At 40.5% G+C, this 144,179-nt stretch overlaps 1 protein-coding gene across 2 annotated transcripts; it reads right to left on the bottom strand.

The window, feature by feature from the left end:
• Positions 1-37,196: 37,196 nt before the first annotated feature.
• On the bottom strand, positions 37,197-138,209 carry LOC127653166 (noelin-2-like). 2 transcript variants are annotated; one of them, XM_052139734.1, is made up of 6 exons: positions 137,731-138,209; positions 55,977-56,126; positions 46,975-47,130; positions 44,578-44,797; positions 43,452-43,558; positions 37,197-38,146 (listed from the first exon to the last, which is right to left on the bottom strand). In XM_052139734.1, exons 1-6 carry the CDS (start codon positions 137,785-137,787, stop codon positions 37,472-37,474), a joined length of 1,365 nt encoding a protein of 454 aa, XP_051995694.1. In that variant the 5' UTR covers positions 137,788-138,209; the 3' UTR covers positions 37,197-37,471. The 2 variants fall into 2 exon arrangements, with proteins under 2 accessions (XP_051995694.1, XP_051995692.1); XM_052139732.1 differs by lacking the exon at positions 137,731-138,209 and adding an exon at positions 76,911-77,300.
• Positions 138,210-144,179: the final 5,970 nt, after the last annotated feature.

The following is a 144,179-nucleotide window of genomic DNA, read 5'->3' as shown; positions in this document are numbered from 1 at the left end:
TTACACCTGCACTCGTCTCGTCACCTGTCATTGTCTACACCTGCACTCGCCCCTATAAATACACTATCCCTCCGTTTGAATCCGTTGGTTATTGTATTTAGTTCCCGTATCGTTGCCCTGCTAGTCTCGTCTAGTTTTGACCACCCCTCTGTTTGATTACCTCTTAGCTTGCCAACTCCCTTTTCCTCTCGTTTCCCTGTCTTTGTTCCCGCTAGTCTCGTCTAGTTCATCGCCCTACTTGTTAACTGTTTTCCCGCTATCGTTCACCTCCCTCATTGGATCTTCCCCTTGTTATATCTTTGATTCCCGGCTTTTGACCCTACGCTTCCCACGACTACTCTTCATTGGATTTGCCCCTTGTTTGTACTTTTGTCTGGACTGCCTTTTATTAATAAAGCAGTTTTCATCCAACATTGTGACTGTCTCATCTTGTGTGGGTGTGTTAGCTACAGAATAACCAACCTCACCGTTGACAGTCACAATGCCTCAGCTAAGGATTCGGCGGCTCAATAGAGCGGAGGAACACGTCACATTCAGCCGAGGAGCTACGGTGTGGAAGCGTGATCGCGCTCACAGCCCAGGGCCAGCAGGTGCGTCGCGATTTTTGATTTTTGTCACCCTCGTCACCTGTGTCTGCCCCTGAGCCCGTTTATGCTTCCCATGCGTTTTTGAGCCTTAAGCTCTCCACCCCGGAGAGGTTTTACGGCTCTTCAGGCGCTGACCAAGGGGTTTTTATGCGAGGCAGCGGTTGTGTAACCCATAACCCGCCCTCGGCATTATGGACCCAGCGGCCCAACTCGTGGGTTTGCGTCAGGGAGCCAAACCGTGGAGGCTTATATTATGGATTTTTGTGTCCTAGCGTACCAGGTGAATTTTAATGAGGTGGCTCTGAAGACCATTTTTCAATGTGGTCTGAATGAGCCAACCTCATCATTAATGCCTGGTGGTCGCTGCCCCTTAACCTGGCTCAGTTTATTGACCTCGCCCTACTGTACTCTGGTTCCTCGTTCACTGTGGGGAGGCAGACACTGAACCAGCGCTCCACACCACGGCCCCGTCTCGAAGCCGACCACGGCCCCGTCTCGAAGCCTGTCACGGCCCCGTCTCGAAGCCTGTCACGGCCCCGTCTCGAAGCCTGTCACGGCCCCGTCTCGAAGCCTGACACGGCCCCGTCTCGAGCCTGACACGGCCCCAGTCCCTAAGCCTGACACGGCCCCAGTCCCTAAGCCTGACACGGCCCCAGTCACGAGGCCTGTCACGGCCCCAGCCTCGAGCCTGGCACGACCAGTGAGCCAGCGCCCATGCCCGCCACGACCAACGAGCCAGCGCCCATGCCCGCCACGACCAGCGAGCCAGCACCCATGCCCGCCACGACCAGCGAGCCAGCGCCCATGTCTGCCACGGTCAGCGAGCCAGGGCCTGTAGCCTCGACCGTCCCCATGGCCACGTCCCCTGTTGGCCGAAGACGTAGAGAAGGAAGAGGGCCCTTCTCCCCAGTCTCGTCTTGTGCTCAAGACCGCAGAGGGTCCCGCAGAGTCTCCCACGGCTCTGCAGACCTCTGCTCCGCCCTCAGGGTCTCCCACGGCTCTGCCGGGTTCTGCTCCGCCCTCAGAGTCTCCCACGGCTCTGCCGGGTTCTGCTCGCCCCTCTGAGCCCTCCCGGGCTCCGCCTCACGCAGTCTCCAAGGGCCCCTCACGAGCCTCCTAGGGCTCCTCCTCACGAGCCTCCCAGGGCTCCACCCCTCAAGCCTCTCACGGCCGCCTCTCGAGTCTCTCAGGGCTCCATCCCTCGAGTCTTTCATGGCTCCACCCCTCAAGCCTCTCACGGCTCGCCTCTCGAGTCTCTCAGGGCTCCATCCCTAGAGTCTTTCATGGCTCCACCCCTCAAGCCTCTCACGGCTCAGCCTCTCGAGTCTCTCAGGGCAGTCTTTCATGGCTCCACCCCTCAAGCCTCTCACGGCCGCCTCTCGAGTCTCTCAAGGCTCCATCCCTCGAGTCTTTCATGGCTCCACCCCTCAAGCCTCTCACGGCTTCACCTCTCGAGTCTCTCAAGGCTCCATCCCTCGAGTCTTTCATGGCTCCACCCCTCAAGCCTCTCACGGCTTCGCCTCTCGAGTCTCTCAAGGCTCCATCCCTCGAGTCTTTCATGGCTCCACCCCTCAAGCCTCTCACGGCTCGCCTCTCGAGTCTCTCAAGGCTCCATCCCTCGAGTCTTTCATGGCTCCACCCCTCAAGCCTCTCACGGCTCGCCTCTCGAGTCTCTCAGGGCTCCTCCGCCTCTCAGGCGTCCCCTCTCGAGTCTTTCATGGCTCCACCCCTCAAGCCTCTCACGGCTTCGCCCCTCGAGTCTCTCAGGGCTCCTCCCCCTCTCAAGCCTCTCAGGGCTCCCCCTCTCGAGTCTTTCATGGCTCCACCCCTCAAGCCTCTCACGGCTTCGCCCCTCGAGTCTTTCAAGGCTCCCCCCCTCAAGCCTCTCGAGCCTCCCAGGGCTCTGCCTCCCGAGCCTCCTATGGCTCTGCCTCCCGAGCCTCCTATGGCTCTGCCTCCCGAGCCTCCTACGGCTCCCCCTCAAGAGCCTCCTACGGCTCCACCTCCCGAGCCTCCCAGGGCTCGGCCACTAGAGGCTCCTATGGCTCTGCCTCCCGAGCCTCCTACGGCTCCCCCTCCAGAGCCTCCTACGGCTCCACCTCCCGAGCCTCTCATGGCTCTGCTCCCAAAGACTCCAGAGCTTCCTAGGGCTCCGCCTCTCGAGCCTTCCACGGCTCCGCCACCCGAGCCTCCTACGGCTCTGCTCCCTAAGACTCCAGAGCCTTCTAGAGATTCGCCTCCCGAGGCCTTCTACTGAGCCACCTCCCACAGCGTCACCTCCCCGGCTCTGCCTCCAGAGCCTACCAGGGCTTCACTCCTGGAGCCTTCTCTGGCGCCACCTCCCACGGCGTCACCTCCCTCGGCTCTGCCTCTAGAGCCTACCAGGGCTTCACTCATGGAGCCTTCTACGGCGCCACCTCCCACGGCGTCACCTCCCTCGGCTCTGCCTCCAGAGCCTTCCAGGGCTTCACCTCTGGAGCCTCCTACGGCGCCACTTCCATGGGCTCCACTTCCTGAGCCTTCCAGGCCTTCAGCCCCTAAAGCCCCCTTGGCTCCACCTCCAGAGCCTTCCAGGCCTTAGCCCCTAAAGCCTCCTTCGGCTCCACCTCCAGAGCCTTCCAGGCCTTAGCCCCTAAAGCCTCCTTCGGCTCCACCTCCAGAGCCTTCCAGGCCTTCGCCCCTAAAGCCTCCGTCGGCTCCACTTCCAGAGCCTTCCAGGCCTTAGCCCCTAAAGCCTCCGTCGGCTCCACCTCCGGAGCCTTCCAGGACCCCACCTCCAGAGCCACCTCACGGTGCCACCTCTGATGGCTCCGCCTTTCACGGCTCAGCCCGGACTTCCTGACCCTCTACCTGTCCTGTGGCCTCTTCCCTGGCCTCCGGACCCTATTCCTGTCCGGTGGTCACCTTCCAGACCCCGGACCCAGTCCCTGTCCTCCAGTCGCCTTCCAGACCTCCTGACCCAGTCTCTGCCCTATGGCTGCCCCCTAGACCTCCCGACCACCCGCCTGTCCACTATGTTCCCCTGACCTTGTCTTGAACTGCCCATTGACCCCCATGGACTGTTTCATTTCCCTTTTGTGCCTTCTGCCCCCTTGAGCTCACACGCTCGTTCTGTTCCCCGCGAGATCACACTCTCGTTCTGTTCCCCGCGAGATCACACTCTCGTTCTGTTCCCCGCGAGCTCACACTCTCGTTCTGTTCCCCGCGAGCTCACACGCTCGTTCTGTTCCCCTCGAGCTCACACGCTCGTTCTGTCCCCTCGAGCTCACACGCTCGTTCTGTCCCCTTGCGCTCCTCGCAGCCGAGCGGCCGTCAGGAGCCGTCCTATTCAGAGGGGAGTACTGTCACGAACCCCATTCCTCTGCCCCATCTCCGCTTCCTCACACACGCACACTATCTCCCTTCTCACACACGCGCACTCCCTTGTGCTTACTCGCTCGTTCCGCCCCTTCGAGTTCGGACGCTCGCATTGCTCGCTCGAGCCCTCACGCCCACTATGCTTCCCGGGCTCTCTTGTTCAGTAAAATATCTCCTCCCTCTGGCGCACTTCGCCTCAATCAGCCTGAACATTATGACCACTTGCACTCACGCGCTTCCTATCTTCACACATTGTTTACACCTGCACTCACGCGCTTCTTGTCCCCACACATTAGTTACACCTGCACTCGTCTCGTCACCTGTCATTGTCTACACCTGCACTCGCCCCTATAAATACACTATCCCTCCGTTTGAATCCCGTTGGTTATTGTATTTAGTTCCCGTATCGTTGCCCTGCTAGTCTCGTCTAGTTTTGACCACCCCTCTGTTTGATTACCTCTTAGCTTGCCAACTCCCTTTTCCTCTCGTTTCCCTGTCTTTGTTCCCGCTAGTCTCGTCTAGTTCATCGCCCTACTTGTTAACTGTTTTCCCCGCTATCGTTCACCTCCCTCATTGGATCTTCCCCCTTGTTATATCTTTGATTCCCCGGCTTTTGACCCTACGCTTCCCACGACTACTCTTCATTGGATTTGCCCCTTGTTTGTACTTTTGTCTGGACTGCCTTTTATTAATAAAGCAGTTTTCATCCAACATTGTGACTGTCTCATCTTGTGTGGGTGTGTTCGCTACAGGAACAATGCGAAAAGTGTTTATGAACTGATATGCTGCCATTTTTCCTTGTGATAAAAGTTGTTGTTGTACTGCCTCTAGTGTTCATTTCACCAGGAAACTGCCATGATATGTATAATCCATGCAAAAATCATTTTACAAAAAATTAGAAATGTTATACGATCCTATGAGTCAGATTCATGGATTATCTAAATGAATTGCTCAAAAAAGAAAAAAAGTTCCCCCTGTACTGAATTTTCAGGTCTTTTTTTAATCGCAAAATATCTAGTTCAATGATACTGTTTAACATTATGTTGCGTGTCAAAAAATAAGGCTCTAATTAAATGCTAAATTATATCATTTGCAAAGATGTTTCCCCATTATGCAGCTTCAATGCAGTTTGCTGCTTTAGTATGTTGTAGAGTAATTAACTTGACAATCTACAGATTCAAAGTAGCCTCCCCAACACTGCAATGCTATAATCAATGGTTTAAATCGCTTAAACAGGAAATTAAGATGGTTTCAATCGCTGAAACAGGAAATTAAGATTTTCCAGACAGCTGCTAATCTCCCCACCCCCTCCCCCCACCACCACCCACCCCAACCTAGTCCAGCTCTCTTCCTCCTCATTTCTCCTTCAATGCAGGAGAAAAAAGGTCACAATGGAGAGACAAGTGTAAAGCCTTTGAATGCAGCAGAGTCGTGTGTCCTTTCAGAGATTCGATTGAGAGGCCATACATCTCCCTCTGTCAGCGGAAATAGTGCTGACCCCCTCCACCTCTGCAAACTGTTCTCAGAACAGCCCTCAGCTCAGCCTGTACAGCACCTGTGCGGACAGATAAGAGAGGGCACGGAAAGAAAGCCTGTCTGTTTGAAATCCATGCCAAGATGATGCACTGTTTGATATAAAAGTAACTACAGTGATACCAGATAACCTTAAAAGGAATAATTCCACCAAAATGAAATTTGTTATTTCCAGTAAGTCATTCACTCTTTGAGGCTATTGACGGGTAGCCATTTTGGATTTGTGTGCTGTTTACATCAATGTTTTGATTTGATTCAAAAGTTCTGTTCATCATACAAAGTGATCTTCAGAAGACTTGGAATATGATGCACAAGTTGCATGGTCTACTTCAATGACACTTTTAAAGGCTTTTTAAGATTTAAAGTGACACTGTCTGTTAAAATATAGTTTGCAAATACTGTATGTCCTTTTGTGTTCTGCGGAAGAAAGAATGTCAGACAGGTTCGAAACTACACGAGTAAATGATGACAGAACTGTCATTTTTTGGGTGAACAGTTCCTATAAGTCATTTAATGTTGGCTGCTCAATGCATCTGAATATTGAAAATTGGTTCTTCTTGTTTCTCCAACATCTGATCCTCTCTGTTTGATTCTTCCCTAAATTCTCTGCCCCCAAGCAAAATGTTTCTCTTTATTCATCCCTCTCAACCTCTCTATTCTTCCTGTGCACTGTTGCCTGTATACTTTCAATGACCTTTCACGGATTTCATATTTCCTTCTCCGTTCTCTCTCTCAGCGGTCCCTCGTGCCCGTTGGCCTCTAGCATAGGAGTGTAAACATTGAGTGTGTAACTGCTCCTTTTGGCCTTCTGTTTTTCTAGTAATTGCTCTAACGATTGTAAACTTTGTCTCAAATCAGCAGCTACTGTCCAAGGTCATCTAAAGACAGGATTCATTATAGCCATGTTCAGGGCCTTAGCTAATGGGGTGAAAGGTGGTAACGATTCTAGGGGCCCACAGGTCCAGGGGGGGCCCACAACACATTTTAAACTCAAATTTTTTATATGCAAGGGGCCCAGACCAATATACACTCACAGGGCCCAGACTTTATTGCAACGGCCTTGGCCATGTTTGACAAACAGCATTGTTTACAAGGAAGCCCTGCTGATTAAGCTAGTTATAATGCCTATTAGGGACACTAGCACACTAGTCTTGTGTAACTGGAGATTTGACTATTGAGATACTTTCTGGTCCACTTTGCAGATTATTCTGGCCATGAACTGCCCATGTAGACAGGAACTTGTAGTTCATACAAGTCTTCTTTTTGGCTGTTCCAAGATGGCAGTGAACTTAAAGTATCCTGACCAGCTGAATGCAGTTTTTGTGTATGAATATATGTGATTGTAGCAGCCTGATAACCTTGTATACATGACTGTCTTTCCAGACAGACTGGTAAACAAACTAAAATCAGGACAGCCATAGTTATCAAAGCCAGGCAATCAGATTCGAGCTTGCAAGATCAAGAAATTGCACATGAGAATTGCAGAAGCGGGTCTAGTTGTGTTTTCGTAATTCCAATTTTCTGTATTCCCATACACCTAATTTTCTGTAATCTGATTTCTAAATGACACAACTATTTCCACATGCTCAAAACAGAGCGTGTGTCTTCAAATCTGTCAAATGCTCCGTCTTAGCTTTTTCTAGTGTGTAGACTCCCTGAGGCTGAGACTTCTAGCACTCCAGCATCTCAGACTGATCACCAACATCCAAAACACAACCTGCTGCTGACCACCCATGCTTTCATTTTCAGCAGGGAGACCAATTACAAAGCGAAAATTACAAAGTGCACCAGTCCCACTACCAAACCTGTTGCTTTAAATGATGTTTAATCTTTCTCGAAATTGCTTTGAATGCACTCTGACACACTTTTATCATTCTATTGATGGTAAAGACCCTGGGAAATGGGCTCTCGGAGACAGAAATGCACCGTCCCTCGGCGAAGTCCGTAAAATAACTGTCGGAGAGTGGCTGAGAGCGAGACTTAAGTGGAATGTGGATGACTCAGAGAGATGGTGCACACGCTGGAGTGATGACTGTAGTGTGTGTGTGAATGTTAGGATGTGATGACAGGCTGGAGACTGCAATGTGCCTTCCTGCCAGTCTCTCCCAGTGACACCGGCGAGCTGTGATGAATGCAAAATTGAGGTTCATTGAAATGCACAGACAAGAGGAATATCCACTGACTAGTTTAGCTGCACCAGCAGCTTATTTCGAGGAAATTAATTTAATAACAAGATCAGTAAGGTGTTGCGATTGTGGCCTCGCCTCAATTTCCATATTAATGAATCAGTGTGTGTGTGTGTGAGGCATTTTAGGGGAGAAGAGGAGTCACCTATTACCTTTCTCACCCCTGGTGCTGTGTTTTGTTTGTTCAGCTAGAACCCAAAGTGTCATGCATCAGATTTTTGAGCCAAATATGTTATGAAAGCAACTTCCAAAAAAGTGTTTGTCTTTGCTAATTAAGTGGCAAAAAAGTCAAACTATGTGCAAGAAATCACCGTTCACATGTCTAAATTTTATTATTAAATAGAGTAAGACCAGGGCTAGTTGTCACACTTTTTTACTCAAGTGAATATTTCTCAGGATATGTTTATTTTTGAAAGTCAATTTCTGCAGACAAAAAAGCTATTGAAAATGTTTAACAGTATTGCCCAGGAAAAAAGATGTTGAACTTTTGTTAAAACTTGCCCCAAAAGCAGGGCATGTTGTCACGCTAATGGGGGAAGTTGTCACAATAGAATTTGCCATAAAACCAGTGTTGTGCATTTCATGTGAACATTGGAGGGGATGCGTGTCCCAGTCACAACCACCAGATCAAATTCTACACATCTTTTAACTCTATTTTTTCATTAAACAGCCTATTAAGGTTTTTCAGGTAAGCATAAGAAGTAAAACTATTTTGAGACAAAAAAAATAAAAAATAGAGTAAACAACAAAAATGGAAATGGTCTGACTTTCATAAAAAATACCTTTTGTCCTAAGAACACATTTAAATATTACAGTAAAAATCTGCCTTCATAATATAGTTAATCCTTGCCTTAATGTATGCCAGTGTGGTTTGATTATGTTACACTAGAACAAAAATATAATTATAGTGAATATTTTCTGTGTAGGGAAGAATTCATAGGGTGTTGAACATGGTGTTTGAAACTAACATACAGGTGCACAAACACTCTGCTACAGAAAACACATTTGTATAATTGGACTATTGACCCCATTTCCACCTGGTATTAAAATGCGTTTTGGATGATCCGATCACATGTGGTCAGCCCTAAATAAAGGTTCAAACAGGGTCTAAAACATTTTGTGATCGGATCACAAAAACCACATATGAATGTTGTTAAAAACGCATGTGACCACATCACATTTTAGGTGTAAAAGCTAATCCGTCCTGTATGCGTCCGGGCAGTAGTGACATGCCACCCCTCACCTGTCAATCAACCGCTGTGCTAAAACAAGAGTTTAAACTTGAAAAGGAAATCGCTGTCCAATAGGAAAATTAAACAAAGCAGCTACTTACACAATCAGGAGAGCTTCACAGATCGTCTTAAGTGTGTCTGATATCAACACAGATGGGAAGCATGAATACACGATGCTCTTTTAATACATCTACTAAAATAATGGATAATTCTGCTTGACATTTTAAGTTTGTGATTTGATTAATTCTCAGCCGCATCTGGTAGAAACCGTGTGCTGTTTTTTTAGCTCTTTTCTTTTCTGACTCTGTTGCGCTTTATTATCATGCAGTAACACACTGACAAAGTGATTGATGTATGTCATCATGAATCAGAGTCTCTTCCTCCAAATCTGAACACAAGTGGTCACAGGAGACACATTAAACGACCAGGTGTAAACAGTGACGTGTCTATCCTGACCACATGTGATCGGATCACCCGAGACACATCTTAATAGCAGGTGGAAATAGGGTCATGACAACTCTTTTTTTAAAATCAGAATAAAGCTACTTCCCTTGCACATTTAAAAAAAAAGTACCAATAAAATTAGTTTTTGTTTTTCGTCATGTATACCAGTACTGCTATTTGTGCCCACTAAAACAAATAGGATCACGACGCCCCTGACGGCCCCGATGCACTGGATGAGTAATAGTGGGAAACACTATTCATGTAGCAAATCTTCATGTGACTGCACAGTACAGCACAGCACAACACAGTAACTGCATTGTAAGCATAATCAAATCTCTACGTACTAACTAGATAATATGGCTGTATACTTTGAAATTCTAAGAAGAGCTTATAAATCTGCCTGTTTTGAATGAACTGTATATCCTGATGTATTATGTATGGTGGTGAATTGACATTTTGAGTCCATAGACATAATAAAGATTTATGTGATGGCTAGAAGGGAATCATTATCAGTAAGCCTGCATTATACAGCAGAAATGCAAAAGGAATACTGTATGATTTCAGTGGTTGTGCAGATCTGAAGAGACGGCCCTTGAGAGCAGCCTCTCTGAAATCACCTCTCACTGAAAACACAAATTAGTTGTTTAATTTTGAAGCATTATCTTGCTCTTCTTTTCCTTCTGAAGTATTCTCACTCCCTTCCAGTGTTGGGGAGTGACTAACTAAAAGTAACAACACTACTAACTTAACTACATATTTGTAACGGTTATCAGTGTAGCGTGACAAAATTATCTGTTTTTGAAACATTGTGTGCAACCTTGAGGCCAAAACGTACTCTACGCATGTATGTGTATGCATATGCATATGCGAGCGCTTGACCACAGCATAGCCAGTGGGCAGTCCGGTTGAAGATGCTTAACGTGCGTTCTTGCGTTACTGTGGTGGGAACAAACCTCAGTACTCAAGGGGGCGATAGAGTTGCCTTCAAATGTCTGTGCCATTAAACTGGATGTGTTATTATTCAGGTATGTGGCTATAAATATACTGACTTTAACCTACTTGTTCAACAATATTCTCTTAGAACTGTTGCTCAGTCAGTAGTTGAATTGAAAGAGAAAACACAGTAGAAGTGAACAGTTCACACTTATCTTGCTCTAGCGCCACTAGCAGCAACATTGAGAATGCAACACGTAGTTTCGCTAAGTTATGAATTGAGGTCTGAGACATTTTGAATTTTCAGCGTGAGAAATTGCGCTTGCATTGCGAAATGCATCTGAGTGTAGCTTAGTGTAGCTGAGTGTGGCTTTTACAGCTGAGTGAACTTATAATATCGAGTAATAATCAAGAAGGGTCTGCCTGTGTCCTGCAAGGCTAGTATAAGACATACCCACAACAAGGCACGCCACCTACAAGTTATGCTCCCTTCAAATAACCAGCGAAATGATTGAGTCTTGGAACAATTGGATGTCACATTCATACACTGCTTATGAACAACCCTACACCTATCTCTACCCCTACTCCTAAACCTAACCCTAACCACAAAGATTCTCAAAGGAAAGTTTGTAAAATTATTACATATACAGCAATTTAAAAGTTTTTTTTTAAAGTTTACAATAATTACGCCATATCACTAGGTGGCGACTGTGAGAAGAAATGTGATGAAATGAAGGGGGGAAGAAGCCAGCTGTATACTAAGCTAATAGGCAAATAGGCTTTGACCATTTATATCTATGGTTTAATAATGTATGTGACATATAATTTAAAAGTTATTCTCTGTTATATTTAGAAAGTTAAGAAAACATTAATCATAGAGTGATTGCATAGTATCAGAGTCTATTTGGCAGAAACGGGCCATTGCTATTAAAACAAATGGGGAAATTGGAATACCAAACGGTGAACAGATGTAGAGAGGAAGCCCCGCCTTACAGGTAAAAGAGCCAATCACCTTTTAAATACAGACATCACCTGTCAGTCAACTTGAGAGCGTGAATCCGCATCAGCTGTACAAGCAGGATCAATGTAGATTTTTTGTGTAATCTGAGGTGAAGAAACACAATTTATGATTCCAGAGTTGTCAGATTAATATTTTTTTATTTACTTTTTTTCAGTCTACTTTCCCATTTCAAGTAGATTGTCGGTGCACTTTCATGACTGGAAATAGCTTCCAGTGAGTGTTCCAAAAATGGCCGCCAGTGGACTGACTGGCTAGAATGACATTTTGATAGTATTCTAATAGTCCTTTCAGTAAATAGAATATCTTTATGATTCAAGGGGAGCGTTACTTGGAATGGGAATGTCGTGTTGTGGGTTTCCCTGTCATCTTGTGGGACGCAGACAGATACACTTGGAATAATCACAAATCCTTGCCTTAAAAGGTTCACTCTCTCTCAAATGAAAAATGGGGAAGTCTGATATATTTTAAAGAATAATTCAGATGAACCAGTTAAAAAAACACATGATAAATACTGTTCTTATTGCAATAATAATAACAAATAGTCAAAATAAAAAAGTAATGTATAGTAATATATAAATACACACTTATATTAGAAATATATAACTTATATACTTTATTATTAGCTTGTACTGTAGTATAGCTGCTCCCTTTTAACTCTCATCTTCTCTATTCATCTCTGCCTGTGGCAGCGGTAGTCTGACTGTCTTTGTTCTGATTTGCTCTCCTACAGGTCTCTCATTTATCTCAGGGCTGGTGTGAGAGAGAAGACTATCTTGGCTGAACTGTGTCTGCACCAGATCCTCAGGCATATCGAACAGATCAATCACACTGAAAAACTGAGACCTTTTACAAAGGCCATTTATTTCAGAGCTCCAGATCTTTCTGCAGACACTAAAACTGATGGGATACAACTCCATTTAAAGTGTACTTAGAGATCCTAGATTTTGGGTTGAATCAAATGTGTCATTTACAAAATTTGAAACATACCACACATCTTGTGTGTATGTTTTTAACATTTTTAATAACATAATAATATGTAATATGTAATAATAACCCCCCCTCCATGCTATTTATCGCTCCATTTCTTCATGTCATCTACACACTCAGATAAGGCAAATATTTTTGACATCTTCTACAAACGTAATACTTAACCTGCTAAGAATAAACATTGATGGGGGTGAAAACACTGGAGACTTGAAATTGAAAACAGGTGAACATTGGAACACTTCCATGTTCAGGAAAAAGGTGGATAGTACTTGTGCAATCAGGGGTCTGTTCTTACTGAAATTTGAACCACTGCCCCCAGTGGCCAAAGCTAGAAGTGTTGTTAAACATATAGGCACGTGTTAGCTCCAGTTTACATTTGAAATGTCCACAGAGTGGCGCCAAAAGCGAGTTGTAAAGCGAGTTGTTTTTCTGATGTAAATAATATAAAACAGTCAACAGGAATGCATATTTTATTAGCCATATGCCCAAACCCTAAACTAAATTTCTTGGAAAGATATATTTTTTCAATGTTTCATCTGCAGAACGATCTAAAAACACTTTAAACAACTGTACAACCCATTGAAGAGACTGTATGTCTATCCCTCACAGCCTTGTTGTAATTCCCATCGAAATCCCCGGCTCTACTGTGAATTAGGTCTATGCAACACATATTAACATATAAACATGAAGCAGCGTTTGCAGCCCATTAACTTCTGTTATGTGACACATTTCCTAGTGAAACATGATAAGAAAAAAAATGTAGAGTGGGGCTTGATTGTATCCATCGAGAATTGATTGGATTCTGTAAAGTAGTTTCAATATGATTGGAGGGAATGGGATGAAAAATGAGAGGAAGACATATTCAGAGGCAGAGCAAGTTATTACATTTTGATAAATGATTACCAAGACAAACATTTTTTATTCTTTAAAATGAAGTGCACCAATAAATAATTCACAAAATAACAGTGACGTGTATTAAGAACACAAATTCGGTCCATTGGGATTTTCATGTTGACATTAAAATAAATTTTTACAACAAAATCAGTGCAGACCATGAAAAAACAGTCTGAAGATTCTGTCTGGGCCTGACTATGGAGACTGTTTCCCCTGGTGTTGGTTAATCTGTTGAAATTGTAATGTTTGGTCCTGCTGTTGTTGTGGGTTAGTTTGTGCCTTTCTGTCCAGCCCCCGCACACCTACGCAAACTCCCACAGCAACACGAGCACAGATGGCACACTCAAGAGGTTCTGCGAAAAAACAGTCAGTCCATCAGAAAACAGATCTCCCACAGAGAGAAAGAGAGAGAGAGGGAGAGTATGGGAAATTCAATATTTGACGGTATGAAGTCTGCTCCCGAATATAATGCAGCTGTTAGGCTGACTTGAATATGAGTGTGTGTAAGTGTGAAAAAGAGAGGTAATACTCTCTGAGACAGGCATGGAAGGATTATGAAGTCTCAGTGAGCATCAGTCTTACAATGTGCACTTGGCGTTTATACTATTGAACCACAGTTATGTTTTTATTGCCTCAGTGGAGAGTGCCTTGTCCGAACAGAAGGGTTATAAAGACAAATCACCAGTGGTTTCACAGCAACATATTTCTGCTTTATTGTCTTTTACAAATCAGCACATAATGAAAATAAAGCTAGCAGTACGAGTCAATGAGAGTTTTAAAAATATAATACAATTACTAGGCCGATTACCATGCGGTGTCTCGTGGGAGATAAGATTTACATGTGCATATAAAATGGTTAGAAATAGCATTTTAGCTGAACGTAAAGCTGACAATTTACACAAGGTTTATTTCTATTTCTTCTGCTCCAAACTTACTTCAAACTTACTTCTCTGTCTGCTCGTATGAATGTAAATACTGAAATACTGTTTCTTCCCAAAAAATTTAGCATGAGTAGAAGTAGCTGTCCTAAAAACTACTTAATTAATAGTAAAAGAATAGCTCAATTAAAAGTACTCATGAGTAGTAAAGTATTTAGTACCGAGTTGCAAAACATATGCCCCATTATATTGAACACTGTATGCCAACTTTTAAAATACATCACTTATCTATGATAAACACTACATGAATCTGATTCCAAAAAATAAAAGGGAGACATGATAACAGAAATGAAAAGTTTAAAAAGTTATTTTCAATACACTGATCACCATTTTAAATAGTAATGTGTGAAACAATTACATTAAAATCAGTTTAGGTGTAGGGTCTAAATTTCCCATAATGCTGACAAAGGATTATTGTTGTGCATAAAACATGTTCAAACAATGCAAGAATGCAAAAAATACTAAATAAGCAGGATCACTTGGCACATCATGTCCTGCACAATTGAGGAGGAAGAGCAGGCATGGGGAAAGTTGTTTGATACAGGGGCTATATCATGATTAAAAATGAATAATATAAATTATAATTCTCTCATCATTTACTCACCCTCATGCCATCCTGGATGTGTATGAATTTCTTTCTTCTGAAGAACACAAATTAAGCGTTTTTGGTCCATACAATGAAAGTGAATCGGTGCCAAAATATTAACATAAATTAGCATAAATATACTGTCAATCAGAGTTTAGCGTCAGACCCTACACTCCTGGTCTAGATTGAAAACATAGGCTAAATATAGAAAACTACTATATATATATATTGATATATATCGAGGACATATCGAGGACATACCGATAAACATCAAGATCATTTTATTGCCCAGCCCTACTGATAACTTTGCATTAATCTCTCACAGCAGCACAATAATCTCAGTGATAGATAGTTAATTTACAGGCTACGTTATAGACACACAGAATCTAGTAAGCAGAAATATGAAATTTACCTCGATATGTTTCTTCAAGTTAGAGGCAGGATTAATGCTGACATCTGGCTTGAGCAAGTTAAACTCACATGACACGATCATGCAATTGGCCTTTTTCACTGCAAGAAGCCCTTTCAGTTGCTGCTGTGATGTTCGGGTGTTGAACTGTGCTTGGGCCATTCTCCACAGTTGGCGCCATATCTACAGCTGCCGTTCAAGTGTGTGATTTTATTTGACGGGAGTCACGAGACTCTCCCTAGCAATCATGATGATAGATCTAAATAAAATCAGGATGGGGAAGTAGCGAACACAGACGGTGGGAAAATAGCCCAGTAAATGTACAGTTACAGAACTTAAAATGAACTCAAGAAAAAGTAAAATTATACAAATTTTAAACTACTTAAAAAAGTAAAATTCTTGGGAAAAAGTAGTTAATTACAGTAACGGGAGTATTTGTAATTCGTTACTTTACACCCCTGGTAACACATCATAAGAAAGTGTTTCACTGATGTTCAAATGCACTTTGGATTGCATCATTTATATGTATAAATGTTTTACAGCAAGTCACACACACACACACACACACACACATATATATATATATATATATATATATATATATATATATATATATATATATATATATATACATGGTTTTTCCTGCATAGAGAATTACTTGGCGGCCTATGGAAGACTAAACATGCAAAAATAGTAAATAAATACATAAATAAATAAATGTAATAATAAGAAAATAAATAAAGGATAAATGTCTTGATAAAATATTTTTGTATGACTTTTTTTTCCTTTATTTATTATTTTCTCTTTTTATTTATTATTTTCTCTTTTTATTTTTATTCTTTAAAAAACAAATTATTCTTTCATTTGTTTTTGTTTTTTTTATTATTTATTTATACATTCATTTATTTTATATTTATTTATTCCCACATGTATTTATTTCTATATTTAAATATTCCCACATTAATTTATTTTTGTATTTATTCTTACATTTCTGTCTCTTGTATGATAATGATGTGGGCGTGTCCTGCTCACCATTGGTTTATTGTAGATTGAAGGGTGTGCTCAATTACTCTTGACTTGTTTTGATGTGACGTTAGGTCATAGCCATATTGTGTAAACTATGGCCCTGTCCCAAATGGCGCACTTCATGCGGACTTTCGGTCTCGTGGACTTAAATTGCGCGTGCTCGCTGAGTCTACGAGTCCGTAGGCCGTCCCATTTAGCATTTTAACGCTCTGAAGTGTGCTCAGCAGTGCCCCCTTTGTACCCTTGAAGTGGTCTTCTGCGAAGCCCGCATAGATCCAGGCTTCACGCACTTCAAGTACCCAGGAGTCCTTGCGAAAGGCCAATCAGACAACTGGTGTGAAGAGCGCTTTCGCTCACGGACACAGACAATTGATAACATGGCTGAGAAGAAAATATTTAAGTGTAAGTATCATTATGGTTTTTATGACTGTGTACATTTTACCAGTTGTTACCTACAGTTTATACAAACATTATGGTCATCGACCAGTGGTTGATGTCTCAAACATAGTAATAGCGCGCTGAATAATAGGCTGATCGCATAATGATTCATTATATAGAACCGAATGGCTTTACTGAGTCATAAGTGAAGTATGGATATTTAAACCTGTAAATTACAAACGACATAAAAAAACAAGGTACACATAAAAATATAAAATACATATATATATATATATATATATATATATATATATATATATATATATGTAAAGAAAAAAGAAAATTAAACAGTAAATCAAATAATAATGACTTAATGCATTAACGACTTTTGACAAGTTATATGTTTATCTACAAAGTCAATAACATTTACTTGCTTACCCTTTCCTCCGTGCATAACATCAGCATTTGTATGCATGAAAAATAATCTTGTCTTCTACGACGTCGGAGCGTATAAATGTGATTTCTCTGCATGGCAAGCCATCTCGCAAACACAATAGTAAAAACAACAACAATAGGCAACATATTTCCCCGAACCGAACCTGCAGCTCCTGTCCAACAATAACCACGCTTCACGATCGAGTCTGTCCCAAAAATACTTCTCAATGCACCCTTGTGGACTTGCGCGAGGGGCCCTATAAGTCTGCACTACATGACGTCACCGAAGTGTGGACTCTGAGGAAGTCCACAAGTCCGGAGTGTGCCCATGGGACAGGGCCTATAGCTATTTGTGGGGCTAAAAACATAAGAGCTTAAGTCAATCCAAGATGTATTGGTTATACTACAATCACAAAATAAATGGGGAGCTGTTTCTTCAACAAAACCACAAAATGAGAAAGTTTCATACATGATATGATTTAACCTTGTCCTTTTCTTTTTTTTCTGTGTATATAACTTCATATTTTGATGTCTGCAAATCCATAATATTGTTTTCTGTTGTTATGATTGTTCATTGTAAAAGATACAACCACGCTTCATTTCCCTGATCGTTTATGTATGTATACATCTGCAATAAAAAAACTATAGCTGACTCTTCACATATATCTAGAGAGTTGCGCGACATGCGAATTAAGTCGATAACAACGCATCAAATGACTGTTTCATTTAAAGTAGAGGTGCTTGTTGATGTTTTAGGAGAGCTGTATGCCGGTATGAATGTAGAAGCACATCCTGGATTGTTAAACTCTCTGCAAAATGTTTCCCTGGATATTCAAAATCTGTGCGAGTCAGAGGGTGCTAAGGTGGGATGTCCATCTGCTTCCGATAAGTACTATTGAGCTCTTAACCAATGATGCACTGGAGCTACGCAAGGATCACCTCCAGAAAAGTAAAAATAAATACATGTATAAATAAATAAATATATATGGGAATATATAAATATGGAAATAAATATATGTGGGAATAAATAAATATAAAAAAATAAATTAACACATAAATAAAAAAATATGCAAAATAAATGAAAAAATAATTAAAAGCTAAAAAGAATAAAAATAAAATTAAAAATAAATATAGAAAATAATAAAGGAATAAAGTCATACAATAATAAATTCAGGAATAAATGTAATTAAAAACTAATTATATTTGTTTTATCAAGACATTTATTCCTTTATTTATTTTTGTATTATTACATTTATTCATTTATTATTTATGCATGTTTAGTCCTCCATAGGCGACCACCTTTGTCAAATTTCTGGTGAGTGTCTTCATGAAAAACACTAACAAGTGTTGCACTCTGTGGATTGTCATTTCTAATGGCAAATCTCAGCAATAATAATAAAAAATTCTGTTGCCAAATTGCTTGATGTCATTTAACATAACACGAGATCATATAAAACTATTGATGACACGTGAGACAAGAGGAGCACTGCAGCTTGTGTGTCTGATAGAAACACAGATCACAGCTTGGCGATATATCTTTATTTCATCCTTAATTAAAGTTCATATTATATGGGAGAAAAAGAAGCACAAACTCCAAAACTGTCATTCTCTGTGTGGTCAGAGGTGCTTCAACCAGTCACGGAAGTGACCCAATCTGAGCGGGAGTCGAGACCGGGAGAGATTTAAAGTTCCGCCGGCTGATGCGTACTCTAAAGCTTCATTCACACTGCCAGCGTTACGCAGTGACAAAACAACCTCATCTCATTCATTTTCAATGAGAGCTGGCGACTTCCGGCAACATGAGCGATGACAACCGTTGGCGACCGGATGTGGGCATTTCCAGCGAAGTGACAAAGTTGAGAAATGTTTAACTTACTATGCAAATGAAGAGCGACATTTGGGAGCGACAGCCACTACGAGAGAAGATGGTAGAGCTCACGTGATCCTAATATTATAATAATAATAATAATAATTGTAAAGAAACAGTGCTGTTTAGACTCTCCATAAACACCACTATCGACCTAACTGCCAGCCACTGGTGACATGCAGCGACAAAGTAGCTGGCAGTGTGAACGCAGCTTAAAACGGAGACGCTTGTCTCTCACCCCCGCTGTCTGCAGCTTGCAACGTATTGCATCATTGATGAGATCATCATGGTAAGATCAATCTTATGTGAAAATAACACTAAAATGACAACAACAATAAAATGTGTGTGTGAGTATATATATATATATATATATATATGTGTATTCAGTTGGCAGGTAATTAGGAGTGTATTAACGCAAAGCCAACATTTACTTGTTTTTAACGTCACTTTTTTGATCAGTATGGTACCACTTCCTGCCAGGAAAAACCCTATATATATATATATATATATATATATATATATATATATATATATCAGAGGCGTAGGTTTGATTTTGAGATTGGTGGGGACATCCCCGGAGGATTCGATTCAGGAAATGAAATGAATGGGACAATGTATTAAGGTTATATTAAGGTTTCACAGACCACATTTCAAAAACTGCAAGATCTTGTAGATTTACACTCTACAATATCAGGAAGATAAGACCCTTCCTCTCTGTACATGCCACACAACTGCTCGTTCAGTCCCTTGTCATAACTAGACTGGACTACTGTAACGCTCTCATTGCAGGCCTTCCTGCATGTGCTATTAGACCTCTCCAAATGATCCAGAATGCAGCAGCACGTCTGGTCTTTAATGAACCTAAGAGAGCACATGTTACACCACTCTTTGTCTCTCTCCACTGGCTGCCGGTTCATGCACGTTTTAAATTCAAGGCCCTGATGCTGGCATATAAAACAGTCACTGGGTCTGCTCCAGCATACCTAAAAACATTTATGCAGAGCTACGTTCCCACCAGAAGCCTGCGGTCGGCTAAGGAACGTCGCCTTGTCGTACCAAAACAAAGAGGCACCAAAACACTTTCCCGGACTTTCAGTTTCATCATACCACGGTGGTGGAATGACCTTCCCAACTCAATCCGGGAAGCTAACTCACTCTCTATCTTCAAAAAACGGCTAAAAACACATCTTTTCCAAAAGCACTTAACCGGTCACTAAAAAAAAAAAAATATTTACATTTCTTGTTGCACTTAAATCTGTTTTGTATACTATTATGATGATAGTGAAACTTTGTAATATGGCACTTTTTGTACCACTGTCTCCCTAAGATGATTCGCTGATGTTCTTCCTCTTTTGTAAGTCGCTTTGGATAAAAGCATCTGCCAAATGAATAAATGTAAATGTAAATGTATTATTTTACATTGACCTTAATGTGTTAATTAATGAATTCTGCAATGTTACAGGTTTAACAAATAATGACAAGGAGGCAGTTTAACAGACTTATTAACTTTAATCTGCTCACAGTGTAATGCGATAATGAATTCTGTAATGTTACAGGCAACAAATAATGACAAGGAGGCAGTTTGACAGAGACTTAACTTTGTGTCTACTGTCTTATTTACTATTTGAAGAAGCCAAACACATGCCTACGTCTGTCATTAACAGAAATGAACTGTTGGCATATTTGTTTGACATCAACTTTGTCCAGTTTGTCCTGGTGGACATGGCACACAGCAATACTGTTAAGTCTCACTTGTGCCATTGTTGATCTGAGCCATGTTTTCAGTCTCCTAAGAGCACTGAAACTTCTTTCAGCCTCAGCTGATGAGACAGGGATGACTAAAAGCAGCCTAACAAGCGTTTCAACTTGATCAAACAAGCCTCTCACTTCAATAGCCATTCCTCTCATGATATTAGCCACTTCAGTACTTGATTTGAAAGTATTATTAGTCTGAAACATGGCTAACTGGACTGTTAGATTATCCCTATTCAGTTCTGGATACTGATCAACAATGTCATTTACCTTTCCAGTCAGTAGTGTTTCCTCTAGCTTCTGCAAGACATCTAGATCTGGTTGGTTGAAGAACCTGTCCTGAAGCTGAGCATCAATACAAGCTATCATTTTATAGAACTCTGTTCTATAATGCTCCTCAGCTGACTTGGGAGTGTGCTGGCTCGCCCCACCAGTGTAACGTTTTGGTGGCTGTCTTTGGTGAGGAATCTGAATAGACTCAATCCCAAGGGAGTCAACCATTGCCACTGCTTTCTGAAAAACCTCCTGAAAGCTGTCCTCATTTCTTTTGCCTTTTAGAGTAGATCTGACACACTCTATTGACCTTCTCATTCCTGCAATTGTTTCTGTCCGTTTTTGCAGGGACTTGTTCAGAAACTTTAACTCATCAATCCCTTCTAATGCCAAAAAAAGTCCAAGCACAGTTTTCTCCTTTTCAAATCTCTCTCGTAGTCCATTTGCCCTCACACCCGTGTTAGATCTATTTGATGCCATCTCCTCCAAGCTAGATAAAACACTCTCATACTGAGACAGCACTGCTCTGATAGCTTTTCCTCGCACTGTACACCTGGTTGGGCTCAGTGGTCTGAGTGATATCGACTGTCTTTCTGAACCTGCTGCTACTGCTGAAAATAAGGCCTTAAATTTCCCAGACTGGTGGCTTAATGTCCCTAGCTCATGGACCCACTGCAAGGCATCACGTATCACTGGACTGGCTAGGCAAGCAGACTGTGTGATCAAGTTAAGACAATGTGACCCACAATGTACATGCAAAGCCAATGGCTGCTGTCTTTTAAGTTCTGCTTGTGCTCCTGAATGTCTTCCTGACATATTGGCAGCACCATCATATGTCTGACCCCTTAGACAACTCATAGGAATATTTAGCCTCAAGAGGACATCCGCAGCCACCCTAGCAATTTCCACTCCAGTAGTCCCTGGAACTTCATATAAACCAACAAAAACCTCTTGTGGTATCAGGTCATGGTCCACATATCTAAAACAGATAGATTCTTGCTCTACTCCTGATACACCTTGAGTGCCATCTATAATGAGTGAGTACTGCAAAACTGGTAGAGACTGGATAGAGACTGCAATACTTCTGACAATCCAGTTTCCTAACAATTGCAAAATCTCATTTTGCACTGGAGGAGAGGTATAGTCATGACAACGGGATAGCCAACTAGAGAGACTAGTATCATCTTTGGCTTTAAATTTCAAAAGCTGAAATAGATTCCCATCTTGGGCCTCATGGCCCCGCAGTGCCAGACCCTGCCTAGCTAGGTACTGTACTGAACTTACAATATTTTGCAGGCAGTGCCTAGCATTATCTTGTTGCTTTGCCCAGGCACTTGAGAGTTGTGCATCTACTGGGTTTGCTTCTTGAGCACTAACTGTGACTGCATGATGGTGGAATTTACTATTCTGGTGGCGTTCAAAGCTAACAAGAGCATTCTTCCAGTTACTAAATACCTTTGAGGAAAACGCAGGGTCTGCTTTTTTGGACAGTGTATTTTTATTTATTGTGTATGTTTTCACACAGTAAAAACAGAGAATTCCCTTCACAGTGGGGCTATAGTGAAGCCATGGATACTGCTCGTACCAATTTTCCTGAAAATGGAGGACCCTATTTGACAGCTTTTGAACTGCAATGTTCTTGGGGTGAGGTTGGTTTGGCTTGATGTCAAAGTCCAGAATATCTCCAGTTCTACACTGTTCTTCATTGTTGTCTCTCTGTTCTTTGATGTCATCACTTTCACAGCTACTCTGTTTATTGCTGTCTACAGATGGACCAGCATCCTTAAAAATACACCACAGTACACAATTAACCACTCTGTATCAACTACCACATTTGAAAAATACATCTACACACTGATACAGCTAGTAACCACTTTATGCCCATATTATTAAAACCATGTATGATGAGTGATTAATAAACCTCTTAATATACCAGTGCATCCTCAATGTAATACAAAACAAATATCTACATTTACTCTTATGATTACATTGTTACCAGCCTAGGCCTCACCTGTGACCCTGCCTCTCTTCCTGAGCTACTACCTAGCAGGACTGTTTCGGTCACCTGATAAAATCAAAACAATGTATGCATATGAAAAATGAGACAACAACTTGTGCCTAATCAAAGCTCTCATTTCAAACACACATTGAAGAACTATAGCAGATCATCTGCCTAACAATTGTCACAATAATGAATCTCACTACTAACATGTCAACATCATGTCATAGCTTGACCTCACCTGTGACCCTACTACCTAGTATGACTGTTTCGGTCACCTCAGCTGGCAAAATAACACATTGAGGGAATTAACAGTGAGGGAAAACATTTATTGCTAATTATTATTTTTACAATTGTTGATGACGCTACACTTTAGCAATTGAGAAAATATTTTAAATGACTTACTTGTGTTTGTTTTAAAGTAGCTCCTAATGTCTACTTTTCTTTTTTTAGCAGCCATCCTGACTCAGCACATCAAAAAATTAGCCTAATTGACAAACACATGTTTGTTTCACTATATTTTTAAGCTCAGGACATTGCAGACTTCCACTTTTTTTTTTTATCAAGTTAATGATTCATATTTTAAATGACCTAGACCAAGCCCCACCCCAAAACACAACCCTTACAGAAACTTGTGCAAAACACTGGACTTAAATAGAAACATGATTTGTCAGCTTTATACACCTTTTTAAATAGCAAGCACATATAAAATAGCCTGTTGTCATGGTCTTTCATTGTAAGTGCCCATCACACACGCTCGCACGCACGCACACACACACACACACACACACACACACACAGTTTAGGTTTCCTATTTATCCCGTGATTGTCATACATTGAAAAAAACTGCACTGTCCCATAATCAATATGTGACGCGATATGTCCCGTATTTTTGTTCACAGAGCTGTTGATTTCTCCCACTTACCGCTTCTAGGTTTCGGAGGATCTTTGGCGCTTCTCACAACCAAATTAAGCTACAGCCTTTCACAAGTTAGAAAGAAAAAGGAAAGCCAATCGGATTAGCGATGTCGGTTCGCCAGGCGGGACTTATAATAGAGAACCACGTGTACCAGGAATTGCGCCTTTTTCACAGAACGCTCGAGTGGTTTTATATATACATATAATTTATTTTTTATATAAAATTGGTTTTATATATAAATATATTTAATTTTTATATAAAATTGATTTTATATATAAATATATTAAATTTTTTTATCGAAATTATTGCTGGGGCAAATCAGTGGTCATTGGATATTGGTAGGGATACGTCCCTAGCGTCCCTACCAAATTCTACGCCTCTGATATATATATATATATATATTAGTAAATTGAGTTAATGAACATGCACAGTATTTTTATCGTGGGCACTTAAATATACTGTGAATACTTCTAGATACCTTAACCGAATTGTTTAGATTTTGAGAATTACCTAGTTAAAATGTATAACACAGTGTGTGTACTGTTCAAAAAGTGGTCCGATTTTCACATTGATCTAACAAAAACGGCAGATGGGCTGAATGAAAATGCTAATTTACTCAGTAGGTGGCGCTTATGCAGCAGAAATATAGATGTTACCCTGGTAACGCCTGTACACAAAGCAGCCCTGCACTTATAAACAATACTTTATTAGGCATTATACGGAAGTAAGATGAGAAGAAAATGCCATAGAATTTTTGCTGAAGACAGTCAGTTCCCTTCAGAGTAGGGCTGCCCCTGATAGTAGACCAAACTTTAGTCAATGAGAAGCGTTTTGGTCAACCAAGTTTTGATTGGTCGGTTAGTTGCAGAAAAAAGAGGAAACCAACGAACACTGCTGGTTGGCTCTTAGGTGGTACAATGGGGTAATTTTCATTAAGCAGGTTTAGGGTTAAGCCTACACAATAAAGCAAGACAACTTGATTTCAAACTTTGAACTTAATTTTGTATTTATTTTAATTAAAAATTAAAATGAAGCTGGAAAAAAATACATGCAATTAAAATGTGCATTATCTGGGAAAATACATCATGTGTGTGAATAAATTTGTTTTGTTTCCTCCTTCACGATATGTGTATATATACACATATATCGCAATATCCAATTACACCGAAACCCCTGGGCTGAGGGATCGGTGAATATTCTTGCTTTAGTGATTTTACATTGAAAATTATTAATTTATTTAAAAAATTAAAAACTTAAATTAAATACATTTTTAAATTCAAATTGCACTCTTTACGAAATGAAAAAGCAAATAAAATAATGAAGTGGCCAAAAAAAGTATATATTATATAATATAGTAATAATAATTTTCCGCCTGCATGTTTAGACGGAGACTTGCCTGACGGTAAATGGAAAGGTGGTTAAAGTATCCACCTTTCCATTTACCGTCTAAACATGCAGGCGGAAAATTATTATTAATATTATTAACAAATGAAGACAAAAAATAAGTTTGGCTTATTTTGTATTTTTTTTAAGGAATGCTTCTGTGTGTAATTAAAATGATTTTACCACATAATTGTCTGTGTTATGTATTTTTAAGCTCATTAGATCATCATGTTATTAGCTTAGCAACATGCTAACAGCAAACTTTCAAGTCGAGTCCTTTAATTCTGATAAGTATTGATGGAAATATTCTGTGTAATTAAAAACAGACTATTTAAACTAGTCTTTGTCTGTGTTATGTGTTTTTATGCTTTTACTACTTTGTTAGCTTAGCAACATGATAACAACAAACTTTCGAGTCGAGTCATTTAATATTGATAAGTATTGATGGAAATATTTCTTTTTAATTAAAAACAGACTATTTAAACTAGTCTTTGTCTGTGTTTTTATGATTTTGTCACGTTCTTAGCTTAGCAACACAGTTTTTGTATTGCACACAGAGTTGCTGCGTTTGTTGAGCATATGTCATTTTTAAGGTTCCATTTCCCTTGCAAAAACAAATCTAGAGTTCTGGCAAACTGGCCACAAACTTCCCTGATAGCACACGTACATCACCTAGAATTCTATTTGATGTGTGTATTTACATCTGGAAGACAACGTTTTTAGGTTGTTTGCTCATCTGCAATGTATCTAAAAGATGTTTCCTCCCGTATGTCAGTAAGACATACAGTAGATGTCTTTGAGACGTTTATTATTTAGAATGTTTGTAAATCTGATATTTTTAAGATGTCTAGCATATGTTATTTAGAATATGATTCTTTCCAGATTAAATGATCTAAAATAGACATCTTGGAGACATCACATACGTTGGTACGTGTGATATCTAGGTTTCCACAGATTTGCTACTCATTATTTTCTCATGCAAATGAACTTGTGGTTCGCTGCAAATGTTTGCCAGAGGTTTGCAGATCTTCATTGGTAGTGGTGAACCTGCAGAAACCTTTGACAGCAATGGAGAATTTGTTGCAAGTTTGCCACAAAGCTCATTTGCATGTGAAAATAATCAGTGGTGAATTTGCAGCAAATTGCCACGAACTCTCAATGTTTGTAAGGGCTTTTAATATGCTGCCTATTTAGACAACAAAGCCACTCACTAGGTTTGGGAAAGAGCCTGTGTCTTATGTTGCAATTCCTAAAGCCAACTAGCCAACTGGACAGTATAATTTACTTTATTTACTTGCCAAAACCAATTTTGCTCGCATTAGGCACCTGGCATGTATTAATTTTGGCCCAGTTAGCATTTGTTTGTCAAATGGTTTGTTTCAGAATAAAGAAGGAAAAGAGGACTAAAGGAGAAATGGTCATATTACGGTAATATATTATGTTTTTACACTGCAGTGGAAGGGAGGCTGGTGGCTCTTTTAATTGGCTGCATATGAAACAGCTGTCATGCCCGCCATTTGGGCTGTAAGTCTTAATTAAACAGCAGTGCATGCTGGGTTGGCTGCAGCCTCACAGAATAGCAGAAGATGTTGTGTGAATCACACCAATGTCTCAATTGCACAAACACACATACAATCACAATGTGTGGTGCATCCAGAAGTTCATCTCTCTCCATCACATTCCCACCATCACTTGATGTCTCTTACACAGACATCAAGAAGGATGCAAACAGACAGCTTTGCTTGTGTTATTGACATTTTCTGTTGCTCCTGGTGCGCCAGTTGCATGAATCGAGGTAAGACAAGGGGGTGATGTGGATGCAATGGAGGCTGTTAAAGGCTCATGTTTTATTCAACAGGGACGCCTGCTGATTTGAGGCACTCAAATAAGAGATGTGGCTGAGCTAATGTTGTTCCACCTACAATGACAATTCATAAGGCCTAGGTGCATGCATGTGCATAAAAGAGAAATAGTGGTTTGAGAGAGAGAGAGAGAGATTACTTTAGATTTCTGTTACTTGACTTCTAATCATTGCTGCATTCTCAGCATTAATTCTTCTATATTTAGCTGCCTTACTGAATCAAAGCTCTCATTCCCCTGTATGTATACAAATGAAGCAATTATTATATAAGACTCTTGAGCAGTCTTACATGCAGCTGTCTGACACATATCAATATCATTCTATATTTATATTTGCCTTGTAAATGAAACAACTTATGTGTAGGGCTCATGCACAGAGTGCTGAATTCACAGTAGAGAACTGGGAAGGAGACAGAGGCATCTGTAAATTGCTTCAGACTCTTTTGGTCTTTTGTAATTCTCAACCTCTCCTGTTTGACTTTCTATCCTACCCAAGTACTAACTGCATCTTTAAAACTTATTTTAAAGAGTGCATATCCTATTTTTATGTAAGAAGTTATAGCTATCAGGGGCATAGAAATGATCTGAAAAGTGTTATATAAAAATAAATATTATGTGTTAAATGCTCAACACTGCATATCTGTGTTTTTTTCAAGTCTTTGTACTTGCTCTGCAACAGCAGCAGCACCACTAGCAGATCTAGTCCACCAAGAGCAAACCTTCCATTTTGTCATATCCATTATAACGCCTTAAATTTACTCTGAGAATTGTCATGACTGAAATGTGTAAAAATGGCAATAAACCTGACCTTGACTTGCCCAGTAGTACTTCATGAAAAGTAGTGGGCACTGGCTGTGTTACATTAACTTTTACCACTTGCGCGGTCATTCAGTTAATTAAAGCATCTAGCTGGCAGAGGCTTCTGCTGGGTCTTAAAGATAGATTATGCAACTGGCTATGATTTTTTACACACTGGTCGAAACACGTAGAATATAATGGATCATTTCCAAAAAGTTGGGGATACAATTTGAACATTTTGTAAGTAAAGGGACATGTTCCTCCTAGTTGTAATGGTTCCTATGCCTGATAGCTTATTACTACTTTTAATGATTTTGTACCAAATACAGTCTTATTTTAGTTTAACCATTAATTTTGACCATTTTAGTTTAGTTTTAGTAATTTTGTTTCACCATTTTGTTTCACCTTTTAAAACTGATCAGACCATTTTATACTGCAATTTACAAGACATATATGCAAACATTCACTTTGAATATGAATTGAGTATAAGCACTTTGCTATACTTGCACTTTCTGTGGGTTTGCTGTTGGATCTAGATATTGTTTGCTCTTTCAAATCCTTCAATATCAGCTTCTTTGCAAAGCCTCTGTACGTTATAGTCAGTACATTTTCATGCACAGTTCTTATTGAGCTACATCAGGTTTTTGCATAGTCGAGCAGCTACAGTCTTTATCTGTCTGTCTAAGTATAAATAGTATAAAGTGTAATCAAATATTTGAAGAAAGGACATCAAATGGGTCAGGTTAAATACACGTCACACGTCACCTCCAAAACACACAACACCGAAGCCAATTGTGCTCCAATAAACATGTATATATGCTGGATGAAGCTGAGCTATAATTGCATTATCCATGAAAAAAAATAACTTTTAAAGTGCTTTTAAACATACTGATTTAGACTAATTCACAAAAAGATCCATACTGAAATGTGGTGCTAAACTATTAAGGTTGGGCTGAAAATATGAGCACAACTGTGGACTTTCAAACATTTTACTCTGATCATTAGTTCTTCTGGTGTTTAGGAAAAGTATTTTACTTATTAAATCACAACGACTGGGCAGGCAAAGTTGCCTTTGATGACGTGTAATTGTGGCGTATGTAAATGTATGTTAATGAGTTTCTAATGTCAGAAACGAATGAACAGTTTTTTCAGCTTCAATATGATATTTTTGGGCTGAGGAGGAAGTTTTGAGTTTTGAAAGATTTCACATGACCCATTTTCAGACTACACATTGTTCTAGTGAAAATATGTGCATTAAATGAAGTTCACTCTGCATCACTGCAACATCAAGGTTGTATCAGTACCTGAGACAGCTTTAAAGCAATCATCAGAGTTGATCACACTGACCTGTGCCATTATAGACTGCTGTAGTTCTGCTATCTCAAATTAAATGAAGAGCACATCTAACAGGTAGTTGGACAAGCCCACAGTCAATTTTATTTTACAGAGCAAAAGTGCATCCTGCTGTGGAGTTGTGCCTCGCCAGAAAAATGGAAGCAGATTGCAATTTGGCAAGTACACACAACAGCAGCAACAGCAGCAGCAGCAGCAGGAGCAGGCATCTCTGTAGCCTGGGGCCTCATCTGTCCAACTAAATGCTATTGCTTTTTTATTCATCCTTCTGCTGTCTTCATCTCTTCTCCTCTGCCACCTCACATTCTTGCCCAAAATGGAACGAAGGTCCTCCTGACTGACATCTCTCCACAGGATAGCTGACACCAAACAGGAACAGGATTCACTTTCATTAGCAGTGAAGGGGAACAAGACTCACACTGTTGCGTCACATCTCTAGTTATATTACAGCTGGAGTTTGGAGAACGGCTTTGTTAAAGATTCCGCTAAGAATATTGAACGACCAAACATTTGCAGAGACTCACCATACAGAACCATTAACGTGTCCAGACTTTTTTGACTGGGGTGACTGACATGGGACTCATTCAAGGGTTTAATTAAAAATATCCCAACTTCGTTGATTATACTAGTATTATTAATAATACATTTTATGTGTAGGGCTCTATTTTCATGACTGGGCTTGGCACAGTGCTACCCGCAACAACGTACCCTACGCCTCATCCAATTTTCGTGAGAGTGCTAATTTGAAGCATAAGATCTGTACCAGCGCAAGTGGGCATGGGTGGGAGTGTTTGCGCTATCTGTGGGTGTATGTATGATAATTAGGTGCCGCAAATCACAATTAGCTTTGTAACTATATCCTGAGAAATAGGTAATTGCGCCTAGACATCAAAGGACCGTGTCTATACTCAAGAGCAAAGTCTCAAATAGATATCAAATAGTCTCAAATAGATATCAATTAGCTATAGATCACTTTAAATTAGAAAAACGGAAACCAGTTTTATCGATATATCAGTGCCGATAGATGCTTCATTCATGAAACACGAGCAGAATTAATTTCTTTGTAAATCGTTTGTAAAGCCGTTTTTGACATAATTTGTCAGATTCATGAGCTTTTTCGTATTTTCAAAACATTAGTTGGTACAAATGAAATTTACACCTGCTCCCAACCACATGTAAATCATGTGTAAGACATCCGAACGCGTTATGCTCTTTCAGGCAAAATGCCATGACTACATTTTGATAGAAGTGAAATTAAATAAGTAATGACAATTTTTACTAATTAATCAATTACAGAAATTAACCTTAAAAAAATAACAAATTAGTAAAAAGAGAATAAAAAAAAAGTATAATATTAAGAAGAAAAAAGGCTTTGTTTTCTTTTGAAACCATAGCCTATACTTATTTAGAAACTTTTCTGTACTGCTTGAATACATTTTTTTCAAAGCATACATTTTCTTAAATCTGATTATCTTTTTTCTAGCAGAAGTGCTTGATATTTCTCAAATAAATTAATGCCCTTTAACGTAACTGTTACATATACCTTGTCTTGTTTTACCGTTGCCCCTTTGTTTACCTTTTTTGTCCCTTTTTCATTCCATAGTTTTCACTTTTGTCCCTTGTTTTGTTCCATAGTTTCCTTGACAGCGTTGGTGTTCTCTGTCATTGTTTTCACCTGTCCCTCGTTAACTTGCCCTTTGCCTCTTTATTCCCTCGTCATCTTGTTGGAGTTCTGTCTGTTCATTGGTCCCTTGTTCCTGTGTTCATGTATTTATATCCTGGTTTTTGTTTCAGTCCTTGTCTTTCGTTGAAAGTTGTTAGCCCGGTGTGTTTTCCCTGCCCGTTTTCCCTGCCCGTTTTCCCTGCCCGTTTTCCCTGCCCGTTTTCCCTGCCCGTTTTCCCAGTGTTGTGTTTATTTCCCCATTGAGGGTTTTCCTTTGTGTTTGTTTCATTTTGTTAAATAAAGTAAGCTTGCGCTTAGATCCAGTCTCCTCGTCTGCCTTCGCTGCCTTCTGTTCACAACAGAACGAAAGACCCACATATGGATCTAGCGGCTTACTGTAAGGAGCCTGTGCCCACGCCTTCCACGGTCAGCGAGCCTGTGCCTACGCCTGTCACGGTGAGCGAGCCAGCGCCCACGCCTGTCACGGTGAGCGAGCCAGCACCCACGCCTGTCACGGTGAGCGAGCCAGCGCCCACGCCTGTCACGGTGAGCGAGCCAGCGCCCACGCCTGTCACGGTGAGCGAGCCAGCGCCCTTGGCCTCTACCGTCCCAGAGCCAGCGCCCTTGGCCTCTACCGTCCCAGAGCCAGCGCCTGCAGCCTCTACCGTCCCAGAGCCAGCGCCTGTAGCCTCGACCGACCCAGAGCCTTCCTGGGCTTCGCCGCGGCCCCGCCGTCCGCGGCTCATCCTTCTACGGCGTCAGCCTCTCGAGGCCTCCGAGCCTTCTAGGACTCCTCTTCCAGAGTTTCCCGGGGCTCCTCCACTTGAGCCTCCCGAGCCTCCCAGAGCTCCGCCTCTCGAGCTTCCCAGAGCTCCACCTCCCGAGCCTCCTACGGCTCTGTCCCCAGAGACTCCAGAGCCTTCTTGGGCTCCGCCGCGGCCCCGCCGTCCACAGCTCCTCCTCCTACGGCGTCTGCTTCTCCAGTTCCCCGAGCTTTCCAGAGCTCCTCCTCCCGAGCTTTCCAGAGCTCCGCCTTCCGAGCTTTCCAGAGCTCCGCCTTCCGAGCTTTCCAGAGCTCCGCCTCCCGAGCTTTCCAGAGCTCCACCCTCCGAGCCTCCCGAGCTTTCCAGAGCTCCGCCTTCCGAGCCTCCCAAGCTTTCCAGAGCTCCGCCTTCCGAGCCTCCCGAGTTTCCAGAGCTCCGCCTTCCGAGCTTTCCAGAGCTCCGCCTTCCGAGCTTTCCAGAGCTCTGCCTTCCGAGCTTTCCAGAGCTCCGCCTTCCGAGCTTTCCAGAGCTCCGCCTTCCGAGCTTTCCAGAGCTCCGCCTCCCGAGCTTTCCAGAGCTCCACCCTCCGAGCCTCCCGAGCTTTCCAGAGCTCCGCCTTCCGAGCCTCCCAAGCTTTCCAGAGCTCCGCCTTCCGAGCCTCCCGAGTTTCCAGAGCTCCGCCTTCCGAGCTTTCCAGAGCTCCGCCTTCCGAGCTTTCCAGAGCTCTGCCTTCCGAGCTTTCCAGAGCTCCGCCTTCCGAGCTTTCCAGAGCTTCACCTCTCGAGCCTTTCAGAACTCCGCCTCTCGAGCCTTCCAGGGCTCCGCCTCAAGTCTCTCGAGCCTCCCAGAACTCCGCCCCTCAAGTCACTCGAGTCTTCTAGGGCTCCGCCCCTCAAGCCTCTCGAGCCTTCCAGGGCTCCGCCTCCCAAGCCTCTCGAGCCTTCCACGGCTCCACCTCCAGAGCCTCCTACGGCTCCGCCTCCCGAGCCTCCTACGGCTCTGCTCCCAGAGACTCCAGAGCTTCCTAGGGCTCCACCTCTCGAGCCTCCTACGGCTCTGCTCCCAGAGACTCCCGAGCCTTCTAGGGCTCCGCCTCTAGAGCGTCCTACGGCTCTGCCTCCTGAGCCTCCCTCAGCTCCGCCTCCAGAGCCTCCTACGGCTCCGCCCCCAAAGCCTCCTGAGCCTCCCACGGCTCCACCTCCTGAGCCTCCAGAACTTCCCAGGGCTCCGCCTCCCGAGTCTCCAACGGCTCCGCCTCCCGAGCCTCCTACGGCTCCGCCTCCAGAACTCCCGAGCCTCCTACGGCTCTGCCCACAGAGCCTCCTACGGCTCCGCCTCCTGAGCCTCCTACGGCTCCGCCCCCAAAGCCTCCTGAGCCTCCTACAGCTCCGCCTCCTGAGCCTCCTACGGCTCCGCCTCCAGAGCCTCCTATGGCTCAGGCCCCAGAGACTCCAGAGCCTTCCAGGTCTCCGCCCCCAAAGCCTCCTACGGCACCCCCTTCCTCGGCTCCGCCTCCTAAGCCTTCCTCGGCTCCGCCTCCTGAGCATTCCTCAGCTCCGTCCTCAGAGCCTTCTAGGCCTCCTGACCCGGCCCCTGTCCTGTGGCCTCCTCCCGGGCCCCCTGACCCAGTCCCTGTCCTGTGGCCTCCTCCCAGGCCCCCTGACCCAGTTCCCATCCTGTGGCCTCCTCCCAGGCCTCCTGACCCGGTTCCTGACCTGTGGCCTCCTCCCAGGGCCCCTGACCCGGTTCCTGACCTTTGGCCTCCTCCCAGGGCCCCTGACCTGGTTCCTGACCTGTGGCCTCCTCCCAGGCCTCCTGACCCGACCCCTGTCCTGTGGCCTCCTCCCGGGCCCCCTGACCCAGTCCCTGTCCTGTGGCCTCCTCCCGGGCCTCCTGACCCGGCCCCTGTCCTGTGGCCTCTTCCCAGGCCCCCTGACCCTGTTCCTGTCCAGTGGCCTCCTCCCCTGTCCCCCAAACCTATCCTTGCCCTGTGGCCAGCTCCCAGACCTCCTGAACCCATCCTTGCCCTGTGGCCAGCTCCCAGACCTCCTGAACCCATCCTTGCCCTGTGGCCAGCTCCCAGACCTCCTGAACCCATCCTTGCCCTGTGGCCAGCTCCCAGGCCTCCTGAACCCATCCTCGCCCTGTGGCCAGCTCCCAGGCCTCCTGAACCTATCCTCGCCCTGTGGCCAGCTCCCAGGCCTTCTGAACCTATCCCTGCCCGGTGGCCAGATCCCAGACCACCTGAACCAGTCCTTGCCCTTTGTGCCCCGCAGGACTTCCTGCCTGCCCTTTGTGCCCTCCAGGACTTCCTGCCTGCTCTCTGTGCCCCCTTGGACTTCCTGCCTGCCCTCTGTGCACCATTGGACTTCCTGCCTGCCCTCTGTGCACCCTTGGACTTCCTGCCTGCTCTCGTGCCCCCCCCCTGGTCTGCCCGTCTGCTCCTGGTGTGTTTTTTCTTTTTTGGATCGTCTGGAATCCGATCCTTGAGGGGGGGCTCTGTTACATATACCTTGTCTTGTTTTACCGTTGCCCCTTTGTTTACCTTTTTTTCCCTTTTTTCATTCCATAGTTTTCACTTTTGTCCCTTGTTTTGTTCCATAGTCTCCTTGTCAGCGTTGGTGTTCTCTGTCATTGTTTTCACCTGTCCCTCGTTAACTTGCCCTTTGCCTCTGTTTATTCCCTCGTCATCTTGTTGGAGTTCTGTCTGTTCATTGGTCCCTTGTTCCTGTGTTCATGTATTTATATCCTGGTTTTTGTTTCAGTCCTTGTCTTTCGTTGAACGTTGTTAGCCCGGTGTGTTTTCCCTGCCCGTTTTCCCAGTGTTGTGTTTATTTCCCCATTGAGGGTTTTCCTTTGTGTTTGTTTCATTTTGTTAAATAAAGTAAGCTTGCGCTTAGATCCAGTCTCCTCGTCTGCCTTCGCTGCCTTCTGTTCACAACAGTAACTGGTTGGACAGTTTTTTTTATTTCTTTTTATTTGATATGTGCTTTAGAATTTAAGTTTCATAATTCAGTATAGGAATCGGTAAATCGCGTTCAGTTGATAAAGTATGACCAATGCTAATGCTGTTAAATCCATAAATAAACACATTGCAGGCAGGTGCGTACTAAATACAACGGGGAAAACTTGAAAAAGCCAGCAAGTTGTCGTATAGCTTGCCAATATCTTACATCATTTCGGTCAAAGATGTTCTTCAGGCATTCTATTAAATTCTCTGAAGATTCTTCCAGTTGCAAGTAGCCTATATCACTGTTACCATCATGATCTACACGAGAAGCACATGCACATGCCCCCTCTTTATGAATGTTTGGAATTCAATAACATACACATGTCTTTCAAACAAATCTGGGGAGTACGAAGCGTTTGTGTGTATGAAGGTACATTTTACATGCAAATTACTCAGAACTTCCTCATATAATTACAAAGGTTTCATGAATGGGGCTCAAAGAGAAAAAAGCCAAGGTATTTATACAGTACATGTAATAATTTCATATAGTCATGATACAATAAATCCATAATTTAAGACAACCAAAATGTAATAGTATGTGGTTAAATAATGTATTTGTTTATAACTAATTGTTGCATTTGAGAACTTCATGTTTGCCGACATGGTGGAGAGGATGCTGCTAACATTAGCTGTTTGAATGGATAGAACAATGCTTCAATGTTCAAGGGTAGCAAACTGTTTATCTTTCATCTTAATAAGATTCATGCAGATCCACTAAAATATATTTTACGGTTATAGAATGTTATATGATCATGCCAAAAATGTTTTGTTGTAAAGTGACATATAAGGTAATCATAATTTCATGTTAATGATCATGTTGATTTTGACTGATGCTGTCCTTGGAGAAAAGGAAAATAGTCTGTTTTTATATAATACCAGAATACCAGACAATTATGAAAAGAGATTGCTGATAATCTACTATTGACGTATATTATGTTGAGGAACTACTGCTTATATAGTATTTAGTAGCCTAGCCTATTTGACAATGTTTACTTAATAGTGTTTATTTTGTATTACATTGAAAATGATCAATAGAGTGCATGTTTTGATTCCCTTGTGTGTTGTGTAAGCAGCTGGAAGCAGACATTTCAAGATAAGAGTCCCGTGTCTCCCAAGAGCAGCCATATTACCCTGTAGCTCAAGACCAGTTGCCCACTGAAGATAAGCAGGTTGAGCCTGGTCTGTACCTGGATTGGGACCTCCTTGGGTATAGTAAGATTGCTGCTCGAAGAGGTGTTTGTGAGGCCAGCTGGGGGTGCTCACCCTGCGGTCTGTGTGGGTCCTAATGCCCCAGTATAGTGATGGGGACACTATACTGTAAAAAGACACTGTCCTTTGGATGAGATGATAAACTGAGGTCCTGACACTCTTTAGTCATTAAAAATCCCAGGACACTTCCCAAAAAGAGTAGGGGTGTAACCCCGGTGTCCTGGCCAAATCCACCCCATTGGCCCTTATCAATCATGGCCTCCTAATAATCCCCCTCCATTAATTGGCTCTATAACTATAACTGTGTGGGGTGTGTGTACTGGTGCACAATGGCTGTCGTAGCATCATCCATGTGGATGCTGCACACTGGTGGTGGTTGATGAGAGTCCCCTGTTCATTATGTAAAGTGCTATGTGTGTAGTGTCAGAAAAGCACTATATAAATGTAACATTCATTAATTCATACACACTGACCTTATGTATATGACGCATCACATAGTACTTCACTTAATACTATGTCCTAACCTGCCGCGACAAGCGACAGGGCATTCTATCAATCCCTGGTTTCTATTTCTGACATTGTGCCCGGTAGTGCCATCTGCAAATGAGCTCATATGGCTCTAAAATTCTTCTTGTAACAGTATATTAAAGTGAACATCACATTAGCCAGTTTAGAACATCTTGATTTTGGCGAGGTTGTCACACCTATTGACTCAATATCTTGAGGTCTCATTCTCTTCAGTCAGAGGTCTGTCACACACAGACCTCTGTTTGTATCTGGCTAATCATAGGTTAAAATTCTGGGATGGCAACTCATCCAAACACTTCCAACATACAGTAGTCTCATGACAACTCGTATTATTTTGTACGAGATGGCAAAATCGTAAGATAAGTCATACGGCATGGCTCGTAAGAAACGGTACTTTTAGAACAACCAATCACCAGTTAAAATTTGAAATCGATACAATACAGGCATCAAATTCCATATTGATTTATGCAATATAAATGACTGATGCATGTCAATAACTTGTAATTAGCTTACCTCGTCTCGTTCCAAACCCTAATGTTTTCTTTGTTCCATAGTACACAAAAGTTATTTTCTTATTGAAATCATGATATAGTTTAGGATATAGGTAAGGGCTTAGTCTTTAATGGTTAGGTTTAGGTTTGGGTTACATATAGGAAAACATTTTATTAGCATTGTTCATTGGTTTGTTTATTATTCTTTATGTTTTTGTTCATTTTCGGACAAGCCAACTCGTAAGATTTAGCCATCTTGTTCTGTTATATGACTTGTCATGAGAACTTGTTGGACATGCCCCTGTAGAGAACATGGCCATCAGTAATTATTGGCCTTTGAAATTAAGGTAAAACTCGAAAATGGTAAAGTTTGATGTTTATTTATTTATTTTTTTCACAAATAAAAAGAAAGTACTCATGCTGAATCATCACAGGAAAGAAAATAAACGCTTAGTCCATATTTCAATACCAATCTTGCTCTCCTTGAAACATTAGATGAATAATAGCACTCTGAATTTTGGAATGCAGTAAAAAAAGTCTAAGCTTTAGTCATGTCCCCCTCCACATAAATGTGTGTGTACTGTGTGTATGTTTGAGTGCATATCAGTGTGTGTATATTTCAGTGTGAACAAATGCATTTTAAAGGTCTGCAAGGCCTAGTCCTCTGCGGTTTTGATAACTTGGAACAATGTGACGTTGTAGAGGACTTGATGTCCATTATTCCAGGTGTACAGAACCCTTTCCCGAGGGTTGTAGTCCATCATAGAGATGTGGGAGTATTGGTTATGAAAGGGGATGTCCGTGTACTCATAGGTGGAAGTGTTGGTGTAATATGCAAAGTAGATCTTTGCACCAGCCAGATGGGAGTTGGTGACGTAGAGCGTGCCACAGATCATGAACGACTCACCGGCGCTGCGTTTGGGGAAGCCAGTGTCCCACGTCTGCAGCACCTCCAGGCTCTGCGGCTCCAGACGACTGATCACAATGTTGCCAGCTTTGGGAATAGTGGTGTAGACGGCCCACAGCCCATTCTCATCAGCCATGAGGTCGATGTCAGACGAGCCACCCCATGAATAGGGAAAGGTGTTGTTGTAGCCTGCACCGCTAAGGCTGCGCTGTACCAGGACGCTTCGGGATCGGAAGTGGTACTTGATGAGGATATTACTCTGGTATTTGTTGTAGTAGAGGGAGCCATTGTAGACCACGTGACCCGTACCTGCCCAAGGGTGGGGAAGAAGATGCTGCACAAAGTTCTGGCCCTTCATAAAGTCATTCATCGTACGGTACTCCAGCACGCGACGACCCTTAAAGTAACCGTCCATAGACCACACCTGAGAGACAGAGAATAAGATGTGAGTGAGACAGAGACTTAGAGAATAATAGATGCAGAGGCTCCAAAAGGTATTTGGACACTTAAGCCATGCTTAAAATGCATAAATGTCACTGCATTAGATACAAAACATCAAGTTAGGTGGCATGTGCTTTTCTCAGCACTAACTTTTAACCAACTGAAGGAGATTTTTAGTGGAAGTATGAAGTCAGTTCCCCTCAAGTTCACACAGGTGTCCTAGCAGAGTAACCTCAAGTGCAGTTTATCACATTCACTAGGTTGGTCCAAATACTTTTTAACATTATATATATATGTATATGGGCTGGTTTTAATATTTCTGTAACTTCTGATCTCCTGGGATTTTCACACACAACAGTCTCTAGAATTTACTCCGAATGATGGTAAAAACAAAAAACATACTGTGAGTGGCAATTCTGTGGATGGAAACACCTTGTTGATGAGAGAGGTCAACAGAAAATGATGCTTTAAAAAATTATCACAATTAATCATGTCCCCAGGCTGTAATAAGGAATATTACCACCATCGGAGCAATTTAAGCTTACAGTACCACTGGTTTTCTCCAGGGGGCAGTAAAGGATACTCTAGCTGTATAGGCAACGCGCAGCTTATACAAAGAACAGCTTCAGGACGCGTTCTTGCGTTCAAGCACAGCTTCATGGATAGCACTTCCGAACGGATGGATCTCAAGAATTGTTTTCAAACTAATGTTCAACTTGACACAGCGATCTAAAAATGGTATGATTATGATGCAACACAACCAAAGTGAGATGCTCTAAAAGCGCCCATCTGATGCAGGTGTACATAAACACATCCTTAAACAAGCCCTCATAATAAATCTTGGACTGTTTGACGAATTAAATTGCAAAATGGATAGCTATGAACTGTATGCCACTGTATGAATGGCTTAAGTTCAGTAATATGGAAATAAACTATATATTGGATTATGAATATTGGATAATAGTTTATAATTATTTAAATATAACTATAAATAATTATTAAGTCATTATTGAATAATTGTTATTTGAGGGGATTTCTCGTGCAAAAATTTATATATGTGATTCATTGCGATTAATTAAATTACTTATTCGAATTCCATGGAATTAATTTGATTAAAAATGTTAATCGACTGACAGTCCTAATATATATATATATATATATATATATATATATATATATATATATATATATATATATATATATATATATATATATAATATACAATCTGCTGTAGTGTGCCCTGTTAAAGGCACCTCAACCTAATTTACAAGGAAATCTCACATTGACAAATTATTACTGTTATTGTGAGAATATCATGTTAATATTATGTGAGTTCATGATATTCTGTGCACGCCACTGTTATTAACTGCAGCTTAGGTTTCCAAAATTATTTTGTGGCTACTGTATATAAAATTAATGGTGGATAGACATGAAGAAAGAACATGTCTATCCAGGTAAGAAATGAAAGGTGAGAGTGTGTGCCTAGACAGGAGGGAGAGGGTGAGCATATACATGGATAAAAGTAGAGCACATCAAAAGAGACGCCATCTCCTGACTATCTTGACAGAGGAGCCTTTCTTCCTGTGTAACCAGCGGTGACTCTCACTGTGCACAGTGTGTGTGCGTGTAAGTGTGTGTATATGTTTGTGTGTTGTCAAATTTATTGATCTGCTCACTGTGTGGGAGAGCAGATACTGAATGGGCTCTGCACTTGGCTGAAGTGGCTTTCCCTGCCCTTTTCCACACCACATTCACAGGAAATCAATCCTGTTAGCAGTTCTCCATCTTCCTTTTCTTCCCTCTCACTTGTAAAAAAAAAAACTCCATCCCTGTATGCAAGCATCTATCAAGCACACAACAGCCATTCTGTGCCCCCATCTTTACCAAGCCTTGCACCATGCTCTCTTTATTATCACATCCTAATGAAACTTCAGACAGTCGGCTTATTTAGGATGGTTATTATGTGCTTGCGTCTGCATAATGAAGGCCCTCTGAGGATTTAACGCTCCCCTGCTATCTTTTGCCTGCTCTCCACCCCTTTACTCCCTCCTGCAGTCTCCTCCTCTGCCTCTGTCTTCCCTGATTTCTCATTCCACAGAGAAATGTGCTGCATGTTTTATTTTTAGGCTATTGTGGAGCTGTGTGGTGACTGGAGAGGAGAAGAACAGGTGACTTCTGGACAGAGAGGATAATTGGAACATTAAGTATAGCATTTCTTTTGTCGACTAAATTAGTCCCTGTAGATCGTGGTGGTCACAATGCAGTCAGCCCATGTCGGCCTCTGTGTAATGTCTCTGGATGGCTCTTCTTGCATGGATATGTGTGACATGGTGAATTTGGTGACAATGCCTTATACAGACACAGTTAGCCTGATTGATATGACAATTAGCTCGATTGCCATGATGTATTTGTCAATTTACACGATAGGTGATTGATATTAGACCTAAAGCAGTCGAGGTTAATGATGTGATCATTAACACCAGTGACAAAAGAGTGTATCGTGGGAGATGAACTTTCAGCTTGCGGCACCCATTTAGATGTTGCCATGAAACATAGAATAAGTGATGAGCTTCATTGCCTGTTGTGACATGGACACATTGCTAAATTATTTTCTCAATCTGAACATCCTTAAAACAAGGCAAGTTCTAAGATATTAAGAAAAAATTATATTGACTATATCTTGAATTTAGTTTACTGGGAATGTCTTTTTAGTTCACCCAAAAATGAAAATTCAGTCATGGTTTACTGCCCCCTGTTTTGTTATAACCCCAAATTACTTTCTTTATTTTTTTAACACAACGGGAGAAGTTTTCAAAATGTTTTGTACTCACTGATGTCATAGAACAGAAGTATATGGTGACTACCTCTTAAAACTTCAAAAGTATAATTCAGAAGTCTAATAAATTATTCCATGAGACACATTTTTATGAAACATACGTTAAGGTTTGGTGAGAAAAAAAACGGAAATGAATGTATTATGTAGTGAAACTCTTTACTGACCCTGTTCGTGCACATGATGGGACGTGAGGGCAACAGATCATGCAGCACCTAAGCGACATTGGGGCATGAAAGAAATTACTAAACATGTCTGAAGAGTTTGTAGTTTAAAAATAAATGCATTTCTATGCCCAGCCTTATGTTTTTGGAACCGGAGTCCACAATCAAAGAGAGAGATGGAGTAGGCACCTCTTCTCCATTCTGAACCAGTGAGTATTTGTGACAGACCTGAGAGTGAGACCTCTGCAAAAACATCCGGCAGCTGTAACATTGTCAGCCAAAATCAAATCGTTTTTTACTGGCTCATGAGATGCTGGCTTTAATATACTGTTATGAGAATGTTATTGGACCGGTGCCAGTTCACAGTGGACGAAGTTACCTGCGCAATGCTGAAAATATAAAACAAGTGATCAATAGAATGTACTGTCACTTGTCATGGCTGGTTAGGATAAAACTCTGATTAACATAGAAAAGATACCTTATATCATGTGTCGTTTGCCATCAAGCACGGTGGGACACAATGTGAATGTGTGTGTGTGACTGTGGCTACCTGTAGCCTCCTCTATGTTTGATTTTCTACTACTCTGTTAAAAAATAAGGCTGGGCATAGAAATGCATCAATTCTTTGACTAAAAACTCTTCAGACATGTTTAGTAAGTTCTGTTCTATGGGTTTTATGCAGCTGTGTTGTGTTCTTTTGTCACTGCAGACCTGTTTTTAGATTAAAAAAAGGACTTTTTGCTTTGACATCCTGCGTGAACTGTTGCTCTTGTGCCCTATCATGAATGTGCACAGGAGATCAACGGTCAGCCCACAGTTTCACTAAATATTACATTTGTTTTCGGTTTGTTTCTCACCAAAAAATGTGTTATGCTTTCATAAAAATCATGAGTTACATGGAATAATTAATTAGACTTCTGAATTATACTTTTGTGTTCTTTTGAAGCTTGAAGATGTAGTCACCATAAACTGACATTGTGTGACATCATTGAGCACAATTTTTCACAATTTCTCCCTTTGTGTTTAGAAAAAGAAAGAAAGTCATATAAGGTTTTAACAACACGGGTGAGTAAACACTAACTGAATTTGAATTTTTGGGTGAACTAATCCTTTAAGCAAATTTTTATTTAATTTATTTCAAGATATGGACTGGTAGTGGCATAGTGGGCTAAAGCACAGAACTAGTAAGCAGAAGGTTGCCGGTTCTTTCCCCACTGTCACCACCATTGTGTACTTGAGCAAGGTACTTAACTCCAGGTTGCTTTAGGGGGAGTATCCCTGTAAGTCGCTTTGGATAAAAGTGTCTGCCAAATGCATAAATATAATTATATAACACTTTACACTAAGGTTGTATTGGTTAACTACATTAGTCAACATGATCTAACAATGAACAATACCTTTAAAACAATTCTATATCTTGGTTAATGTTATTTCTAAGCATATACTAATACTATTTATTTATTCAAAGTTGTATATGTTAACATTACTGGTAACACTGAACAACAAGTGTTTTTTAACATTAGAAATGTGAACATGTTAATGTAAGTTAATGCATTATGAACTAACAAAAACTAACAATAAACAATAATCTATTTAAAAATTAGCATTAACCAATATTAATAAATGCTGCAAAAAATATAGTTAATTGTTAATTCATGATATGAAATGCATTAAATAATCTTAACAAATACAACCTATATGTTAACAAAAGTGTTACCATATATTCTCTGAAATTTATTAATTATTATACATTTTTGCTTCCCAAATAACATGATCTTGTTTTAAGGATCTTTAGATATTTTGTACTGGAAAAGGAGACAAAAATACTGATGCAGAATTTATTTATTTATGAATTTTTTGCAGTGCACACAGTGAACGTCTTCTCCACCAATAATGTCAGATGACGGTAGAGTTTTTAAGTAATTACTGACAGTGCTTGGTGAAACTTTTGCCTAAACCAGGTGTTAATATCTGACCCCCTGTTAGGGTGATTAGTATGGAGACTGTTGCTCCGACAGAAGAAGTGAGGATTGTGGGAAGGATGAAGTGTGGGAGGGTAAGACAATAAGCGTGACAGGGAAGGAAAGAGAACAAGGGAGGGAAGGAAGAGGGGGAAGAAACATCCATCAGTGACTCAGCGCTCTCTATGCTGAGGAACAGCTTCACTTCACCAAAACACTGACTGTGTTAGTGTGTGTGTGTGTGTGTGTGTGTGTCTCCAGGGAGAGGCCGCTCATCATTGCAGTGTCAGTGATGGAGTGATAGAGTGCAGTGAATACAGTCGCTCTTACCCTATTATCAGAGCTGGGGATCATTGTGTCAGTCATCCAGGAGCCGAACCTTGACCCTGAGGCACGTACAGTGATGGGGTTACTGACGCCAGTTAGCTTCCCACAACCTGGCAATAAACCACAGGGGTGAACTCTGTAAATGGAAGGCTTCAACATGGCTCAACGGAGCTCTGATGAACCAGTTGGCATCAAATTGCCAAAAGCGACATTTACGGTACAGATTAAATATTCATTAAATCATTATTTTGGATTTTCTTGTGAAGTCATCAGTTTCACCTCAGATAGAACAAGAGTTTGCCTCATCACGCATCTGAAAGCCAATTAGTCTTTCGACTAAATGACCTTTGGACTTTTCGGAACACAGAATGAGGCTTGCTAGCTGGCTGTTTTTAATGTTCAGACTTAAATTGATTATTTAATTGGACAGCAAGCACATTTTGATTTAATTAGGTCTAATGTGGTTTTCCCAACCATCAAACATGCCTAGTTTACTTTTGCTTTTGCCATTTAAGAGTAAATTACTGCAGTGGCTAAGATTTATCCAAAGAAGCCCTGCACTGGCAATCCAATAAATCAAAATAATTTTCCTTTTCTTGTTGTAATAGGTCACGTACTGCTTGCAGGGTTCCAACATTTTCCCATGACCTTTCCAGTCATTTTGATTGCTGTATAAGGAGTTTTAAAAATAAGTTGGTTTCAAAGTGATTTGCTAATGAATCATTCACATTTGTGAAAATGTTTGACCAATTCTTTGAAGGGATCCAACTCGAGAAAAACATTTGCTTACAGACCAGACATCACTATGGCTTGTGAGCAAGTTTTACTCAACACAAGAACAATATCTAGCCAAATACATATTTTAGGGCAAAGAATAACAAAAAAAAAAATACATTTTCAGCATAGAAATTAAGATTTGAAAGACTTCCATGACCTTTCCAGGCTTGACGAATGCAATTAAAAAATTACAAATGTTACCAAATCTTAGGTTTTCCACGGGAATCCTGTGCTTGGAAGTAGGTGCAAATGGCAAGTCCACAGTCAATTGTTAATTTGATACATATTCCTTAAAATTAAAATCAGCTCAAACTCTATATAGTGAATATAATGAAATTACTAGATGTGTTACCGAGTTTCTGCATGCAGGAGTGGAGTCGGGTCTCCAACAGTAGCACTCTCTGCCTGAGCTCCTCGTAGTCGTAGGCTCCCATTTCCTCTTGAATGGCCATTAGTACCAGGGACAGATTCCTCACTTCCTCTCTCAGCCGCAGGATCATCCTTGCATCTGCTTTGTACTGCTCTACCACCGGTAGCAGGGGGAGCAGCTGAGTAACTTTGTCCTTCAGCTCCTGAGATGGGAATGGAAAATGGAGAGAATAGAACAAAAAAATTAAAGAGAAAGAGTTAATCTCCCTCCCTTAGAGGTTTGTCAATGTGATTTTTGATTTATGAGTAAAGTAAGATCTATGGTTAATACTGCTTGAATAGATTTTCACATTTAGTTCTTCAACATCTTTTACACACATCATACCTCAGACACGACTGTTGAAGCTGCTGTTTTTAAAATGGTTAAAGTTGCTACATCAGAGCTACTGGACAGTGGTTGTCTGACTTGTAGTCCTCATTCAGCAACTTGTTAGCAACTTACATCTAAAAAAACAGCAGCTTCAACAGTCACATTTAAGATATGAGTGTTTAATTTATGCGGAAGATCCAAATGCGAAAGTCTCATCAAGTAATAATGACTATTAACCTTATAATTACTAGGACATTTCTGAGGGAATCCATGGCTCGAAAATGCTAATTAAATGCTAATGTAATTTTAGAACTTCCTGAACAGCTCTATTTGTGTGTTCATCTCCAGAAGGCCAGACCAACCTTTTCGCATCCTTTCCCACCCATGTGCATCCTCACATGACTGCATCTCCCGTCTAGTTGCCATCTAACTGATTATTGATCAGTGCACATCTTCTACAATCTATTGCCCATCCTACATGGCCACACAGGCCCACTCATCACGGCACTGTCAGCTCCCTGCCTCTGCGTGACCAAGCAACTATGAAAGAGCTCAAACTTACAGGCTGATCTCAGCTCACTGAGGGCAATCACTTACGACAGCCAGAAGGGCTGGCAGGCCTAGCGTAAGCTGAGGTATATCAATAAAGGGGGTCTGAATAGTAGGTGTATCAATAAAGCATGCTCACCACAGGAGGGGCTGTTTCCTCCTTGTTAATGTTTATCGTAAATCTGGTGATGGAGCTGCTCACAGCCCCACAGCGCCACATCATAAATCTAATTTTCCTGTTCCGAGACACAAAAATTTGGTCTCGTTAATCTCCCGCCCTGCCATGGGCGACTTTGAGCTCTCCACATTCATCAGCAGTCCCACCAAAATATAGCCAGCCTATGAGACTCGCACTCTTAATAGTGAAATAGTTATTTTAACGCAGGCGCATCTCTTGCATTTTTTACAGCTTCAGCAGAGAAGAAGAAAAAAAGGATTATGGTGCATTGAACATGTATCGATAGATGAAGAATGATTTCTAGAACATTCGGGGAGATGAGTCAGACCACGGAAGAGCGGGTGGATGGGTAAGTGGTGGTGGAGCGTTCTGAATGAGAGTGATACTCTGGAGATGAAGAGTGTCTGCGGCTTCCCTTTTACTCTCTTTAGTAGACGGTTACAAATTACTAATCTTGAAGCACACTCTGCCATTCGGTACTTTATGCATTGGCAGAGTCCTTCAACTAAAATGAGATTGTCTTGAATGTGTATGTCAGGGTTACAAATACACTATCCTATTTATCAAGAGATAAAAAGCTCCACTAATCAAGGGGTCTGAATCTTAGCCTTGGGGTGTACCTGCTAGCTAAAAAGAACAGAAAGCAGAACCTTTTGTACACACATACACACTCATTATTGAAGCAACAGCATCCATGCTCCAGGCCCTGGGTATGAATAATTTAGGTGCATTTCTATTCTCTCAAAAGGACCTTTAGCATGTCTCGATTAAGCGATCAAATCTGTGGTGAGTGTCTCTGTGGATGTGTCCATTTCACATAGAAGTTATGAGGCGAAAGAGCACACCTCATGTGTATACATCAAATGCAATGAATAAGATAGGAAGATAGTGGAAAGGCACTTATTTTATGATTCTTATATACTTTTCACACATGCTGAACCCTGCAGTATACTTGAAATATACTTATACTTTATAATTTTATCTGATAATTATACTGCATTGGCCAGTAAATCATATACACTGTGATGTTCATTTCTACATTTAAATGCATACTATAAAAAATTTAATAAACCTTAAAAATAACCAATAGATTATGTTCTGTAAAAGTAAGGTTATAAGTTAGTTAGGTTGTCAAAAACTAAACCTAATAAGAACATTCCTAGAAATTTTGGAATTGGTAGAATTGGTATAGCCAAATGGGAACCATACACTAACGTTAAGGGAACGTTCTGTATTTGCTGCATGTTGTTTTGAGCCAGCAGAGGCAAGCCAGACTCCAGTACCTGAAAACTCTTGGGATTGAGGCTGCGTGGGTTATCAGAGGCAGACTTTAGTTTGCCATCCACTGTTTTCATGAGGTTCTCCGTGTCTCTCACATACTGCAGGTCTCTGTACGTTCTCAGATCTAGCACCTCCATTGATTGAGTGATATTCTGAACCTGTTAAATACCCCAAAACATACAGACAAAACACAGTCAGATACATTTCAACAGGTTTTTGAGGGTGTAACAGCATGATGCCCTAAATTGATGTGGTTCAAATCAGCATTCCTACTTATTTAGACATCTCGCCCACTTGAACACACAAGAGACTGGAGCGTGACTTCTGATCCACACACAAACACACACTAGAAATGTCCTCATAAACCACATTTATAGCATAATACCCTTGTAATTACCAGTTTTTAACCTAAAAAAATTGTCCTCGTAAACCACATAAACATGACCACACACACACACAAACACACACTTTTTTAATATTTACATTTTCAAAAAAACATTGTAGAGTATGTTTTTTTTAAGTGATTTGAATTATGGGGATACTAGAAATGTCCTCATAAACCACATTTATTGCATAATACCCTTGTAATTACCAGTTTGTAATCTACCTCATAAACCACCTGAACCAGCACACAAATTAAAAAAATATATATATCCCGCAATTATGATTCCTTTCAAAATTTTGGCTGCCCTTTGTATAGCACTACAGGTGAAACTCGATAAATTAGAATATCGTGCAAAAGTTCATTAATTTCAGTAATTCAACTTAAAAGGTGAAACTGATATATTATATAGACTCATTACAAGCAAAGTAAGATATTTCAAGCCTTTATTTGATATAATTTTTATGATTATGGCTTACAGCTTATGAAAACCCCAAATTCAGAATCTCAGAAAATTTGAATATTGTGAAAAGGTTCAGTATTGTAGGCTCAAAGTGTCACACTCTAATCAGCTAATTAATCCAAACACCTGCAAAGGGTTCCTGAGCCTTTAAATGGTCTCTCAGTCTGGTTCAGTTGAATTCACAATCATGGGGAAGACTGCTGACCTGACAGTTGTGCAGAAAACCATCATTGACACCCTCCACAAGGAGGGAAAGCCTCAAAAGGTAATTGGAAAAGAAGTTGGATGTTCTCAAAGTGCTGTATCAAAGCACATTAATAGAAAGATAAGTGGAAGGGAAAAGTGTGGAAGAAAAAGGTGCACAAGCAGCAGGGATGACCGTAGCCTGGAGAGGATTGTCAGGAAAAGGCCATTCAAATGTGTGGGGAGCTTCACAAGGAGTGGACTGAGGCTGGAGTTACTGCATCAAGAGCCACCACACACAGACGGGTCCTGGACATGGGCTTCAAATGTCAAACGTCTTACCTGGGCTAAAGAAAAAAGAACTGGTCTGTTGCTCAGTGGTCCAAAGTCCTCTTTTCTGATGAGAGCAAATTTTGCATCTCATTTGGAAACCAAGGTCCCAGAGTCTGGAGGAAGAATGGAGAGGCACACAATCCAAGATGCTTGAAGTCCAGTGTGAAGTTTCCACAGTCTGTGTTGGTTTGGGGAGCCATGTCATCGGCTGGTGTTGGTCCACTGTGCTTTATTAAGTCCAGAGTCAACGCAGCCATCTACCGGGACATTTTAGAGCACTTCATGCTTCCTTCAGCAGACAAGCTTTATGGAGATGCTGACTTCATTCTCCAGCAGGACTTGGCACCTGCCCACACTGCCAAAAGTACCAAAACCTGGTTCAATGACCATGGTATTACTGTGCTTGATTGGCCAGCAAACTCGCCTGACCTGAACCCCATAGAGAATCTATGGGGCATTGTCAAGAGAAAGATGAGAGACATGAGACCAAACAATGCAGAAGAGCTGAAGGCCGCTATTGAAGCATCTTGGTCTTCCATAACACCTCAGCAGTGCCACAGGCTGATAGCATCCATGCCACGCCGCATTGAGGCAGTAATTAATGCAAAAGGGGCCCAAACCAAGTACTGAGTACATATGCATGATTATACTTTTCAGAGGGCCGACATTTCTGTATTTAAAATCCTTTTTTTATTGATTTCATGTAATATTCTAATTTTCGGAGATTCTGAATTTGGGGTTTTCATAAGCTGTAAGCCATAATCATCAAAATTATATCAAATAAAGGCTTGAAATATCTTACTTTGCTTGTAATGAGTCTATATAATATATTAGTTTCACCTTTTAAGTTGAATTACTGAAATTAATGAACTTTTGCATGATATTCTAATTTTTCGAGTTTCACCTGTATGTGTAAATGCCAGGCCTAGCAAATTGAACCGTAATATAATTGGCACATAACACAATAAAGAGGGCCCCCGCATATTGGCCACATATGCAAACACATATACAAACCCTCCTCCTTGATGTACTTAAGAGAATCAAACAGGACACGTTTTGTTTGCTAGTATTCTACTCATGTCCATGCTGGGACTGATGCGCATGAGGGGTGCTGTCAAATGAGCTCATCTGCATTACTGTCAGACTCAGTTGTCACGCTTTGTGCTGTGGATTGTGTGTGTTTTGACCAGGGCAAGGGTTAGGTAGGATCACATATTCACAGAGCGTTCAGTTATTGTTTGTCATGCATGTGGCTAACAATCCCAGGAAGACCTGAACACACCACACACACACACACACACACAGACACAAGAGGCTGGGTGGTGGTAGTTTAATTCTGAACACATCTCTCTCAGAGAAGGACTGACCCAGGTGTCCTCATTAGTCTGTGTTTTATTAGGCAGGAGCATTGGTGTGTCACAGCTGCTGGCATAGCCACACAAACACACACATTTTTATTATATAAGTGGATAAGTTATTTTCGAGTCAGACTCTGGATGCTGGTGTTTAGAACCAGACAGAGAGGCAAGGCACAGTTTGTGGTAGAATTTGAGGCAAGACGAGACAAGAGGTTGTGACAGAATTTGTGGCAGAAATGGAAGCAAAGTTTGTGGTAGAGGTTCAGACTAGGGATATGTACAGGTAGTTGGTCACTCGGTGAACCATTCGGCGCACTTCTATTCGAAAACTAAAATCACTATTTGATTTTTCTATATGTGCAATAGAGGTCTGTAACCAGACCTGAGCCCAACAGGACCCTACAAACTGTCAGTCAGGTCAGGTTCGGGTCAGTATTATAAGTAAATGGCGAGTGAGATTCTGTTCATGCGTGTGTGTTTTTTCTTTGACTTTTGCAGCATCTCGTTTTTTTTCGACACTGTGTCAATTTTTATAAATGCATCTCAAGACACCTGTGTTCTGTTTCATCCATTACACTGCGTCTAGTTTTTTTAGTGCTGGTGTCACAAAGATTCAATGTTCTGAAGAAGTTCAGGTGTCAAAAAGGTCTTCATGTGGCTGTCACACTATCCAATTCATTAAGAGATAAAATGCTTTAGCAAAGTTTCAGCACTTGATAAACTGTAAGCCAGCATTTTTTACCTTTTGCTCTGAAAAATCAAAGCAACCACAAGAGGCTAAAACAACAGCAGTGTAACTTAGTAACTGCCTCATGGAAATGTGATCCTGCCTACACAGGGCACATATCAGGTTTAGCACTTCAATTACCTATTTTCCGTATGATTTTTTTAAACTTTATTATTAATGATTTTATTATTTTAAAACATATGTATTGTTTTATTTAGGCTCATTGTGACAGGGTTTGAGGTTAGTGGTGAATTTGAGACAACGTTTTGGGAAGGGGTTGAGGCAGAATTTAAAGCAGAGGTTGTGACAGAGCTTGAGTAAGAATTTGAGACAGTTTGTGGTAGAGGTTGAGGCAGATTGAGGCAAAGTTTGAAGCAGATGTGATGACAGAGTTTGTATCATAATTTGAGGCAGAGCTTGTGGCAGTGTGTGAGGCAAAGTGCGTGATAGAGGTTGAGGTGGAGTGGAATCACTGGAGTCACGTATCTCAGTGACTCACTCTGCCTGGAGCTCACATTCAGCATCTCAAATGTGCTTTCTCAGGAATCCCTCTCCAAACTGATTTAATATCAGCCTCTACTTCTCTGTCTCTCTCTTCGTCTCTTCCTCCATCAGCTGTGCTCATTAGCTAGTCAAACAGCTGCTGGGTATTGTGGCATGATTCCAAGCTCTCTCTGATTCAGCGAGCGTAGTGCGGATGGGGACGTGCACCTCTCAATGGGCTTCTGTACACACATGAGTTTGGAAACCACAAAGGGGCCGATGGGAAAGAGGATGAAGAAGCAAAAGGAGGCTGGTTGAATGGCTGAGATTCCCCTGACACTCAATTTATGCCTACATTCTGTATTTAACTGCCAATCGATTGAACCAGACATATCAGCAGAGTCAATATCCAGCCGTTTCTCACAGAAGTGAAATATCTCACTCCCTCTCTTTCATCTCTCTATATATTTTGATCTCTTTCCTTTTTCTCACACTCTCTGGGGAAAAGACCACTATTGCTGGCCACCAGCTTATATTGTGTTTTGGATGCTGGTTCCCAACATGAGGTGATGGTGTCCCACCAGTGTTCTTAACTAACTTAACCAGCAAGACTTCCTTGGTCAAGCTTTACGAGAATGACCATGCAAGTTCTCTATCTGTCACTCACTCGACGTTGTGTTTATAAGTTGACACTAGAGGTCACACCTGCGGAGCCTAGACATCTCTGATCTTGAGAAAAGGCCAATGGAAATTGCCGTGTGGAATTTGCATGCCATACTTTCGCTGCCTCTCGTGTTGGGCACTGCCCACGCAGGGACATTACTTGTGGATGGATTCTGGCAATGATGCAGTCGCGGCTTTCTCTCATAAGAGCACCTCTCTGACTCGGTCCTTCTACCCACGGGTATGAGGCGGGGTCAGTTAGCACTGGGGGCGATTTGGGGATTTCAATGGGAGCTTCTCCGCCAGGAAGCCCCCCACGGTTTTCCCATTACCCAGCACACTCAGGGTGAGTTTGCGGTCACGTTCGCGGCTCGCAAAGTGGATGAGCTTTCGATTACAGCATCAGAGAGCGCGTTGGTTCAGTAGGCCATGATTGCCCGGGCGGCTGCGAGCGTCGGGATGGAGTGGAATCCTCCGCTCCCCCTGAACACTTACGGACCGGTGATCGGCCACAGGGCTCCAAGCGCCATTTACGGCCATGCCAAAATCAGGACCGTCCAACTCGGCTACGTGATTAAGTTTGCCAGGTCCCCGCCCAGGTTCTACGGCGTCCGCTCCACTGCGGTGAGAGGCGAGAATGCCGCTACTTTGCGGGCAGAGATCGCCTCCCTTCTACGAAAGGACGCGATAGAGCCTGTCCCTCCAGCCAAGGTGAAGAAGGGGTTTTACAGCCCCTACTTCAGCGTACTTAAAAAAGGCGGCGGGATGCGGCCAATCCTAGACCTGCGAGTTCTGAACCGGGCTCTGCACAGACTCCCACCGAGATGTTAACGCAGAAACGCATTTTAGTGAGCATCTGACATCAGGATTGGTTCGCAACGGTAGACCTGAAGGACACGTACTTCCTCGACACAGACACTTTTCTCCGGTTTGCCTTCGAGGGTCAGGCATATCAGTACAAAGTCACCCCCTTCGGCCTGTCCTTCTCCTTTACGAAAGTCGTAGAGGCAGCCCTTGCCCCGCTAAGGGAAGTGGGTGTCCGCATCCTCAACTCTCTCGACGACTGGCTAGTCCTAGCTCACTTTCGGGACATGTTGTGTGCGCACAGGGACCTGATACTCAGGCACCTAAGCCGCTTGGGGCATCGGGTCAAGTGGGAAAAGAGCAAGCTCACCCCGGTTAAGAGCATCTCTTTTCTCGGTATGGAGTAGACTCAGTCTCAATGACGGCGCGCCTCACCAACGAGCGTGCACAGTCAGTGCTGGTCTGTCTGCATGTGTTCAGATAGAACATGTTGGTCCCACTGAAATCCTTTCAGAGGCTCCTGGGCATATGGCATCCTTAGAGATGGTCACGCAGCTTGGGTTGATGCATATGAGACCACTTCAGCCCTTGCTACAGTCCCGAGTCGAGAGACGAGCATGGCGCCATGGCACAAAGCGCGTCCTCGTCACGCAGGCTTGTCGCCATCTAATCAGCCCCTGGTCAGACCTAGCTTTCCTATGGGCAGGAACTCCCCTAGGCCAGGTCCCCAGGCACTTTGTGGTTATGACAGATGACTCCCAGCGTGGCTGGGGTACATGTGCAATGGGCACTCAGTCGTCTGCCCTTGGACCGGTTAAACCCCCCCAGGCCGCGCCTCGTTCCCTCGTGAGACCTCTCCGTGTTCCTCTCCGTGGTCCTTCGGGGAGCTCCCTTTGAGCCCCTTGAGTCAGCAGAGCTAAAGGCTCTCTGTCTGAAAACCGCCCTCCTGACGGCGCTCACCTCCATCTACATTTACATTTACATTTACATTTACATTTATGCATTTGGCAGACGCTTTTATCCAAAGCGACTTACAGTGCACTTATTACAGGGACAATCCCCCCGGAGCAACCTGGATTAAGTATCTTGCTCAAGGACACAATGGTGGTGGCTGTGGGGATCGAACCAGCAACCTTCTGATTACCAGTTATGTGCTTTAGTCCACTACGCCACCACCACTCCATTCATCTAGAGGGTAGGGGACCTGCAGGTGTTCTCTGTCAGCGATCTGTGCCTAGAGTTCGGTCCGGCTTACTCTCATGTCATCCTGATACCCCGACCGGGCTACGTGCCCAAGGTTCCCATGACCCCTTTCAGGGATCAGGTGGTAAACCTGCAAGCGCTGCCCCAGGAGGAGGCAGACCCAGCCTTGGCATTGCTGTGTCCACTGCACGCTCTTCGCATCTACTTGGATAGCACTTTTTGTCTGCTTCGGTGGACAGCAGAAGGGAAGCGCTGTCTCCAAACAGAGGATCGCCCACTGGGTCGTTGATGCCATCACTATAATGGAGGGACACCCCCCAGCTTGGACTATATATTTGGCCCCCAGCTGAATGATTTCGTTCCTTATAGGGGGAACAATAGAGAGAAGGCCACGGCTGGGCCAGCCAGTCCTTATACTCCTGAGTGGTTAGCCATTCCCCTAGGTGCAGGGGACCGCTTCATGCATGCCAGTGTGTTGGGGGTAGTTATGCAATGGCTTTCTGCACTGGCTAAGAGGCACACAGAGGTCTGCCCGTCTCGCATCGCCTTGTGGAGTTTTCCATTTGGACCCCAAGTGTCAACTCATCGACACAACGTCAAGTGAGTGACAGATAGGGAACCTATTAGTTACTGACGTAACCTCCATTCCCTGATGGAGGGAACGAGACGTTGTGTCCCTCCTGCCACAACACCAGACCAACCGCTGAAATGGATGGGTTTTTGGCTCGGCTCCTCAGTGCAATACCTGATGTGTGTTTGCAGCGTCGCTCCTTTTATAACCGTATGTCCGGGGGAGTGGCATGCAAATTCAACACACCAATTTCCATTGGCCTTTTCTCAAGATCAGAGATATCTGGGCTCCACAGGAGCGACCCCTAGTGTCAACTCATTGACACAACGTTTCATTCCCTCCATCATGGAATGGAGGTTACATCAGTAACCGAGACGTTTCGCTAGTTAACAGCATGGCTATGATGGTCCACCAACTAAACTAGCCCCAAACTACCACCATTGTTAATCAGCCATTTCTTAATAGCAGTTGCAGTAGCGGTAGCATGACAAAACACTACATCACTGATTTTTTTTATCACATTGTATTGTGCATGCAGCTTTACAGCCAAGCAAGGCAATATTCAACATACTTTCCAAAAATGTATTCTCTTTCATTGGGAAGTCTGATTAATTTAAGTGAACTGGTTTGTTTCGATGTTTCATGTAAATGTACTAGTTGGAAAAAAATATATGCTGAATTTGAGTCGATGTACAATCCCTGTGAGACATTTGTCTTCTTTTTTTGTAGAAAAATATTTGGTTAAATGCTCCAGTTTTTCACACTGTTAAACTCGTTTATGTAAATTTGTGTGTTTCTAGTTTCATTAGTTGCTTTGTGTAAATGTTTCTGTTAAATGTATTGCTGCCACCCTAACCCTCATTGCGCTCATTTCCTGTCATGCTGGTTCTCACTCTTTTTCCTCCACTTTGTATATTGCATATTTTTTTCCAGTCTTTTTTGCATCTTTCCATTCGAGCAAGTCAGTGTGTGGTGCATCAAGCATAGCTTAATGTTACATTTACATATTCACAACTTTCCTCTTCAGGACCTCCCTCAACACTGCAGTGCCACTTTTCACCTCCACATATTTTCCTGTGTGCTACATTGTTAAACAAAGTCTCTGTTTGGGAATGTCCAGCTTTTAGTAAAGCTCCATTCCTATTTTAAGAAGTATTTTAAACTTTTTTTTTCAGTTGTTCTTTGCCTGGTCCTATAGGTCACTATAGTCTAATGAGTAAAATTGAAAAAATAAAATATCATAACAGCTGAGCAGAATGAATCCAATTTCACAGCAGTATTTAGGACATGTCCTCTTTTAGTCAGTTGTATCCATCATATTCTTTCAAAAACTTTCTTTAATAGGGAACAGCATTATTTCAGTAGTATACTGCACATTATCCAGCTCCATCTAGAACAGGTTTTACATAAATATGTAGCCAATTATGTGTTGTCTATGCCTACTGTATAGGTTTAGGCTTTAAAAAAGGAACACTTCGCTTTACTTGATCATCTTGCTGCACATGCTTTCAGGTGAGAGCTCATCTTCGGAGTGCATATGGATATGTTTGTTGAAAGTGACAAACAGCTGCAAACAAGATGTTGTGCAGAAAGCCATTATATAGAGAAGGTTTGGGCTTGTACTATGCTTGCTATAAAGCTGTGCTTTGAATCTGTAGAGCTGCTTTGAAACAATTCTATTGTGAAAAGCACTATAAAGATAAAATAGATTTGACTTAATTACTAACTGCAGAAATTTGTGATACTCTTAACCTTTCTGTCCACTTAAGTAAGAACATGCAATTATACAATTATTTGTGAATGATATCCATTGGATGTGATTTAGGGCTGTCACCTTCTCCATAAGTTGGCGAAGCTGTCTACTGCGTGGGTCTCGATTACACATGTTCTGTGCTGGAGCCACAACGGTGCAGATACACTTTCCATCTGCATCCTGCGCCGAGCTGTAGATCTGCCAGCCCTCCTCTGGGCTCGGGTACAGGGCCTGCATAGACAAAGAGAAAGATAAGTTAAAAAAAGATGCAGATAGAGAGATGCATGGAGAGACAGAGAAAAAAACGCATGAGCAAGATAGAATGTGGCATCTGTGAGGGGAGGTTGTTTTGATCAGCTTAGACACATGGAGGAAATAAAGCCACTTTGGATCGATAAAGATGCTTTTTCATGTGGAGTGGAGTTCGGGGATGGATGTCTTGTGTATTAATCAGAGACACTGTACAGGCTCAAAAACACACACACAATCATTTGGTTTACTATTAAGGGGGGATTTTCACTGACTTGTTTTTACAGTATACTGAGCTAATGATATTTTCTATTCCCTACCCTGACCCCTAAACGTAACCCTCACAGAAAACTTTCTCCATTCTCATATTTGGAATACCAGAGTCCCCAATGACGTGTGTAAGAATAATATTACCAATTTTGAAATTAAACTTGTTTTCCCTACAAATTATTTTAATGTGTTTCTCTGATCTAATCAACAACCAATAAGCAAATATTATTGACATTGTATTCAACTGTTTTACCATTAACAGAGAACCTTTTTTTCAGAACTGTGACTGCTATCCATTCTAGTAATGTTGTTTCTATTTGGGGTCAATTTGGAGGAAAGCCACAAAGAATCATCCAGATACTTCAATGTTATGCATTTTTTCCCAGCTATTAAAATGGCTTTGGGGTCTCTCAGAGGGTTAGGCCATATTAAATATGTTTATTCAGCTGTTCTCATGGGGACCATTGGCTTTTCCCCTCAATGTACTGTAAATGATTTCAGGTTTTACTATCCTTTTGGGGGACATTTGGTCCCCACAATGTAGGCAAAACCTGATCCAAAAACACCTACAGATCTAAATAGGCCAGCAGAAGAATAATGACTAAGAAAACAATAAAGCTGGAATGGAAAGGATCCATTGACAATGACATAAAAGACTGATAGCATTTACAAGAAAGAGAAGTGGCAATAAAAATTCTCCTTCTGCTCTAACCTTCCCTTTTACGTTTCTTTCTTTCTCTCGCTCTCACACTTCCCTGATCAGATTAAATGAGCGAGTGAGCAGAGAGGCATTGTGATTGGAGAGTTAAACAGCCGCTGTCCCATGAGCTTACTGTCACATTCGCCACTCTCTGCTCTCTTTCTGTCTCCTCTTTCCCTCCATTCGTCCCTCCCTATCGCTCTCATTACCTGTCCCTTCATCTCGATTTAGATCAAATTACTGTGCTCCAACTCAATAATGCTTTATTAGCTTTACTGTAAAAATTTAATTTGACAAAATCAACAGGAAATGATGGTGTAAAGTATTCAATGGAAAGGAGGAGGTGAGAACCGGCTTGTCAATATAAATAATATTTTTAATATAAAACTTAAACAGACACAAACTCACACATGACGGACATGTCTGTAAACTATCTCTCTCTCCCGCACAATCCTCCGCAGTCGACCTTTATCCCTCTCGGAGGCTTGATGAGCCTGATCATCAAGTGTATATGCATAGGTGTATATGATCACAACCCAGCCCCGCCCTCCGCCCTGCCACAGATGGGTAAATCTAGATGCAAAGACAAATACCATTTATATGTTCAAAATACAACTAAACACGATGTTGCAATATAATGTGAAAATGGATTGATGATGATTATAGAGCTGAAAACATTATCTTCTATATAATTCATATGCAGTCTGAGGCCCTTATTTAAAAAGTTTTTATTTCAGGTTTTATTATTTAACCCTTAAACACATACCTTGGGTCTTAGTGACCCTGGACCTCATTCAGCCCTCTTTACCTCATCAGGTTTTTGGAGTTGTGCCCACACCTCTTTAGTATTCCTCAATCTCTCTCTTTTAAAAAGTTTGAAAAACTGTCAAAAATTGCAAATAATAAATAAATAATATTATACATTTTATAATGGTTTAATTACCAAAAATGTATAGGGTCATTCGAAATTCAATATATTTATACATATACATTTTAAACATTTAATTTCTTACTCAGATTGGTGCTGTAGTTTCAGTGATTAGCATGCTTTACATTTTGACAGCAAAAACTGAGCTTTCCCAAGTGGATACATTTGAAAACGCTGTCTTCGCGTTGTAGTGAGGACAGGGAAGACGGAGGTACTGTATCTGAAAACGATAACGTATTTGTTGTCGTGTGACGCAGTCGTGTGATCCATTCAACCCAAAACAATCAGATGGCGGACCACATTGTCACGGCATTATTGTGCCTGTTTAACTTTTAACTTTGAAAGCATTATTAAAGATAAATGTTACTTTGTACAACCCTCACGATGCATTCCTTCATATGCGATGCAAAGTACACTCGGAATTGAAATGGCAATGTGAATGGAAATCATTTTGAAAACGGCATTTAAAATGTATCTGGATTAATGTGGACGTACGTTCCTGAGAACGTGTAGCTTATGTGTTATGTGTAGCTCAATATGTTTTAGACAGCCAATTGCATCTCAGGACATTTCAGTGTAAAATAAATTAATCCTGTTCTAGAGTTGTCCTGATTTGCTGTATTTTCTATTTGATTTATGAAAACTAAAACATCAAAATATATTAAAAAATATATTTTTATTATTTTCTTTTCTAATTGTCTTGAAAATAAGTTTAAAATTTGACACAATATGGACATTTTGTAGATCAATTTTTGATAGATTTAAGTGCCGGGTCTCTAAATACCTGAATATGTAAGAGTGTGCCAATTTTCACTTTTAGTGACAAGTTTATTTGAAAAAATATTTCCAGAATTTCATAGTATGTGCCATGTCCCCCTTTTGCTTAAATGACAGCATGCACTTGAGCTGGCAAGGACACCATACATTTATGCAAAACCTAATGATCCATGTTAAACCAGCATGATTTGAACATTTTGAATGAGTTAGCATGGTCAATGTCACTAACTTGCTTACATATGATTAGTGACTTACTTATTTTTTTGTAAATCCTAAATTTCCTAATAAAAAATCCCAGATTTTCAAAGTAGTCTCAGCCATTTGGACCCTATTTTTTATTTATGCTTTATAGCAATTTTAAAATAAAGTTTAATACATTAAAGTGTATATGGTTGCATTTCATCCTCTGTTTCTAATGGCATTGTTTCCATGCTCTCTGCACACTTCGCAACCAATTCTGATTATATCAAGGCCTCTCAATTTCTGTGTTTTGATAGTTGGTTCTGTTTTTCGTAAGAATCTTTCTCTGAATTGATTACTAGTTAGAAAATGTGAAAACCATCAATGCCCTTTAAGGTCTGATAACATCTACATTCGTTTTTGAGATGCAGTTAATTTCAACTGCATATTGAATTTTATCAGTTTGTTGAGTGTGGAGTCGCAACTGAAAATTTATTTTTCACTCTATCTCTCTATCTATACTTGATTTAATTTATCCCTCCTTTTCTTTCCTCCTGGCCCTTTCTTTGTGTTTGAAGCACATTTTAATTTAGGTTGCACAGGCTCCCTATTTTCAGTCCCAACCTCTCTTAAAAAAAACAATGAAAAGACATTAAAGATTAAAGGACTAAAAATACACAGCACTGCTTTCTGTGACCCAGTAGATTAGGACACAATTTCTTCCATCTCATTCCGGTGAAGGTGCTTGCAGAGCCTGAAGGTATGAGAGACAGACACACATACTTTACAAGCACTCATGCTCCACACATACACACACACACACACACACACAGTTTTCTGTGCTGGTGGAGACATTCCATTGACTTTTTTTATAGTGATCTAATGGTCACTGTATGTGTAATATCTCCTGAACCTAACCCTAATACAAACCATTCCGCATTTTCATATTTTAATTAAAATGTAAGTGATTTCAGGTATTACTATCCTCATTTGGTCCCCACAATGTTGACAAAACTTGACCCACCCACACACACGCACTGTATTTTCCATGTTCCCATTTTGCTTAAATGACAGCATGCACTAGAGATAGCATGGACTCAATAAATGTCCAATAAATTGTGATTTTTAATCATACCCCCCACACGCTGGTATTGAGCATCTGTCAAGACTATAAGGGTCCTCTTTCCATTAGAGGTGATTTTCTGGGCTTAATGTCACTATCATCAAGAACGCACTAACTGCTCTGCCATGGCAACACGATCACATGGCGAGCTGCAAAAATGTTGTATCGGCTTCAGTGTGTTTACCTTCCCTTGTGGCACAACAGGACGTGTGTTGCATTACCAGCTAGGAAGACTCTGGTTCAGATCCTGTGTTGAAACCAGAAAGTAATCACATTCACATAATCGTTGACGAGCGCTATTATTAATTTTTCCCTCTAACATTTCATTTTTACTCCATTGACTGTTAGGTTTTAATTTTGGAATTAGGTTGGGGGGTACAGTTTATAAAATATGGATTCCTCTTTACTGTATTACAGCCTGTACAGCTGAAAATATCTCACTTTTTGCATCCCTCAGTGGACAATTACACCCAGAAAATGGAGCTCAAACGTGCCCATACGTCCAACAACACTTGCCGCTTTGGCCTCTGAAGGCAGTGTTTCGTATTTCAGTAACCACAGACCATTTTTGGAATGGTCAACCTACTGTTTCCAATTTCACTGATCAGTCTGGCCATTCTGGATGAAATTCTCTCAGAGAGGTTACAGGTGAGCAGATACAGAAATGCCACCTCCCCCGCGTTCTCAGTTTGGACAGTTCTGTCGTTTCAGCTTTGTCTGGTCTGCTCTGATATGAGACCAGCCCAAGCATATCAGCCCAAGCACTGGCCTGAAGGTATGAGCTGTCTGGCCTACACTTGCTTGAGTCTCCCAGGATATTTTAATTGGCAGATGATCAAATAACACTGTTTCCTAACCAGCCAATATAGAACAAGTGAGGAGCGAAAAACATAACTCTTCCATGTAAATTTTATTTACTTACATGGTATGTGGTAAACTTAAATTGTTACCAATCAGACCATAGAAAATGGAAAATGTAGAATCTTGCATATAACTAAAACTGCCATTTCTCATTACCTTATAGCCTAACGTTATAATATTAATCTGAATCATTTCTGTCAAAATACCAGATTCAACAGAGTTCATGATGCTACAGTAAGGGCACACATGGGTTTTCTAATCTTTTCCTCATCAATGCTGTTTAGAATATCATGGCTGTTTGGTCTAATGAGATGTTTGACATTCTCCATAGCGCTTAAAAGTAGAAAATTCTGTTTAACTCACAGGTTTTGTGGTCTATGCCGCGGTATTTAGCCACCCAGCATGATCAGTTCAAGCCTGGTTCTAGTCAAGTGCTTGGATGCATTTAACGCTTAAAATAAAAAAGCACTTTTGGGATTAACCACTGAACTTGGTAATCTTTTATCATCTTTAATCAAGTAAGAGCATTCTTGATTTTAGATTATCTCTGCAAAGTGGACATTTATCACAAAATCATGCTGCTGGGGTTTCACTGGGCCCCCTGTCTTTCCAAGGCCCTTAGAATCGCTCCAGTCCTGCCCCTGCCTGGTTCCCACAACAACAAAACTTGTGTCTCGGGGGTTGCACTTAATAGCGCTAGATGGAAATATTTTTTATTTTATTTTGAATTGATGCAAAACTGTCTGATGGGGGATGGTCCTTGTCAGTAATCTGGCAGAATGGGGTTGATTTTAGGGTACAAGAACTTCGGAACAACATGTTCATTTCCTATATGATCATGTTGATTTGTGTTAAGCTCTGAGGCATTACAGCAGTGGTTCTCCCTGGTACCGGAGTACCCAGCACTGCACAGTTTGGGTATCTCCCTTATCTGACACTCCCAGATCAGATTTTGTAGCTTCTACTAATGAACTGATGAGGCAAGTGTGTTAAAACCTGTTGATGCTCATTGACCCCACAAATGGGCCTGACTTTATTTTGCTTAAAAATATTTCAAATTTACTACATAGTTTGCTGTTTAAAATTGTTCTTAATGTTGTATAATTATCCATGCACATCACTAAGGGAGGTCTGCTTTGCTGATCATCATATATAGCCCAATCATATTTCGCACTCACCACCCTGTACTGACTTAAGTCTCCCATTCTGAGTACATTATCTACTTAACCTTCATCATCAGTCTCCTTCCAGTCCTGACTCTCAACAAACCTGAGGCTTAATGTCTGAGAATGTCAGATACAGTTAACATTGAACTCTGGCTCAATCTATAAACCCCTCAAGGTGAAAAAACTGTTGCATCAATCATCTGTGCAGTACAGGAACATCAGAACTCATGTAAAACATTGGTGTGGCAAGTGTGCCAGAGTGATGGGTGGGAGATATAAGCCAGGGGACCAGTGGAGAGCTTCGCTTCCACACAATTATGCTTAATGTTCATTAATGTTTTATACATTTTGAGTTTTAATTTAAAAACTGATCAAAATCACCCCTGGTTCCATTACCACTCACCAATTCATTCTGCTGTAATTTCCTCTCATCTACCGCCAATAGCAGAGTAGAGAACAGGGTGCACACACAAATACACACTGTATTACTCAGATGTGTGTAGTATCTTCCCTTTTCCTGATATGTCATCCAATCCAGTGTCAGTATGTGGGGGTATGTTATAGAACAGCCCTGTTATTTATGAACATATGGGCCAGATGAAATGAGCTACTGTTTAATTAGTAATGCTTAAGGTCTCATGCATACTAGCCAGGCTGATGATCAGCAAATGTCTGTGTTTTACCTCTCACTTGCATTTAACACCCAGCAAAGGATCAAATATATCTGAGAAACCTGCAATAGCAAGCCAATTGTAAATGCAAAGTGTCTATATTGCCATTTAAGATTGGTGGAGCCAGCAAGTGATTATTCCAAGAACATTGAAGTGTCAATGAGTTGCTGATCACAGCTTGCTGCAATTGGCAGATTATCAAAAAGCTTACACTGTTTCCTGACAAGGTGCATCACAATACAGTGACAAACGATAAATCTTTTCTATTCTATGTCATTTTTGTGCAATGTGGCTGAGACATGTGAGAGGCTGTGACAAGTGAAAAGACATGTTATTTCGGAATTGTTCTGGGTAGCTCCACCCACAGTGACATCTCAATGGTCCAATGCGTAACTCGTTATAGTAAGTGCAAAGCCTTTTTATTTGCATTTAAGATTGATTGATCAAGCAGGGGATTATTCCAGGAACATAGTATGGATCTTAGAGAACAAGTCAATGAAGTATAAATGAACAGAAGTTGCTGATCACAGGTTGTTTTAATTGACAGATGATCAAATTTATTACACCACAAATAGGCACAACATGACACAGCAATAAGCAATAAATATATTCTCTTCAATGTTACTTTTAGTTTTAATCTGTAAAATGTTGTCGGTTGCTTGGTTTCTATCCCCGTATCCAAATAAACATACTTCTCTACTAAATAGTATGCCAAAAGCAGTATGTCACCTGAGTAGTATGTCTGAATCCTCAGTATTTATAAAAACAATGGTCAAGAAATACCTGAATGACCAACAACATCCACTGAGAGTCTGAATGCGCATCCACTGGACACTTAAGTGTCCCATAAGGAGTTGAGAAGACATCATGTTCAAAACATTGAATTAAAAACAATGCCAGATGTCATTTAAACTTTAAGTGTTACAGGTACTAAGAAAGTTGTTCCTAGTGATTAAACAATACCAGAGTAAAAAAAAATTGTGGTGTCACATTTAGTGTGAAAAGATTGGAAAATGTTTGTGTTCAATATCTAGAGCTGTATCTATCTGTTTATACAGTGGCAGCATTAATCATACAGGAATCACAATAATACGTTTTGGGTATCACTGTATCTAATAAGACACACACTTATTATCATGATGGAGTGGCAGTGTAAAATGCTGTTGGAGCAGCCTTTGCCAGTTAAAGGTGATGTGGTTGAATTTATTCGTAATGGAATTTCCACCAGAATTAGCAGTTGAATTAGCCACACCCACCTTTTCCAAAACCCTACACTCCAAAGACATGCGCACACACTTGGATACCACTGTATTGGAGAAAATGGAGGGTTGGGTCACCCTTCTCTGATCATGAGCCTTTTGTGGGAGAAGGATCCCATACCGGCACTAATACGAGCATATATGTTCGGCCCTGTGAATGCACACAATGATTGACAGGCAGGAAGTATACTGATTGGCTAAACATAGGATCTTTTTTGCCACTGTATACCAAGCCAAGGGCTGTTACACAGACAGGTGTGATATTTCATGGCACTTATTAAAATGTTATCTGACAGGTAAGAAGGAGGATTTCTGCATGCCATTTAGTAAAAAATATAAAATAAAAAAATAAAAATCACTAACAACACCTTTAAAGATTATAGAACGTAATGTTCCCATGGTCAAGAAAAACCTGGAAATAGCAGGAAATTTTATAATTGTGTTTTCCAGGCCTATAAAAGTCATATTTTATAAGATAGCTATTGGTCTTTTGTAAAAGCAATGCCCGATTTGTCAGTGAACCATTCTTTTGAGTGCGTTCTTTTAAAGAAATAAGTTGAAACGGTTCAAAATTATTTGTTTGCAGATCGCTCTGAATCAAAATAATTTTTATAAATCTGTATCCAGTAATCACATACACCTAGACAAGTCATGGAAAAGTTATGGAATTTAATTGATCAAAAGGGTGGGAACCCTGTGTTCACTAGTTTGAAATGTATATCTCTACATTCCTCTAGGACGTGAAATCTAGAAAGATGAATAGAAAATATTTCAGCAAAGCACAGAAAAGGCAAAACCCAGAGAAACTTGTAGAAGAGTGGGCTAAACTGTTCAAATAACAACACTGCCAACAGCGATACCCCAATAAAACACCCATGCATAATGTCACAGGGGCCCCAAGATTTGCTGCTCACCATTGGAAGCATCATGCCTGGTTAAAACATTTGTATTAAACTCAGAGCCATTACAAGGAAGCAGCAGCATCTTTAAGCAGGGACTGAAGGGAGATCAGAAGTCAATCTAGCACAGTTCACTGAAAAGGAAAGACATCATGGCTGAATGGTTTGAGTAGACACCGTAGAGGAATACTCTGCAAGTTGAGACCTTAAAAGGACACCCCACATTTCCAGTCTAACTTAACACCATAACACCTCCTTTTACCTTCAACACACAAAAATTTTAAGTTAGAGGCATGAATGAGAACACACTGAAAACTACAGCAAGAGATCCAGAATAAGAGACCAAAAGAGGACAGAACCTGGTGTGGGGCAATAGATAACGAGATGCTGCAGATTGCGAGTTTGTGGGAGAGGGAAAGAAAAAACAGAGGAAGAAAGGGAGAGATCAATAGCAGTGAGTGAAAGCAGAAAGCTGCTAAGGGGGAAGATACCGAGGTCTAATTTCAGACTTGGATTGGCAGATTCTTACTCAGCCAAACCACTACCAAAGCCTGACACCAGCTCTGTTCCATCCCCACCCCCACCGTAAACACCACACAGGCTTACGCATCGCTCAACCTTTAACAGCCTTAATCCTGGAGTCTGATCTTCAGCCTCAGCTCGGCTGGAGATCATCCCACACACTCCCTACTGAGGAGAAGCGACCCAGGTATTGACGTCCAATTGAGACAACGGAAGCTGATCAATAGGAAGCTCAACACTACTAAGACCAGAAAGTCAAGGTCAACTCCCCTCTCTGGGTTTCCCCTCACTTACTGTCACCACTGTGACTCACGCTCTCCAGCTGGCCTTTACTTTAAGGCCACTATTAACACGCTACGGGAAGGATTAACCAATTACAGTGCCACGCATGGTCCCCGAGGTGTAGGCGGGAATGAACCTAGGGCGGTTTTCATTAGAGCCCAGCACTGTAAAGTCTGGGCATAAATGAAATCGTAAATCTGTGGGCTCAATTTCATGAAAGTGACAGAAAGTCTATTAGAACTTTCATAAGAAGCGTGTGGGAAATGGCATATGTTGTTTTCGACAGGAAGGCCTTTATCAGCGTTCTGTGAACCCAAGTTTCCACAGTAACAAGAAGGGAGAAAATTGCCTTGTTTTTCCTCCTTAGATATCCTTACACGTGTTTTCATTATCATGACCCTGTGCTCTCACTCTTATTTTCGTTCTCTCGCTCTCCCTTTTGTTTTTATATACAGAAGGCTTTCTGTCAGATTACATGATATGGCCCTGAATCTAGGCATTGGCATCTGTCTCTGCTATAAACATGAATGTGAGCTTCTGACATGGCCCCAAGTGCTGCTGTCACCATAACATGCTTCCACTCATGAACAACTTTAATGTTCCAGCATTCTTATAAAACACAGAAGCAGATGGAAAATAACATGAATGTCCTGTCCTGCACGCACAGTGTGGCCAATGTTCCCTCTAAGCTGTATGCTGGTAAATGGTTGTGTGCACCACAATTATAGGCCATGCACAAACAAATAGAGCAGAAAAAGACAGAGGTGATTGACCAAAAGGGAAGACATAATTCTGTTTGACCTCTGTAAGCATCTATAATGCTCGATTTCCTCAGGGCGAGTTTAAAGAGTGGCCTGCTTATGACTCAAAACGAAGGATTCAGTTCTCAATTTTGAGCATGTTACTGGTAATGTAACCAGACTGACAGACACCACTTCTACTCTACTGATCTACAAATGGAGAGTCAAGGGACTGATGAGGGTCTTGTGTCATAGTTTATCTTGATCTTGTAATCTACAGGAATATTGAAATCGGTGTAGGAATGGGAATCGCAAGGAATTTAATGATTCTGGTTCTGAAACGGTTTAATTGACTCTTTAGTACTTTTGAGGAAAATACATTTGGAAATAAGAAATGCAATTCTTTTGGATTAATTGACTTCAGTAGTCTGTTATGAAGTTATGAGATAATTTCAGACACATGAGATTATTTCAAAACGATGCTTAATAAATATATTTGATTAGTTTTTATACAAAATAACACATACATTTTTTTTTATAAAAACTAATCTAAGTTGAGCCATAAGACTATTGGGTGCAGGCTGACAGATTCTCTGAGTGGTATTCTGTTTAGCCAAATGGCTCGCTCACATGTGTCATGTTAAGCCAATCAGTTTGCATGGCATGAACTGATTGGTCCTTTTAAAGCATATTTGTGTAGCCAATCATATATCTCTCTCGTGTAACATTTAAATTGCTAAGTTTTGCGATAGCAGTTCACCATCAGCTTGTACAGTAAGGCCAGCTTTGACCACTTCACATAAAAGGGCATCTTTAACAAGGTAAGCCTAGCCAAATCTGGCTGGGACACATCGCTATCATAGGTCAGTAGACTAAATTAATTTACACATAGATAGTCTAAGCCACTAGATAAATAAGCTCTTGCCTTCCCAGTTCAGGAACAATTATGAGTTCGATCACTAGCTTTTAAGCCATTCGGCTGAGTCAAACATATAAATTGAGTTAATTAGTATTATACCATTGGCCCATTGGCCAATGCACACCTAGCTAGCATTCATTTGGTGCACATGGCTCTTCGGAGCGCAGAAGTACATATGTCTTGGCAATTAGATCTGCTTGATCTGGGGTTGTGTTTCATGTTTACGTGCTATGCTTCCATGCTGCTTCCCTTCTCGTTAGGGGATTGTTTGCTGTGCTTCGTGTTTAAGTGCTTTAATTCCATGCAGCTTCCCTGCTCATTGGGGGGACTGTTTGCAACATTTCGTGTGCTATGCTTTGTGCCTCTTCCCTGTTTTGTTAGGGGATCCTTTATAATGTGTATTTGAGCACCGGCTGTGTCTCACATCCTCGATGCAGCATGTCTCGTAAATAAATGACTTCAGGCTAATAAGAGTGATTCTTCCGACCGTACTGTAGGCGTTGTATGAGGTGTAGATTCAAAAGAACTGACTGGAAACTATTGTCAGCTTAGAAAACAATTGTAAGGCTATTTCAGTTGGGTGTTATGCCCACATCGGCCAGTGTTAATTTTTACAAAGTGTTTTGGTTTAGTCATAGTTTTTTTTTTTTTTTAGAAAAATGTCCTTTAAATTAAATACAAATTTCTGTATGTCATATTTATTGATTTTAGTAAGTTTTACTCAAATGGCATTTTGACTAAAATGGCATACAATTTTAGCCAACGAAAATAGTTTTCCCAAAATAGTTTGTCAACAGTATGTTTTAATTAGGATTGTTTATTATCATCAAGATACGTCTTTTTTTGTCCAGTTCTGAATACGAACTGGTTCTCGGTTCCCAGTCCTGAAAATATGGCATTATGATTGTTTCTCATAGTCCTTTAGTTTGAGAAACTGAGTATTTTGATCAATGCTGAAAAAATGTACCTTGACTTTACCACAATATTTAGCAAGTGTTGAAATAATAAACATCATAAAAACATTCTCTAGCAAGGGAGTTTTCTGTAGGCTGCATCTTTCTGAGGTAGACTAGTCCAGAAAGGCTGAAAACAGCTTAGTTAAGTCTAATGGGAAATGGCTTCTTAGGCTGTAGAACTCAATGTCGCCATCTGTGTTTGCATTTGTATATGTGTGTTGGTGACAGCAGCCAAAGTGTGTGTGTGTCTGTCTGTCTGTCTCTCTCTCTCTCTCTCTCTCTCTCTCTCTCTCTCTCTCTCGCTCTCTCTCTTTCATTTAGTATTCCCTGGTGGGTTGCAACAGCTGAGAAGAGCAATGTTTTGGTGATTTCAAAACAGACAGATCAGAGCCGCTCCAAAAATCATTCCAAGTCTCTATGTCTCCGATTCCCATGGAGTCAGTAGAGTTTAGTACAAATATTGTTTCTGTTGCTCATTTAACAACATCAGTTTTCATGACTTTCCTTTAAGATCTTGGTCCCAAGAATACAAGAAGCAGTGACTGACATGAGCCACGTGGGACTGTGGCTCTGTCAAGCCTTTGTGTTTATCACACATGTTTGTTGCAGATTATCCTCTTGCTTTTTCCTCCCCTCTCCTTTATTTAGCATAATCAAGGAGACAGTGAGTGTCAGAATCACCCTTGAACCAGCAGTCTGCACCACTCGCCCACACATGCACATGCAACAAAGATTAATTGCAGGGATGAGACATTCCTATACACTTGATCCTTGAAGCTCTGCACTTTGCTGTAGGTTGAGTAAAAAGGTTGTTCTCTCACCTACAGTATATAACATTAATCTTCATGAAATGTGTCATGTTGTTTACATGATCATACATATTGACAAATATATGCACATATATTAATGCACATACTCAATGTACTTGGAATTTACATGTTTTCACTCCATAAACCAAATATGTGTAATTTTTACTGTTAAACTACTTTCTTCAGTCCTAGCTTTACATGCAGAGACAGCTATACGTAGGTTAAGTAGGGGGTGTTAGGGTCCCCCCTCCAGAAAAATCCAAATTTACCCCTTGGAGAGGGTTAAATGACTTTGAAAGTCATTCATAGGATATCTCTCTCAAAAGTGTGAATTCTGTGGTGCTTTCAAAGGATATTCTGTTTGTTTGATACATTTAATTTTTTTTGCATTTTTCACCTTCATTAGATAGATCATTTGGGCATCATGAATCAACTTGAAGTTGGGTTGCCTTTGACACTACTGCACCACATGTCAGCACACTGCCCACAAAGCTACAGCTCCAACAGAGCAGTAATAATCTTTACACGTGAGGAGTTCACATGAATTAGCAGCTGAGCTGAGAAGGCCAGAGAGAGCAAGTGAACCACAGTGTGATTGTAGCTCAAAGCTGATGGAATACAGTTAGCATGTATGGATGTGGCATGACGATGGACAATATGGCGGGTCCCACAGCATCAAGGCAGCATGGAAGACAAGTTGCTTTGATGAGTAGAAATCACATCGCTGCAGCCCACTACCAGACCATCAGTCATTCTGCTTCACGGACCACACCTTCATTCTGCAGCTCATTTCACACGATCATAACCTCATCTCAGGAACAGAGGGATGCAGCTCCTTTTCTGACTGAAACCAGGCAATTTTTAGATTAGATTTGGAGTAATTTTAAGACCGATCATTTTGGATTCTCACTTATCAAAGAGAATAAATCAGTCCCCAGCTTGAGAGAAAAATCTGTTTTATGCCTCAAAACAAGAAAAAAAGTAAGGCTTTGTACAAGGTTAGGTTGTAGGGGTGTAATGATTCATTAATTTTCTCTATGCATCGATTACTAATCCTGCCAATTCATATTAATCAATCTTGAAATATGATTTTTGAATCGAGGCTCATTAGTGTTGGTCAATCAATTTAAACAGCAAAAAATTTAACTAATTGTGAAAATGTAAATAAAGAGTGGATAAAATGTATTTGAACAATTTAGAGATTGATTCTTAAATCCCAAGATCGATCTTTTACTCTATGCGCAGCCCTCTACAATGAGAGGAAATTGTCACTGTCCAGGTGAATTCGCTGGTTTGTTCTGTTTGTCTTGTTTTTCTCTCCCTCATGTGTCTCAAGTGCTGCTGGGATGCATGATCGTCGTTCCCATGGGAACACTGACTGTTTCCATGGGAATGCTGATCATGCCACTAATTAGCACCTGTTCTCCATTGATTCTATGCCTACTTAAACTCTTCGTTAAATAACGGTTGTTGTTGTTGTGTGTTCAAGTAACTCGCCTCACTCTCTCTGCCTCCGTTGGTCCTGTCTTACGTATCTGTATTGGTTGCCAGTTTCCGTGTATCTGGAGTGCAGTTAACTTCCAGTTTGTTAACTAATCAGACCCTGCACTGTATTGCCTCCCGTAATCCATCTTCTTGGAGCTGTTATTTAGTCTGGGTCAAGTATGCCCACAACTACTTGCAGTCATCGTCTACAGGATTATTACCCTTCCAGTGTAGCCTCGGTTACAGCCTCCATTGTTCCATGCCCAAGAGCCTGACGTTCAGGTCCCTTTCACTCACGCATTTATTCAAAGGTGTCATCACACCTGGAAAGCCGCCAGAGAAGCCCTCATATGGACTGGCACTTGTGTTGAGAAGTCAGCGGACTGGCACCGGTCTAAGCCCCCAGCTTAGCTAAGTTGGGTTCCAAGTTTATTGGACCATTTCCCATCATTAAGGTCATTTATATTGCATCACCCCTGCCTAAGGAGAGATACTGGGTTCCGGCTCGGGATATCCTGGACTGCGCCCTCATTGATTACTTCCACCTCCTGCAAGGTAACTCTAGTGGGGCCATCAGGAGGCGTCCCTTCTATGTTACTGTCACGGTCCCGGTGAATTTGGTGGTTTGTTCTGTTTGTTTGTTTTTCTCTCCCATGTGTCTCAGGTGCTGTCGGCATGCCTGATCAGCATTTCCATAGGAACACTGATTGTTTCCATTGGAACGCTGATCATACCACTAATTAGCACCTGTTCTCCATTGATTCTATGCCTACTTAAACTCTTCGTTTTGTCATGATATTTGCTAGATTGTTGTTGTGTGTTCAAGTAACTCACCTCACTCACTCTGCCTCTGTTGGTCCTGTCTTACGTATCTGTATTGGTTGCCAGTCTCCGTGTATCTGGAATGCAGTTAACTTCCAGTTTGTTGCTGCGCTTGTCCTTCTGCCCAAACATTCTTCAACAGAGGATTCCTCATGGATCTGCTCTCTACACGATGCATACACATCTACGAACACACTCTTCATGGAGGATTCCTCAAGGATCTGCTCTTTACATGACCACGATGCACACACACTTTACCTTCCTGCTGCAGTCGGTGCCGGGTTCCCCACGCTTCTCCAGCCCTGCTGTGTTCTAATTTATTTTCAGTATATTGTGTGAAATGTTCCTCTACTCTTGGGTCTCTTGCTTTCTAACAGGAAATCACTTGCAAACAATTCCGCGCTATGAGACTTCAAATTTATATATTTGCAACTGGCTGATAAATGTTTAGATTTCATTCACCAGTGATTGTGTAGTTTAGTGGTTAATTATACAGGAGGGATATCCTTTCACTGTGTGTTGAGGGTTCAATTTGTTCTGTGTTATGCATGTCTAGATCCACACAAATGTGAACACAATGATGAAAAACAAATAAAATATAATTAGTAAAATTAACGTTTTATTAATTTACCTAGTAAGAAGGTCTGCTGTATAATTACCAGCATTAGCAGGGAGATAATTTATTTCAAATGTAAGAAGGGATGTTATAACTTAAATATACCCATATGAATCGATATCAAATCGAAATCAGAATTGAATCGAGAGCTTATGAATCAGAATAAAATCTGTATCTATATCTATACCAAGCTCTAATATAAATATTAACTTAGTTATATGTGTGATTTAAAAGGATACATTCACAGAGTCATTCTCTAGCACACCTCAGAGCATGCACCCTCACAGCTCTCCAGTTTAAATTGTGATTTCAAGCCCTTGAAAATTCCTGCTTATTAAAAACAATCTTAAAAATGTTATAGTGAAATATAAAATATGGAATAATTTTCTAGTTCTCAGATCTAAAATATTTTATTGGCACATTGCACTTTTTGTTGTGTTCCAAGTAGCCTGTATATAAAAGTAATTAATGTATGTTTTTTTTTTTTTTTAAGTAATCTTAAGGAGTTTGTCTTTCTTTTTCTTGCTTTAGACACATTAGAGGAAGCATTTAAAGAGTACTGTAAATGCATTGGGAAAATATACAGAATCAAATCTTTAATCAAATTAAATTTCATTGTGTATTGAATAAAACTGAATCATTCTGAATTTGCAAAAAAAAAAAATGCTTTTGAATCAAATAAAAAAACCTATGAATCGAATCAATTCGCTTTCAACCCAAATATTCACACCCCTAGTAGGTTGGAAAAGGTTATTTTATGCTAATTTCCCCTTAGGTTTTCCTTGAGTTGAAGAAAGGCAAAATGACTGCTTGGAAAATGAGATACAGGGTAGTTCCTGAATGATAATGTGTTTTGGTCAATGGTGACTACCTACAGCAAAGCTCCATAGGGTACTGCTTTAGCTAAATAAATGTCATGAACAATTTTCCAATTATTTCATTTGCAGCTAATAGATAAAGATGTTATCCAATTTCTGGAGCTAGCACTAACCCCAGGCTTTCTCCCATGCACCCAAATACCGAAAAGGTAGATTTGGGTGTATAGGGGTGCACTTAAAGAAAACTGTCATAGGGCAGGACAACTGGGTGCCCATCAGTCGCAATAGAGTGCAACAATCTGGTTTCGGAAGTAAAAATCTCATTAATATTCTCCATAGGGGAATTACCTACCATGATCTCTGAGGTTGTTTATGGATAGTATAGGCTTCTGTTGAAGCCATCAGTCTGCATTATTTCAACTTTTTTATTGTGTTTATTAGTGCAATATGGGGAATATCCACCAATAAGAGAATCATGGCCAACAAAGCCTGTCAACAAGCTCTGCAGCGACCTCCCACTTCCATGACGTCATGAAATCAAGTCGGTCTCCCTGTGCTTTTAACTACTTATATATTTGTATATATCTGAATATTTTGCATTAAACTTACAATATATTAATTATATTCTTATAATCAACAACTTGTTATTTTATATGTCCATTCCTTTTTTTTTATTTGATTTCAATCAAATTAATTACATTTTCGATTTTCAAATACTACTTGCTTTAAATCCAAGTTTGTAGTGCTGTGATTCACCTTTGAGCTGGTTGGTTTGGTTTATGGCTTACAACTCTTTAATGAAGAATTTTATTAAATCCCTATGGAAAGATATAACAGGAAAAATTCTTCCAGAGCAAAAACAGCTAAAAAAAAGTGGGTGGGCACTATTGCTCATTGAGGGTGAGTAAGCAAGCTTGATATGTGTAGGTTCTGGTGTTTTGGAGTGCTCTGATCATGATAAACATCTCTGCAAGGAAAGCAGCTTCCACCGTAGAGTGGTGTAGAGTAAATCCATAATGCTTCTAGCCTATGGTGAGAAGTAGTAACAGATTTTCATAGCGAGTGTGAACAAACATGTAAAAGAAAGCTGTAATAGACAATTTCAGAAGATCTTCTTCTAGACAGATGGACACGAGGCTTCCAGATAACTAAATTGACCACTACAGCGTCTTCTCCCACATGCAGATGGAGTGTTGTCCCTGGCCATAATCTATGAGTAGTAGAGTTTTTAATGAGGGACAGATGCTCAGATACTACACAGCAGATACCCTAGGCAATCTTTCAACATTAATGATCCTGAAAATGTCACTGGAGCCCCATCTCTCTCCCTCCACCTGCTTCCACCTACTCACACCTGGTGCCATTTTTCAATATCTAATGTTCATACAACACACAGGCATACACACTCAATGCTCACTCGCTGGCAGAATTATGAGGGTGAAATTTCAGCTACCGCTTACTTAACATCCTTTTAGGGTATAACAATGTCATTAGCACTAAGGTATCACTTTGATTTTAATCATTTCATCCATCTTTTAGTTTTTTCACCTTTAAATGTGACTCACTTGACTGTGCCAGAAGCTTGGCCACTTTCCCACAGACACTTCTTAATTTTGTTATGGACAGAGATGAAGTGCACGAGTTTCACAAAAAAGGACAGTGGATTTTATGAAAAAAGTGGTGCAGAAGGTAGCCCAATTGCCCTTGAGATGTACGAGAGCTGATGGCTCATGAGGACCTGGGTTTGAATCTGGCCTGGGTCACATCCCGATCTTATTCCCACACCCACTTTCCTGTCTGCCTCTACTGTCATACAAATACAGGCTAAAAAGAGTCCTGTAGAGCAGTGGCTTCAACTGGTGGGTCAAGACCACTGGCATATATAAAAACTGATTGCTCATGACATCATAACAGTGAAGCCACTGCACCCCCATATTGCTATGCCCATACATTCCAGTGTCCCTATTGACTTGCAAGTAAACATTAGTCATTCAATTACCATTTTTATATCTGAAATCTGCATGTACATCCTTACAACACAATCGTCCCACACATGTAATTATACATTTTTTCAAATTTGCGAATTTTTTCATGTTTCTTAAAAGCCAGAGCGATTTAAGTATATCTCTATCAAAAAAGTATCCACCACTAACAAACTTCATTGGCGAACAGATCAGCTGAATGGAAACAAGTTCACTGAAACTGAAGAAAGATACAAACAGACTTTTTGAGAATTATTTATTGTGAACATCGTGTTTGTTCAGAGTTACTTTTTGATGTTTTCATCAAAAAGTGTCTTGTTCTCAGTCACTTGAATAAGAGCGTAGACTCTCTCCCTCTATCACACACAAAGCTGGTTAAAATTAAACTGATACGCTACATTTAAATGGCAAACGAACATGTATTTATGACATGTCTCCATGTATGACTTCATAGAGCACATCACTATAAAAAACAGGCAAATCCTGGGCATTTAAGGTGATTTTGAAATCCCAGTCTGATTTTTTAAAGTCCCTTTTGGGGTAAAGATGTATTATCACCCTAAAGCAAATATTACAGCTTTTCCTACTTACATTACAACTTGTGGACAGTTTTGCAGCGTCCTTTGGTGATTGTTGCGCTGCATTGATAAGCTAAACACCGGGGCAGGTGAATGCTCTGAAATTGCAATCTGCGTATCTCTTTTCCTTCTAAAGGAATATTATCCATAATGAGCAAATAAAACATCAAACACGATTGTCAGTGGAGGGCGAAATGCAACTGTCGTATCCGCAGGTCGGAGATGGTGAAATGGGGGTGTCTCAATCAGTCATTGAGGCTCTATGGCAGTTTGGGCATACAAAGATGGCTGCACATACACTTCCGGTGGCTTCACCTCCTGCAGGCAGTTTACCGTTGCATCAGCGATCCATTTCTACATATATATCAGTGGCCAAGACACAAAAATGGGTTGCATGTCTGTTCTGAAAGGGTCATGTATAGCAGGGAAAAAACAATTCTACGTAAATGCAAATGATAAAATGCAATTTATGGAGAAAACGCTTCCGATTTCTTTTGTTGTTTATGTCAAAGGCCATGTATCCAATCAAACGCTACATAATTTGTTGTTTCTCAATTGGTAGATGCCAAATTAGGCTGATGCCAAAATGGACAGTTTGCTAGACATGCCCTGCTTTTGACGTCAATACATAGACTTCATATGCACAACACTTGCGCATTGGATAAGCCGGAAATGGCGGTAAAGTTGTTTACATGCAAATCAGGTTCTTGGACAAAAATTTACCTGTTTGACTAGTTTATGCTTAAACCATTTATGACCTCACCCTGATAAAGGAAAACCGTTTAAGGAGTTTACAGTATATGACCACACACGTTGTTGGATTATTAAGCATAATCTGTGTAATAATGTGCTTAATAATGCACTCAAAGTTTGATTTAAAGAACATTTAAAAAAAAAATCTGGGGTCCTGAAAAATAGCCATTTGAGAACCACTACATAGTGTTGGATAAGAGGCTATGAAATCTGAGCATCACTCTTTGCATGTGCCAGCAGCCAATCCACTGGCTCATTGCTAAAGAGAGACAATCCTGCCTCCCTTCCTCACTATGACCTGAACATCAGTCATAAGGCACTTAATTTCTCTCTTGGCAAGGTGAGGAAATCCTCACAGGAGCCATGAATCTTGCTGGGTATAACGTCCTCATCTATCATCTCCCACTGAGAATCACTCACCCACAGCAGCCATCAATTACACTGTAACCAACCCTTTAACAGCAGGCAGGCACCCATTCAATTTACCTGCCTGTAAAATATCTCTAAAAGCAAGTCTGCTAAATCTCTGTGGATTTTTAACACTGAGGGGTATAACTGCTCTGTGAAACCAAGATCTTGACTACCTAGATTCTTTGGAAGAGCAAACAGACACACAGACAGGAAGAAAAGGAAAGTAGAGGGTTACGCACGCTGACGATCCTTTCCGAGGTGCCTGCGCGGGAGATCGTGGTTCCATTGAGCCCCACCAGCGAGGGCAGCGTCTGGGACATCCAGTTAGTGACCATGGCCATGGTGCTGAGCACCGCACCAATCTTTAGAAGTGGAACGCTCATGTTGTTCCCCCAACTGGCCGCCTGGCCCTAGTGCCCCCCCTACACTCCCTGGCGCCGGGGTCCAGCTGTAGCAGGCAAAAGTGGATGCGAACCTGATGCGCACTCCTACTCCTCCTCCACCCTCTTCCTCCAGTCAACGGATAATGGGTCGCACGTGTGCTTGTGGAGTCTCAAAACCAGCTCACTCACACCGGCTGCTCAAATCCGACGGCATCACAGCAATACACAACACACAAGCTATTCTTCTGCCTGAAAGCAACTGCCAGTGTCTGACTCGCACTTCTCCACTCCTTTTCCCTCCCCTCACTCTTTCAAGGTGCAGCCCTGCGCACTGGCTGCATCTCTATCTCTCTCTTTCCCTCCCCTCCCTTGCCTCTCTCCAGCCTTGTTTCACATCCATCCCTCTGTCTTCCTCCTCTCTTCTCCTCTCCGCTGGCTCCCTTGTGCATCTTCTATTTTCACAAGCACAAAAAAATCAGAGGCAGGGGAGATGCACCCCCCCAGATCTTTGTGGAACAATCAACCGATTGAAGCGGTGGCCATTTGAAAGTATCGTCTCCTCTAACAACTGCACAGAGGCGGCTCACAGTGCTAAATTAGGATTTTCTCCATATGTGTATTTTTGTATGCGTCTGAGGAAAAGTCACACGGCTCCTGAAGTATTTAATGACGAAGACGATGAGGCGTTCCAGTCGGTGACTTTCCACTGACAGCTCATCAATCAATTGTCCATGTGACACTGCCTTAATCAAAGCGTAATGGGAAATCGTGATGCAGACGGGCACAGCATCGGTGCTCAGCATTAACCAGAGCTGACTGCAGTCCATCAGCAGCCTAGCCATGCTGGCAACTCTCTCTCTCTGTCTCTTTCACATCAACCCCAGCCCGAGGCCACACAAGTCATTTAATTAAAAAGATTAACCTCAAGCAATTGAATGATAAAGAACTGTGTCACTCAAGTCTTAGTAAATAGGCAAAATGTCCTCTGACAGAGTATAAATTATTGCTTATTTAAAACAAACTGTCTTCAATATTCAGTGTGTTCAGTACATCAATATTCCCTGTACTGTCTGCGCTGGTTATTTACCTCATTACAGTTGTCTTATGTCAGTGTTCAGACACACTGAAAGTGATCTGAGATTTGCAGGGTCATATCTACCATATCAATCAATGAGAAGCGACAGCTGCCAGAGACCCATTGTGGTCTCAACTCACCTAGTAATCCTGTAAATCTTCCAGCTCAACACTGCCATCAAGTGTTTAGATATGAATATTGCAACCAGTCTGAATTCGTTTGAAAGGCGGTGTGTGTAATTTTTAGATGTTAAAATACTCGCCTTTCACAGCTTAGCGTGAATAGACAATTTCAATTAAGCCATTTTTACATGAAAGTGTAAACTCTGTGACTGTATTAAAACACAGCTTTGTGTGGAGTGGTGGTGGTGTAGTGGGCTAAAGCGCATAAAGCAACTGTTAATCAGAAGGACGCTGGTTCGGTCCCCACAGGCACCACCATTGTGTCCTTGAGCAAGGCACTTAACTCCAGGTTGCTCCGGGGGGATTGTCCCTGTAATAAGTGCACTGTAAGTCACTTTCGATAAAAGCGTCTGCCAAATGCATAAATGTAAATTTATAAACGGCATAACATTGGCTTAAAGGAATGGCAAAATTAATTCTATCACTATTTACTCACCCTCATACATCCCAGATGTGTATGACTTTCTTCAGCAGAACACAAACAAATATTTTTCAATATTTTTTTTTCAGCTCTGTAGGTGCATACAATGCATGTGAAGGGTGATCAGAACGCTGTAGCTCCAAAAATCACATAAAGACCACATACAAGTAATCTTTATGATTCCAGAGGTTAAATCCATGTCTTCAGAAATGATATGATAAGTGTGGGTGAGAAACAGTTTAAATTGTTTTATCTCCACTTTCAGATGTGAAAGTGAAAGTGGAGTGGACTTACATTTTGATCTGTTTCTCACCCACACTTATCATATCGCTTCTGAAGATATGGATTTAACCACTGGTGTTCCACATATGGATTCATTTTATGTTTCCTTGATGTCATTTTTGTTTGCATTTTATGTCATTACACTTGAATTGTATGGACCTACAGAGCTAGAATATTCTTCTAAATATCTTCATGAGTTTTCTGCTGAAAAAGAAAGTCATACACATCTGGGATGGCATGAGGGTGGGTAAATTATGAGAGAATTTTCATTTTTAGGTGAACTATCCCTTTAAGCAATGGTGTGGGTTTGTGGCTGGACAACCTGTTTAAAGCAACTATTGACAACAGGGAAAGTTTTTAGGAAATCTGTTTGGAAATGTTCACTATTTTTGGTGAATTGAATGATGACCACAACATTAAAGCATCAAAAAGGAGATAAAGTCAGCATAAAAGTAATCCATAAGGCTCCAGTGGTTTAACATATGTCTTTTGAAGTGATTCAGTTGGTTTTGGGTGTACACCTTGACAGCAGTCTCCTTGGTGATCATGAATTCAAGCTCAATTACACTTCCCCTAGCGCCATCTAGCGCTCTGTGCATGCGTAAAGTGCTAGGAAGTGTAATCAAGCTTGAAATCATGATCATGCCTTGAGACTGCAATGACAAGATGTAGAGTGAAAATGTTGTTATATTTTGGTCTGTTATCACCCAACTGGATCGTTTTAGAAGACATTTATTAAACCACTGGAGTTTTATGGTTTATGTTTATGCTGACTTTATCTCCTTTTTGGAGCTTCAAAGGCCTGATCACCATTCACTTGCATTGTATGGACCTACAGAGCTGAAATATTCCTCTAAAAAAATCTTCATTTGTGTTCAGCAGAAGAAATGGCATGAGGGAGTAAATGATGAGATAGTTTACATTTTTAGGTGAACTATCCATTTAAGGTGCATCCTACTAGGTTTGATGCACCATATATGATGCATCAAACTATTCCTTTAACTACACCAAAAAAAATAAAAAATACAACTGCCATAAAACAAATGTAACATCTCATCCGCAGCTTCAAAAAGCTTTACAATCATGCAGGGAGACAAAAAAGCTCTTTCGTTTCAATGACCCCAAGAAAACCTTGAACAAAATCTTCTGTGTGTAGGCTTTTAAAATAGGATGAGTCATTTTCACCCACCTGAGTACTATAACCTCACAGAAAGCTACATTAGTGTTCCATAAGAGTAAAACCCACTTTGAACGAGATCGTGACAGTTCATCTGAGGCTACTTGGACACTAAAATAAATTTCCAGAGAGTCTCCAAATACTGTCAAATGTATTTAGCACTAGCTGTATTCTCCATTGCCCCAGTATATTTACCCTTGTCCTGCATTTGATAGTCTCATTAAATCAGAGTAAGAATTGATTTTGAAATCAGAGGACAAACAACCTTCGCATTCTTATAATCATGAAAGTAATCACAAAGTGTCCTTCTCAGTATCGAATACATTCTACGAGGCGTTTATGGTAATGAGGTTTTGCATTATAAAGTAGCTTTCTCTGTCCTTAACCGCTCAGGGGTCACTTCTATAGATGAACGCTAGAGGGTGCTGTTGTTCAACAGATGGCAGCTCCAGGTGTGGCCTTATCTCTGTTCCAGAAATAGACACAGTTTAGAATAAAACTTAATACAAATCTTGATATATATATATATATTCTTTCCCTATAGCTATATGCATTGTTTGTGAGTCAGAGAAGAGATCTGACTTTGGTCCAATTCAAGGTAACTCAGTCCAATTGGTTGCCATCTTGGAAAATCCTATGGATAAAAAAAGCTATAGTCTATGGATAAAAGCAGCATAAAAGTACAGCTCCTATCTACTTGAATGGGGAAAGACAGAAATCTCGATCCGGCAAATCTGGCAACTATTTTATCATGAATTGTGTTTCTTTAGCTTAGATCACGCAAAGAGGCTGGTCCAGCTAATGCACATGCACGTTCTTGAGTTAACTGACAGGCGATGTCTGTATCTAAATGGTTATTGGCTCTTTTACCTGTAAGGTGGTACTTCCTTTTCTTCATCCGTATCCATATTGAGTGTCCCAGTTTCTCCTAGTCATTTTAGGTCAAGTAGCCTACTTCATCTTGGGCTAAACAGTATCTGCTTTTGATCACCAGTTCATACATATTATGAATCTGTCTGTGGATGAATGTACTGAACAATTTGATAGTCACCCCTGTTACAGTTGTCTACCCAAACACTAACTGTGTGACTGTAGCAAAGAAGCCACATGGCCGTGTATTTTATGCTGCAGTGATGAGGAAAAGGAGTCATTCTTCAGAGTTTCCTTCATTCTTGCCCTGCAGGCCTCTCACTTTGCTATTTCTGTCCAAGGCGCTCGCGTCATAATTAATGATCTTGCTCATTTTCCCACATGCTAACGCTGTCACATACAAATGTGAGAGCATATGCAGACATGCCCGGCACACAAATACACCGTGTTTACGGAGCACGCTATGCTTAACAACCACTCAGAATTAGATTTTGCCGTTTGCCTTTAGGGCTTCTGGATTAAAGGGCATTTTTTATCAGTTCTCACAATTTAAATTAACTTCAGTTGTAGAGTGCAGTGCTTTTGACCACCTGCAGATGGCAGTAAAGATCTAGAGTTTCCCAAACAGCCTCAGAACCTCTCCAAGGAAATTATTGTACTATTCACTTACCCGGTACCATAATACATGTGACTACTCAACATGTCTTTCAACGCACAACACATTCAAGGCCGCAGTCACTGTCTTTCTACACCTGCACATAACATTCATCAAATATCAAATCAAATATTCAGCACTCTGTCAGTTCTGCAAACACAACAAACTAGGCATTCGCAAGGCATTGTTTTCTAAATCGACAAGCCCTGAGCACATTTTAAATCATCACAGAAAATTTATCTGACAATCGTTGCTCATCTATATGCAGGTCGGGTTTGTACTGCAACTGTTGCATACAGATCAGGATGGTTAAGAAAAGCATTGTGTGTGTGTGTGTGTGTGTGTGTGTGTGTGTGTGCGGGGTGGGGTGGGGGAGAGGGGGTCAGTGCCCCCTAAAGAGACCAGCATGAACGCAACATGCAATGTCCGTCTCACATTTCCACTGCCAGCACTTAACTCCTGCCCAAACCTCTCTAAATAATGCAGACCGCCACTGCCAGCATTGGATCCTGAACACATCAACTCGCATTATGTGTTCTGAGAAATATTAGTGCTGTGATGCAGGCCTGTTATGCATTTATCATGTGCTACAAACAGACAGTGACAGTGCTGAATGAGGGATTGCTGAGGGCATTGAATGGTTAGACTTGTCTTTCTGTTCTATGCCAACATTACCTTTCCATGATAAATATAAATATAAAAACTGCAGTATTATTGAGCTGCTGCTCAGCAGGGAGAAGGCTGTTCTGTGAGATGAAGCACTTTGGTTGCAGAAGAGATTTTGAGATTTTAGTCTGCGGGGATGCCTGTGTGTAACTGCCTTTATGAGCAATGAGTAACTACGAGCTTAAAGGTGAGGAGTGTAATTTTGTCCATGTTAATATACAGAAGAGAGTGTTTGAGAAACCTTTTTGGAAACTAGTACTACTGTACGTTGGAAATGGAATACTAGCATACTGCTAACTGCTTACTGCTCAGTATACATAGCATACTATCTAATATTTTTCAAAGAGTACACATTATACAAGGATAAACTGTCAAACTGTATGCTACTCTGTTGCTACTTGACCTTATTTCACGCATGTCCCCATCAAGCTTTTTGCCACCTCAATATGGGATAATAGCTGTCCCATACAGTATATAATAATTATGATCAAAATATGGAACATCACGGCTAATAGAGGACAGTTGGCAACCCCACAGAACGCTTTCTTATGCTAAAGTAAGAGGCAGCGCAAAGAATAGAACAGATCACAGGTGTCTCAAGATGCATTTTTAAAGTCCTCACATGGCACCTAAAAATGTGCTGCTCCTGTGCAGGATGCAGAAAAAACTATGAGTCAAGGCGCAATGGTCAAAGATGGACATCTAGCATGTTTACTTAGAAAAACTACTGAAAAAGCTTTCATTCACTCTGCATTTTCATTCAAATTTTTTAGTAAAACATTTTGGAATTTTTGGCAGCTTAATGAAATTTAGCAAGCGTTGTCCACAAGTGGTGTTAGTGGTGTTCATACCAAATGCGTTTTTTCCACCAAAAAAAAAAAAAAGATAAATGCAGATCTTGAGACGTGTTTGTAAATGTTACAGTAATTTACTACCTGACACGGCATCTAAAAACCAACGTTTAAAGATGTTCGTCAAGCGCATGTTTACATTCAAAACCAATTGAAAAACAGACACAAAAGTGCGTTTGTTGTGACCAGACCCTTACACTGATTTTTGTTTGTGTGTGTAAAAATCTCTTAACTTATCGCAGCCTGATCAAATAAGTCAAGAAGGAAATATAAACCTCATGGCTGATATTATGTCCATTTTGCATTTTGGGATGCAGTATTCCTCCCAGTGTGCTCTGTTGTATACTGGAAATATTTGAGGTCATCTAGTTATTCTATGCATACAGAAAATCTGCACACTATGCATACAGAGTAGCATGGTACTATGATGTTTTTATTATTTTTACAATTCCGTGTTGCTAGTAGCACTGAAATTACTTCACCTTTATAGAGTATAAACACTGCAATATTTCTGTCATCTCGGCTTCAATTTCAAACCTTACAGTACATACACACATGCATACACTCACACATGCACACAGCCTTTTGGGCGGAACATAACTGAAAATAGAGCTGAGCAGTCTCCTATCCTCACATCCTTTGCCAATATGGCTTAACACTGCAGTTGTGGAGCAATACAGAGCAACAGCAGTAGCATTCTGCTCTGTTCTATTCTGGGTGTATACCACAATGAGCCAAGAGACACGGAGATAAAATCTTCAAACCAGAGGAGTGGCATGTTGGCCAAATCCCTTACTGTCTTTCTAGGTGTGAATAAGACAGCCTTGACCACCCCCCCCCCACTCCCCAAGTTAATGATGCTGTGAAAATTCATCTCACAACCAATTACAATGATCACCGTTTGCATTCTCTGCGCCTCAATGACCCAATTACACCCACAGCCACAGAGTTTAATTCTGTGAATAACATTTCCTACCAACAGTGACTCAACAAGCTGACCCTTCCCGCTGATCTGAACTAATGAAACATTCGTTCTGTTGCGGGGAGCGGAAAAAATTCCCCTCCGTTCATGTAATTTGGCTAATTACTGACAGAAAATTGTGTCTTAAGCTTGAATGAGAGGTAGCCGAGGCCACGAGAAGGCTTGTTAATTGAGGTTACTCTATGTGGCAATATGTGCCATCGAAATGTCTGTCTGCCTGTTTCTGGGATTGGCCTTGGCACTGTCTTTGAGAATAACTGCCTTTCAATTTAAAGGTGCTGTAAGCAACTGTTTTATAGAATGGTATACAGAAAATGTTCCTTCTCCCTGAAAGTATCACTGAAATAAGTGTTCTGAGATATCTGTAAACATCAAAGAAAAATGTGACCACGGGCTGCGGACACATTCCAATCAGAATTTGGCAATCAGAAGACATAGATGTGCTTTCTACAGATCTACGAGTAAACATTAATCATTCAATCACCTATTTCAAATCTAAAATCGGCATGTACATACCTACAACGCAAACGCCCCACATGTGTAATTATTTATTTATTTATTAAGTCTGGATTTTGTCCTGTTTCTTGAAGACAGAGCGAGTTGTTTAGTATGTATATCTACTGTATATCAAACAGTATCCACCAAACTTCATTGGCGAACAGATCAGCTGAATGGAACCAAGTTCACTGAAACTGAGGAAAGATACAAACAGACATTTTCAGAATTATTTATTGTGAATATCGTGTTTGTTCAGAGTTACTTGTTTTATGTTTCCATCAAAAAGTGCCTTTTTCTCTCAGTCACTTGAATAAGAGCGCGCACTCTCTCCCTCTATCATACGCGCAGCGGGCACTGAGATTGAGGGAACACGCAAAGCAAAGCTGGTTAAAATTAAACTGATATGCTTGATTTAAATGGCAAACGAACACGTATTTATGACATGTCTCCATGTATGACTACAGAGAGCACTTCAATATGAAAACAGGCAAATCCCAGGCATTTAAGGCCATTTAGAAATCCCAGTCTGACTATTTTAAAGTCCCTTTCAGGGGTAAAGTTGTATTATAAATCTAAACAAGCAAATATTACAGCTTTTCCTACTTACATTACAACTTGTGGACAATTTTGCTGCTTCCTTTGATAATTGTTGTGCTGCATTGATAGGCTAAATGCTCTGGTGAATGCTCTGACATCACAATCCGCATATCTCTTTTCCCTCGTAATGAATATTATCCATTACAAGCTAATTAAACATTAAACTTGATTGTCACTGGAGGGCGAAATGCAACTGTCCTATCCACAGGTCGGAGATGATGAAACGGGGGTGTTGTCGCCTATCAGTCATTGATGCTCTATGGCAGTTTGGGCATAAAAAAATGGCTGCTCGGACACTTCCGGTGGCTTCACCTCCTGCTGGAAGTTTTATGTTGTATCAGCGATCCAGTTCTACGTATACAGTAACTCACAAAAGTGAATACACCCCTTCATATTTTTGTAAATATTTGATTATATCTTTTCATGTGATAACACTGAAGAAATGACACTTTTCTACAATGTAAAGTAGTGAGTGTACATCTTGTATAACAGTGTACATTTGCTGTCCCCTCAAAATAACTCAACACACAACCATTAATGTCTAAACCTATGACAACAAAAGTGAGTATACCCCTAAGTGAAAATGTCCAAATTGTTTCCAAAGTGTCAATATTTTGTGTGGCCACCATTATTTTCCAGCACTGCTTTAACCCTCTTGGGCATGGAGTTCACCAGAGCTTCACAGGTTGCCACTGGAGTCCTCTTCCACTCCTCCATGACGACATCACAGAGCTGGTGGGTGTTAGAGACATTTTGCTCCTCCACCTTCCATTTGAGGATGCCCCACATATGCTCAATAGAGTTTAGGTCTGGAGACATGCTTCGCCAGTCCATCACCTTCACCCTCAGCTTCTTTAGCATGGCAGTGGTCGTCTTGGAGGTGTGTTTGGGGTCGTTATCATGCTGGAATACTGCCCTGCGGCCCAGTCTCCGAAAGGAACTGTAGCTCCCCAGTGCCGGCAGCACTCATGCAGCCCCAGACCTTGACACTCCCACCCCCATGCTTGACTGTAGGCAAGTCACACTTGTCTTTGTACTCCTCACCTGGTTTCCACAACACACCCTTGACACCATCTGAACCAAATAAGTTTATCTTTGTCTCATCAGTCCACAGGAAATGGTTCCATTAATCCATGTCTTTAGTCTGCTTGTCTTCAGCAAACTGTTTGTGGGCTTTCTTGTGCATCATCTTTAGAAGAGGCTTCCTTCTGGGACGACAGCCATGCAGACCAATTTGATGCAGTGTGCGGCGTATGGTCTGAGCACTGACAGGCAGACCCCCCACCCCTTCAACCTCTGCAGCAATGCTGGCAGCACTCATATATCTATTCCCCAAAGACAACCTCTGGTTATGACGCTGAGTACGTGCACTCAACTTCTTTGGTCGACCATGACGAGGCCTGTTCTGAGTGGAACCTGTCCTGTTAAACCGCTGTATGGTCTTGGCCACCGTGCTGCAGCTAAGTGTCAGGGTCTTGGCAATCTTCTTATAGCCTAGGCCATCTTTATGTAGAGCAGCAATTATTTTTTTCAGATCATCAGAGAGTTCTTTGCCATTAGGTGCCATGTTAAACTTCCAGTGACCAGTTTGAGGGAGTGTGAGAGCAATGACACCAAAGTTAACACACCTGCTCCTCATTCACACCTGAGAACTTGTAACACTAACGATTCACATGACACTGTGGAGGGAAAATGGCTAATTGAGCCCAATTTGGACTTTTTAACTTAGGGGTGTACTCACTTTTGTTACCAGCGGTTTAGACATTAATGGCTGTGTGTTGAGTTATTTTGAGGGGACAGCAAATTTATACTGTTGTACAAGCTGTACACTCACTACTTTACATTGCAGCAAAGTGACATTTCTTCAGTGTTGTCACATGAAAGGTATAATCAAATATTTACAAAAATGTGAGGGGTATACTCCCTTTTGTGAGATACTGTATATCAGTGGTTTAAATGCGCTCCTCCCGCTGGGCCCCATGGGAGTTGTAGACCCCTGGGCTTCAACCCGTATAAGCTCTTGCGTTAATGTGCAAGATTTGATTCAAACTGTCCTATTCTAACATCTGTACTCAGAGCTGGACTGGTAATCTGGCATGCCGCGTTATGCATAAAAGGACTGTGAACTTTTATGCCCCCCCCGCTCAACAACATTTGGATCACTCCGCATCCACTCAACAATAAAATCCCAAGCCGATTTCTCTTCCTAGTCCAGCCCTGTCTGTACTCCTTGGTTCATCATTTCAGATGGGATCAAAATGTTTAGATCCCTGCAGTAAAGCATTTAGAGAGGAAGAATAGAACAGTCCAAATAAGAACTAGATAAACCCCTTTCACACACACAGTACCACGATTTTGTCTCTTGAGGTCGCCAAGTTGCATTGTTGGTCACAGGGTTAGACTGGTAATCGGGAGCATCGGGAATTTTATAATTTGGGCCAGCCCGCTGCTGTGAAAGTACCGGCTCGTCCAACAGGCGATATACATTCTGCTAATGTATAAATAGAATGATTCTGTCAGTTACTAAATTTCAATTTGTTCTTTATGATGATCCTCTTGAAAGAAAGTCATACAGGTTTCAACATGGGACAACCTTTAAGCTACTGGCACCCACATCTTAATTAATGTTTTAGCAGATGATTTATTTTTAAAGTGACATCGTTATTGCAGCAGTCACATTAATGGAAATTAGCAGGAGAGGTAGCTAAAATTACATAAGGCCTAAACCCTTGGATGTGTTAAGACAACTGAAATCCAAAAAGCCCCACAATCAGATGTTGAATGCCGTTTTTACTGACCTGAGTGTGGTCTTCCACTTGCTGTGTCAGTCCTCACTGGACCAAAGCATGGTCCCACTGTTGTGGATAACTTCCACTATCAATGTCAAACAAAAGCAAGTCTCCCTATCCCAGTGATAGCTACATATTACTCTTAACTTTGAAATCATAAAGGTTCAAGAGGAGGAAATGTTTGTACTCTGGAAACCTCTCATTTATTAGTCAAAAGATCATCCTCACAACCAAAGTTTTCCATCAAGTCAGTCCACTGGCGGACATCTTTGGAAAGTTACTGGGAAGCTATTTCCAGCCATGACAGTGCTGCTCCTATCTACTTGAATGGTAGAACACCGACATTTCCAAAACGGTTGGTCCAGATTATGATCAAAATACATGTTTCAAATCAGCAGTAAAATCTGACAACACTGGAATGATTACTGTGCTTCTATTACCTCAGATTCTGCTAAAGAAAAACACAATTTAAAAGGTGTTTGGATCTTTTACCTGGCGGGACTTCCTTTCTACTTGATCTGTGACTGTTGGGTGATTCAATTTCTCCCATTCATTTTAACAGAAGCGGCTGTCTCTGCTAAACTGTCTCTGTCACAACTTTATCTTCCAAACGGTTCCTTTCCATTTCTACCAAAAAACTGCTTCCAAAACAACCATGCTGAGAAAACAGCAGAGCTGGTTGCCAGCAAATAATGTTTAATGAATGCTTGTCTACAACATGTTGCTGGTGTGCTGCTTAACTAGGATTACCAGAAAAAAAAAGAAATCTATAAGTTTTGTTGATAAAACACATGGCTGTGCTGTTCCACCAGATAGACCAGCACCAAACTAGCAGTCACCAGCATAAACCAGCCACTTTTTGTTTCCCCTAGTCTTAACTAATGCAACAGGAGGTGGTGTTTGCTTAAGATGTTTCAGTCACTACAATTCCACATTTATGCTCAAGACTGTTCATTTTCAATGTATACCACTTGACAGTGATCATCATTCTACAGTAAGTACCTACCCAATTGAATTTAAAATGTCCTTACGATGACAAATGTCTGTATACTTTGTGTATTGCCTATGTTCGTGTCACTGAGGCCATTTGTGTCCCTAATGTCAATTGCCTCTCTGCAATCAATAAAGTTGTATCGTTTTGTACTCTCCTCTCATAACATCGCTGTCGAAGCTTTGACTGCAGCAGGGTAAATTATCCCTTTAAAATGAGGTTACAGTAAATGCAAAGCAGTCCCATTTTAAAAATGAGAACCCAAAATCTAGTTTGATGGCACCATATGTCATATTCTCAACTGGTGAGTCGCAACAAACAAAATGGGTGATACCTTTGGGGACTTTTTGCATGCACTACTGAAATGTCACTCTGATGCTGTATATTCAACTCATCAATCAATATCCATGGCTCTTGTGTGTCATGTGACCAATTACGGCAATTCAATGTTTGGATGTATTTTCACAATGGAATATTTTCAGCAATTAAAATCTTCACTTTCACTCTGTTCCTCACACGGAGCTATTGAATGATTTATGTAAAGCCTTTAAATGCAGCATGAGCCATTTAGTAAGTTATTGTGACTGCTTGTAACTGCTTATGTCTTTTATATTGTTGGTTGGTTATATTCATGTATAATATGACTAAACATATATTTATTACTATAACTTATATAAACTTATATCTGAAAATTGCAGAGCCTTTCATGGAATTGTCCAAACTCAATTGAGAATGCCATGACATTGTGATTTTGATGTTGCATGCAAAAAGTCAATACAGTGACATTTTGGTCTTGAGACTGCCCTGGTAACTTTATAGAATCTAGCTAAATTATTCAGAATCTGAACAGGTTGTGACATGCCCCCACCCTCCAAAAACTTATTTAAAGAAAATATGACCCAGAGTATGTAACATATAGGTTTATGGGTAAATCACACTTTTGCTGTTGTTTATTAATTTACTGTATGAAAGTGTTGGTTTTCCTGTTCATCCTACGCCATATAAAGATGTTTGCATATTGTTGGGTTTCTGTAGTTCATAGCAATATTAATAAAGGTATTTTTTATTTTATTTTAAGGCTATATTTGTTTTTCTTTTTATGATTAACTGTAGGCACTGTACTGGGTTACACATACACACACACATGTTTTATGGGGACTTTCCATAGACATAATGGTTTTTATACTGTACAAACTTTATATTCTATCCCCTAAACCTAACCCAACCCCTAAACCTCACCCTCACAGAAATTTTCTACATATTTAAATTTTCAAAAAACATAATTTAGTATGATTTATAAGCTGTTTTCCTCATGGGGACCGATAAATGTTCCCACAACGTCAAAAATTGTGGGTTTTACTATCCTTATGGGGACATTTGGTCCCCACAAAGTGATAAACACATGCTCACACACACACACACACACACACACACACACACACACACACACACACACACACACACACACACACACACACACACACGTTGGTCTACCTATCATTATGAGGACTTTCCATAGACATAATGACTTTTATACTGTACAAACTATAGATTCTATCCTCTAAACCTAACACAACCCCTAAACCTAACCCTCACAGAAAACTTTCTGCATTTTTACATTTTCAATAAAACATTGTTTAGTATGATTTTTAAGCGATTTGAATTATGGGGACACTAGAAATGTACTCATAAATCACATTTATAGCATAATACCCTTGTAATTACTAATTTGTAACTTACAAAATTGTCCTCGTAAATCACAAAAACACGCACACACACACACACACACACACACACACACACACACACACACACACACACACACACACACACACACACACAGGAACCATATGATTTTCAGGACTTCTGGTTATAAAGAAATTAAATAAAAAAAATAAACAAATGAATGTTATCAAAGTTTTTGTTATCTAGAATTATTATTTATTATATAGCTTGGGCCAATTATCAGATTTATGCCTTTATAAAATATTTTTAAAATAATTTAAAACACACCTTTTATGTATTAACACACCTTTTCAAGATTTGAATTAAATTTATTTAAATTTTTATAGATCTGCTTTGTCAAAGTCTGAAATGATTTCACTATTTATTGCAACAGATGGCAATAAATGCAACAAGAATATAGAAAATTCTTATTTCCAAATAAAATCCCATATGATTCCAATCAGAAGTAAAACAAGTTGAAAACCACTGCCATATGTACCAGGCATGAGAATAGCTTTCAGTCACAAATTAAATTTAGTTTTCAAGAGAAACTGCATCTGTAATGAATAGCCTATAGGAGAATTGTGAAAATATGGATCCATATTTTCTATTTTTGTAAAATGTGCCTGGATAAGTGAGAGTAATTTTGAAAAATGAGTCGGGGGTCTAGCATTATATAGATGGGAAAAATTAACACTATCAAACATTATGACATCAAGCAGGCCATACAAATTGTTTGCCAATCCCTGACTCACAGGAGCCATTTTTCCTCTTACCATGGACCAATGTGTTTTTGCATTTATACACCAGTAAGTAAGCCACCATTCTTAAAGGTATAGTTTTATGAATTTCTTGCTTCTGTGGAGCATAAAAGGAGATATTTATACTCCGATGGTCCTCTGCGTGCCACCAAAACAGCGCCGAATCGCCTGTCCTGTGGTATCTGGCACCAAGACATTAGCAGCAGATCCTTCAAGTCCTGTAAGTTGCAAGGTGGAGACGCCGTAGATTGGACTTGTTGGTCAAGCACAGATGCTCAATCGGATTGAAATCTGGAGAATTTGGAGGCCAGGGCAACACATTGAACTCTTCAATCATGTTCCTCAAACCATTCCCAATCAATATGTGCAGTGTAGCAGGGCCAATTATCCATCAAATTGACATCCACATGAATGGCCAGACCCAGGGTTTTCCAGAAGTACATTGCCCAGAGCATCACAATCCCTCTACCAGCTTGTCGTCTTCCCACAATTCATCTTGGTGCCATCACTTCCCAGGATAAAAGGCGCACACGTACACGGATGTCCACGTAATGTAAAAGACAATGGGACTCATCGGACCAGGCGACCTCCTTCCACTGATCCAAGGTCCAGTTACGACGATCGCGTGCCAAATGTACTCGGTTTTGACTGTGGACAGGGGTCATTATGGCACTCTGACTAGTCTGGGGCTATGCAGCCCCATAAACAGCAGGGTGCGATGTGTTGTAACACATTCTTCCCGTAACCATCATTCCCCTTCTGTCACTCACTCAACGTTGTGTCGATGTAGTGACGCTAGGGGTCTCTCTTGAGAGCCTCGGTTACCTCTTATCTTTGAGAAAAGGCCAATGAGATTTGGCGAACCGAATTTGCATGCCCCTCCCCCGGACATACGTGTATAAAAGGAGGGAAGCGTGCATCTGTTCAGACAGATTTTTTAGCTGTCCGTTAAGCTTACCCAGGCTGCCGTGAGTGTCGGGCTGGACTCGAACCCTCCGTCCTCTCCTCAGACCTCGTGGCTAGAAGATTGGTTCCTTGATTTGGGGCATCGCTCACAGCCACTTCCCACCAGGTTCCTTTCTTCCTGGAGTTGCATGATGAGCAGACGAAGTCATGGAGGGCACCTTTCACCTGTCAGGATCTACCGCCACTCCTCCTCCAAGGCCTGTAGGTTGACGTCGTCTCTGGTGACCAAGATCTACAGCACCGCTGGACAGGCTACCTCCGCCCTTTATGCCATGGCCCTCCTGCAAGTCCACCAGGCCAAGGCATCAAAAGATCTGCACCTGGGTAGTTCTGTTCCTGATGTGCTGAAGGAACTGTGCTCAGCGACCCACCTTGCCCTCCGGGCCACAAAGACCAAAAAGATTTTCTGTGACATGTGCCACAGTAGACACTCTTTCAGTAACAGACGGGATAGCCTTCGTTGCCCTTGCACGTCAATGAGCATTGTGGGCCCAACACACTGTCGCCGGTTTATGGTTTGACCCTCCTTGGACCACTGTCAGTAGGTACTCACCACTGCTGACCAGTGTTGGGTAAGTTACTCTAAAAAAGTAATTAATAACTAACTACTAATGACATTTTCTACAGTGTAATTAAATTACTGTACTAATTACTCTGTATCAAAATTAATTGCATTACATATTACTAATTACTTTCTAAAACCCTTATCAACCTCAACCAGATAAAAAATACGAGGATAGTCACGAAACTGTTCCTTTAATTCTTTCAAATAAATCAAATAAATTATTCATGAACTGGCCAAAGAATTTAAGGGGGTTGCATTAAATTAGAAAACATATATTTTAACAGTAGACGTTAAATGTTTTATATAGAATTGTTCTATAGTCTATACAGTATTTAACACCATTACATCAGAAGTAACTGTAATTAAATTACTGAAATCTTAAAGAGTAATCACATCCTGTGATCCATAACAATTTGTCCCTTGTCAAATTGGGTCAGGTCTTTACTCCTGCCCATTTCTCCTGCATTTAACACATTGACTAAGAGAACTGATTGTTCGCTAACCATCTAATGTACCCAGACCTTGACATGTGGCCTTGTTAGGAGATGATCAACGTAATTTCCTTCACCTGTGAGTGGTCATAATATTTTGGCTTATCTGTGTATGTCCAAGCTGCTCTTTTCCATGCAATGAATGTGAATGGGGAAAATGTCTTCCAAGCCAGTTCCAAACACAAAGCTATCAAATGGCTTCAGTAGACATTCGTTTAAAGTATATGGTACTTCTTTGTCATTTTTAGAACTGGACAACCAATTGTTCTCTTGCACTTTCATGTGGACATTCTTTAAAACGTCTCCTTTTGTGTTACATGGAAGAAAGAAAATTGAATGATTTTGGAATTACATTAGGGAGTGTAAATTACCAGTGTTTTCTTTGATTAAATATCCTAAATTGCTCTTATTACACTGATTACTAATTTCCATTTATCTTAAGGCTAAAAAGGCTGGCACTGAAAGACCACACTAGACCTTGGCAGATGAAAGCAAATTCTTTGAGTGTTAATTAAAGTATGGCTAAAGAAATAGACAAATCTCACCAATTAATCAGCCTTTGTTTATATTATGCTATTGTGAAAGGGCGTGGGCATTTAGAGACCAAAAAGGTGAGGGCTGGAAATGAGGGTCAATGCAGAGCAAATGCAGATACAACCTTGATATTTCTTTAAGCAACATTTCTTCCCTTTCTGCAGGTTATGAAGACTGTATAATTAAATGAAGGGGCTGCTATAATTACTTGAACATCTATGGATGTATAAATCAAAACACATCTCTAGACCAGCAACTTAATGGGAAATGTTCTCTGGGAAAAAAAGGATACTGCACTGAACCCTTTTAATGCAGTGCAGAGTAAACATCAAAATGTGTCATGTGTCCAAAAAGCTGCAGTTTTATACTTTTTATTTTTTTTTTACAGATTTGTGTATTTACATTGGCATTTAGGGAGCTTTTATTATTAAACAGGCCTTTCATTCCAATAAATAATTCTGGTTACATTTAGGCTAGCATGTTCTGCTGGAGAGAAAATCACAGTGAGTAATGAGACCAAAAGTGAAATACATGAAATTGGTCAAATTTGGAGTTGTGGGCATAAAAACATATAAAAGGTATTAAATAAAGTGATTATTTGGATAAGAAGATGAATTGCTACTGGCAGATAGGGAGGGTATTAAACTCTGAGGTGAGCATGTGTCTCCATTCTCTCCAATGTTCTACTAATCCTGCTGCTAGTGTCAAACTCCTGGTTAATGTCCCAGTGGTGACATTCAGTAATTGTGTGTACAGCTCATTGATCCATTTTTGTGATTGGACAAACAAATGAAATGGAGGGGGAAAGAAAAGTGCAAGGGAGATTGAGCTGGTGAAACAAGAGGGCTGATTTTTAATGTATTAAATAGGATAGTTTGCACAGTCATCAAAGCGTGACATGCAACTTTGTCCTTCCCAGATGTCCAAGGACTTTGCATGTTTGTGTGTTCATATAAAGTACTTACCTGTGCATGCTTCTAAACCCTGTTGAAAAGACCGACATTGTGTCACGTTCACTGTTGTCTTTTGGTTTTGTACTGTTATTTTGAAGTTTAGTTTAGTTCCTGTTTTGGTTTTTGTAGTTTCTTTTATTCTGTCATGTTCACTGTTGTCTTTTGTTTTGTGCTGTCATTTTGAAGTTTAGTTTAGTTCCTGTTTCCTGTTTGGTCTTTGTAGTCCTCTGTAGTTTCTTTTTATGATTGGTGTTCCCCTGATTGCTTTTCCTTCCCCCAGGTGTCCCTCATTCCCTTGTTTGTTCCTCTTGTATTTAAACCCTGGTATTTTCCCTGCCCTTCGTGGATGTTTTCCCCAACCTGTGTAGCCCCTTTATGGTTTCCCATATTTAGTTATTTTTCCCCATCGTGGACTTTTCATTTGTTCCTGAATTTGTCTATTTCTTTATCTGTCTCATGATTGTCAAATAAAGCCGCTTTTGGATCCGCACTTCCCGTCTGACTCTTCCTCACATCGTTACAGAACGATCAACCAAAAATGGATCCAACAGGCCAACTATCAGCTGCTTTGTTTAAAGCAAGGGGACCGACCGGTTGAAGACGACATCCAGGACTTCCTTGAGCTGGCACACGTCTCGGACTTCCCGGATTCAGCCCTGGTGGTCTTCTTTAGGGGCAATTTGAACGCGACACTGAAGGAGCGGCTGCCCCCTGCAGGAAATTGTGGAAGAGACTTTGCTGGTCAGCGGCTCGCCACTCACTGTGGGCGTGGCAGAGGAGGACCCAACCTCACCTCCCGCAGTGGTGACTTCCCACTCGCCCATGGCTCTTCCCATCACGCCTGCCCCACCTGCCAGCGAGCAAACCCCCACACCAGTCGTTTCCCATGAGCCTGCACGGTCCACTTCGTCTGCCCGGAGGAGGAAGAGAAGACGGGCTTCCGCCTCCCGGCCCACGCCTGCCCCGGTCTGCGAGCCTGCGCCCACGCCTGCCCCGGTCTGCGAGCCTGCGCCCACGCCTGTCACTGTGAGCGAGCCTGAGCCCTCGTCAGCCACGGTCAGCGAGCCTGAGCCCTTAGGCCCCGATTTCAGCGAGCCAGCGCCTATAGCCTCGACCGTCCCTGAGCCAGCGCCTGTAGCCTCGACCGTCCCTGAGCCAGCGCCTGTAGCCTCGACCGTCCCTGAGCCAGCGCCTGTAGCCTCGACCATCCCTGAGCCAGCGCCTGTAGCCTCGACCGTCCCCGAGCCAGCGCCTGTAGCCTCGACCGTCCCTGAGCCAGCGCCTGTAGCCTCGACCGTCCAAGAGCCAGCGCCAGTAGTCGTGCCCGTCCTAGAGCCAGCCCCCCTCGAGTCTTCCAGGGCTCCTCCTGCCGAGCCTCCCAGGGCTCCGCCTCCCAAGTCTCTCGAGCCTCCCAGGGCTCCACCTCCCAAGTCTCTCGAGCCTCCCAGGGCTCCACCTCCCAAGTCTCTCAAGTCTTCCAGGGCTCCTCCTCCAGAGCCTCCCAGGGCTCCGCCTCCCAAGTCTCAAGTCTTCCAGGGCTCCACCTCCCGAGCCTTCCAGGGCTCCGCTCCTCAAGCCTCTCAAGCCTTCCAGGGCTCCACCTCTTGAGGTTTCCAGGGCTCCGCTCCTCAAGCCTCTCAAGCCTTCCAGGGCTCCGCCTCTCAAGCCTCTCGAGCCTTCCAGGGCTCCGCCTGTCGAGCTTCCCGAGCCTTCCAGGGCTCCGCCTCTCAAGCCTCTCGGGCCTCCCAGGGCTCCGCCTCTCAAGCCTTCCAGGGGTTCACCTCCAGAGCCTCTCGAGCCTTCCAACGGCACCGCCACCCAAGTCTTCGACCGCTCCACCTCAGAAGTCCTCTTTGGCTCCGCCAGCTCCCCTAGTGGCCACTCTTCCTCCCAGGCCCCCTGAACCAGCCCTTGCCTATGGCCATCTCCCAGACCACCTAAACCTGTCCCTGCCCGGTCGACGCCTCCCAGACCACCTAAACCTGTCCCTGCCTGGTCGATACCTCCCTGGCCTCCTAAGCCTATCCCTACCCTGTGGACGCCTCCCAGGCCACCTGACCCGGTTCCCTTCACACACCCCCAGAGACTGCTTGCTTGCCCTCTCGGCCTCCCTGGTCTGCCAGTCTGCCCTCTCGGCCTCCCTGGTCTGCCTAATTGCCCCTTGTGCCCCCGTGGACTGCCTAATTGCCCCTTGTGCCCCCGTGGACTGTCTAATTGCCCCTTGTGCCTCCTTGGTCTGTCTCTGTGTCCCTTGTGCCCCCTTTTGTCTGTCTGTGTTCCCCCTTTTCTAGCTCCTCTCTCCTTGAAAATTTGTTTATTTTTTCTATTTTCTTGTTTATTAGGACTGTCTGGAATCCGGTCCTTTTGAGGGGGGATTCTGTCACGTTCACTGTTGTCTTTTGGTGTTGTACTGTTATTTTGAAGTTTAGTTTAGTTCCTGTTTTGGTTTTTGTAGTTTCTTTTATTCTGTCATGTTCACTGTTGTCTTTTGGTGTTGTACTGTTATTTTGAAGTTTAGTTTAGTTCCTGTTTGGTCTTTCTAGTCCTCTGTAGTTTCTTTTTATGATTGGTGTTCCCCTGATTGCTTCTCCTTCCCTGATTGTTCCCCCCAGGTGTCCCTCATTCCCTTGTTTGTTCCTCTTGTATTTAAACCCTGGTTCTTTTGTTCAGTCCTTGTCGATCGTTGTTTGATGTATGTTTTAAGTTGAATGTTATCGTTGCATGTTCGCTGCTCTTGTTCCTCTGGTTATCTGTGTTCGTTCGAGGTCTCCCTGCCCTTTGTGGATGTTTCCCCCAACCTGTGTAGCCCCTTTGTTTTCCCGTATTTAGTTCTTTTTCCCATCGTGGACTTTTCATTTGTTCCTGAATTTGTCTATTTCTTTATCTGTCTTATGATTGTCAAATAAAGCCGCTTTTGGATCCGCACTTCCCGTCTGACTCTTTGTCTATTTCTTTATCTGTCTTATGATTGTCAAATAAAGCCGCTTTTGGATCTGCACTTCCCGTCTGACTCTTCCTCACATCGTTACACATTGCTGGTCAAGAGAATATGTTGTATTTTGGATGCTGGTTTTCTTATCATGCTTCTTAACTACTGTAGATTAACCATTAAACATCATTTGGTGATCATCAGCTGTATCAGAATTTTTTTTTGCTGGTGAACAAAGATATGCTGGTCAGCTAGACCAGCACCAAACCAGCAAAAAAAGAAAGAAAGAAAGAAAGACGCTTTTCCTCAGAATGGTGTATGGTTATGGCGTCTACAGCATAAAGGACTGAATGACCCATGATAACCAGCCAAACCCTGGCCCCTTGTTCTTACCTAGCTAAACCAGCTATCCTTCCTTAGTGAACGAGCCTTACTAACAATGCTGGTTGATCATCTTTACAATTAAAGATTTGCTGGTAAACAGTACAGCTACTGTATGCTGGTCCACAACATAGATCAGGACCAGACGAGTGTTAACCAGCATAAACAAACCAATTCAAACTAGTCTAATAGGCTTTTCATCAGGGTTATACACAGTGCTTTCAGATTTCGCAAATGCCAGTCAAATATTCCTGTATCTTTTCATACTTTTAAGGGTATAAGCAGTGCTTTTATGGAGAATAGCAATTGTCCATTACAATGAGATTCTGGATTTGCTCTCCAGTAAGCAATCACTTTGCTTATAATTTCAGAATAGCACTGGGAATTTCCCTAAAGAAAAATGTCCTTTTATTAATATTGAACACTTCATTTAATTTTCCCTCATTAGAAGATGCCTGCTTGCAGGCCCTTTCACACTCCTTTGGTCATTTTAAGCATTGTGTAGGCTGGTGGCAGTGATATGGTATGTGTTATGTTATGACTAACTTTGTTAGGCTTATACTCTATGTCAGTCAAACCTGCGTGGGGTTGGCTTCTGTAAATCTATGCAACATGTCACTTTTGAATGTTTAACATGTTGCTTCTTAATGTTCATGAACCCTGAAATCGACCCAGTTCTGACAAATTACTGGTAAGCACCATCCCCCCATCAGACTTTTTTACATTCATTTAAATGTGTTCACCCTTTCCTGTGGAGCTACTGACACGGGTCCTGGTCCCATAGAAACCAGTAAGTAATTGTATTCACATAAACAACAGTGAGAGTAATCTGGAGGAAGCATTTTCACTCTAAAATTCAATTAAGGGTTTGGTCTTGAGTTGGAGGGAAGGGTTGATCAAATATGTATTGCTGTTGACTGTATTACATCATTTACAACAAAAAAATGCAACCCGCTTTGGCACCCCTTACATTTTACATTTACATTTATTCATTTAGCAGACACTTTTATCCAAAGCGACTTAAAAAATAACTACGTTCCCATCCAAGGGTTTTGTTATCGCTAAAATTTCTCAAGTGTTGACATAATATAGAAAATGTAAATTGCATTATGCCGTTAAAATTTATTTTAGAAGACAGTCAAGTTCAGTTGGTCTTTAAAAGTTGCTGTAGAAATATGCAGGACATAATGCAGTTGTGATGGCAATGCTTTAGATTAGATGATTATTCAAAATAGCCTATTGAATATCAGGAATGTATCATTAATAAACACTGATATTACACCAAATAAATTTTTCTTTAATAGCATAAACACATCGATGGATGGTTCTTATACTGAGACAGAAAGATTCCCCCACTACTTTGTGCAGGTTGCCAGCTTGAACAGGGCCATGATGATTCACTTTCGGTGGCAAACCGGTGGCAAACTGCGACAGGCTCAACATCAGGACCAATATTACAGTCCTATCAGAAGGGCAACTGCTCCCTGCTAATTTCAATGAATTGTCTCAGTACTCTCCCCATTTTACCAAAACTTCAGAATTAGGGACATCTGGGAGGCAAAAGGTACACAATTACTGATATGCACACATTTCTGTATGTAAAACAATGCAAAAAGTGGATGGAAACTAGGTTAATGATGAATTATACAAAATAATTGATTCATCTTAAGGAGACAGTAACAAGAAAAGTGCTGCATTACAAAGTTTCAATTGCTTTAGAAAAGTACTCACCCAGACAGAGATTAGAGTGCAAGAAGAGTGCTCACGAAAAAGTTGTGTCTTTAGCCTAGTGACGTAGCCGAGGGTGGGGTGGGCCAGGATCCACCCAAATTAAACTCAGGCCCACCCAGAATATTAGAGATTATTCTTTGACTTCAAATATATTTATAAAATAGCAAAAAAAAAAAAAAAAAAAAAGCATAAATTCTGATTTCTGAAAGTATGATAAGAAATGTTTGAATGCGCCCATTATTTGGACAGTTCACTGGGAATTGGTCTTCGGCCACTGGGGGCAGTGATTTGAATTTTGGTTAGCACAAACCATTTTCAGCTGAAGAACTTTCAACCTCCTGCCATCAAATGCACACTGTGATCACTCTGATCTGTGAGAGGATTATGAAGTGCAGTATCTGTTACATTTATTTCATTTCTATATTAAGTGGAAAATGGTGTGGTGAATTTTACTGAAAGTTGTTCTACAATATTAAGGTAAGTCTTTCTTTAAATTAACAGTTAACCCAAAAATCTCTCATCCTTTACTCACCCTTATGCAGTCTCAAACTTGTTTGACAACGCAGAACACAAACAGAGACATTTAAATGGAAATATGAGGCGAATATATCCATACAAAGCAAGTCAATAGGGTTTAACCTTTCTAAGTTTTGGGTAAGAACAGACCAAATGTACAGTGTTTAGTGCATGTACAGAGTACTGCGCATGTACAGGTGCTGTTTACATGCTCAGCGCATGCATCAGGCGTGGGGACGAGTAATTGAGCTTCAAATCATGATCTCTCAAATCTCTCAAGATCATGATTTCAATCAAGATTTACATTGTAAACGGAGTTATATTTTTGTCTGTTTCTTCCCTAAAACCGAATGAATCTTTCTAGAAGACAGATTAAACTACTGGAGTCATATGAATTACTTTGATGCAACCTTTATGTCCTTTTTGGAGCTTGGAAGTGTTAAAACCAATTGACAATTTGTAACGGATTTGGTATAAACAGGCTAATGCAGCTAAAGGAGACCTATTATGCCCCTTACAAGATGTAATATAAGTCTCAGGTGTTCCCAGAATGTGTCTGTGAAGTTTCAGCTCAAAATACCCCACTGATCATTTATTATACCATGTTGTAAATGTCTCTTTATGGGTGGAATCAAAAACATGCTGTTTTCGTGTGTGTCTCTTTAAATGCAAATGAGCTGCTTCTCCCCGCCCAGACATAGCTCAAGTCTTATGAATACAATCAGAAACAATGGTAACTTTAGCTGCATTAGCCGTGGAATCAGCTAACAAGCACATTCGGAAAGGCGATTTGCAAACATTCACAAAATATAAAGTTCGATACTTACATCTTCAGGATATAAAGCTGGAACACAAACAGTTGGTACTGATCCATGCTTGAGAATCTATTTTTTTTAAATCCTACTTTATATTGACACTCATTCACAAAGCAGTCCGTGTAAAATTATTTGCACAAACATACACACATTTTTTTATGTTTTGGGGCACATTTCCTTCAAAAACAAAACTTGTCCACTGCGTCTTCAGTGGCTCTGATGCCGGGAGTACATGAAGACTCTTCTGTTCACTTTTACAGCCAACAACAGAACACTTATGATGCTTACGAAGCTGAAACATTATTCTTCTCACTGTAGCTGCTCCAGCATGGAAACAAAATGGTGGACTGTGTGTAGATCACTCAGGGGAGGATCTATGATAATAGGGTGGAGTCTGTCATGGGCGAGGCCTGCTTTAACATGATGTCACTTTAGAGCAGAAATGAAAAACATTCATTTTGACACGCTGTTTTTGATTAATAGAAATATGAGAAAGAGGAGTGGGTGGACTTTTAACACACGCTGCCTACTCAGATTTATGTACAAACAACATGTAAAAGTGAATTTTGCATAATACGTCCCCTTTAAGCTGTTATACAAGAAATAATTTTAACATGGAAAAAAAGATTACACACTTTAACATCTTTAACTACAAATATAGAAAATAGAGATTTATAGTCCCAGCACGTGGAACTAGCATTTCAAGAGGACAAAGGCAATATAAACATCTACAACTACTCTAAGTCTTCCTAATGCAGTGGATGGCAGACATACTAAAGAAATGATGACAGGTGGAGCACCAGCTTAATAAAGCTTTCTATAGAGTTAGGTATCAGCCTCAACTGAAAGCAATGATTGCCGGCAAGCCTAACGAGAAAAATGTGTGTGTCAGGCGCAAGGTGCTCCTCCCCGTCTGCAAGCAGCTCGCTGTCTCTGTTCCTGTCAAACTTCACATCTCCTTTCTCCTCTTCAACCATTGCACGACGCAGATTGCAGGAGAGAGGTGTCGAGTGCGAGAGGAGAATTCTGGGGCCATCTCAGTGGCCAGGGGGGGCCTCCTCTTGTGGCAGACATATTCATCCCCACTCTGGCAGAATATTCTTGCATGTTACAAGCTCAGAATTAAGATGGCTGCATGCAAGGATCCCAGATAAGGTATAGTGTGCTAGCGGCTTTTCTGTGGCTGCTTGTGCTGCTTTATGCGGGGTAAACGTTCATTTTAGGGGTGAACGATCCCTTTACGTTCACATTTAATGTTCACCTTTTGTTTGTATACATAAATTATACACAGTCATATCTCAAATCTTAGATGCTAACAAGTTGCTTGCTAAATTACTACATTGCTACAGTACTACAACTACCATTACGATTTGATGTGACATGCACACAACTCCTTCAAAATTGACATTGTAGGTATAAGTGTATGACATTTTAGTTAGAGAAAAAAAACGTGAAACTGTCTGTAAGTAACGTTAATCTCAGACCTTATTTTGCTCATAAAATTGATCATATAAAATCTGATGGGAAATTCAAGATGTTAGCCCATAGCGAATTAGCCTTCTTTGTTGGCTACATATTGTCATTCATTAAATCTAATCTCTCCCTTTCTCTCTCTCTGCCATTATTTGATCTCGTCCACCCTTCTTTTTGCATCTCTGTATCATATTTGAGGCCAAACCTTAAAGCACATAGCAATCAGAGCAAAAGAGCATTTAAAGCTCAATCTCAAAGAAATGTCACATGCTTCACAGCCACCTCATTCATCAAATCAGAGTATCCCTATCTTACTCGAATTCTCTCTTCTCTCTCTCTCTCTCTCTCTCTCTCATTTGCTCCTCCTCATCCCTCCCTTAGTACAGTGTTGCCTACAGTAAATAGAGACAGGTTATTATGCTTTGTTGAGCCATTGTAGTGCATGTATTGATTTAACACTATCATTCTAATTAAACTCAATCTGCCAGGATTGTCAGTGCTATTCAGGAGAAAATCAAAGTGGCAGAAGGATAGGGGTGTAATTATTCCTCTGTTCTTCATTAGGATGGCTAAGATAATAACCCTAAAGGCACACCCCCCCCCCCCCCTTTTCTTATTCGCTAACACTTATTTTTCTAGGATCCCTTCAGCAAGATTATGGATTCAGATCTTCAGTAAGTCAACTGACAGTTCTGCTGCTCAGCACTGAAATTAATTATCATTCTCACATTCCAACATTGTGCATTAAACATAACCATACAAAACGTGAGGCTGGAGAGGAGCACCAGAAATGGGAGAGGAAGTGTGGTCAACTCTGGACATTTATCATTTATAACCATCTGGTATGACAATTACAAACCATTGGCATTGCAAATAACACCAGCAAAATAGCAACTAGTTAAGTATTTACCTAATCTGGAACTACAATGTATTTCATGTTGTCATTATGGGTTTCATATATAATTTATATTAATTATATGTGCACATTGTTATCCTTTGATAGGAAAGCGTCTAGTAAATAAAATAACATTTATATTTCCCAGCATAGCTTCTTAAAAAGCTGACTTTAATACATTGTCGGTTCTTTGACATCATTTCACATAGCCTATAGCTCAGCTAGTAATCATGCCAAATCATCATGTATAACAGCTTTGATTTTGGTCTTCAGGACAGCCGATGGATCTACCCTCATACTAGCAGATATTGTTGGCTTTTGTAAGTCACTTTTGATAAAAGCGTCTGCTAAATGTTTAAATTTAAATTGAAATGTACTACAGACTAACAGTTTCATCTATTACATAAGTGCAATTATCCATAAGTTATAAAGTACTTTGTCTATATGGCAAGCTCTAATCTGATTGTTTGACTTCTGACTGTGCAACTTCCGGAAGTAAGGAAACACAGGGTGGAAGTAAACTATAGCAAGTTTAACACATGAACATTAAGATTTTGACCATTGTCATTTGAGTGTACTACTGAAATGATGTTAGTCGTGTGTCTGTTTAGACTGAGAAAATATGTACGTGTAGCCTACAGGCTCAGCTCCAGATAAAAATCACTTGCTTTTTTAAATAGATTAAATCATGTATAAATGCTCCTAAAACAACAAAGAAATTATTATTATTATTTTAAATGTCCAAAACATTTATTGCTCCTTTTTTCCACATGATCTGTTGCTGAAAATGACAACAAAATGCAGAGCCTGCAGATTAAGACACACTGATTTGCAAAATCATACACGTTTATAAATTGATGCAGCATTTTGTGTTCACAAACTTCAGGGATTTTTATGTGTTTGCTGGGATTCAAGGAAATCTGCTTGCCAATTTACAGTATTAGACTTACATATTCAATTGAGCAGGGGTGTACAATTATTTTGGTTCGGGGCCACATCAGCCGTTAAGTAGAACATGGAAGAGAGAAGATAAAAAGTAAAAAGAGGTAGTGTAATATATGCACAATGATGCACAATTTTCTGAAATGCAATTACTTGATATTTTGCTGCTACTTTTCTATCATGTATTAGTAAAACTGAATAAAGGCTGAATAAACTATTGTTTATTTTACCATACTTTATTACAGTGGTAATTTGTTTTCAATTTAACACTACATCAGTTTGGTTTAATAGTACAGTAATATATTCTGAAAATATAGATTCTTAAACTTATTTTAATGTTTGCTACAAAGTGGATAAAGTTGTTTTATTTTCAAAACATTTTCTACTTGTTCATGGGTCATGATGTGAGTCTCGTCAATGGATTGTTTGGCTTCCCATTCAGCACACAACTGAATAAAACAGGCTGCATGACACTGATAAATGATTACTGCCAGAGTAACATTCACATACAGGTGTGAGGGACTTAGCATTTCACAAATAACACAAAGAACAAACATATTCCTCTCTCGCTAAGTTTTGCTCGCATGTCCCCTCCGAGTGGAAATGATGCAAAGATCTATTGGGATTTTCTAAATTTGAACACTGAAAAGGTTTGCTCGCAGACTTTGTAATAAACAGCACACACAGCCTCATGAATGGACACGGAGTGGCTGCATCACACATTTCTTTGAGCATAATATTGCGCTATTGAGCTAAGAGGAGAGAGAAAGCACACACATGCACATGTATGGTTGCCAGATTGCATAAATGTAGTATGACTTAAGGCCAAATATTTCCTATTTGTGTATATAACCTGGCCTGTTAGCCTATGTGTAGCTTTTGTGTATTTTATGTGTAGATTATGTGGTCAAGCCTTTTTCAGCTGGTTTAGCTGGTCGGAAATCTGACCTCCTTGCCTGAACAGGTACAAAGTAACTAAAATCCCTCTAAAACAAGCCAACTGACCAGCTAAGACCAACTAACCTGCCAGTTAGGCTGGTTTTAATTGTTTTTATTTCAGCAGGGTGGTCTATTTTATGCACTATACAGAATATTGTAAAATCTATTTCAGATAAACCTGCACATAAAGCTGGTCGCTTTACATATCCATCAGATGGTCTCTTCCAGTATAAGTTGGCAGTTCTTGGCAAGAATAAGCTGCAATGTTAACCAGACCTTAGGCGGTTTAGACAAAGATCAAGATGTGCAATATTAAACTACACTTGTACCATGGATGTAGGCAATTAAATTTACAAATGAATAAATTCCAGCCACTTCCAGCTTTGCTTCAGAAAGGAAAAATGTATGAGCATTAGCTCCACAGAAGACACGCTAGCAATTCATGATTTTTTAGGTGGATGATCGGCTTCTCATTCTAGAGAGCATTTTGTAAGACTAGAAATTGTATATCCGCATGTGAACATGATGAGTCATCCATGTTTTTGGTATTATTTTTTTCCCTGAATGAGAAAGACCTATTCATTTAACCTTTAGGAGTTCACTAAAATAGATAGATGACCTCAAAGCTAGCAGACATGGGCTAAAACCCACAACACCTACATTTTTATGTCATGGAGTCTCTAATACATCCAGTGCTCTTTTGTGACCTATAGTACAGCAGGTAATCAGAAGTCCTACATACAGTTTCATCTAGTTAAAAACTTACTTAGTTTCATTAAATTAAAAGTTGTACATGTAAAACTCTTTCACTCTTTTTGCCTTTTCAGCTTACGTGTGCTATTAGCATAAGCGGACCTGCTTCTCAAACATGTGACGTCTATGTGCTCCAAGTCTGTCCCAGGCATGAATAGCACAGCGAGCAGGTAGTGTTGCCATGTGAAAACAGGAGTGGCTTGTTATCTTTGAGAATATCAAATGAACACTGACTGTTCATGTCTGTCTTGGTTTTGAAAAGACATTCCCCCATGCTTGGCTCAGGTATAGCCATTGTTGAGTGCATCCCTACAATTCTGAGTCCTCTGTCATGCATGGCAACTGAAAGAGAGACAGAGAGAGAGTCTTACTTATCAATGACCTGTCTGAGCATCTGCAACAGCTCCGGCACCCCGAGTGGCAAGTGTCTATCTTTCACTGTCTGTCTTACAGCAGAACAAACATTTTGATAAAAGAGTCTTATCTCCCTACCTCTCGCTCTGTTTGCATCTCTTGCTTTAGCTCTCAAATCTCTCTCTCTACCTCTCTCTCTCTTTGACATGATTCTGCAGGAGAAGCTGTATTATCACACCTGAGGGTGTCGAGAGGGAAAATATCCTCTGAAAAATAAGAAACAAGGATCGGAGGGAGACTAAAAAGGGATGGAAATCAAAATTGAGTGAGAGAGATAAAAAAAGAGAAAAGGAGGTGTGTGGTCTGAGCACATAGGAAAGAGAATTTACAATTAAATTGTCTGTAAAATCTCAATTGTACTAGACTGCAATGAGATTACAAAAATATCCACTATGCTAAAACAGAGTTAAATGTTCTCCCAAACAGGTTTTTAAGGTTAATCAAGATATAAATAAACAAAACTTTAAATCTAGCCAATAGTGTCATGAAAAGAAAATGTGAGATGAAAAACAGGTTTTAAAGGTTAATGCTCTATCAAGTTTTAAATCAAGAAAACCTACCTGTGTACCCTCAGGGGGGATTATGACTAGCAAGGGCCCCGGGGCAATTTTCTTTTACGCAATCTATTTTCAAGTCTCTTATAATGTTTTGTTATTTACAGTTAGATTAATTCAAACAAACAGCATGGATGTGGTTAAGAAATCGCTCAACCAAAAGATGTTGAACAGCCATTGTTCTTAAAGGCACAGTACCATTTTAACGTATGTTATACATAAACTCAATGTAAATACAAACAATTATGATACAAAAAACAAGCATGTAACAAAATGTGTAATAATTATGTAAAAGTGCATATATTTAAAGAGGCAATAATACATTATGAATTAAATATTTTTAAATATTGAAGAATTTAACAAATTGACTCCTATAGTATATATGCAAGGGTTTGGTGAAACTTGGCAAAGAGTTCAGGCAGTTCTTGCTCAAGCTGCCATATCTTTTCAAACTCATCTAAATTATGGGGTGATTCAGAAGTGATCATCCCTATAGCATTTTTCCTTCAAAGACTTTACCCTCCATTGTGAGAGCTTAGATGGACTGAAAGGTGTGGGGCTCAAAAATAGTAGTCATTTTGTCATTTAATTGGAAATTCAGTTTGGAACGACCCTACAGCTTGGCTACCATTATTATTCTTCCATCAAAAAAGCCCCGTAAAAGCATAATTTAAGCCAAAATCCCCTAGACTACATTAAATTGACAGACTGTTTAAATGAGCGACGAGTCTGTTTTTGAATGTTCGTAATTTCAAACTTCGCTCTTAAAACACACAAGCCCTTTAATCTGCTTTAAGATGCTCTCTTTCTTTCTTTCTTTCTTTCTTTCTTTCTTTCTTTCTTTCTTACTGAAAGACCTGTAAAATCTTCTAACTTCAAGCATTTAAAACTATTTTAAACTTTCAGATAAGGATTTGTCAAACCAACATTATAGTTTGTCTCGACAAACTTTATGTATCTAGGTTAATCAGTACTTTTGTCCCGCACAAAATAAAATATCAACATTTTCTTTTCACCAACCACCTCAGCAAGTTGTTTTTTGTAATGTAGGGAAAACTCATGCACGTCGTGATGATGATGTAGAGGCTTTAGAAAGTCCTGTATCAAATATGTTACACGCAAGCTCAAAAAAATCGAATTAGAAACAGGAAGGCAAAAGGGTCCTATAAGAGGACTGGGGGCCCTCATAGTCACAGGGACCTGTTGAGGGGGGCCTTGTATAAGCTCTGGGTTTGTGTTTTCAAAGTTGATTGGCCGCAAGGCATCCCTGGACCCCCTCGTAGTCAAGCGCCCCTGGGTGCTTTCCCATTGGCCTTGTCCATAATTCACCTATGTGCAGGGGCGGATCTACTGGGGTGGCACGGGGTGGCAGCTGCCACCCCTAGTAAAGGTCTTGCCACCCCAGCTGCCACCCCATTGATGTCAGCCAGGCCGGCTGAAAATAAGAGACATTTACGGTAAAAACCTTTGTTTCCTGGGCACCCCTAAACGCATCATGACTTGAGTAGAGCCTCTCCCTCCGGCGCCTCCCTCTCTCCCTCTCCCTCTCCCTCTCCCTCTGACATGCGCAGTCCAGCCAAGCAGCGACAAGTTCCAAGTGAGGCTCACGTCGTGGACACACACGACGAAACACGGTAAGAAGAACACGCTTTTATACATCATATTTTCAAAAATGGCTTACATGCAACTCTATCAGAAGGGTCGATAATGTTACAATGGGACAGCCCGCCTCGCTAATGTTGAACCAAAAAAGTATTCTTGTTTTTAATGCGAATGCGGTGAATCCAAATGGCGGAGTCATTTGACCCTGCTTGCCTGCAAAGTAATGAGAATATCATGACGGCGTCATCATTTTATTTTCCTTTTAATTGCAAAGGTGGACAGATCAATACAGTACACAGAACATGTAGGATGTTGGAAAATAAAAATGTATTTTCTGTTAACCAAATGCTTTTTAATATTCGCTATTGCTTCAATGCAAGTGAAAAAGCGCGCCGTTGTTTGTTGCGCAGTGACGAGTGTGTTCAAGTAAGCCAGAAATGCGCAGATTCTGCGCAATACGCTGTATTTAATATATCATGATGACTCACGAGTTGCGTATTTGCGCTAAATCTGCGCAGATTTGGCTACACGAACTTCCCCAGCAAAGTGAGTAAACATAGAAACACGCCAAATTGGCTCGTGATTTGACAGCGAGATTGGCGGGTGTTAATTTCAATCCCTGAATGTTGCTCTCCTGTTTGTCATTGTGCACGAAACAGAAATATTGCAGACTTGTGTGCGTCTCAAGCGCCCTCTACGCTCGTCCTAATGCCTGTTACCGTACGTTCACACCAGAGGCGGCGAGAGCGTCAAATCGACCGGAAGTCATTCATTTTCAATGACAGCCAGCGTCTCTCCGCAGCGAGAAGCGGCGCGGCGAGTCTTGGGTGGCGTGGGCGTCAGATGGAAGTTCAAGTGCAGTCAACATTATGGTAATGAGCTGTGACGCTTTTCGGCGGCAACCTATTGGAATATAGAAGTGCTCCGCTCTAGCGAAGTCTAGAGAACACAACCGTGTAAACTTTCGTTCCGAAGATAAAATGGAGGAGAAACAAATTATTGCCGTGACGGGTTTCCCTGTAATATATGACCAAGACCACAGTTATTACTACAAATGTATTCTATTTTTTATAACAAACAACTATAATTTTAATTACTTACTGCCATCGATCGATTAATTATTTTCACATTTTAAAGAGTACATGAGGATATACGCTACTTGTGATAGGTCGGCAAAAAGTAGATGGTCGACATGTCTGGATGTTTAAATTGCGTCCCCTTTAAATATAGTTCACAAAACAAAGCATTCTGAACAAACGTTGCCGCCTATTTCAACTACGTCAGAGCGTCCACGAGCGTCCTTGAGCGTCGAAGGCAGGGCAGCCAGAGCGAATTTTGACGCTCTCACCGCTTCTGGTGTGAACGTACAGTTAGTTGTTCGTGGATTTGCCTATATTTGGAGTTGAAAATGGAAACGTCTTCTTTAGACATGGAAAATCGATTTTACAATCGATTCATTGAACACTTATGTCTCACAAATCGAACAGGATTTTTTCACAAAAGTGACAGCCCTATTTGCAGTACGTTTAGTAAGCCATTATTTCAATCTCAGTGTGGTACTTTACTGTCATATAAATAAAATGTATATCGTTCAATTATTAAAAAAAAGGAAAACTGAATTATTGACACTTAAGATGTGTTCATGTATCAAAACAAAACAGATTTTAAATCAAATGCATGCATAAATATGTCCAGTATGTCAAACATTGTTTACTTGACCCCACAATACTGTTTAATGGCAAAGACTAAGTGTTTCTCTTTCTTTTTTCTTTTTCTATAGATGATGATGACCTAATGAATGGGAGAGCAGAGGGTTGGTCCTGATCTCCCATTGTGGCAGTAAGTAAAGTATTTTTGAGACATTGGATAATATGAAATATTTATTTTAATTGAGTATTTTATTACATGAATCACTTGTAGCCTAAAAATGAAGCGGAAAAGCATAGACCAGTTTTTTCAACCAAAGAAGATGCTTAAAGAACAGGAGAGTAGTAGTAGTGCAGTATCAATGCTGAAATATTAGTTGTAACTGATGCCTACTGTATTAATAAGGAATTTATATTTTCTGTCCTTTTAGGTATATAAAAATCCTGGCAAGAAGGACCAAAGCAAGAGAAGTTAAATAATTTCCCCAAGACTACACACGGAGGAGCAAAAAGAAGCTTTCACGCTGAGTGGTACAAGACTTTCACATGGCTTGAGTACTCTGCAAGAAAAGATGCAGCTTACTGCTTTGCTTGTAGACATTTTTCTTTACCAGATGCTGCTAAAAGTGTGTTCACGTCCACGGAGGGTTACAGAAACTAGAAAAAGGCGAGCTTTAAAGACAGTGGCTTTAGCTCACATGCCAAATCTGAGAACCACCAAAATGCAATGTTCGCATGGGCAGAGAACAAAAAAAGACAAGACAGTAACACTTCACTTGTTGCAATAATGGACGAAAAAAATAAGAAACAACTGACTGAAAACCAAAACTTTGTGAAAGCATTAGCTGAAATTTTAATCGTGACTGCAACTGAAAACACTGCTCAGCGTGGCCATAGGGAAACTACAGACACTGAGAGAAAAGGTATGTTCCTGTCAATGTTGGAATTACTTGCCAAACATGACCCAATGATCAGAAAGAGATTACAAAACCAGCCAAAAAATGCAATGTACACAAGTAAAACGATACAAAATGAAATGCTTCAATGCTTAGCAGGATGGTAAAAGACAATATTATCAAAGAGGTTAAAGAAAGTCAACAATTCTCCATAATTGTTGATGAGACAAAAGAGATTCAGAAAAAGGAACAGATTTCATTTGTTCTGAGATACTTTTATGAGGGTGCAGTTCACGAAAGCTTTATTGAATTTTCTGAGGCAGATCAACTAGATGCAGGTGCTCTCTCTGAAAAGATCATTTGTTTTTTTGAAAAACATGGGTTGGCGTACAAAAAAAATCTGGTTGGTCAGGGTTACGATGGTGCCGCTGTCATGAGTGGAGTACGTGCAGGGGTACAGGCCAAAGTGAGAGAGGTTGCAAAGCATGCATTTTATGTTCACTGCAGTGCTCACTGCTTAAACTTGGTCATTGTGGACAGTGTCAAAAATGTCTCAGATGCAGGAACTTTCTTTTCATTATTAGAGCACTTGTATGTATTTCTTTCAGGATCATATGTACACAACAAATGGCTGAAAGTGCAGCAGGAAATGTTTGATGGTGCCCCTAGAGAGCTCCAGCGTCTTAGTGACACCCGGTGGGCTTGTCGGCAGGTAGCGTGTCGCAATGTTTTAGACCGGTTGTCTGCTATTATACGCGTCTTGGAGGAGATAGCTTCTGAAATGCACCCACAAAGAGCTGTTGAAGCTAGAGGGATACTTGGACAACTTGATCTGAATTTTGTTGGGTGCCTTGTGGTTTTTAAAACGATCTTAAGTGAGTCAAAAAATCTCTCAGATCACCTTCAATCAAAAAACATTGACTTAAGCAAGGGAGTTAATCTGATCAAAGCTTTTAAAGATACTCTGGATGATTATCGCAGTGAGGACACTTTTGGTGAACTGTGGAATAACATTGTTGACACATGTCACCAGAGCAATATCTCCACAACACAGAACAAATCCAAAAGGGTCAGACAAACAACAAAAGCGCTTCAGGACTCCATCATCGCCTCAACATTGGGACAACACGTTTCACCAGACGGAAAGACAAGTTTTCGGGACAAAGTGTTCTATCCCGTCATAGATCACATGAAGGGAGAAGTGGAGCGGCGTTTTTCAAAAACAAATTGTGACATAATGAATGGACTCCAGGCTCTGAATCCTTCCAGTCGTTCCTTCTTGGGTGATGATGTTATGCTGTTGGCAAAGGCATATGGATCAAACGCTGATGACCTAAAACATGAAATTCATCAGTGCAAAAGAGTACTTGAAAGACTTAAAAATGAAGAAAAAGACTCACCAGCTACCTTAATGGATTACACACAATTTATGGAACAATACAAGGATGTGTTCTATGAGTTGTACAGATTATGCAAAATAGCTGTTGTGATCCCTGTAAGTAGTGCAAGTTGCGAGCGGAGTTTTTCAACTCTGAGAATAATAAAGAACTATTTACGCTCCACTATGACCGAGAGTAGGTTGTCAAACTTAGCATTACTAAGCATTGAAAATAAACGCACTAAAGCTTTAGATCTTAATACATTTGTAAGGCGATTTGCTGAAGAACATGGCAACAGACGCCTTCAGCTCCTCCTGTGAGCTGTTTAATTCATCTGCTTTGTTTGATAAAACCGAGTAGCAGAGTCAAGTTTCAGTTAGTTAGTCTTCTGCATTTATTTGTAAAAGGTTATCAAAATGTTATTCTAAGAAAATTGCTCTTTGCTCCTAACTTGAATATTTTACAAGAGGCAATATAAAATTAAAGTCAGACTTTTGTTTTGTTGGAGGGTGGTGCCATTTATGATCAGACAACCAGATATTTGTTTCTTGCACTTAAATGCACTTCCACTTGCAAATGAAATTATTTGGAAGATATTATTTTGTACTGGAGTGATGGCATTACCTGCTGCATTGTTTTTTATTGTGACTATACTGTATACATACATTTTGCACTGCTGCTCAATATGTTCAACAAACATTATTTTACAGATTTAAAATATAGTCTGAAAACCAGATTTGCACTAATTGCGCAATTATTTTTTTGTATCTACTTTTTGAAGGATATTGTGCTGTTCACACTGGATACAATAAAACAAAGGATAAAATATATATTTTTTTTTGTTGTTTTTTTAAGGAAAAACATGTGAAACAATGTTAAACACATAAATACAGTGCACCAGCAGCATATAACCTTACATTGTCAAAGTGGTTTAACAGTTACAATACACAGGAAAAAGGCAAACCGTGTGGTTAGACCTATTCACACGAGATTAGAATTACCTAGGGACCTCAAGTTAAAAGGTGCTTCTAGTCCTGTGTGAATCTACATGTCGGAGTTTGGAAAGTGTTTAAACAGCATAATGAAATATATTTTTACCGGTATATTTATGTCCGCAATTAAGCTAAATGTCATGCTATCAAAGCATTAGTCCGACCAAAATTGTGTTTTTTTATCCATTTAAAAAGTATAAAAGAGAAAATAACAGCGTTGCAGACATGAACAGATGTACAATCTCGTGCATTCCATTTTTAGTCCTGGTTTGGAAAAGTCTTCCAGGTTTTGTCCTTGTCTGGAACTGTCTAAATTCTAGTGTAGTCATCAACCTGGCACTTTATAGATGCATTGTTTCAAGGACTAGTTGCAATCCAGATCTTCAAAGCCTGATTCATTTAATCTTTTTTTGGTCTGTATAACAAATGTGATGTCTCACATCTGCTCTAGAAGCTAATTGGGTGCTTACAGAGGCTTACTCTCAGTTAGCACTTTTTTACAGGACAAAGAATTATAATAACTTTATAGCTAAATAAGGAGCCAGGTGCCAACTCCTGTGGCTCCCAAGATGATGATTTTTTTTTTAATTATTATTATTTTTAACAAAAGTTTACATTTTATCTGAGTTAGAAACCCCCTACTTATAATATGGACAATGCTACTATTTCTATATAATTTTGGGAGGCTCAGCCTGCATCTAAACGGAAAAATTGCCTTGCGATCAAGCAAAACTTGCGTACCCCCGCTATAAACATTCGCCACCCCAGAAATTATCCCTGACCCTGCTTGCCACCCCGTGATTTTTTTCTAGATCCGCCCCTGCCTATGTGTACCCTTATCCTAAGCCTAAACATAACCAATAGTGTCATAAAAAGCAAATGTGAGATGAAAATGCCACTTTATATTGTGTTGCTTCAATGACACTTTTGGCTCCCATTTTGACTCGCATTCTCTTTAGTACTTTGGTCCTTCATGTTACGAGTTCAACACTCTATCAGTTGAGCTACCATGCAACTTCATCATGTTCAAATAATCTTGAAAATGTAGTCGGTTATGTAATGAAAACCTTCAAATGTATCACCTTACAAGTCATCCACTACAGCAAAATGTTTTTATGTCATAAGATAGCATTGTGTGCGGAACACATCGAAAAGAAGGTGTGTGAAACTTATTCCACCACGCAGCATAATTGTGCTTGCTGGGAGGCCTGCCAACAGAGCATTACAGTAGTCCAGTCTTGAAACAACCAGAGGATCTGATCTGTCCTGGTTGGCTTTAGTGTAGTTGAACTAAGATGAATAGTGAAGTTGTAGTCAATGGACGGTTTGGCTGGGATCAAGTTCTGTCTTGGCAAGGTTAAGCTAAAGGTGGTTTTCTATCATCCAGGATCTCACAGAGGCAGATACGAGCTAACATTGGGGTCGTCAGACTGGAACGACAGGTAAAGCTGCATATCATCTGTGTAACAGTGATGGGAAAATTGATGTGCCTTAAGTTTGTGACATCAAACTGTTTTACTCATGATTTGTGTGAAAGTGAAAAAAGTAATTGCTGTTGTAGTGCCTCTATTTCGCTAGAAAACTGCCAGGATACGTACAACAATCCATTAAAAAAATTATTTTGCAAAAATGTATCTATAGTAATGTGATTCTATTAGACTAGGTCATGTGACTTGCTTTGAGTCTCAGTTCACAGTTAGTCTCATTTTCAGAGCAAAGCATTTTGTGCATTGTATGTTACCAAATTGATGAGCACGTTGCTTTATTTTAAAATTAGACTCTTGCGCAGACACCACAGCAAAGGTGTCAATTAGATTTGCTATGATAAGGCATTGTTTTTTATTTTATTTATTTAAAAATGAAATACGTATATGTAACACAGAACATATACAGTATGTGTTAGTATGAAAGGTTTAGCTAGGTGATATAAACCAAGCCTGTTCCCAGAGTTCAATCGTAAAGACTTTAATATCACAGGCAGAGTCAGGGCTCTGTGTGCAACTGCCATATTTATATTCCAATCTTCTACACCGAAAACCCACATCGCAAAGCTCATAAAAGATTCATTCGGTGGTGAAAAGCAAGGTCGCACAAGAAACAAGTCAGGAGGTAGTTACAACAACACACAAAGATCATACAGACAAGGCGGCCATGAGATCACACCAGAAGCCAGTGCGGTCCCCTCCTCGCCATTATTACGATAAAATCCTGCCCTGTCACATATTCAGTAAGTTTTTATCTGCTACAGCTGACTCTGCCCCTGGGTTTTGTAGTCTTTTCTGCCACACATTGTCTTATTAGGGTGCATTTCTTCCTGCCTCACTGCCCAGTCAGTCAATGACTTAAAGCAATATTTTGGGTTCAATACAAGTTAAGCACATTTTACATATATATATATATATATACACAGTATATACACTCACCTAAAGGATTATTAGGAACACCATACTAATACTGTGTTTGACCCCCTTTCGCCTTCAGAACTGCCTTAATTCTACGTGGCATTGATTCAACAAGGTGCTGAAAGCATTCTTTAGAAATGTTGGCCCATATTGATAGGATAGCATCTTGCAGTTGATGGAGATTTGTGGGATGCACATCCAGGGCACGAAGCTCCCGTTCCACCACATCCCAAAGATGCTCTATTGGGTTGAGATCTGGTGACTGTGGGGGCCATTTTAGTACAGTGAACTCATTGTCATGTTCAAGAAACCAATTTGAAATGATTCGAGCTTTGTGACATGGTGCATTATCCTGCTGGAAGTAGCCATCAGAGGATGGGTACATGGTGGCCATAAAGGGATGGACATGGTCAGAAACAATGCTCAGGTAGGCCGTGGCATTTAAACGATGCCCAATTGGCACTAAGGGGCATAAAGTGTGCCAAGAAAACATCCCCCACACCACTACACCACCACCACAAGCCTGCACAGTGGTAACAAGGCATGATGGATCCATGTTCTCATTCTTTTTACGCCAAATTCGGACTCTACCATCTGAATGTCTCAACAGAAATCGAGACTCTTCAGACCAGGCAACATTTTTCCGGTCTTCAACTGTCCAATTTTGGTGAGCTCTTGCAAATTGTAGCCTCTTTTTCCTATTTGTAGTGGAGATGAGTGGTACCCGGTGGGGTCTTCTGCTGTTGTAGCCCATCCGCCTCAAGGATGTGCGTGTTGTGGCTTCACAAATGCTTTGATGCATACCTCGGTTGTAACGAGTGGTTATTTCAGGCAAAGTTGCTCTTCTATCAGCTTGAATCAGTCGGCCCATTCTCCTCTGACCTCTAGCATCAACAAGGCATTTTCGCCCACAGGACTGCTGCATACTGGATGTTTTTCCTTTTCACACCATTCTTTGTAAACCCTAGAAATGGTTGTGCGTGAAAATCCCAGTAACTGAGCAGATTGTGAAATACTCAGACCGGCCCGTCTGGCACCAACAACCATGCCACGCTCAAAATTGCTTAAATCACCTTTCTTTCCCATTCTGACATTCAGTTTGGAGTTCAGGAGATTGTCTTGACCAGGACCACACCCCTAAATGCATTGAAGCAACTGCCATGTGATTGGTTGATTAGATAATTGCATTAATGAGAAATTGAACAGGTGTTCCTAATAATCCTTTAGGTGAGTGTATATATATACACATATATATATATTGTGGTTACAGTAAGTTGTCATATTTGATATAACTTTACATAGATAAATGATTTTATCAAACATTTTTACATTTTTACATTTTTAAGCGATAAAATCATGTTGACAGATTTAATGTTTACATCTTGAGACTATACTTTTGATACTATAATTATGCATATTTTAATGTTCCTAGACTGGACCCATTCACTTCAATTGTAAGTGCCTAACTGTTACCACAGTTTGTGCATTTCATTTTAAATAAACAAAGGACAAGTCAAAATTATTTTTCAACATTATTACGAGTCAAAATAATTTTACGAAATTATTTTTTAAAGCAGATGTGAGGCAGAATGTCAGCCTCATTCATCCTTTACTTTCATTGTATGGACAATTATACAATGAATGTGAATGGTGAAGGAGGCTGGCATTCGGTCCTCACATCTACATTTGTGTTTCATGGTAGAAACAAAGGTTTAAAATGACATGAGGGTAAGTAAATGATGGTTGATTTTAGGTTTGTTTTTTGCTGAACCATCACTTTAACAGACAGTGTTTGTGCATGATGGTAAACAGGTTTCATACAGGCTTTAAATGCATCGTTACATCATGTCTAAAGATCTACAACAAATTCAAGTGAGCTTTAAACATAACAAAATATTTAGTGTCTACAATGCTCATTTCTCTGTAAAAATGTGAATAAGAAAAAATAGACTTACTATGCTGCCTTGATGAAGGCATCTTAGTTGACAGGATGTAACAGAAACATCAGATCTAACTGTGCTGTAATGCATTCTACCTCTGTAGAGGCAGCATTTTTCAACTTTTTGATGCAGCCTACAATGACCTCCTGCCCTGCCAAGTGTGCAGTGGTCATTTCTGTCACACATTGCCTTGTTAGGGTGCATTTGTGTGTAAGCCTTTGTGTTTTATTATGTAAGGATGTATGGTGTGTTGCCATGTACAGTATTAGTAGGGCAGCGCAGGAGAGTAGAGGCCCCTCACCGCCTGCTCTCTGCTGTCAGAGAAAATTTCACATTCACTTGTGTCAGAACCACAGAGCCGAGGGAGCATGATACTGCATGCCTGATATTCATGCCACCAACCAGACTGAGCCATAGCCCAACACAAGGAGAGAGACCAGAGAGATAGGAAAAGATGACACACTGCCTGAACAGGATGCTCTGTTAATCTGCCACCTGGGTGACGGGACAGATTCAGCAGAACTAAAGAAAGAATTTCATATACCAGTTTTACTAAATGTAATTTAATCATTTCAGCCAGACCAAACTGTGCTTTTGTAGGTGTAAAATAGCACACAGTCCCCTGGCGTTTTTATTTTTGGTGTTAAAGAGATCACTTACACAATAACACAAAATGTATTATTTATAGTGGAATGTCCAAGCTGCTCTTTTCCATAAAGAATTAAAAGTGAATGGTGACCATGACTGTGAAACTATTAAGTGAATACATTTCAGTCTGTTCCTCAACACAAAGCTATCATATGGCTTCATAAGACATAAAATGTACACATAATTACTTTTATGTTGCTTGATTTGTTACAGGTTTGGAACGACATGAGCTGAGTAAATAATGTTTTTTATGTTTGTTTGTTTGTTTTTTTTTTGGGGGGGGGGGGGGTATCCCTTTAAAGGAATGTGACAGATATTTGGAGTCAGATTGAGTTGTACTGCTTTGATGTAACAGCTTGGACACTTTTGTTGAAGGAACAAGCCTCCAAGTGTCAGCTGGGGGAAAGAAATCCAAATAGACCTTCACTCAAACTGTCATGTAAGGATGCAAGTCCTGGTGTTCCATTAGGCCAAAAGACAGTCAAACATACACATATACACACTTCGTAAACCACAACTGCACCTAGAGGTCAATAAAAGCTTAGCCAAGGGGACACAAGAGTAGCTTTGATGGGGTGAGTTCAGGTCATGATTCTCCTGTGCGTCACTGCATTGTGATGTCAACCCAGGACAAACATGCTTTCAGGTAGAAACATTAGAGAAGCCCAGAAGAATGACAAACATTTTTCCTTTTCAGTCTTTAGACAGGAATTGAAACACTGCCCAGTGGGTGACTATTCACCAGTTCACTCCAACACACTGTTGCAATGCCATCACCATATGTGATAAGCAGTGATGTCTGTCATTCTGTCACTCATGCGTTATAGTGTTCAAACAAAACACAATAAAAGCTTTAGAGTGGCTATTCCTTTTCTCTTTTCTTAAAAGTCTCTCAATGATGTTTACCATTTCCTCACCCAAAAGGCACTCACACACAAAAAATTGTAACACAAAAATCAAAGAGAATTTATAAATAATCAGCAACAAATATTTGTAAATTTTCTAAAGAACATTTGCCTGAGCAAAACTCACTGCCACAATATTAAGGTGTTGCTAAGGTGATTTTTAGTGTACTGCTACACTATATTTCCAAAAGTATGTGAACACCCAAACACTACACCTATATGCAGCCAGATCTCATGAAAACTACTTTACTGTGGTGACATATGTTACTCTTTGCAAAAATGCAAAATTATATAATGTGGTTTATTACACTCAATGATCAAAACTCTGTTTCTCTGATTTGCAAATGTTATGTCACGGTTATTCCATGAAAATCCAAGCAGGCAAACTGGGCCGTGTAAGCAGTTTGCTGCTTGCTGGATCCGTATGAGAGAATGAGACCAACTTCAAAGTAAAAGCGCTTCACATGCGCTATGAGTAAATGTCATATCCACTGTGCACTGCATGTACAATTAGTCTTTTGTGAGAAAATGGGATTGCTAATATGCATATGCCATCCGTGGTTGCTGGACTACTGTGTGCACTGTTATTTCCTTCTTCCTAATATATTATCAATTTATTTATATGCAAGTAAGTTACTAAAATTTAATGGCTAAACAGAAATCAGAAGAAACGTTATGGTTATTGTTGTAACCTCCTTTCCCTGATGGAGGGAACGAGACATTGTTTCGATTGTAGTGACTCGATGGGTCTTTCTTGAGAGCGTTGTGTACCTCTGGATTTGAGAAAAGGCCAATGAGAAATGTCCCGCCCCCGGATATACGGAATAAAGGGAAGCGGACGAGCATCTGTCAGTCAGGTTTTTGCACTGAGGAGCCGATAATAAGGTTTGGCCGTTTACAGTGGTATGTCTAGTGTCATGGCAAGGGGGACACAAAGTAGTATGTGATATATCAGGATTTTATCAGCCTATCGGCCACCCTGTTCTTTGGATATCGGCATTGGTCATTAAGAACCCCTATCGGGCGACCATTAAAAACAAACTGCCTCCTTACCCTAAACCTGAAACCTAACCGATAGTGTCATAAAAAGCAATTGTGACATGAACATGTCACCTCAGGTGTTCATTTCACCATGAAACTGCCGAAATATGTACAATGAGCAATGTAAAAATCTTTTTGCAAAAGTGTAGGTACAGTAACGTGATTCTATGAGACCAGGTTGCCCATTTGTGTTTGTTGAGCATTAATTTTAAAAACCATTGGCATTACTAGGGAGTTGGTCTTTCCTACAGCTTCCACTCTTCTGGAAAGGCTTTCCACTAGATATAAGAACATGGCTACAGGGATTTGCTCCCTTTCAGACACAAACATCAGTGCAGTCAAGCATTGATTTTTGTCTAGGGGGCCTGGCTGCAGTCTGTGTCTATTCTTCAAAAAGGTGTTCAGTGTGATTCAGGTCTTAGCTTTGTGAAGTTTTTCCACACAAAACTCTGTAAACTGAGAGAGAGAAGGGCCCACCCCAACTACTGCCAAGTTGAAAGAACACAATTCTCTAGAATGTAGCATTAAGATTTTGTCTTCAATAGAATTAAGGGGCCTAGCTAAATGTATTAATTAGAAGGGTGTTTCCACATATATTTGGCACACTTCTCCTTATCCAGCTGCGCAATTTGAGGTATCATATTTGTTGCATAAATGGTGTACAGTGAGTTATACACATACCGAAGTTTAATACTTATGCTTAAGAAAAACCCTTAACCAAAAGTAAGAACAATGGTCATAGTAATGCTATTTAATAAAACGGAAATATTCAATCCATCATTGAAATTAAAATCTTAGAACACTCAAATACATATTGCATGCAAAAATGACAAGAGATTTCTGAAAATGGCATGCTCCATTCATATTCGGTGGCTTTATAGGCTACGACTTCTGGAAGTAATTTTGCACAAGTTTATATCTGTCCACTGGGAAAGTTTTGTTACCAGTTCCCAGACTGCTTTCAGGGAAGAACTAATCACTGAAGCCAAAGTTTGCAAGGTTGATGATATCACATTTTTAGATATTTAATAGTTTTTTTTTAGCAACTTAGTAATTAATGAGATATCCTTGAGTGAGATCTAGCAGTTTCGAAATGTCAAGTAAAAAAGGAAACAGTTGGACAAGTTGGACACACTCTTCCTGTCTAAGCGGGCAGTTACATTTACATTATATTTATGTATTTGGCAGACGCTTTTATCCAAAGCGACTTATAGTGCCCTTATTACAGGGACAATCCCCCCAGAGCAACCGGGGTGTTAAGTGCCTTGCTCAAGGACACAATGGTGGTGGCTGTGGGGATCAAACATTCAACCTTCTGCCAACCAGTTCATTGCTTTAGCCCACTAAGCCACCACCACTCCATGTTCTTCAGACTTATCTCATGGGAAATTAGTGACAAGAAGTCAAATGTTTTGTCTGATAAAATTGGTGTAAGCTTTCTGAATGTTTGAACTTCCCCCAGTGGCCGAAGTTGGAACTACATTGGCACACACACAGCAGTACTGAAAGCAAAACTGTGTCTGATTTTTGGAAAGGTTTGAGTTGTAATTACTAGGGCTACCAATCACTTATATTTTTTCATCAAATTAATTACATGCTATTCAGATCAATTAATCAGTATTAATATTTGCTGAACATGTGCCCAGATGAAGAAAATGTAATAAATAATCATAATCAAAAGAATTATAAATATAATAGATGACATAATAATTCAGATAATAAAATATATTACATTAATGTGGCAGACAATATAAGCATTGATTAGACAATAAAAAAGTGTCAGTGTATTGTTAGGTTTATTTCCATATCATGACATAATCCTATCACTGGCCTACAGTCCACAGAGATCCATTTTACAACTGAGTATATCAATCTGTCCGATATAGACTAGGGCTGTTCTCACAGGACACACACTTCCATTCTGTTTGTATGTGCTTCTGTGGTAGTGTCACATTTCATTGGTTTACAGCATCTCTAGCCATAAACATAACATTTTAGGAAGCTTTGTTAAATGTAGTTTGTAACTTTAAAAAGTGCCTCTTGAGACCCTTCACTCTGCTCCATCCAGCTGCCTGGACAGCTGGAGCTGTCCTTACAGCCCCCTGCTAACTGAGACTCACAAAAACATGGACGTGGCACCTCAGGCTTGAATTACTGCATTGGTAGTAAGTATTTAGATTGATAGTATAATTAATCACACTGAATTAACTAGGGATGGGCATTTCAAGTTACTTTGTAGTCGAGAACTGTAACAAAAGAGTAATTGATTACTTTACATTTCGAATTTAAGTTCAACCTTCAACTTTGAACCTGTTTTTCTTATAAAGAAAAACACATAGACACATACATTCCAAGACTTTTGAAGTGATACAATTACTTTAAATAATGGATACATTTTATTTTGGAGAGAATTGACGGCAAGATTTGGGTGAGAGAATCAGTTTCAGTGTTGCCCATGGCAGGCAAAGGCAAAAATGAAAATCAAATTGCAATATTTGAGTAGTGTTTTTAACTAGTCGAATATTTAAAGCTGAATGACAATTTGAATAATCAATTACTTGTGCACATACTTTGAATTAATGTGTTAAATCAACAGCCTTAGTAATTAAATTAATATACTCCTGACCCTAACCCTAAAAATAACTCTTAACAGAACTGAGACAAAAACACTATTTCACTAACATTTGTGCAAATGTAGTATCTCCCTAGCTGTAGATCAAAATGGATGTGACATCAAAGGCACAGCACAGGACATTTTGGGGGCATTAACATTCGTCACATAGTGGTGCTTGTCCAGAGTTCAGCACATTGGGTCTGACATAGGTGGAAATACATTCTGAACTGACACAACAATTTCCTGTGTGATCACGTTGGGTTCTTGGACATGATGGTCCAGGAATAGCTGCATAGTGGACCAGACATTATGATGGTAGTCAAAACAACTGCATGTTTGTGTGGACACATCCATAGTTAGCATTCTATTCTGTGGATAAGACCGTTCTTGGATTGAAAGCAGCAGACATTCACAGAGGTGTCATGCGAGGTAGAAAACCAAGATCTATCTAATCTCAAACTTGCCTTGTACATCCCTCCAGCAGACAACACAAACACAACAGAATTCACAATCTTACACAGCAGTAACATCCTGGCTCATACTTTGCCTGTTCACACAAACACACAGATGTACAGACACACACACATACACATTCTGCCCATGGCCGAACCCTCCACTGTGCCACACACAATACGGGCTCATCAGCAGCTACTAATCAGCCACCACTCTTAGTGTAGGCTGTGCTGTTCAATCTTCTCATCTAGCCATGCATCTGAACATGCTCCCTGATTGTAATGCATTACAATTGAGTGTTAATGGGAACACTTGAAAGTGGGCAAACGGAGGAGGCTCATTCATTTCTCATAGCTTGTTACAGTGATTTATGCCCTGTCTGTGACATTATGATGATGTCAACCATACCCTGCAAAAAAAAAAATGTTTCTTAATCAGTATTTTTGTCTTGTTCCACTTATAATGTCTAGACGCACAATAAATGTAACCAAGAAGCAACATTTCCTAAGCTTCTTATAATATATCTTGAATTATGATTATTTTGCTTACCCCAATGGCAAGCCATTTTGCTTGTTTTATTGTAAGTATAATACTAACCAAAGTGAGGTTTAGTTAGCTAAACGGGATAGTTCACCACAAAATGAAAAATCTGTCATCATTTGATCACCTTCATGTTGTGTCATGTTGTCCGTGGAACATGTTAGGCAAAATGACAGTCTCATTCATCATTCACGTATACATACAAATTGTGCCATTGTGATTTAATGTGGTGAGTAACATAATTATTCCCACCATGTCCGATACTACAATCAATGCGACACACGTTGCAAAAGGTGTGCGCATTGTCGATATGGCTTCAAGATATTCTTCCTTCCAGCTGTTGTTAAATTTACAAGTATATTTTGCTTTTTTTGCCGGAGCACCAGCTGAGTCTTCTCCTCCCATCTACCAGTGATGCTTGATTCAACTTCCCACGTTTACTACATGCACAGATATCAACAGCAGAACTGGGTTGCTAGGTTGAAGTCACAAATGGGCTGAAATTTGTATGATGTGTCGATTGTGTGAGTAGGATGCGTTTCATGCAAGATCTGGCAACTGGACAACCTTGGAATAATATATTGATTTGATTATTCATATAACGAGGTTTGGGCCATACAAATTACGGGAGTTTCCCAGGAGAAATAACAAAACGGGAGGGGGGTGGGAGATGGGTGTGAAATACGGACGAATTTTATTATATTTAGATTGGATATTATATATTAACATCAGCTGACATTTCAGACATCAGAATCCTAGTTTGTGTGCTTTTAATTCACTGTCAGTTGCATTCCATTCAATGTAGCCTTACATAATATTTACCTATGCAAGTCATGGGCAGGACAGGCACATATATCACACACATTACCAGCAGATGGAAGTCCAAAGTTTTGAAGGTTTTTGCACTTTTTCCAGAATGAGCAAAGTGATGTTGATGAGTTAGCAAGTTAGTATGAAACTGATGTAATTGTGCAGACTGAACGATTAGAAATGGTGAAGTTTATTATGCAATCTCTCTGTATGCAGCTTTGAAGAGGTTTCATTAAAGACACAAACCACAAAATGACTTGTAACTGAAAATGCATAGGTTCATAGGCTCTATAAAAGACACTTTTAAACAATATATCATCCAGTAATGACTAGAGTAAATAATCTATGTCCTTTGATATTGATTTGGGTCGAATTTAATGAAGAACGATGCGAGTTGAGCTCTGTGGCACTGCAGAATTTTGTATCAGACTCCAGAGATGTCGTGCGGCAGCGGTGCTGTGCGTACGTACCTTCACAGAAAATGTACCCTTTCACAGACCTGTTATGATGCGTTTCCACCTTCTTTCAATGTAAATGTAGCAAACTTTTTTATATTTCCAATTTAATACAAATATTTAGTTTAAATGTATAACATTGTACTGTATAATATTACCCTGGAATCAGTTACCATTAGCTGCAATGAGGCTTCAAACACAGCGGCTGAGGGAGTGACAGAACATTTGGGCTGCTTCTCTCTTCTTACTGCTGTTATCAAGCGCTTTATATTTGTATCTTCTGTGCTGAGCTGTGAAAGCTTAATCGTTGTTTTTTTTATTTTGCAGTTGGAGCAAATGTGTAAGCTAAAATTTAATTTGCTGTGGTCCCCCATTCGCCGCTATTCAAGTTAACCCTGCTATGCGTCTACTTCAGCTCTGCATCCCACATATGTGAAAAGGGTTCATAATTGTTTCATTTTAGAACGTGCCATGTCGTCTGCCAGATATGCCTGCTGCTCACACTTTACTAAAGTTGTGTTGAGAAATATGTTTGAAAAGAAAAAGACTATTGTGCAACGATCAGCCCTATTTATATCTGAAAAATTGCTGATATACTGTATATCTATAATCCTCTGGAAAATCTTCTAATCACCGGGAAAATCTTTGATTGTCGATACGTGAAAACGACATTGATCCCAAGTCTAGTGCAAATGGCTTACGTATAGCCCAAATTACTCTGCATAACATTGGGATTTGAGAAAGTATTTAAACAGCAAAAATTCTCAACAAAATCTAAACAAATATGACTCATCCCTATAAAAATTACAAGACAATATGTGTATGATTGGCAGTGATCTAACCACACTTTTCCAATACCTTGTACCTACGCTGTTACATAGTTGTTGTGTATGCTGTGGCCTTTGGTGGGAAGATTGATGGCGCTTGTCCTGGGCACTTTAATTTCTCTAATTCCACATTTGGACTTATGTATGGCAGAGCACATCCTGTCTGACCTGCCTCTTGATGTCCTTAATCTCATAGTTGATTGAGACAGTGTGCACGTCACTTCCTCCTTTTGACCACCACCCAAGAACACCGCCATAGCTCTTGATATTTACGAGTCTCTCAACGGCCAAAATCCACTCTGAAGCCATTTTTATTGCCAGGCTAATTTTAGAAAGAAGCCCTGATAGGTTTGCACACATTATCTCACTTCTGGTCAAATGAGTGTATAATAGACCTTAAAAAAGAGGAATGTACTTGAAATGGACTGATCATAACTCTGAAAGAAAATGGCCTTTAATTGCAAAACTTTCTTTAGACTAGTGATGCTCTCAGGGCAGCTGATTGTATTCAGTCCACTCTGGGCCAGTGCCACACAAGCACTTTGTCCAGCTCGTGTCTGGCAGGAATATGCTGTTGCCTATTCTATTAGATCCTGATTGGATGGACACTATTTCACCAGCTCACAATAGCCTAAGTAAAAATCAATGGGACAAATACTCAATCCAGTTTAACCAGGTGCTAAATGTGTCTAAATTAAGCCACTGTCATTCTTTTCAGTGCAAACACCTTCTTTCTATGTAAATTTGACTTATTAAACACTGAAAGAATAGCACAAAAATATCTGCATTGTGCAGCAACATCTTAATTAAATGGTTTTATTCAAGTAAATAATCAACCTGAATGCAGTACATCTGGCTACACCAACAAAACTTATTTTAAGGGTTAGATCATGTAGAAATAGTTATTTAAGGTAACAGTTGCAGGTTATCACTTTTTCAGTGTGCAATGTACCTTCTTCCCAAAAGTTACCTTTTTATATGCCTGATGCTATTAATGTGAATTGTATTACCACACATGGTAAGCAGTTGGTAAGCTGAATTTTACTGAAAAGAGGTGTTCGTGAACATTTGGCATTCAAATGATGGAGAAAAGCGTTACAATTTGGCACAGATGTGGTGTGCAGTCACACATATTTTCTGCATTTTCCACAACTTATTCAGGTGTCTGGATCAGTTGTGGAGGAATGCTGTACATTCCAGATCACAAACCGGTATGCTGCATCTTCCACAACCTAGCACTCAGAACCAACCCGTAAGATGGGGAACTGCGCTGTACAAATTGAGTTCAGCACTATATTTTTGTCCATGTTTGAACTGTTACCTGATTTGCATAAATCCTTTAGTTCCTTTTGTTTAGACAGCATGTGCAAAGAAACAGTGCAATCAGCATGCTCCGTTCATTCTTGTAAATGAGATAAACATGAATGTCACCTATACTCGTATGATCCAGGGAAGACTTTGCTTCACTCTGCCTGACTAATCTCTTATACAGCAAGAGAAGAAATTATGTCCGACTGCAGCTTACCTAAATTATTCATTTTATCTCATATTTCCCTCTTAATATAATCTTGGGACTGCAGCAGCCAGTTTCTATTGAGATGATTATTAAATTACTGCATTTAAGTGAATTCCAAAGTACAACAGAGACTTTCTGGTGAACAGCAGGTTTGAAATACCAAAGCACTTCTCTTTGGTAGAGAAGAAATACCAAAGCACTTCTCTCCAGCTGGGATACTTTCCACCACAGGCGGCTTCTATATTTCTCAAAGGCTTGCATGTTTAAACAGTCTTATTAAACAATTGATGCCATTTGCCTTTGATGCCCATCTCCAGTGTATTTATGATACAAGGCAAAAAAACAGACCACAAACAGGTTTTGATCAACTTATGAGGTTTTGTCTCACAGTCGCAACCAATTAGCAACTCTCACCTGCAGAGGGTTTGATATAACAGGGCTAAATACTAAGTCAACAGACTACCACTTCATTACACATGCTTAAAGTGATTAGATCTCTACTTCTCTAGGGGCTGGAAAAGTGTGGTCACCAAGCCTCTCCTATCTACCTTATTTTGCAATACGGAAGTAAGCAGTGAATGCATTTCCAGCGAATGTGAGTAAGTTCCGCTGGCGTTGACCGCAGTGTAAATAACTAGACAGTTAAAATACGAGTTAGTGATCTGGGCTTATAAACTATCACACAACCACAGGATATATAGCAGAATTATGTGCCAATGTCGGATCATTTCTAATGTCAGCATTTATAGTAAAAGAGTAAATCATTCACTTGTAGTTGTGTGTTGTTGTATTGAAGAAATGGAAATAAAATCAGATTTTTTTTTTACCGAGATTGTGACGATGCAGTCTTTCTTGTCTCTACGTAAACCTCCATTCATATGTACCTGCATAGCCTCTGATGATGCATTTGTTTATTTCCAAAGGCGACTTATCATAAGCCATGCTGAATGAGATCTGCATGTCCATGTGTTTACTCCCTGCACCGCTAAAAGCGAGAGAAATCTCTCTGACAAGAACGGAGAGTAAAATGCATTTATCACTTGGCCAAGATGAAACAAGATGCTATTTTGGTGCAAAGAAATTTGAAGCAGCATTTCCTCGGCAGCTTTCTCCTCTCTGCTGGTTGTGTAAAGTTTGTGGAGGCATGGAGGACGGCATGGAGGACTGTTCTGTCAGTTCCTGATCTCATTAATTCTGCCAGTTCAACACTGTTTGATTAAACGATGGCAAAATGCGATAAACGTTCAAACTATATGCGCTCAAAACTTATAAGTTTATGAAAATTTTATTTAATGATAATAGTATGTTGACATTTATTGCCAGCCTGTAATATAAACCAGTATAATGTAGTATTTTTGTATAGCAAAAATAGCTGGAAGTGGCTTATACCGGAAGTGGTCCAAACTCAAGATTGATAATGGCAGCGCCCTAGTTTTGCTGATAAATAAGGTGGATAGTCTCATCTAAATGTCTCTCTTTTTTCTTTTTTAAATAAAAAATTATGATTTTATTGATGGATGGTTTGAAAATAGAAGCACTCTGCCTTCCAGCTCAAAGGAGATATTTGTCTCTTTCTTGACAGCTCTGTGATGCCATTAAAGCAAGGAATGATCAGACACATCCACTGGGTCCCTTGAGCAGCATATATGAGCTTTTGTGTTTGCCTCTAATGCACCAGCTAATTACAGTTGATGAAGATGTTGATTGCGAGCTGATTTATAGCTTATAGCTGTGCTGTGTGGCTGTAGGATCACGGATGATTGCTGTTATCATGTATAGCATCTAATTTATATTTCAGCACATGTATATAAAATGTATTTGCCTGTAATAACAGTATGTTTAAAAATACTAGTGACTAGTAGGAGTGGGTTTTTCCAATGCATCACATTTTTAATTTGAACGATCTCAATATTGATTAATAAATCCCAATATCGATCTTTTACTCTATGCACAACCCATCTCTACAAGAGGATCGCATTTGCAACCAAATTTTGTGCTATGCAATTAAAATGTATATACTTGGCAACTATACTTGGCAACTCACCAGTAATTGTGTAGTATAGTGGTGGAGTATTCAGCAGGGAGATTATTTCACTGCGTGTTGAGAGTAAATGTTTGGTTTGACTCTTGTGTCTAAAGACGAGATCCACGCAACTGATTTACATTGAATAATGTCTATTTTATTCCCATTTCTGTTCTTTACAGTAAATTGTTGATCAAAAACAACATAAAAGAAACATCTCATTCTAATTATGCATGGCACAGATGAGATAAAGCCATTGGAGTCTCTCTTGTTAACATCTACAGACACTGTTTACAGAAACGCTGTCTTTCTTAAAGAGACAGTACCGGTTTATAACATGTGTTCAACAAATCAATGTAAATACTTGTAAATAGTACTAATTATGTAATCAAACAATAATCATGTAACAAAAAATAATATATGAAATATCTTATTTATTGATTGAATACATGGATTTTTAATTTTTTAAAAGCCAAAATGTGACCAAAATGATGAAAAACGAACAAAATATAATTTGTAATATTAATATTTTTGTAATGTACTAGTTAGAAGGTCCCCTGTATAATTAACATAATTAGCTGGGAGATAATTGATTTCATACGTAAGCAAAAGGAACATTATAACTGAAATATTCTTGTGAATCGGAATCGAATCGGGAAATCTTTATCAATACCCAGCCCTAACTATAAGTATTGGGTGTAAATAGCACTGGATATACACAACTGCTTTTTGGACCACAAAGGTCAGGCATAAACCAGACAAAACTATGATAATGTGGATTTCTGAGTGGTGCCCTGCAGGGTAGATTTAATTTTTGTACTAAAAACTTGAGTTAGACCCGGCTTGTGAAATTTTCAGATTCATACTGATCTCACTGTGAATTTGGTAACAGTGGGTCGAAGTTTTGCTGCCGAAATCAGTCTGTTTTTACCGAAATTCGATGCACTGCCCCCAGTGACCAAAGCTGGAAGTGTTGTTGAAGGTTTGAGCATGTGTGAGCTCTAGTTTCCAGATGAAACATCCACAGAGTGGCACCAAAAGCAAGTTGAATTGAACTGAATTTATTTATTCGCCAAATATATAACATTTACAAGGAATTTACAATGGTGCCGATGGTGACAATACAGACACCAACAACAACAAACATAAATATAGAACTGTAATCGCCATGGCCGCGAACGGCTTCACCATGAACTGCTTTGAAGCACTGTGATGCACGTGCTGTTTGCTGAGGTTCCTGAAGTGATTTTGATAGTGAAACCAAAGAACTCTGTTTCACTTTAATTTAATGTTCACGTAATGGCAAATTATTTGGGTTCATTAATATATGCAGTGTTAATGACACACAGGAGGAGATCCTGCTTTATTTCTGTTGAGAAGCATATTTTCAAATAGTCATAGAGTCTCGTTTAGTTTCCTTCATGCGAAATAAGGGTTCATGGGTTTAATCGGAAGGACCAGGGATTAAAGGACCAGGGAGAATTTTGGACAGAAATATATTACCATTGCATAATAGAATATATTAGAATAAAATACAATTGTCTGGTTAGTCTGGGTTATATTATAAACTGTGTAAATGTAAAGTTGACCAAAAAGAGGGACATGTTTTAAGTAATAGAAATATTTTAATATTGAATATATTATTTTCATGTCAATCTATCCCTTTGCAATATTTAAGTTGTTAATGCTTTAAAGGAAATCATAAAGCCCTATTATGTTATTCCAAGTTATATACATTACTACTTAAGATGAATGTGTATTCAGCACAAATACAATTTATTATCATAACAACAATTATGACAATTTATTGTTAGCCAAATGACATACAGTAATCATGACTGCCATGTGGTCTGAGTTCTGAAGGAATTGTGGTACGAACAACAAAGTTTCTGAGACCACATCAATGCTAAAAGGCCCAAAAATGAAACTGGGTCCTCTTTTAAGTCCACTTACATTGTGACCACCAAAAGCACTAAGGTCATTTGCAGCTGGTTCCCATTTCGGTTCACTTTAAATGAACTGGGTTTGGTTCATTTTAAATGCACTATACTGTATGTGACACCACCCTAAGTAAACATGATTACTTCCTGGATTCTATGGGTCCTGAACCTGTGTCTCATAGGTTGCTTGCACAATAAAGTATCTGTAGCGACAAAGAAAATTGCAGCCTTTTAGTAATTCCTCAGAATGGGACTGATTTCAAGGTGAGTGAATTTTCGTTACCAGCATATTGATTTCAACAGATACAAACAGTAGCTATTTACACTTACTGTAAATAGCATCTAGATTTCCTAGAAAGCTGTGTGTTCTCAGTGCTAATGCCCAGTAGTAGCCCTCACTAGTCTATCACTTTGAACCTGCACTAATGATCGGAGTCAATAAATGTCCAATCCCAAAATGCGGGCGCCCAGTCAAAACTAATTAAGAAAATGAGACCCCCAATCAAGGTGCTACAGTTGAAAAAGACAAAAAAGGTGTAGCACATAGTGTCTATAAATAATATCATAAACTATGCTCTAATTATAAAGCGAAATAATCAAGGTGGGTGCACAGTTTCCATTTAATGATTGTTGAGTCATTGCAAAGATTTAAGAACAAAATTAGCTTTGAATTTGTTAAACTGTTATTGTTGCTAATCAGCATTCTGCTTTTATTCTCCACATTTTCCAGAGCACAAGTAAACCTAGTTTCATCCAGTCTTATGGCATCAATAGAATCTGAGTCCCTGCTTTACCTTATTTAAGAGACTTCTACAATCAACAAAAACACCAGGGTGTATTTACAATTACACATATACACATAACGTACATATGGACACATACACTTTAGCCAAAGACCTACACACTTCTCAGTGAGAACTAGTGAATAGTGCTAAGTGCACTAATGATGTAACCCCATCTTAAAAGGTGAGTGCCAAGGTCAAGCAGGCACCCCGACTGTATCACTGGCTGTCAGGACTCCGGGGTACTGTTGGTATTTAACAAACACATGTCATGAGTGAAGAAGTGCATCTGTCTCAATAAAACATTTTAAATATTTTATGGGTTGCTCAACGCCAGGCCGTGAATATGTATCTTTGAGCATGAGTGTGTTTATGTGTTTTAGTTTGTAGGTATGTGTGTATGGGTGTGTGTGGATGTTGTTTTGCTTCTCATGCAGAGTATTCTTATATCACACCAGACACACCAGAAGGCCAGAATACTTCATACATTATTTATGCCTACATTGCTACATCAGGGAGAACATTGGTAGACAAATGTTACTGTTTAAAAAATATATATATATATTTCTTGCAAGCTGATGCATTGAGCAGGATTAATTTCTTTACTTCCTTTTTTTTTTACTGTATATTTTTGTAGACAATATTGAGAAATATTTAAAATCTGCATTCTCTCTCTCTTCTTGCTAAAAAGACTCAGATATCCATGACGTCAAATAGAGGTTCAGAAACCTTGTCCAATCAAATTCTTTCTAGAATGAGAACACACCCTCCGCTACAACTGTTCACAATGTCAAGCTGTGTTCTAACTGGCTCTGATCATGCCTTTGCAGGGCACTTTGAAGGAGGTACAATCCATGCAGTAAGGTCATTCCAAACAGATTTTTCAACAAGAATCACTTAAAAAGCCTCTGAAGCTCTCACTTGTCTTTGAAGGGAATAGGGCATAGGGATGATCACTTCTCAATGGGACACGCCAACGCAGTAGCGAAACATGAGGAAAGTTCTTTATTCTTTATAAATAGTGTATTGTGACAAACATGGATAGTTTACAGAAACATCTTCTGATGCACAACCTTGGACACATCATCAGTGTTGTTTCCAGGAGTCACTGGGTGTTTCGGGTCTTACAACAGACACCCTCGTCCAGGCGACCCGACCCAGGCTGATCAGGCCCTGGCCTGTGTCCAAGTGGCATTCTACTGCCCCCACTGCTCTCCCCTCTTTAACCACAGCCATCTGGATGCTTTTTCTGCTGCCTCCACATTGTTGCCTGTGGCTCTTCTTTGATTAGCACCTTTTATGCCCAGCGTACCATAGGCCTTGCTCAGGGAGTAACTAGCAAATCCCCTACTGCCCACCTCTACTGGCATACAGCTGGTCCTCCATCCGTTCCTCCGACAATCCTCCACCAGTTCTTGGTATTTCTCCCTTTTTCTCTCTTGAGCTTCCTCCATCCTCTCCTCCCAGGGCACTGTCAGCTCTAACAAGATCAGATGTTTGGTGGCCTCAGAGACCAAGATGATGTCAGGTCTCAATTTGGACTGGGTGATTTGTGTTGGGATTTTCAGCTGCCTTTCCAGGTCGACTGTCATCACCCAGTCTCGGGCCGTGGAGAGCAAACCTACAGAGCAGTTTTTTGATGTTTTCTCTGGCTTTTGTCCTTCCTTGATGAAGTGAATTGTCTTGGCTGAAGCTTGGGTGTATCGGCTGTCCTTGATCCCCTTTCTGATTGCCTCAGCGATGGATTTGAGGACCTGGTCGTGCCTCCATCGATACCGGCCCTCACCCAGCGCCTTGGAGCAGCTGCTCAGGATGTGTTCTAATGTTCCAATTTTGGAACAAAGAGGGCATGCAGGTGTTTCTATTTTGCCCCATGTGCACAGGTTGGATGGACTTGGGAGGACGTCATAGACCCCCTGAATCAAGAATTTGATTCTCTGGGGGGTTCCAATTCCAGATTTCCTTCCAGGTGACGCTCCGCTCCATCGCCTGCTCCCACTTCATCCAGACGCCTTGCTGCCTCATGGCCACTGCCCTGCTGGTTCGCTCTTCCTCGACTGAAGCTCGCACCTCCTCCTGTACCAGCCTCTGCCTATCCTTTCCACTAGCAGAATCATATCGGGTCGCTGTTAGACTCCCTAGTCCGGCTCTGCCTTGCGCCACTGTTCCAAGGATGGCCTTGTGCTTCAGCCACGCCTCTGCCTGCTGGACTGCCTCGGCTGCCCTCCATTTCCTCCCTGTCCTCACAACCATCCCTGCGCCGGACACTTTGGTATCTCTGGATCCAGAGTACTGCAGGTGTTCTCGTGTCCATGCAACGATAAACTCCTCCCTGACTGAGCTAAAAGGGAGCCTGAGCTTGTTGATGTTACTCAGGCTACGCGGCAGGCCCAGCCATCTGCGTAGATAGCTGCTCACCTTCTGCTCAAAACCTTCCACCACTGTCATGGGGACCTCATAGATAAGCAGAGGCCAGAGGATTCTCGGGAGGATTCCATGCTGGTAGACCCAGGCCTTGAATCTTCCAGGGAGCCCAGACTTATCCACTGTTCTCAGCCATCCCTCTAGGTCAGCACCGGTTGCCTTGATGGAGTCTCTGTCATTCAGGCTGCAGTTGAAGACCTTCCCAAGGCTCTTCACTGGTCTCTCAGTAACTGACAGGATCTGGTGTTCTCCCAGTCTGAAACGGAATTTGTCTGTAACCTTCCCCTTCTTTAGGACCAGAGACCTGGACTTTGAAGCTCATGCGTGCCCATGACATGAGTCTCTCCAACCCCTGGAGGATCCACCTAGCTCCTGGTACCGCCACTGTTGTCACTGTTAGGTTGTCACTGTGAGGACATGAATGCTCTTATGGGAGGTTGCCTTACTTCAACCTCCCATAATACATCATCTTTAGCTTGTTTGTTTCTCATTCATCTGCTTTGGACTTGCACAACGGCTCCAGCCTCATCGTAACCGAGGACCGCAATGTGCAGTGTGCGTTTGTGGGCTGGTTCTGGATTAAAGATTTAGTTCACCCAAAAATAAAAATTTGCTTATCATTTACTCACCCTCATACTATACCAGATGTGTATGACTTTCTCTCTTCTGCAGAACACAAACAAAGATTTTCAAGAGACTATTTCAGCTCTGTTGGTCCATACAATGCAAGTGAATGATGGCCAGAAATGTCAAATTCTAAAAAGCACATAAAGGCAGCAAAAAGTAAACCATATGACTCCATTGGTTTAATATATGTCTTCTGAAGCGATGCAATCTCTTTGGGTGAGAAACAGATCAATATTTTTAAGTCTTTTTTTTTTTTTTTTACTATAAATCTCAACTTTCACTTTCACTATCAGAATGTGAAAGTTGAGATTTACAGTACCTAAAAGGACTTAAATATGTATCTCCTTCTCACCCACAATTATCATATATCTTCTTAAGACATGGATTCAACCACTGGAGTCATATGGATTATTTATATGCTGCCTTTATGTGCTTTTTAGAACTTGAAAGTTCTGGTCACCATTCACTTGCATTGTATGGACCTGCAAATTTTCATTTTTGTTCAGCAGAAGAAATAAAGTCATATACATCTGGGATGGCATGAGTAAAAGTTAAGAGAATTTTCATTTTGGGGTGAACTATTCCTTTATTGTTGTCAGTTATATCACCGTTTGGTCCTTTGGAAATGCTGTCCGGTATTTAGATCGCTTCTCGGGTTTTCCCAGTAAACGGCTCTGACAAGCAGCATGGTGGAAAAGGGCATGTGTGGATGGCTGTAAACTAAAGCCTATTGGCTATTTTGTAGAAATATTGGCTATTGGCTACACTGGCCTGTTTCAATAGGAAATACGTCAAAACACCAAATCGAACTGTGCTTGTCAAGGCTCTTCACGAGGACTTTAAAGGAGGGACAAGTCAAAGTCAATTTTCTGTCTTAAACATTAGGCTATCCCACAAATGCTCTCGATTGAGCTGACCTTGTATTGAACCCGGAATATTTCTTTAATCTTATACTTTTATAAAGTTATCTCATGCTGTGGGACACAAAGAGGGAATACATTTAAATAAGGACACTTTTTGTCAATTTACCTGAATTCCCCTTAATTTATCCAAAACAGTGTATCCAAAAATGTCCGAGGCGACTGCAGGCGATCACAAACGCCATGTAAATAGACGATATGTTTGAGCGCTGTCCAGGGTCCTGAAAGCCACAGTTCTCGTTACGTTTGTATTTAAAGGCACCTTTACACGATTGTAAGTGTTTAATTGTAGGTAATAGTTGCCTTCCAACAACTAAACAGGCTAAAAAGCTTTGAGAGGAGCACTTCTGGCGCACAGCGTGATAGAGTCTATGAAGATTGAAGAATAGTGTAACTTTGCGCATGCCTGCTTTTGCTTTACAGTAAAAAAAAGGTAATGTGCTGTCCTTCAGTACCTTTAATTCTCAACTGTCACCTCTGTTCTCAGCCAGCACAAAGACAGCTTAAATTTGAAGGGAATCAACGAAAAACAGCTCCCATATAACATGAACTCTGACAAATAATAGTTGTAATGTTCAGGGTTGAGGAGGATTAGTGTAATTCCTCCACTGAAAACAGTCATTATCTCCTAACTTTTCTGTCCTCGAGCGTTTGCCCTCTTAATCGAGTTCACAGTGCAAGCTTATATTTTCCCTGCATGCTGATGCGCTTTTTGAGAATTATTGCAACCAACAATGATTCAGCCATTAACCTCCAATCACAGTGCTCGCCACTTGTTTAAAAACTGATCATCAAAGAAGCCAAGAACACTGCATTCAACAGACTATTCACCTCCTGGTATGCCCATGGCAGCAACGCGTGTTTTTACAACACAAGTTTTTAATATAAACGAATATTTAACATGCTAGACAGGCGCCTTACCTTGCAGGGAATAAAAGATAACATCAGTAGCAGGAACATGGCACTGAAAAGATGCATTCCAATCGAAATGACAGCGTTCGACCACCGCCAGCAGTTCTCTGGTCACTTTCTTTAAGGTCCGCGAAGGATTCTATCAGCGTTCTGTCGAGCGCGCGCGACGCTCCACATCACCGATCGGCACGAGCTGGGGTTTATTCCGCTCACGGAGGCAGATTATCCCAAATGTACCAGTGCACAACAAGCCGCCTTGTGTTTTATGATTAGTCTCTGTCATTCGCTTGTGACCGCCACCAAGATGTCAGTGCTGGCACGGTGCCTCCGCGTCGTGAACAGGCGCAGGAGATGAAGTATAGCGGCTACCCTCACAACAGGCTCTTTCAAAGAATGATCAGCGCGCTTTGAAGTGGGATCGACTGACTGAGCTTGAGTTGCAGAGGTTGGAAGGTGACTTATGCTGGGAGCAACACGCATTGATGCTCTGGGAGCGGATTCAAAGAACTACCCTACTCATGATGCAGCCCATTCGCTTGTGTGTGTGTGTGTGTGTGTGTGTGTGTGTGAGAGAGAGAGAGAGAGAGAGAGAGAGAGAGAGAGAGAGAGAGAGAGAGAGAGAGGAGTGGGAAGGGGCAAAGAGAATGAGGCTTTCTATTGGCAGCCCAGTCCGTTTCGCAATGGATTCTTGAGACTGGATAAAAGACATGCATATCCCCAGGAGAACTGTGACATTATTATATGGGCAGTTTGATGATTGGTAGACTATGAGCAGCACATAAGTGGCACTTTGCATGTTAAAGTCACTTGAAGACAGTTATAAGAGCTCCTAAAGTGTCTCAGTCTGTCACAGTAACATATTATTCATACAATGTGTAATTTTTCCCAAAATACACTCAAAACGAATTTAAAGATTTATGCATTTTTAAATTTAAAACAAAATTCTATTAAACTTAACTAAGTAGCCTAATCTGTAATAAAATAAAAACCTAAATATTTTAAGTTTTTTTTTTCTATTTTAATTTGTTATATATAACACAAATTCAATTTGATTGAATTTTGTTATGAAATTGAAATGCACAAAGCAAGAAAAAAATAGCAAAAATATTTTTAAATCATTTTAAGATTTACACATTTTAATTTTATAACAGTTCACAACTAAATATTTTTAGTTTATTAATTTAATTTTGTTAAACATTACACAATTCAGTTATGCAATTTGATGGAATTTTGTTATTCAATTTAGCTTAAAAATAGGCTAGAGTGCCTTAATGCATGTTTAAGCTGCTGTAAATGTAAGCGTAGCGTAGTTCTATCTGGAAGACTAGCAGATGTACATCATTGCACCATTAGCTAGGTAACTCCAAGCCAATCACATGTAAGCCGTTGCTTTATAAGTCTGCTCACAATCTATCACATTGCTGTTTCAGTGTGCTAACATGGCAACCTCCATCACACCACCACCACCAGTTGAGTCCCGTCCTGCACGGGGGTAGGCTCCTCACCCCTGCCTCCTATCTCCGGTAGGATATGACGATTCTGAGTACAACTCCCTCGGACCGCCAGACGGGGCGTACGCCAAAGCGAGACATTACTTTTCTGTTTTATATTCATCAAATAAATGTCATCTTAAATTTCACTCAAGCCTGTGAGTCTTCCTGAGAGAAGTGATTTTTTTTTGTTTTATTATTATTTTTTTTATTTTTTTGCGCAGATAAGGGGGGCTTATCTCTTATAAAATGTCCCTTCTTGGCCTACCAGACATAAATCTCTGAAATGCCCACTTCCATTACGCACTGTTAATGACTCTAATGTCTTAATATATTATTTATTTACATATACATATAATTGAATCAACAACCTTAAAACAATTGCTTTGTATTTTTCTATAATTTTTTAATTCGATTACATTATTAGCAATGATTGAGAAGGAGTGGGTGGTCACTGCAGAGCTCATCTGGCGCATTTTGTTTGCTGCAGTTCTCTGATTGGTGGACTGTTTCCATTCAAGATCATGTGTAGTTCTTTACCAGAAATGTACTAAATACAAATGTTTAAAAATTAAGTTGAAATAAAGCAGGCTGATGACGTCAACAAAAACATACAGTATACCATATTTAACAACCTAACAGCTCACGGTAGTCCTGTCTTTAAAAGTTCACATGTTATCGTTCAAAATTTGTATTCCTTGCAATTCCATGTGGTGCTTCTAGTGGTGCTGAAGTCACTTACAGAAAGCCGTTTTAATCCAATAATCAAAGCTTTAATGTTTACTATACAATGGTTTGCACCAATGTTACATGCTGTAGTGTGGTTTGCGATTTCTCCACAGTAAGATTATCTCTCAGTTTTTACAACTGTAAATAAATATATTAATATATAAGAATAAGAAATGTTTTTGAGGCAGACATCAAGGAGGAGGAGAAGCAGAGACTGAGGAGTGTGTGGCAGGTCTCTGATCATCCTGGGTTTTAACAGGGTGGATAAAATTTTTTGCCCGCAAGCAATATGAATGTGCATTAATAAACAAAGTCGACCTCAACACACACTCCTGAATCAAACTCCAGTGCAAAATCTTGCCAATCCCAGAACATTCCTTTTGATTTATTGAAAGAAAATAATCATAAGTATAATTAATGGCCATAGTAGGATTACTTTTTGATTGTTTTTGTATGATAGCCAGAGCAAGCAAGGTTAAAGTGAAGGTTGAATGTCTATGTGATTGATCATTTCCATCTAAAATATTTTTCATTTTTGTAACAGGAAATCTCCATGTGGATGAAAAATGGCACTGCAGAGATCAGATGACAAAAGAACAAGATTCTCTAAACTGTGTTGTTTAGAATAATGATACGTGATATTATTTAGGAAACAGCAGAAAATCACGCTCCAGAGACTTCATCCTCTTTGTTTGTGGTGTCTCAATGCCAATTTCCGTTGATGCATATCAGATAATACAAATGAATTGGCTCAGTCTATCTTAAATATGCATGACAACGTGCCTTATAAGTTACACAGGAAGGGTCAGAACAAGTCAGAAAGTTCTGTCTTTTCTCAGGCATATAGCCAAATCAAGAGTCTGCTTTCATTTTCACTCTCTCACTCAGTCCGTCTCTGTTTTTGCACACTTGGCTGCACACTCTGAAGAGGACATGGAGCTAAAGTGTCTGTATTTTCACCACTATCTCTCTCTCTGTCTCCTTAAAGGTGGCAGATAGTCTCTCTTTGTGAACTGAGGGCTGCAGGACACAATGTCTACGGTATAGTGTCTCTCTCTCTCTCTCTCTCTCTGTGTGTGTGTGTGTGTGTGTGTTGTGTGTGTGTTTGTGTACATATGTGAGTGTATAGAGTATTTAGGGTGAAGCTTCTGGGAAGACTGAATTGAGCAGTAGCTTTTATAAACAGCAAAATTCCAAACATTTCTTGGCTTTAAAATGGGACGGTGTAATTTTTTCACTGAAAAATATGTTTTGTCAGGTAACCTAAAAATATGATGAATTAAATATAAATTAACTGTTTTTCTTCATGTCAAAATGTTATTAAAATGACTGAATCAACCTGAATACTTTAGACTACACCAAATTTACAATTACAACAATTTCATTAATCAAAATCAAATCCCTTTATTGTCACTCAACCATATACACAAGTGCAACAGTGGGTGGAAGTCTTGGGTGCACCTCTGAGCAACATAGCAGTCATGACAGTGTTGAGACATCTGTAGTAAGATCTTGTATAAATTTACAGTATGTGCCACTTACATCACTAAATGTAAGTGACCTTCTACCACGCTATATTCCATTACGTTCATTACGATTGCAAAATTCTGGCCTGTTAATAGTTCCTAGAATATCAAATCCTCAAAAGGAGGTAGATCCTTTTCATATTTGGCTCCTAAACTATGGAATAGACTCCCTAACACTGTTCGAGATGCAGACACACTCCCTCAGTTTAAGTCTAGACTAAAGACTCATCTATTTAGCCAGGCACACACCTAATTTATCCTCCAAACCACAATTAGGCTGCTTTAGTTGGGTCTGCCAAAACCAGAAACCAGAAACATTGATCATGATCTATAATTCTGCAATAAATTTAATGGCATTTATGCTAATATTATTTAATTTGTTTCCCTGTCTCAACCTTGGGACTCTTATCCTGAGGTCAACAGAACCGGCTGGATCCAGCACCATTCCTGCTTCGTGTTGGACTCCACTGCTTCGTGTCGCTGAATGTTGATGACTAAATGCAGCCGGTGCCAAACATCACTTCAGTCTACTATGATGGACTTGAGAGGATGAACTGATGCCAACTCCAACGATAAGACATGGGATACTTCATATGTCATTGTCTGAACCTTGATTTTGGATGGACCATACCGAACCTCACCAAAATTACCGTCCTTTTGAACTGTGATGCACCTCACTGATCTCTGGCTGCATCATCTCGGTCTATTGATGGACCACACTCTTGAAATGAAATGCTTAGACTAACAATTGCCAACAAAAGCTTCATCAGCCAATTAACAAAGACAATTGCATCTATGTGAACTTCTGCAGTTAATCCAGGATGAACTTCAAAGACATTAGTCATTAATCTTACAGTTCAAACTAAATCTATGTTTAAACACCGACCCTTAACACTTACTTAGTTTAATAATTTTAAACCATGACTTTAACTATACATAAGTAATATTTACATTATATTCATAATGTTAGTCAGAGGGGAACTGGCCCCCACAGTGAGTCTGGTTTCTCTCAAGGTTATTTTTCTCCATTAATCAACATCTTATGGAGTTTTGTGTTCCTTGCCACAGTCTCCTTCGTCTTGCTCGCTGGGGTTATAAATACAACTATTATTGAATTACTTATTTTTAAACACAATTCACAATCATATTTGATCTAATTACACAATGATGATTCATCAACATTATAGACATTACAGTTTTATCGTCTGTTAATGCTGATCTTCTGTAAAGCTGCTTTGAAAGATGTGTGTTGCGAAAGGCGCTATACAAATAAAATTGACTTGACTTGACTAAATTAATTGGTAAAATTAGGATTGTTTTCAAACAGGTTTCCAGAAATGTTTTCCATTTGTCAAAAACAGAGAGCCTGTCCCAAACGCAAGACATTGGTTGAGCTGTGTCGGGCTGGTCGAGATGCTCTTACAAACAGCACATTGTTTTGATACCAACAGAGTCACAGTATTTATACTTTTTGAGGCATTCTACCAACAACTGACTTACTTATAGTTGTGTCTGCTTTTCAAACTAGGATAGGAGAAAGTATTTTATCAATGGAAAAAATCAACACACTTCAGCTTTAAAAATGACTTGTATTTTCAGTCAAATGTTGAATGGAAAATTGCAGTTATCTTACAGCAGGTTGCCTTTAGAGGGCAATGTAGTGGTTTTAAGGAGGAATGGAAACAGGAACAGATCAATTCCTGTTAACTTTGAAGACTGTGCATTGATTTTTGGGTTTGTCTTGAATAAGGAAGAAGAGAAGCATTGGAGTCTCATATATGTCTGAGCTGCTGTATTCCTCTGTTATGTTAGTCCTCCCTGAGAGCAGTATAACTGAGTGTCAGCACCATCAGCATTCTTCTGGTCTCTTCCACTTTCCCAAGCTTATGTCAAACACTGTCAGTGTAGCACAGAATGTGGCTATAACTTACTAAAGAAATGCATTACCCTAACTTAGTAAAGGATCAGTACCAATTGCGCAACTGGCCTGGCCACATTGCCAGCCATCTTGGTTTCCAATTCATTTGTTTCCATAGAGATTTCATAAAATCCTTCATAAAAGAGTCCTGAGCAATGAACCAAACCAATCAGCGCCGAGGCGAATCACAACATTCCAAACTTCGATTGGAAGCAAACATTTATTTTAAAATCAGACAAAAAAAGACAAAAGATTTATGAGGGATTGAACCAAAATCTTTCAAGCAAGGCCATTTTTGGAAGGCTCCCAGGAATTCTATTTCCAGTCATGAAAATGCAGCTCCAATCGTCTTGAATGGGAGAGCACTGAAATCTAAAAACCTGTTGGTCAAGATTACGATCATAGAACGTTTTTCAAATCAGCAGTAAAATCTGAAAACACTGGTCTGATAAATTGTGCTTCTTTACCTAAAAAAATAAATCCCTGGCTTGTATAGCTAATTTGCATGCAAATTCTTGAGTTGACTGACAGGCGATGTCTGTATATAAAAGGTGATTGGCTCTTTTACATTTAGCATGGAATGATGGGTAGGATAGTGTTTCAACAGGAATTTTGCAATTACTGTAATAAACATTTTAATGTGTTGAAATGACACAGATGGCTTTAACAGAAGCATAGCATAAATTAACATCTTTTAATGTTGTCAAAACTAATGCTGTGTTCCATCCAACTTCCTACTTGGAAAAGTGCAGTAAAAAGCCACTTTTTGGACTTGCATCTAAGGTTTAAAATGTC

This window comes from Xyrauchen texanus, chromosome 12 (assembly GCF_025860055.1).
Source record: "Xyrauchen texanus isolate HMW12.3.18 chromosome 12, RBS_HiC_50CHRs, whole genome shotgun sequence".
NCBI classification, from domain to species: domain Eukaryota; kingdom Metazoa; phylum Chordata; class Actinopteri; order Cypriniformes; family Catostomidae; genus Xyrauchen; species Xyrauchen texanus.
Note: the sequence above shows the minus strand (reverse complement) of the source record. Positions and strands in the feature narration are given on the sequence as shown.

Bases quoted from the DNA above. Each gene is read 5' to 3' on its own strand.
- LOC127653166 (XM_052139732.1), bottom strand. From the start codon at position 77,054: ATGAGCGTTCCACTTCTAAAGATTGGTGCGGTGCTCAGCACCATGGCC. The intron at 47,131-55,976 runs GTGACAGCCCTA...GGTATTTAACAG, and splicing joins TTCGCCAACTTATGGAGAAG to GTTCAGAATATCACTCAATC. The intron at 43,559-44,577 runs GTAACACATCTA...GTTTATTGCCAG, and splicing joins CTCCTGCATGCAGAAACTCG to GTTGTGGGAAGCTAACTGGC.